At 37.4% G+C, this 144179-nt stretch overlaps 3 pseudogenes; 2 read left to right on the plus strand and 1 right to left on the minus strand.

The window, feature by feature from the left end:
• The first annotated feature begins 5585 nt into the window (after positions 1-5585).
• LOC144255421 (T cell receptor alpha variable 13-1 pseudogene) lies at positions 5586-85511 on the plus strand (annotated as a pseudogene).
• A 14669-nt stretch (positions 85512-100180) lies between these two features.
• Positions 100181-100701, plus strand: LOC144255422 (T cell receptor alpha variable 14/delta variable 4 pseudogene; annotated as a pseudogene).
• Positions 100702-139464: 38763 nt separating this feature from the next.
• LOC144255423 (proteasome subunit alpha type-6 pseudogene) lies at positions 139465-140745 on the minus strand (annotated as a pseudogene).
• Between the last annotated feature and the right edge of the window lie 3434 nt (positions 140746-144179).

Below are 144179 nucleotides of genomic sequence, written 5' to 3' on the forward strand. Positions count from 1 at the left end.
TTTAGTTTTTTTGAGTTCTTTATATATCCTAAAGATTAGTGCTCTATCTGATGTACAAGTGGTAAAAATTTGCTCCCAAGCTGTAAGCTCTCTAGTCAGCTCTCTTATTGTTTCTTTTACTGAGAAGAAGCTTTTTAGTTTGAATGCATCCCACTTATTAATTCTTGATTTTCATTCTTGTAATATAGGAGTATTATTAAGAAAGCAGGAGCCTAATCCAATATGATAGAGATTTGGGCCTACTTTTTTTTCTAATAGGCACATTGTCTCTGGTTTAATTCTTAAGTCCTTGATCCACTTTGAGTTGAGTTTTGTGCATGGTGAGAGATAGAGGTTTAATCATTTTGTTGCATATGAATTTCCAGTTTTCCCTGCACCATTTGTTGAAGATGCTATCATTTCTCCAGCATATTTTTTGGTGCCTTTGTCTAATATGAGATAACTGTAATTATATGGGTTGTCTCTGTGTGCACTATTTTGTACCATTGGTTTACCAGTCTATTTTGGTGTTGTTTTTGTTACTATTGCTCTGTAGTATAGTTTAAGGTCTGGTATAGTGATGTCACCTGCTTCACTCTTCTTGCTAAGGATTGCTTTAGATATTCTTGGTGTCTTATTTTTCCAGATGAATTTCATGACTGCTTTTTCTACTTCTATGAGGAAATATTCATTGTTTTTTTATTGGAATTGCACTAAATTTATATACTGCTTTTAGTAGTATGGTCATTTTGACAATATTAATTCTGCCTATCCAAGAAGAACAAGGGGGATCTTTCCATCTTCTAAGGTCTTCTTTAAGATCTTTCTTTAGAGGTCTGTAATTTTCATTGTAAAGGTCTTTCACCTCTTAGGTTAAATTGATTCCCACATATTTTATTTTTTTGAGGTTCTTGTAAATGGTATAGTTTCCTAGTTTCTGTTTCAGAGGATTTTTCACTAATGTACAGAAATGCCTTTGATTTATAGGTGTTGATTTTATGTCATGCTACTTTTCTGAATTTATTTATTAGTTCTAGAAGTTTTCTGGTGGGATTTTTGGGGTCTCCTAGATATAGAATCATATCATCAACAAATAGTGCTAATTTGAGTTCTTCTTTTCCTATTCATATCCCTTTAATTTCTTTTATCTGTCTAATTGCTCTAGCCAGTGTTTTAAGAACTATGTAAAATAGAAGTGGTAAAAGAGGGCATCCCTGTCTTGTTCCAGTTTTTAAAGGGAATGCTTTCAAATTTTCTTCATTTAGAATGATGTTGGCCTGGCGTTTAGCATAGATAGCTTTTACAACATTGAGATATATTCCTGTTATGCCTAGTTTTTATAGTGTTTTGAACATGATATTGTTCTGTATTTTGTCATTTTCTGCATCTATTGAGATAATCATATGGTTCTTATCTTTAAGTCTATTGATGTAATAAATTACATTTATTGATTTCTGTATGTTTAACCAAACTTGCATCCCTGGGATGGACCCCTTGATAGTGGTGCACTATCTTTTTGATATGTTTTTGTATTCCATTTTCCAGAATTTTATTGAGGATTTTTGCATCATCAATATGTTTATTATCTCAATATCTAATATGTTCATTAGAGATATTGGTCTGATTTTTTTTCTTTGATGTGTCTTTGTCTGGTTTTGGAATCAGGGTGATATTGGCCTCCTAGAATGAGTTTAGAAGTGCTCCCTCTTTTTCCATTTCACAAAATAAATTGAAGAGTATTGATATTAGTTCTTTTTTAAATGTCTTGTAGATCTCAGATTTGAATCCATCTGGTTCAGGGCTTTTCTTGGTTGGTAGGCTTCTAATGGCATCTTCTATTTCATCACTTGAAATTGGTCTGTTTAAATTGTGTTTATTATCCTAATTCAATTTGGGCAAATCATATGACTCTAGAAATTAGTCAATTCCTTCAATATTTTCTATTTTATTGGAGTATAAGTTTTCAAAACAATTTAAAATTATTTTTTGTATTTTTGTAGAGTCTGTTGTGATATTTCCCTTTTCATCATGTGTGTTAGTGATATGAGTTTTCTCTTTCCTTCTCTTCATCTGCATGGCTAAAGGTTTGTCAATTTTATATTTTCTAAGATCAAACTTTTTATTTTGTCAATTTTTTGAATTCTTTCTTTTTTTCAATTTTATTGATTTCAGCTCTGGTTTTAGTTATTTCCTGTTTCCTACTTCTTTTGGTGTTGATTTGTTCTTCTTTTTCTAGGGCTTTGAGATGTAATGTTAGGTCATTTATTTGTTGACTTTTTCTTCTTTTAACTAATGAACACCATGTAATGAAATTTCCTCTTAGTACTGCCTTCATAGTGTCCTAGAGATTTTGGTAGGTTGTATCTGTGTTCTCATTCACCTCTAAGAATCTTTTAATCTCCTTCTTGATGTCTTTTGTTCATTCAGTAGTATATTATTTAGTCTCCAGGTGTAGCTTCTATTTTTATTTTATCATTGATTTCCAATTTAATTCCATTGTGATCTGATAGAATATAAGGTATTATCTCTACTTTTTCATATTTGCTAAGGGTTGAATAGTGGCATAATATGTAGACTATTTTAGAGAAGGATCCATGTGCTGCTGAGAAGAAAGTGTATTCTCTTATTGAAAGATGAAATATTCTATGTAAGTCAGTTAAATCTAAGTTATTTATTGTATTATTGAGTTCTATAGTTTCTTTGTTCATCTTTTGTTTGGACAATCTATCCACTGATGAAAGAAATGTGTTAAATTCACCCAGAATTATTGTGTTGTGGTCTATTTGACACTTTAACTTGAGAGAGTTTTTTGTTTTTTTTTTTTTATGAATGTACTCTCCATTGTTTGGGACATATAAATTTATTATTGTTATATCTTGTTGATGAATGGTTCCCTTAAGCAATGAAATAACCTTCTTTATCCCTTTGGATTAACTTTAGTTTAAAGTCTGCTTTATTTGATATGAGGATGGAAGCCCCTGCTTGCTACCACAGTTCATGTAAGCTGTAGATTTTTCCCAATCTTTCACCATCAGTCTGTGGATGTCTTTTTCTATGGGATGAGTCTTTTGGAGGAAGCATGTTGTTAAGGCTTTTTTAAAAAAAATCAAATCTGCCACTCTATGTCTTTTGATTAGTGAGTTTAGGCCATTGACATGGGGGTAATTATTGAGACATGATTTGTATTCCCAGCCATTTTTGTTTATTTTTTTTGATGAGGGCCATGACCAAGTTAAGATGGCACCTGGCAGTATGCTAGGAGGAGTGGTTTCTGATCCAAGACAATGAGCCATTAAGATGATGAGGATTCCTTAATGACTGACTGCTGTGTCTAGATGATGTCAAGTAAGTTAAGCTGTGTGTAACTAGTTGGGTATATGTACCTCTGCAGTCTGGCAGAGAAGTGGCTCCTGCTACCTTGGTTGCCCACTACTTTGAGTTCTCAGTTCCTGCTGAATTCACTAGCAATAAAGTAGTTCCTGATTCAACCTTCAAGTTGCTTGTCACCTCTCGGTTATTTAACCCAGCCGGACTACAGCAATTTTTGGTAATTAAATTGACTTGGTTTCTCCTTTAGTTTTCCCTTTAGCATAATACCTCTCTTTGCTGATTTTCATTGTTGTTTTTCACTTCCTTTTTATGGAATATTTTTGCCAAGGATGTTCTGTAGTGCAGGCTTTCGAGTTATAAATTCTTTTAACTTTTGTTTATCATGGAAGGTTTTCATTTCATCATCAAATCTAAAGCTTAATTTTGCTGGATATAAGATTCTTGGTTGGCATCCACTTTCTTTCAGATATTAATATATGTTGTTCCAGTATCTTCTAGGTTTTAGGGTCTGGGTTGAAAATCTGCACATATTTTAATTGGTTTCTCCCTATATGTAATCTGATTTCTTTCTCTCATGGCTTTTAAGATTCTATTCTTATTCTGTATGCTAGGCATTTTCATTATAAAGTGCCTTGTTTTGGATCTGTTGTAATTTTGGACATTTGGTGTCCTATCAGCCTCTTGAATTTGGTTTTCAATTTATTCTCCATGTTTGGAAAATTTTCTGATATTATTTCTTTGAATAGATTGTTCATTTTTTTGGTATGGAAATCTCTGCCTTCATGTATCCCAATAACTCTTAAATTTGGTCTTTTTATGCTTGCTTTCCCATATTTCTCAGATGTTCTACTTATGGTTTCTTACCATTTTCACTGTGTTGTCTACATTCTTTTCAAGATTATATATTTCATCTTCATTCTCTGAGGTCCTGTCTTCCAAGTACCTCTGTCTACCTATAGAAGTAGTCTTTTGCTTCCTATATTTGTTTATGTAACACTTTGTCAAATGATCATTTGCTGCCTATATTTGTTCTCTTATATCATCCATTAATTTGCAGAACATTTAAATTATGTACATCCTGAACTCCTAACCTCTGGTTTCTTCTGCTGTGCTGGCCATGGATTCTAATAATGAGGTATCTTGATTTGTTTGGGGGCACTTTCTTGCCTTGTATTTTCATATTGTCTATGTGACTTCCCTTCCAGCACTGTGGATCTGAGGCATTACCATCTTTACCCTGTAGGCTTACACTGCCCCTATAGGGATCCAATACCTCTCCTTTGAGATGAAGGACAATGTTAACAGATCCCAATGTAAACAATATACACCCTAATAACAAATGTTTGCTATTAAGGTGTTTACAGTTTGTAACAATGTACATAAATGGTAAATTCAATTATTAGCTATGAAGGGTTTACAGTTTCTAATGGTAGATAAAGAACTGAGGATTTTGAGTAGGATGACATGCTGAGGGAGTAGAAGGGGAGGATATAGTTATTATATTTTAGAAAGTGTTAAAGAGAAATCTAAAGAGGAAGATTAGTAGCAGAACAAGGGAGAGGAAGTGATTTTGGATAGACAAGTAAGTGGGAAGACAGTAGAGTACATAAAACAGACACACATATATATTAAGAAAAATTAAAAGGTAAAAATAATAGAAATTGGTGGGAAAAGGGGGAAAAGAATATAAAACACAACTCTAATATACTTTTCAGATATCCCAGTCCTGAAAAATCCCAATTCATGCAAAGTACATGAGGGTGGGAGAATAGAGAAGGAGAGGGGAAAAAAATCTTGAAGGAAGAAACAAGAATTGTTTTAGTTGGAGATCAGAATCTTTCCTGTTTCCTTTCTCACTCAATAGGTAGGGTCATCTGTTGTTAGCAGGTATCTTCACCTTCAGGATGGTGAAGGTAACCAAGGTGTCACTGTGCTGGGGTGGTAGCTGCTAGGGAGATGGGGGAGTTAGAAACTGAGTACCTGACCAGCTGGAGTTCCAAACTGGGAGTTACCCCCACTAAAGATGGTGTTGAATGTTACCCAAGACTGTGCTGCCTGTGTTTGGCAGCAGGGTATTGGGTCATGGGAAGGGAGCCTGGCAGTGGTATTGTACCATGAGTTCAGAGATGAGCTCTATGGCTTTCATTGTGTGGCTGTCAGCTGACTTCAGAGACTCTGTGAAGTTCTCAGGTGCAGGCAGTCTACTGAATGGGGAACTATTTCTGCTGTTGCAGAGTACCAAGATGGCAGCGACCAGGAGAGCCCAACATTGATAGATGGGGGTCCACATGGGAGTGGCAGCTGGACTTCCTGCATGTGGGAAACTGCTAGATGTCCTGCGTGGGAGCAGTGTCTGTGATTTCTGCTCAGGTGAGTGGCCAAAAGTTCTGCACAGCTGTTGATGCTGATGGTCCTGCTTGGGCACCCCATAGTCCTGTGTGGGTGAGTAGTTGGGAGACCTATTCTGAGGCTGAGGCCTGGAGCCCTGGATGGGCACTGTGACTGTGATTCTTGCATGGAAGCAGAAACTCACTACTTGAGTTCCAGGTCAGGGACCCACACAGAATGCTGCCTCCCTCTAACCTGCCATCTTGGATCTCTCAATCTACTTTTTGTTCTCATTATAAACTAGGAATTCTAAACTGTTTCAGTGATAAAGTTCTACTCACCGGGAAAAACAAATATTTTTTGCTTCTAAGTTAAACATAACTGGGCTGGGGATGTGGCTCAAGCAGTAGCGCGCTCGCCTGGCATGCGTGCGGCCTGGGTTCGATCCTCAGCACCACATACCAACAAAGATGTTGTGTCCACCGAGAACTAAAAAATAAATATTAAAAAATAAATAAATAAATAAACATAACTGCTGAGATTACTGTTGAGTTTTAATACTATATCTGAATTACAAATATTCACATTTCTATTCAATAAACATGGTGTTCTACACAGAAGTTATTTTGAGATCTCTAGTAATGCTGTTGTCTTCAATGCACATGTACACAATATAGAGATGCCCCATGTGTTCTTCATCCAGTTTACTCCAGAGATAGGTCATCTTTGCAAAATCATGGTGTGGTGACAATCACAATATGGATGCTGATAGGTCAAGGTGCAGAACCCTTCCTTATCCACAGGATCCCTCTTTTTAGCAACATCCACATCTGTCCTGTCTCTATCTGTTCTTTACGCCCTGGAAACCCCTAACTTGTTTTCCATTTCCATAATTTGGTCATTGAAAGAATATTTTATAAATAGGATCATACTGCATGTAACATGTTAAAATTGATACTTTCATTCCATCTAATTCTCTGGAGATTCATAGAGGTAGTTGTGTACATCTATGGTTCCTTCCTTCTTATTGTTGAACAGGATTTCATGGCACATATGTACCATATTTGTTTAACCATTCACTTCATGAAGGCCATCTAGGTTATTTCCTGTCTTGAATTATTATGACCAGAGCTACTATAAGATTTTTGAGTGAAGATAATTCTCTATTCTTCAGGACATATGCCCAGGAACACAATTACTGAGTCAAATTGTGAATACATGATCAGTTTTATAATACACTGCCAAATTGTGATGCTCTACAATTTTGCATCTTCACCAGCAATTTCTGAATGATCTAATTCTCCATACACTTGGTAGCATTTGCTGTTTTCATTGGTCTTAATTTTAGCTATTCTTATAGATATGCAGCAATATCACATTGTGGTTTTAATTTGCATTTCTCTAGTAACAGATGATATTAAACATCTTTTTTCCTTTTAAATATTGATTAAAGCCTATGTTTATGTTCACTAAATTTTTACAGTGTCCTTTTATATCTGCAGTGTCTATAATAATTTTATTTGTTTTATTCCTGATATTGGTAATTTGTGTCTTTGTTTTTTCTTTGTCTAGTTTGCTAGAAGTTTATAAATTGTACTCGTCTTTTAAAGATCTGGGTCTTTTTTTCTTTGACTTTCTCTATTCATTTCTGCTATCAGTTGTACTGATTTCTGTTTTACTTCTATTATTTTCTTCCTTAGGCTTACTTTGGGTTAATTTTTCTCTTGTTTTTCTAGGTTCTTCAAGTGGAGCTTAGATTATTTATTTGAGTTTTTCTTCTAATATTCACATTTGGTGTAATAAATTTTCCCTCAGTTACTTTGTATTTCAACTTCCACTCAGCTCAATACATGATTGATTGCCCTTCAGACATCTTTGATCCTGAATTATTAAAAAGTATGTTGTTTAGCTTGCAGGCAATTGAATATTTTCCTATTATCTTTCTGATATTCATTTATAGTTTTATTTCATTGTGTTTGGAGGACATATTCTTTATAATTTCTATTTTTTTGACATTAAATTTGGTGAAGTTTGTTACTGTCCAGGATGTAATCTTACTTAGACTGAGTTTCCTGGGAATTAATTTGAAAAGAGTTTTGTATTCCGCTGTTGTGGGGATTGTTCTATCAATTTTATTAGAGCCTACCAGCTGAAGAGTGCTGTTGAGTTCTTACATATTCTCACTAAGTAGAGTCATTTTATGAATCTTTAAGAGAGGTATATTGAAGTCTCTTTCTATAAATCTAGATTTATTTCTCCTTTCCCTTCTAACAGTTTTTTCTTAAACTTAATTTTTAGTTGTGTTGGTTAGTTCATACACACTTGGGATTGTATATCTTCTTGAGAAACTGACCCTTTGAACAATATATGTTTGTTTTCTGACTCTGTTAATTTTCTTTGCTAAGAAATCTACTTTATCTGATACTGATATAGCTGTTCCTACTTTCCTTTCTGATACTGATGTAGCTGTTTCTACTTTCCTTTGATCACTGCATGATAAATCATTCATACATATTTGTCATGATATTAAAAGTGAGGTTTTTATGGACAGCTATAATTAAGCTATGTTTTTAATCAACTGATATTTTAGCTGTTTTTTCATTGGAGTATATTGATAAATCTCTGCACCTTAATTGGTGCATGTAGTTAGCACTTAGTGAAATTCATATTTTAAGGCCAAACTCCAATTTTATTTTTTGTTATTTGTTCTCTCCAGTTTTTTGTTTGTTTGTTTGTTTGTTTCCCCATTGTTTTTGTTACTTGACTTCCTCATTATTTGACTTTCTCTAGAATTCTATTTCAGTTATTTATATTATTTTGGATGTATCTACTTTTATAGGTTTCTTCAGTGGTTGCATTGGGTATCACATTATGTATAAGTATCATAGTGAATCAGTGACATCACCAATTTGAATGAAGTATAAAAGCACTATCTCCCTTTGCCTCCATTTATCATCCATTATTTTATATATATAATTTTATTAGATACTATTATTACCTTGGCTTCATCTATTATAAATAATTTAGGAAATGCATGAGGAAAAGGAAAACCTATCATATTTACCCCTAATCTTGCTTATTGCACTCTTTCTTCTTTCCTGATATTCCAAGGTACATTTTTATCATTTCTTTGTGTTTAGTAGAGAGCTACCTTAAGACATTGTTAGAGAGTAACTCTGCTGGCAACAAATTTTCTTAGTTTGCCTTCATCTGAGAGTGTCTTGGTTTCATAGTAATTCCTGAAGGATCAGTTCATATTTATTTCATTCTGATTGACAGTTCTCTTTCAGCACTTGAAAAATACTGGGCCACTTCTTTCTGGCCTCCCTGGCTTTTGAAGAGAAATCCATTGTTATTGGAATTGGTTTATCCCTTGGCTAAGGGATGTCATTGCTCTCTGGCTGCCTTCAAGATTTTTTCTTCTTTTGGAAAGCTTTCAGATTTGTTATGATTGCATGAATTTCTTTAGGTATATTATAATCAGGGTGCTTTCAGCTCCCTGAAGTATATTTATAACTCTTTATATATTTGGAAGTTATTTTAGTTAACTTTTTTGCTGCTGTGACCTTTAGACCCAATCATAACAATTGCAGAGGAGGAAAAGTTTATTTGTAGGCTTACACTTTCAGAGGGCTTATCCATAGACAGCCAGGTCCATTTCTTGGGTTTCAAAGTGAGGCAGAAAAACATGGCAGAAGAGTGTGGCAGAGGGAACCTGCTCACATGATGATGAGGAAAAATGAGAGAGAGAAAAAAACGTGGGGGAGAGAGAAAGAGAGAGATACAAAATATATACCCCATAGCCATGCCTCCAATGACCCACTTCCTCCAGCCATGCCCCACCTGCCTCCAATTACTAGTCAGTTAATCCTCTCAGGTATTAATCCACTGATTAGGTTAATAAGATAACCCAATCATTTCTCCTCCAACCATTTTGCATTCTCTCATGAGCTTTTGGGGGACACCTCATATCCAAACCATAACAAAAGTTTTCTGCCATTTTTCAGGGAGTACTCATTCAGGCTTATTTTGTTTTTATTAACTTTATGGGGATCCTGATAATACAAATATTAAACCTTTCATCCCAATCCTACAGGTATCTGAGGAGCTGATCACTTTTTTTTGTCAGCCTGTTTTTTTCTGTGTGTGTGCAGGTGAGTACTTTCAGTTGTAACATGTTCTGGTTTATTGATGCTTTTCTCTGAACATTCTGTTGTTGAGCTCATCTCCTAGTGCTTTATTTCAATTATTATAATTCTGAAAATTTCATTCCTTTCCTGGTTACATATTTTATTTCTTTACTGAGACACTCTATTTTTAAATTTAAATTTGTAATTGCTTGTTGCTACACTCGTCATTCCTAGGATTAGTTTATATTTCATGCCAAAGCCAAAGATATTTTGCAGATATTACTGAAGTCCCTAATCAGTCTGGCTTTGAGTTCATCAAAAGATTATCTTTGGTAATCCTGATCTAATCAGCTGGGCTCCTTAATAGAGGGCTCAGGCTCTTGTCAAATTAGGAAGAGTCTCCTACTAGAGGAAGCCAGCACCAAGAGTTCTGCAGCTGTAAAGAGGTGAATTCTGCCAATAACCAAGTGAGCTTGGAAGAAGAGTCTCAGGCATCAGACAAGACTGTGAGCTGGCTGATTGCAGCCTTGTAAGATTCAGCTTAGCCACTCCCAGGCTTCTGAGCCACAGAGACTGAAAAACAGTAAATGGATGCAGACCTTACAAAAGATAAATACACTAGCTGCATTATCATAAGGCTTTGAAATTCAACCCTACATATAAAGAATCTAAAAGGTCCAGAGGCAGACAGATTTCTCAAGAAACCATTCCTTCCTAACAGTCCCTTCAGTATTCCCAAGGAGAAATCTAAATCCCCTGTCATTCTTCCCTAACTTCAGAGCCACCTGAGTCCATGTCCCCAGTCATCTGATTCTTTTTATGGGGAATTTCCTGGGAAGGAGTGGGCTGCTTCTTCACCGCTTGCCCTGACATTGGTGTGCATCCCTGCTGTACTGTAGGTGCCCCTAGTCCTGAGGAAATGTCATTCTGCTCTACTGCCTTGTCAGTGGATGGAACACTGTCTGGTTTGACTCTGAATAGAACTCTTGCTTTATCTGAGTACAGTGCTGATATTGCAGAAGAATGCAAAGTCTACAGGAGCCACGCTGAGCTGAGTTGCAACTACTCCTCTTCTCTGCAGTATCCCTACTGCCTGTGCCAGCCATGTCCTGCCCTCCAGCCTCTCCCAAGGTACTCATGAGGAAAGGGGCTTGTTTCAGGCATTAAATGTTTTCAGGCTGAATTTGGAAAGAATGCAAACACCTTCCAACTGAGTAAACCCTGAGATCATTGGAGAGATGCCACTGAGTATTTCTGTCCCCTGAGTCTCACCATGCAGAGTTGAGCACAAATTACCAGAGACCTGCAGATTAAAGAAGCAGCGTCCCAGCCTCAATTATTTCAGGAATTTGGCATGTTTTCTGAAGGCAATAGTACAGAGAAAGTAGAATCTTAGAAAGAGTTTGGTTTCTATAGAGATCTTAGTGTGTGTTTGCCATTTTGCAAAGGAAGGATCTGATTTCTGAAGGACAGCATTCTTAGAGAGTCAAGATTCTCCAGGACATTAGGCCACAGGATTCTCAACAAACTGGTTACTTGCTGGCATGTCATTTGATAGGGATGGGACAGGAGAGCCTGAAGTTGGTTGTGTGCCTTAGCTTGGGACAAATCACAGGTTCACCTCAGTCATTATTCTCTTAGGCAATCAAGAAACCCAGAACAACTGTTGTTTATTGTTTTTTTTTTCCCAAACCACATTATCTCTAGATTATTTTATCTAGCATCTTGATTTCAATTGTCTAAATTCCTTTGATGGGGCTTCTTTAAAGGATTTCAGCTCCACTCAGGTATTTGAAGCTGAGTAACTTCATTGAAGCTGTCATTAAAGCATGTGTACAAGGCCACCATTCCAAAGACCAAATAGTAGGAAGAACAAAGATCTTCTTTATGCAATGGTCCTAGGAATGGACATTCCTAATTAAACACAGAGTCCTGCAGAAATTCCAGGTAGAAATTTCAGGTTTGATGTTTTATGAATAGCCTGCTTTTTCTTTAACAGACCCACACAAGTCCCCTCTGGAGATTAAAAGTCACCTCTCCTTTTCCCAAGTATCCCATCACTCTCTGTTTTTTCTTATTATTTTCTTGTTTTGTTTTGTTTTTTTGGTGGTGTGGATGAAACCCAGGGTCTCACACATGCCAAACACATGCTGTACCACTGAGCTACAAACTAGCGCATTTTCTCCCTTCCAATCCAATTGCTGGAATACCTTCTGAGTAGCCAAGGACAATTAGTGATTCTTTAATCCTCTTTACTTATTTCCTGCACCATTACTAACCATGGCTGTAGTATACATTTGCAGTATTTTTCTTTAATGGGTCATCTGATATCCATTGTCTGTAGATAATTTCATTTTCTGCTTCAGTGAAAATAGAAGCATTCTCATTTTCCATTCCCTTTGTCTGCAAATCCATCTACAGTTGTTGTTGCTGCTGCTGCTGCTGATGGTGATGATGATGATGGTGATGATGATAATGATTAAGTGCTAAGGACTGAATCAGGACCTTGTGCATGCTAGGAAAGCACTCTACCCCAAGGAATCTCCATACTTCTTTATTGGTTGCACCAAATTCTACCAAAAAAATATCTGCTGGAATTTTGAGTAATTTTATATTGAATTTGTAAAATAATTTGGGGAACCTAATGCTACTGAGGTTTCTAATTCATAATATGACAGATCTTTCTAATTTTTAAGATTTCTTTACTCTGTATCAATATTTTTTGAACATAGTTTTATAAACCAAATAGACAAGGCAGTAATTAAGAAAAATGATTTGAAACACATATATTGTTCAAAGGTTTTTAATGTATAAAATGTAAAGAGCTCTTTCAACTCAATAAGAATACAAAGACCCAAGTTTTAAAATGGGCAAATGACTCTTTATAAAAGAAGATATACAAATGACCAACAAGCACTTGAAAATTTGCTCTAAAAAATATGACCCATGAGGGCTGGGTGTGTGGCTCAAGTGGTAGTGCCCTCACCTAGCATGCGTAGGGTGCTGGGTTTGATCCTCAACACCACATAAAAATAAAATAAAGATATTGTGTTCACCTAAAAAAACTAAAAAATAAATATAAAAAAATATGACCCATGAGCCAAATCCAGTCATTCACCTACTTTTATAAAGTTTTATTGGAACAAGGCAATGCTCTTTTTAAATACTGTCAATAGCTGCTTTCATGCCACAGTGGCAGAGCTGAGTAGTTGCACCAGAGACTGAACAGCCTCCAAATTTGAAAATGATCTGATTGTGTATGGGAAAATTTGTTGACCTCTATTCTACATCATAAGTAATTAGAAAAATACAAGAGAATGTCACAAGAAGATACCACTACACACCATTATGTTAGTTAAAAATAGATGACTAAATCAAGTGTCTACAAAGGTACAAAAACAATTATCTAATTTAGAATCTATTTAGAAACACGTTTCTTTCAGTGTGAAGGGCTCATCCTAATATGACATTAATTTATAGGAGGGACAAGTGCCTCTTCAGTGACTCTACCTGAGGACCAAAGTGTTCTTTTGAAGGGACCCCAGGGTAAGTGTGGTGCAAATTTCATATTTCAATAGTCCTATTCTTTCCTGGTATGTCCAACATCCCAACCAACTTCTTCTGACCCACCTCAGACCCACTCCAATGGAGGGCAACAAATGTTTCTAGCTGACCTCACCAATGGAAAAATCTCCTTTCATCAGAAGAAATCATTGCCCCCCAAAAAGATTCAAGCATGTATTTCAGTGCTCTGATTGATGCATGGGTTACTGAACACAACCTTTAAAGGTAATTTTGCTGCATATTTAATTTTGGTGAATGATTACACAGAATGGTGGATTTCACTGCAGTGTGTTTGTATATGCACATAATATAATTTTATCAGTTTTACTTCCCACTACCTCCCCTTGCCGTGTCCCTCCTCCTTTTCTCTGATCCCCTTTTTCAGACATAATGGTCTCCCTTTTATTTTTCTTGTAATATTTTTATTCTATTTATCTCCTTAGCTTCCATCTATGAGAGAAAACACACAACACCTACCTTTCTGAGTCCAGCTTATGTTGCTTAACATGATACTCTACAGTTCCATCCATTTTTTTTTTGCAAAAGGCAGAATTCCATTCTTTATGACTGAATAAAACTTCATTGTGTATACATTCCACATTTTCTCTATCCTTTCATTTATTAACAGACACCTAGGCTCATTCCATAACTTGGATATTGTAAATTATGCGTCAATAACATAGGAATGCATGCATCTCTAAAGTATGCTATCTTTAACTTTTGGGGTAGATACTGAAGATACCGAAGATTGATATAGCTAGATCATTTGATATTTCTATTTTGCTCTTTGAGGGGCCTCCATGGTAATTTCAATTTTGGCTGAACTAATTTATATTCCTCTCAACAATGTATAAATATTCCTTGCCAGCCTTCTTTGTTATTTGTATTCTTGAACATGGCCATTCTGACTGGAATGAGATGGAAATCTCAGTATAGTATTGATTTGCATTTATGTGATGGTTAAAAATGCTGCCCATCTTTTCATATAATCATTGGCCATTTATACTTCTTCTTTGCTAAGTGTCTGTCTAGCTCATTTGCCCATTTATTTAATGGGTTATTTATTTATTTAATTGAACACAACCTTTGAAGAAGCTGTAGGAAATTGTACAGTGTTATCTCCACATATGGCCACAAAGGGGCAATGCTACTTCAGTGAAGGTTAATGTTTATCTCTTTTACACATATTTAGCAAGTAGCAAGAGATCATTCTTTAAAATCTAGTAAATTACCTCCTCCACTGGTTCAGTATATTTGGATATCAAACATATAGCTGTATGTTTATCTATCTATCTATCTATCTATCTATATACCTAAATAGTATCTGTTATCCTGGTCTCACAGGGTTGAAATTGACTTTGGAAGCAAACACTTTTTTGAAGACATACGATGTCCTTCAAGGCCAGGGCCATATTAACTCTTTAAATGGATGTTTATAATGTTCTCTCCCACCCACGTGGCCCAATCTTCTGACACACTGAGTTAAAATTATGATCTAGTCTTTTTATTGGGAAATCCAATAATGGTTTAAGACCCAGTCCAAGCCCCTCCTCTGTCAAGACCCTTCTCTGACTGGGTCCAGAAGCTGACTGCCTCACTGTTTCCTGTGTCATTTTCTCCAGAAACACATGTCTTTTTGGTGGGTTTTACTTTTCTCTCCTTAACTATTGGGACTGGCTAACTGAGGATTGGGACTGTGTCTTTCATGACTGAGGTGCAAGTACTATTCATTTGTAGGTATTTACTAGGCCCTCAAATAAATATTAAGCAGTTCCTTCCTATCTTCAATTTCACTCCCAGTCTTCCAGGTTCCTATAGACAACTGTGGTCTGAATATTAAATGGGAAATTCAGATACATACAATTTATAAGTTTATATTGCCCAAATTCTGAGTAGCCTGACTTAAATCTCCTCCCATCCTGCTCCATCCCACCCAGGACATGAATCAGTCCTTTGTCAGTACATCCTTGCTGCTTATGCCACCTGGCCATTTGTCACTTAGTAACATCTCGGTTATGAGAATGACCAGTATCACAGTGTTTCTGTCCAAGTAATCCTTATTTTATTTAATGAGGACTCTAGAGTGCAAGAGTAGAGGTTCTGACAATTTGAATAAGCCAAGGAAAAGCTATAAAGTGTTTCCTCTGCGAGAAAAGAGGAAATATTATCATAGGTGTATATGTATAGGAAAAAAAAGTAGAGAGAGAGTTCAGTATTATTTGCTATTTCATGCATACACAGGAAATCTTGAAACATCTCCTATACACAACAGGGTGCTATCCTATGTTGAATACATGTTGAATAAATGAACACATGAGGAAATGACAAAGAAAAGTTTAAGACGTACAAAAGCAGTACAAAATTCTAGGACATCAGAATGAAATGGGAAAAGACAGATTGAGGAATGTGGACCATCATCTCCAATTGCACTGGGATAATATTTCTCCTTGATTAGATTTGAGAAGACATCAAATACTCTCTTTAGTAATAATAATATCTTCCTTAATCTTTTAAACATCTATTACTTATAATATAACCCATCCCTATGTTTTGGATTACTTTAGAATTTATTCTCAGTTTCTGACTCTAAGGTCAAATTGATTCTTCATATGCTCATAATTCATCCATGAGAATAAAGTGTGACTAAAGCATTAAATACTTATTCAAACTCAGTAAAAGAGTTAACCAAACTCTGAATTATTGGGTGGCAACTTTAGCCTCATATCTTCTGAAGTTTGGAAGTTTTTCAAGTCTTTTGTCTATCTGAAGATCAGAGTTCTTCCAGAGAAGATAATCCCAGTGTTTTCTAGTTTCTTACTTCAGGTATATTCTTAGAAATATTTAATTTCCCTCATCCACATTTTATAATACAAAGAAATTGACATTTATTTAATTATCTTCTAACATTTTCTAGGGTAATGTAAAATATAGGCACATTGAAGTTCCCTGAGGAGAAAAGAACCAGTTTTATTCTGTGTGTTCTGATCCACACTCTTAGATAGCAATGGAGTATTATGCCCATTGTGTCCCCAAAATTTTATTAGTATTTGTAATAAAAATGAAATTCCTCTATTCTTGCTAATCTTGTGGCTTTAGGGGATTCTCTCTCTTCCACCACTGTCATATAAAATGATTTCTACTGATGTACCCAACTGCCATAGAGTATGATTTTTAATATTCCAGGAAAACTGAAGTAAAGGTAGAAGGGAATTAGCAGAGAGGAATTTTAAACTTATCCTTATCCATGTGTAAGGAGGGGATTTTTGATTCCCCCTAAATATATTTTCAACAATTCTAAATTTGGACAAAACAGGAAGTGCTTCCTTGTCAGAAAGGTTTCAGCAAACTTACTTGTGAAAAGGTGGAGCCTGTTGATAGAATTGCAGAGCTCACAAACTTAGAGTCAAGCTCAGCTGTCTGGGGAGACTAGAAGACCAGCTGGGTTCTCACTGGGCTGTGGCTCCTGAAGGAATGGACAAGATCCTGGGAGCATCACTTCCACCGTTATTACAGAAAATTAAGATGAAAGAAAAGTAATTGCTATGTTATTTGTATCAGATAAACAAAATCAAAGTCTGATCAAGTTGTAAAGCATATAGGAAGATGGGGCAGTTTTACTTTTCCAGAGGAGAAAAACAACCACATGGAGAACAGTTTATGCAACCACTTAGGGAAACAATTAGCCTAAATAGTTAAAAGATACAAATCTAAAAATCCATCCATTTCAATTCCTGATATATAAATTAAAGAAATTCATATATGTGAACAGGATGCAGCAGTATTTAAAAATAACAGTAAAAATCAATCAGTAATGGGATGGACAAGGGTAGTTTACTCATACAATGCCAATACACAGCTATTTCAAGCAAATAAGTGGTTTCACACATATTTTCATAAGGTGAATCTTAAAAACATGGTGTTGAATATAAAAAACAAATGTCAGAATGTTATATAGTACATAGAACTATTTAGGAGAAACCTCAAAATGCAAACACAACACAAGGTATTGTTTAATGATAAATAGCTGTAAGGGTAAAATGTGAAAGGACCTGTAGGGAACCTTCCCAGTCTTGACTACTTCTTTGGAAGAGAAGAAGGAAAAGAAGATACTCCTTTAGCTCTGTCTGTAATGTTTGAGAAAAATGAAGAAAGAGAAAACATAACAAAATTTACTATGTGTTTACTCATATTCCTGGATAAAAGGAATTAATTATATAATTTTCTATACTTTTGCTTGTGGGACTTATGTAATAATTTAAAAAAAAAAATTACAACAGCTAAAATTTCTATGGTCTCCATCTGCCCACCAAATGGAGACTGGAATCCTTATTAATATCTTTTTGCAAGATATATTCCCCTTAGGCTACATACATATCAACAATTTTCCTTTGTTAAAAAAATTTTAATGAGTTTATGAATTAAAAGATACCCAGCTGGTGGGGTGGAGTGCCCCTGTAGTTCCAGCCATTCTGGGGGCCTAGCCAGGAAGATCTCAGGTCCAGGGCTCCAAGGCCAGCCAGCTCAACAAAGTGAAAGCCTGTCTCAAAACAAAACAAAACAAAACAAAATGTGAAGGATGGTCCACCTGAAACACACAAGCCAGAAGCTCCCTGCCCAGTCCACAGTGCACAATTTTTCAATACACAGAAAGAGAAAATGAAAAAGAAAAACCAAATCAATTGGCTCTTACCAATAGGAGATGTGCCATAGACATTGTATGTGAACTTCCTTGACTCACAGTTTGTTTTACGGTCTTTTCTAGGAGTTTTAAAAGTTGGATAATTAATTTGGAATAGTTTTTACATATGAGTGGAGTATCTTTCATTGGTTTGAAATATATAAGAATAAAATAGCGTGCAATACTTAGGTTGAAATTTGTGGTGAGCATTAGAGCTGACACATTATCAATGTAAAAGGTGGGGAGATTTGAGAAGATCTCGGAACCTGATTCTGTACCTTCATGTGGTATGTGGGTTTGGAAATTCTGTAAAGGGAGCAGGGAGAGGCTGAGGACAGATTTCCATGGAATAACTCAAGTGTTTCCATTCGGGTTTCTTTATGGGGCAGACAAACAAAAGTAAGTTTTTGGAATTTAGGAGTTAATAGAAACTTCTTCTCAAGATAAATTTTCAGCATAAAGTGGAGGGGAATCTTAATTTAGTGTCGAAAGAAGGAAATATTTTTGTTTTGGACAATATATACACAATTATCAGTTTTGAATATTTCACAGATGAAATGGCATTTTGGGAGAGGTTTTGTCTTCCTGAAAACTCTAACAAGAGTACAGGATTGTTGCAGACCACAGACGTGCACTTGGAAACAACTTGGCTGCATGTTGGGACTCAGGAGTCCACCACTGCTCCTTTCCCTCTCCCTTCCAGGACTTCTAATTAAACTAAGCACAGAGTTACATTATAAATAATATGACGGTACTTCTGCTGCCATTGTCACTTCTGTCATGGAGAGATTTCAGAACCCAGGAACCTGTTTGGATCTCCATTGTTTGAGCAGATGCTGTGCCTCTGTGAAGGTTCCAGTCCCCATGGTTTGGGTGAGTGGGAGGGACAGGTGGTGAGGGATTCTGTAGGGAAACCAAGAAGTGGTGAGCATGTTCCACTGAAGGGTCTGACAGGAGGCAAGAGATCAATCAAAACTTGAGAGAATACTTGCAGTCACAGTCAGAATTCATATTGTTTCAGACAAGCCCCTGAGATCTCAGGTTAATTAATTAATGTTGGAGATTTTTAAATGATCACTCTTCTTCAAATGCTTCCTTAAATATTAAGCTTAATCCTTTACCAAATATTATCTGTCAATTACATCACAAGAAAAGGAAAAACAGTGTCAAGGATGGGACAAACTTTGCAACTGAGTCACAGTTGTGTCACAAAAAGACCTGGCATGCTAATCGGGACACATCCCAACAAGACCCTCCTGGAAATCACATTTCAGAGGCAGTTGCCACTTGCTTCTGAGACCCTGCACCTGCAACTGCCAGCAGCTCAGAGCAGGAACAGATCAACAGAGGGTAATTCTGCAGTCATACTGCTCTCCTGGCTTCAGTGGGCATCCTAGTGTCCACCAGCTTCAGGACAAATGCTATAAAATTGCAAATCAGCTGCCTATCAGCACCTAGAGAGAAATGGGACAGAGGAGTATAGCTCAATTTATTATAAATGCTTTCTGCACCACGAACTGATCTGATATTTAAACCTGTATCAAGGAACTAGGGCTGTTTAAAGAACATGTCTGTAACTTTCTTCTCTATTGGCCTTTTGGTCTCTTTATATTCATTCACCCAGCAAAACAATGGGACCAAAAGGAAGATCAACAGCTATGTTCCACACCATCATATAGCAGCATGCAGAAATTCAGTCACCAAGTTCTGTGGTGTTGACAGGCCCCTAAGTCATTGCAGTCAATCAGCACATTCTGTAGGAGTAGATTATAGCCTTGTGTCACAGAAAAATCTGGCATGCTTATCAGGACACTATTTTACAAATAAAAACAGAGAGAAAAATATACAAAATTTCACAAGTGAGGGTGAATAATTCAGATCAATGGGATAGAAAATGTGATATAAAGACAGTTCTTCAAAACACAATCTAATAAGTACACTTGCTTTTGTGGAAATAAGAAGGACTAAACATCCTCTTTCAGACATAGCAAATAAAATGCAACATCACATTTTGAAAAAATAATAATTCATTCCTGTTATACTTTTACGGAACATTATCAACTGAATAGCTGCTAAACTCAGAAGGACTGACCTTTATCATTGACTTAGATGTATCTTTATTAGTTGTAGAATTTAAATAGTCTCCAGAACTCAGTAAAGAAGAAATCATTCTATAATTAATTGATTAACATTGCCTTTCATGGAGGAAGACAAAGGCCCAAGAAGATTTTCTTCTTTTAAATTTCATAGCTTCTGAACGGAGAAAAGTAAATATGTGTTAAATTAGTGACCCATGAATAGACTCATAATAAATTCTACTTTCAGTGGATGATCCAAATTATTTCACTGAATAACATCAGTGTATGTAAACCAGTTCCTTCTGCAGCTCCCTCAGCTCTAACCCTCAACACTAATGACTTTTCTCATGCTCCCTGTGTAGCTTCTGTCTAACTTAGTTACCAGGGAAAGAGAAGTAGGCAAAGTAACAGTTTGGGGTGTACCACACTTTTTCTCTCAACTATGCACGGACCTTGTGGTCTATAAACGTAAGAACCCCTGTTTCCTATTGGGGGTGTAGCATGGGAATGCAGGAAGTACATATGTACACTGTGAGGCTCTCAGGCACTGAACTCTGGGTCTGAGGCAGAAATAACACTTTTGTGCAGAGGGATATGAGTCACATGCCACTCTCCCACCTTCTGTGGGTGTCCATGGCCTTTATCTACTCCTACTCTGGTAGGCTGGGTTCAAACATGGCTAAGGATGTTAAGGAGGAAAGGACTGCACATGGGCATATGGTGCTCCACGGGGCCTCAAGGAGGAAAAGGGGAGTGGAGGAAAGGAATCTATGGCTCTAGTTTGTTTTGGTTTTGTGTCCTAAATTAGTCTAACGTTTATAATGTTTTAATCACTACATCAGAGGATTTCTGTTTTCTGATTGTTCCCACAGGATTCATTGTGGCACAGAAAGTGACTCAAGTCCAGCCAGTCACATCTGGTCAGGAGGGAGAAACAGTCACCCTGGACTGTTCTTATGAAACGAGTTGGAGTGCATACGACATATTTTGGTACAAACAACTTCCCAGTGGAGAGATCATTTTCCTTATTCGTCAGAGCTCTTATGGTTTCAGTAAAATAAGAGGTCACTATTCTGTTTGGTTCAGGAAAACAGCTAAATCCATCAGCCTTATCATTTCACCCTTCCAGCGGGAAGACTCAGCCAAGTATTTCTGTGCTCTGAGGGAACTCACAGTGTTTAAATTAATAGTAAAAGCTGAACAAAAACTCAGGAGCTGCATAAGGAGATGGACCCCTGCTGCAGAAGCCAGCTGAGATGCACCTGCAGAGTCCAGACAAGAAGGTAGTGACTGTGGCTGCCTACTCTGTGGTTTAGATCAGAAGATTCAATTCAAAGTAAAAACTGTTTCTATCCCATTTGGAAAGAGCAACTTTCTTCTAATACATTCTCAGTCTTCAATGTTTGACTTGAAATAGATCATACAGAACATGTTTAAAGTTATCTAAAGTTGAAATAACTTGCCCTATCATAATTCAAAGTGGTAGTTTCCCTTAAAGATGTTCACAGCACAAATCTTAATCTAGTTATTTGGAATAGAAATAAAAATTGTTTTCTTAGCTCTTTCCCCGTAGACTTTGTGTTAGTTCGGTACAATCAGAGAATAACCACCATAGGTGATAGAGAAAAAGAGATTACTTATTAAGGATTAGATTTCAGTCAATATCTGTAGCTGGTGATAGAGTCTCTGACAAGCTATTGTCTTTGCAAATCTTATTGAGCCTGAGTTTACCAAAGGTCTGCTAGACTAGATTTAGGCATGAAAAATGGAGGAGGACATGAAATTGGATGAATTGTGATTTGTAAGGATATAGTGGAACCCATGAGGGCAATAGGAAGGCACAAGAACAATCTAAAACTTACCTGTCCCATACCTCCTTCATATCTTATTTGGTCTATGACTTTTAGGTGAAGCAGTTCATTTGCCATCACACTACAGGACAAAGAGGAGCTGCAGGAGGAGGTGTGGTGGGAAGTGAAACAGCTGTGAATCTACAGTAAGATGAGCTGGCAGATCACAGCCCGTGTTTGAGCTGCCTCTGTGGCTAAAGCTCCAAACCTGCAGTGCCTGTAGGGAAGGGCTGTTGCCCACCTTCCAGGTCTTATGCCTTTCTTAGTGATCAGTGCTAAACCAGAACAATATTGGGAAGCAAGTATTAGGAAAATATTTCCATATAGTTTAGCTGAGACATTACAAACCTGCCATAGCACCCCCTTGTGAACTTGGCATCCATATGGACTGTCTTTAACAACACTTACTGTTCAAGTAGACAATGAAAAACTATCATATAAACCCCAGCTTATATGATGTCACTACTTCTCACTCTACCAAAAACATGCTAACCCTCCCCCCAAGGATTCAAAGTTCATTTGTCCATCTCAGGGTGATAGTTATTCCCCCCCATGTCTCTCAATCACACTCTTCCACTGATATCCTGTAACTTAACTATTAGAGATAAAGAGATATAGAATTAACTCTCATTAGTACATTTTAGGCTAGTGCATGAAGGAAATGGGAGGAGAGTAAACCATGCTTAATATTTATCTAAATATATTCAAGTTAAAATTTAAAAAAAGTTTCATAACTATTATAGTCCTTGTTTCCACAAATGGTCATGTGATTGCAGCTGTTTTTACCACTATCTATTCTGTTACCCATTCCATAATCCCTGCCCATAACTAGAATCTCCACCTCCTGGCACACATGACCTTATTCAGTCAGAAACAATGTTATGTGTAAGGTCAGGAAGTTGAATAAGGAATTCTGAAAGTCCACTACTCTGGTTTTGAAAAAATTAAGGCAAATCCACATTTGGGGTACCCAGTTAAGAGAAAAATGATAACACTAAAATCTCGCCAACAAGACAGAGGAAATTTGTAAGGTAAATTCTGAGAAACAACATTATAAATAATGCCTGACTTCTCATTAGAAACAATAGAAGTCAACATTGCTTCTACAAAAAAAAAAGCATTTTTAAAGTGACTAAAGAAAGATAAGTAAAACACTCAAAATAGCTTCCTATGAACATGAAATATGTTTTAAATTGTGTTTTGTTAGGAATTGCTCTTAAACCAGGGCACAACAGCTCATGCTAGCATATAGCTAAGCCTCCCAGATGCTTGGGAAGCTGGGGCAGAAGGATTGTAAGTTCAAGTCCAGCCTGAATAACTTTAGCCAGACTCTGTCTCAAAAAAAAATCACATTTTTTGCACTTTTAAAATTAATTTATTTTAGTAATACATAATATTAAGGTTCATTTGGACATAATTATACATGCATGGAATATAATTTGCTCTAATTCAATGCCCAATACTTCTCTTTTCCCTCTACTCCTCCCTCTCCCTATTCCTTTTCCTCTACTCTAACTGATCTTTATTCTATTTATTTATATTTTTCTTTTATAAAATTATTGATTTGTGGATATATGTAAAGGTGAGATTCACTATGGTATATTCATATACATACATAGGAAGGTTGGGTGAGATTCATCCCAGTGTACTTTTCCCATCTCTCCTCCTTCCCCCTGAGTCCCCTTCATATATTCCACTGATCTCCCTTCTATTCTCATGAGGTTTTCTTCCCCTCCTTTTTCTTTTCTTTTCTTGTCCTCATTTTGGTCTAGCTTCCACATATCAGATAAATTTTGACCCTTGACTTCCTAGGTCTGGCTTATTCCACTTAGCCTGATGTTCTCCAGTTCCATCCACTTACCAGCAGGGTGAGAGACAGAGATCAAGTTTCATTCTTTACATACAGATGTCCAGTTTTCCCAGCATCATTTGCTAAAATGGCTGTCTTTTCTCCACATGTTTTTAGCAACTTTGTTGAGTATCAGGTGACTGTTTCTATGTGGGTTTGTCTCTTTGTCTTCTAGTCTATTCCACTGGTCTTTGTAATCTGTTTTGGTGCCAATAGCATGCTGTTTTATTTCTATAGCTCTAAAGAAGTATAATTTAGGGTCTGGCATTGTGATGCCTTCAGTACTGTTCTTTTTTGCTCAGGATTCTTAGCTATTCTGGGTCTCTTATAATTATTCTTGTATTTTAAACTCTTTTTTTCTAGTTCTGTGAAGAATGCCATTAGGGTATTTTGATAGGAATTACATTGAATCTGTATAGTGCTTTTGATAGTATGTCCTTTTTGACAATATTGATTCTGCCGATCTAAGAACATGGGAATTCTTTCCATCTTCTAAAGTCTTCTTCATTTTCTTTCCTCAGTGCTCTATTTTCATTGTAGAGGTTCATCAGCTCCATTGTTAGATCAGATTCCAAGTTATTTTATTTTATTTTATTTTACTGATATTATTGTGAATGGGATGGTTTTCCTAATTTCTTTTTCAGCAGAATCATTATTGGAGTGTGAGAAAGCAACCCATTTATGATGTTAACATTGTAACCTTCTACTTTACTAAATTGAGTAAAGAAGATGGAAAGTTCATTCACAGATTGAAAAACTGTAGTTGTGATACATCTTACTTTTCCTGGTTCGATGCAGGTTTTCACTATTTTGCTGTTCCCTGAACTTCTGAGTTTGAGGAATCCTCAACCCTCACTCTCCCCAGAGACTGGGACTATAGTTGCATAGCATGGTGCCTGCTCTGCAATGCATATTTCTGAAAAAGGACTTAAATGCAGGATGTTCTTAAAACCAATAAGAAAATAACAATAAAAATGGCAAATACTTAGCCATTTTAGAAATATGATCCTCTATATCTAGTAAGCACACAAAAGCACTTAGTATCATTATTCATTGGGGAAATTAAATAAAAGTCCATCTGAGTGTTCATCTGTGTTCTTTCAGCATCCTGAGTATATTAGTGTAGTCAGGAGGATATGACCCCAACAATTTAGGGAAAAATAATGACAACCTCCAGGGGAAGGTTTGCCAGATGCTTCCAACATGTAGAAAGAAGGAAAAAAATTAGCAAATCACAGACTTGGGCACTGAAGGAAAGGCAGGTTTTACTAGGAAACAAAACAATGTTGATATTTATTTGGCTTACCACATATGAGGCACTGTATTACATTTCAGAATCATTACCTAATTTACACATCAACACCCTATGTGATAGGTTTTTTGTTTTTACTTTTAATATTTATGAGACAAGACCTAACTTTTTCTTATTTTGAAGAGCATCTCTAACTTTTGTTGTCATGCAGGCTGCAGTGTCCTAGAGGTCTCCAAAGAACAAGGTCTTGCCTTTGGAGAAGCAATGGCCCCACAGCAGGATGGCTGGATGTCTCAGTGATGGTGACACTACTGATTGCAAAAGGAGCTCAAGGGAACTGAAGAAAAAAGATGCCAAACCAGATACAAATTCTCCCTAGGGATAATAGGTTAAAACAGTCATCAACTAACCAGTTAGCAGTGCTGTGTGCATTAACCAATCTCTTTTATGACAGCATGCTGGAAAGTATGAGGGACTAGAGGGAAGGATTACTCCTGAAACTTCCTAGGCATGTTTCCATATCAGTACCATTGCCCTTTGCCTTTACTCTCTGCCTGCAATGCTAGCCCTTGAAATATCCATATGGTGTACCACTGTACTCCCTCTATGTCTTTACCCAAATGTCACTAGTTTGTGAAAACTTTGTCTAAATCTATTTTCCTTCTTTGAAAATCAGGCTCTAGCATCCTCCCTGTGTGGAGAAAGGGAGCAGTTCTGGCTGAAGCCCTGCCACCTTGTGTCCAGATAAAATATTCTGTGATTTTCACTGACCTAGCTAGCTGCCTTTAGTGTTCATGGGTTAAATGGTGGTGAAGCCTACTGGCAACAGGAGCTTGCTGAACCAAAGCCAGTGAATTTCCCATTGCAGTTGATCAGAGAGGATGCAGCCAGAGAGGATTCAGGAGGGCTGGCTGGTTTTTGGTCTATTGCCCTTCCAGATGTGAAAGTGACTGACTTGAATGACAGATGCAATATATGAGGTGTTTTGAGCTGGAGAGTAGTTGGATACTTTGGAAATTAAGCTTAACATGTTACACAAGGTGGGAGGCTTTTCTCTGACAAGTGAAATTGTGTTTATTATTCTCCTCTTTATTGTATTAAAGAGGTATCTTGAGAAGTGGGAACAAGAGTTATTGATGGCCAGGCACAGTGGCACATACCTGTAATTCAATCAACTTTGGGAGCTGAAGCAGGAAGATCACAAGTTCAAAGTCAGCCTCAGCAACTTAGTGAGACTTAGTCTCTAAATAAAAAAATATAAAGGGGTGGGGATGTGACTTAGGATTCAGCACTCCTGGATTCAATTCCTAGTACAAAAGAAAAAAGACTAAGTCATGTTATCATAGGGAACATTGTGTTATGGATGTCTTTTGTGTTATATTCCACCTTACAACATCCCAATTTTGCAATGCACTGAGTTCTCACAGTAAGAAGCAACATAGACCATGGATTTCTAAATATATTATGCTCTGTAATTGCAAAGTTCACTGCAGAAGAATGTTATGAGCTTTGCCTTTTAAATAGATTTCACTACAATATCTGACTGAGTCTCCCAATCCCCGATATTTTATGTGGGAGGATCTGGTTGAGTGCCTCACACTGTGAAGCTATTCTACATGATTTGCATGTATGTTTTCATATAATTCTTATTGGAACTCTTCGAGGTCGGTTACATCTTCCTTTAGCACAGCAGTGCAGCCACATTCTTTTTTTTTAATATTTATTTTTTAGTTCTTGGTGGACACAACATCTTTGTTGGTATGTGGTGCTGAGGATCGAACCTGGGCACCATATCCGTGGGTTGCATTTCTAGCTTGGTGCTCATTAGCTTGGTGATATTGGAAAGATTACTTAATAATTTTAATGCTTAATTTCATCATTTCTCCTATGGATATTGGCAGCATCAACCAAAATGGTTATTTTGGGAAGCAAATGAGGTGATGAATGCCAATGCTGAGCCAACAGAAAGTGACAGCTTCCTTACAGAAAAGAAAATTGAATATGTAAGAGGTGACAGTGTTACAGTGTTACAGAGTAAGTATCAAAGTAAAGCCTTTCTCTATGCTCTATGTAGATGCCAACATCCTTCTCAGTGGAAACTGTAAGTTTTGTCTTACTTCTTCACCTCCATGTGCTGGCCTGATATATCTAGTGGGCTCTTCAGTCACAATGACATTTCAGTTATCCATGCATTGAAGTTCTTCTCATAGGAGAAGAAATCTTAGTTTCTACAAAATTCTAGTAATATTCTTCTACTTATAAAAGAAATCTTAGTTATAGAAAAATTGTGAATATTAGGAAAGCAAAAATAATAAAATAAAATTACCTATTAGTTCATATCTGAGAGAAATTATTAGGATTTGGCAGGATATTCCTGTTGAGTCACATATGATGAAGATGTACCTAACAAAAGTGTCAGGGGCCTCCTGAAGCCCAATGGTCAGGAGCAGTAACGGAGCACCAATCCTAAACAGATGGTCCAGAATGAGTCCAAGACCCAAGAAAGGCAGCAGAGATACAGTGTGATGTTGCCAGTGTTCTCCAGAATGATGTCCACAATGATGTGTCAAGCGGCAAGCTTAGGACAGGTCACATGCCCTCCTTACCTTTAGCCTTTTAGCCATTTACTAGAATTGTGGCCTTGGATAAATATTTCTCCTTGGCTTTAGTTTATTTACCTATGAGATGAGGGCCACAAACCTTCTTTCTTCACAGGGCAGTAAAGTTTAGAAGAGGTAATATATCAGATGTTTGATCCTGACCTTGCTAAACTGTGCGATTCCAGACAGTGAAAGTGAAATATAAAGCCCTGAATAAACTGGGAACTCATCACAGACCTGCACCTCTGTGAGACCCACTTCCTGGTCAGAGGCTGGTCTGATCAGAGCTCTGGGGAGAGATGCCCATTTCTTTGGTGTTTGCTATGAAGAACAGAGCTCAGGAGGAAAGTTGCCTCAGAGGCTATCAGTGTGGAGGAAAGACATGCTACTTCTTTCCTGCTGTCTGCTCCTGATCTAGTTGTTCTGCAGAAGGGATTCTGCAAGTCACAGGTATGTCTCTTGCACCCCCAGCTTCCCCTGGGTACAGTTTATAATTATCTAATGAATGGGGGATATCTGGCATTGTCCTGAGCAGAAGTTTTTCCTGATTTGGTCTTCCTTGCTCGTGTGGGGGTAGATGGGACTGAGACCTGCAAACACACACCGTTTCACCCCTCCAGGGTTGCTGTTCATAAGAGTAAGTAGACAGAGGGCTAATAGATGCAGCCATTGCTGTTACTAAGTACAATGGGTTTGCATCTGGGTGAGTGCAAACCAAAAGCATAACCAAGAAATAAAAGAATGAAGAAATATTTATTATCCGTAGCAGGTAAGGAGAGCCTGGTGTTATTTTCAAAGTAATGCCCTCCTTGAGGAACAGAAATATGGGAGTTTTAGTTTGGAGAACCTGTAAGTATTCATATAGGAAGAAACTTTAGGGGATGACACACTGCTGACTGAGCATGCTCAGTTCAGGATATACATTTTTAACATGCTCAGTTCAGGGTCATAGTTCAAGAATAAAAGATGATAGACACATTTTCTGGGCATGCTCAGCTTAAAGTCACAGAGCTCATGTTATAAGGTAAGATAGCAGAACTGAACGCTCCTGGGCATGCTCAGTTTGATTTGATTACTCCAGGAGTCTAAAAGAAAAAGAATGGCTTGCTGATCTTAGTGATCTTGGTTGGTTCTTCATAAGTTTTCCCAAAACTTTTTGCAGAAACAAAAGTAAAAGTCACTTTAAAAGTGCATTAATGTAGAAATTTGTTCCAAAGTTGCCTTTCTTGCTTAGTGGCTTATATTACTTTACATTTTATACTAATAATTTTAAATTATATTTATTATCCTACATTTTTAAATAAAATGTGTTTCACACAGAGACGGGAAGGAAAAAATCAAAGGAAAATAAAAAGTAAGAAAAAATTTGAGGGCAAATTCAGCATTGCTAATGTATGTTGGAGTCCCTGTCATTACTAGAAAAAAGGGACAATTATATACCATTGTTTCTGATAATGTGACAAGATTCAGTGAAAAGGTGATAGGGCTGAGGATTTGTCCCAGGAATATTTATTCCAGGGTTCTATATATTGTGCAGAACCATGTGCTACATTGAATCATATTTTCCAGTATAGATTCCATATTCCAAAAGGATATTGGCCTAATGTTTCAAAGAAAATGCAGGAAAAATGCAACCAATAAATATTGTGCTGGAGGATTTGGAATTTATATTCAATGATAAGTAATAGAATGTAAAATTTAAATAATTATGCTTAATATATGTATTTTTAAATATATACATGTATTTCTATGCTAGGAAAGTGATCCTGCATAATCAGTCTTGAGATATATAAGGTGTGCAAAGTGGACATAGGCTGATGCTTTTTGAGTTTCTACTTTTTAATGTCAGTTCTTTGTAATAAGTAAGCCACATACCCATACTCTCAGATATTCTGTTCTATCAGTAAGCAAGATATCAGAGTACATATCAGATTTCTTATCACTATCAGCTAACTTTTTTCCTTTGGTTACAATATTATTATTAACTCATGGAAGCCTTGTTCCTTCCTTCTATTCTCTATAACTTGGTCACTTTTTACTAAAGAAGCATTCGTGTTGTGACCAATGGTACTGCCCATGTCCTGGGAATGGCAAGACTGGGACCTAAACCAGATTGGAGAGGCAGAGCCTGCCATAGCATCTGATGTATTTAATGAGCTTCTGTGCTTTACTCCAGTTTTTGTGTTTAAATGTCATCTTCAGAGTTTTCATCTGTGAGAGCTGAAGGTAGATGATTGATTTGGATGATTGATCCTCTTGCCAATTTAAAAAAAGGGGGGGGGAGGAGAGGAATGAGGAGTAAGAAATTTACTTTTCAATTGCTGAGCATTCCCAATCATGGTATTTTCCTGATTTCACATAAACTAAACATGATGTTGAATAAACATGGGAAAACCTGAAACTTGAAATTTATTTAATATGGCTCAGTAGTGCGCTGAGAAGATGAGATGTAATTCTGATCTCCGCATTTTTACTGTGTTGCTTTCTTCCAATCTACATAATTTCTGATTGGAGACACACTTGGTACTTACTTTATTTGACCTGCTGCTGTTTTGTGGGTCAGAATTTCCCATAGACACAGGATAGAAGAGAATTTGATGAGCTGATTTAGCAGTTGCAGATCTGGCCACAAGATGGCAGAGCGTCTCTGCTGATGCAGAATGGAGGGAAGGTTCTCTTAGGCTGACTTCTATGAGAGCAGGCTGCAGAGAGAAGCAGATGCATGTGCTGGGGGTTTAGGACACTGCTGTGCCTTGAAGGAAGGAAAAGAGACCCTGATAATAGAAGTTCCTCTTCTGGGTGCAGACTGCAGTCCCAACAGGAAAGCCATGAAGACACTGCCTGGGCCTTTGTTCCTGTTCTTTGTGGCTGAACTATAAGTTGAAAGGTTTGGGGAGACAAGGTGTTTGGTTAATATTCATCACAAGTCTGAACAGGAGGTTGGCCTCTTTCAGACTGCCTGAGATGACTGCAGGAAAAAACATAAACTCTGGGAAACGATGTCCAGATGCTCTTTTACCCAGGGGTAAGCAGAGGAGAGAAGGCAGAGCAGTGACCTTCCTTCCTGAGTGTCCAGGAGGGAGACAGCGCTGTCATCCACTGCACTTACACAGACAGTGCCTCCACCTACTTCTTTTGGTATAAGCACAGGCCTGGAACAGGTCTGCAGTTGCTCCTGTGAATTCTTTCAAGTGTGGAGAAGAAGCAAGACCAGAGACTCACTGTCCTCCTGAGTAAGAAGGACAAACATCTCTCCCTGAACATCACAGCTGCCCATCCCAGGGACTCAACCAGACATGCACAGAGGGCTGAAGACACACTATTTTTTTTCATCTTTGAGAACATGATTTTCCTGTATTTTCTTTTAAATATACGGACATTCTAAAACATGCTGAAAACCAGTTGCAAAATGACCCAATAAGGATTAGAGAAGTTTGAATAAACTCTTATTTGGTGATTTCTTGGATGCTCAGGCTCTAGGGTTGACTTTAGGGTATAATTTATCTTTTTTCCTTACAAGGACACTTTGGTGTCATTTTCAAAGAATACTCTTCACAATGGAAAGGCTCTTATCTTTTGATAAGAGCATTTACTATTTCTGGTTATAAAATTATTAGTTCCATGGTATAAGAAAAAAAAGAAAAGAAAAAGTAGAAAATTAAAATGTCTCATGATCTTGTCATACAGATAAAATATGGCTGACACCTTGTATTCTTTCCTCATTAAAAGGTTATTTAAAATTATAGCCTGAAAGATGCAGTGGTTCTGTCTGATCTTTTCAGGATTCCTTTAGGGATAATCCCAAAGATTTGATAGCTTAGTGACCCAGAGACTTGATGTCAGGACAAGTTTTTCTTCCTCTCACTACCTCCTGCCAGTTCATTACATTGAAGTCCTAACTTCTAAAATGACTGTGTTTAGAAATAAGACATTCAGGGAGATAAATTAAGATTAAATGAGATCATAAGGGTGGGGCCCTCATCCATGAGCAAAGGTGTCTTGTAAGAAGAAAAAGAGAGATCAGAGTTTCCTCTCTCTCTCTCTCTCTCTCTCTCTCTCTCTATATATATATATATATATATATATATATATATATATATATATATATATATATATATTATGTGACTCAGAGGAAACAGGAAGAAGGTGGCCATCCATAAATCAAGGGAGAGCCATCACCAGAAACAAAGTTTTCAGGCACATTGATTGTGGACTGCTAGCTTCCAGGAGCCTATTGATTGAGCACCCAGTCCCCCTGAGCAGAACAATGCACTCAACACCAAATGATCAAGCTCTAGTGTCTGATCGGGTCTTTCAGCACAGGACCAAATAGAAAGGAGAAGGGGCCCTTCAGGACAGGATTCAGGCTCTCATGTTGAGAGGGAGGGCTTCATTCTGGATTCAGGTCATACATTAGAAACTTGGTACAATTTGCATAGGAATAAATTAAAACTCATGAACTTGGAGATATCTTTTCTTTGTCAGAGATATGGCTCCTCTAGACTATAGAACCACTGTGTCTAAAAGTAATGCTGATTAATGGGAGAAGGGGTTTGAAGGTATATTCTCCTTTCATAAAAAAGGACCTGTCTTTGATTTCCACTTTGGACTTTTCAAAAAATTTTTCATGGCTTTTGTATTGCTGAGCTGTACTATTTTCTGGGGAGATTTCCTTATGGCTCCACAATTAACTCCCTCTGTAATAAACTTCCTTCCCTTTATTCTAGGCTGAGCTTCCCAAAGTTCCATACAGAGGACTAGTCTGTGATAAAATTTGCCTAGCCTGGTTGGTTCATCCTATATATTTCATGATTTTATGGGATTCTGGGATGGCTCATCTATCTTTTTATTACATATTTGAATGTCTCATAGGGCAGTATCTCTACTCTGCTTTATGCTTCCACCTCAGCCATTCTTATTTTCACTACTGGATTTGTCTCACTCCATTGTGGTGTTTTCTTTTTTTTTTCTCTCCACTGCTTCTTATTTATGATTAATATTGATTAATTTTTTTATAGTTTTTTTATTATTTTTTTAATGTTGGTTGTTCAAAACATTACATACTTCTTGATATATCATATTTCACATTTTGATTCAAGCGGGTTATGAACTCCCATTTTACCCTGTATACAGCTGGCAGAATCACATCAGTTACACTTCATTGCTTTACATATTGATAAACTCATGTCTGTTGTATTCTGTTGCCTTTCCTATCCTCTACTATCCCCCCTCCCCTCCCCTCCCCTCCCCTTTTCTCTCTCTACCCCCACTACTGTAATTCATTCCTCCCCCTTGTACTGTTTTAACCTTTCCCCTCACTTCCTCTTGTATGTAATTTTGTATAACCCTGAGGGTGTCCTTCCATTTCCATGCAATTTCCCTTCTCTCTCCCTTTCCCTCCCACCTCTCATCCTTGTTTAATGTTGGTCTTCTTCTCGTGCTCTTCTTCCCTAGTCTGTTCTTAGTTACTCTCCTTATATCAAAGGAGACATTTGGCATTTGTTTTTCAGGGCTTGGCTAGCTTCGCTTAGCATAATCTGCTCTAATGCCATCCATTTCCCACCAAATTCTATGATTTTGTCATTTTTTACTGCAGAGTAATACTCCATTGTGTATAAATGCCACATTTTTTTATCCATTCGTCTATTGAAGGGCATCTAGGTTGATTCCACAGTCTTGCAATTGTGAATTGTGCTGCTATGAACATTGATGTAGCAGTGTCCCTGTAGCATGCTCTTTTTAGGTCTTTAGGGAATAGACCGAGAAGGGGAATGGCTGGGTCAAATGGTGGTTCCATTCCCAGCTTTCCAAGAAATCTCCATACCGCTTTCCAAATTGGCTGCACCAATTTGCAGTCCCACCAACAATGTACAAGTGTACCCTTTTCCCCACAACCTCGCCAGCACTTATTGTTGTTCGATTTCATAATGGCTGCCAATCTTACTGGAGTGAGATGGTATCTTAGGGTGGTTTTGATTTGCATTTCTCTGACTGCTAGAGATGGTGAGCATTTTTTCATGTACTTATTGATTGATTGTATGTCCTCCTCTGAGAAGTGTCTATTCAAGTCCTTGGCCCATTTGTTGATTGGGTTATTTGTTATCTTATTGTCTAATTTTCTGAGTTCTTTATATATTCTGGATATTAGGGCTCTATCTGAAGTGTGAGGAGTAAAGATTTGTTCCCATGATGTAGGCTCCCTATTTACCTCTCTTATTGTTACTTTTGCTGAGAAAAAACTTTTTAGTTTAAGTAAGTCCCATTTGTTGATTCTAAATGTTAACTCTTGCACTATGGGTGTCCTATTGAGGAATTTGAGCCCGACCCCACAGCATGTAGGTCGTTGCCAACTTTTTCTTCTATCAGATGCCGTGTCTCTGATTTGATATCAAGCTCCTTGATCCATTTTGAGTTAACTTTTGTGCTTGGCGAGAGAAAGGGATTCAGATTCATTTTGTTGCATATGGATTTCCAGTTTTCCCAGCACCATTTGTTGAAGATGCTATCCTTCCTCCATTGCATGCTTTTAGCCCCTTTATCAAATATAAGAAAGTTGTAGTTTTGTGGGTTGGTTTCTGTGTCCTCTATTCTGTACCATTGGTCCACCCGCCTATTTTGGTACCAGTACCATGCTGTTTTTGTTACTATTGCTCTGTAGTATAGTTTGAGATCTGGAATCGCTATACCACCTGATTCACACTTCCTGCTTAGTATTGTTTTTGCTATTCTGGGTCTTTTATTCTTCCATATGAATTTCATGATTGCTTTTTCCATTTCTACAAGAAATGCCATTGGGATTTTGATTGGCATTGCATTAAACCTATAGAGAACTTTTGGTAATATCGCCATTGTGATGATGTTAGTTCTGCCTATCCATGAACAGGGTATGTTTTTCCATCTTCTAAGGTCTTCTTCAATTTCTCTTTTTAGGGTTCTGTAGTTTTCATTGTATAAGTCTTTCACCTCTTTTGTTAGGTTGATTCCCAAGTATTTTATTCTTTTTGAGGATATTGTGAACAGCGTGGTTGTCCTCGTTTCCATTTCAGAGGATTTGTCGCTGATATACAGGAATGCCTTTGATTTATGCGTGTTGATTTTATAACCTGCCACTTTGCTGAATTCATTTATTATCTCTAATAGTTTCTTTGTAGACCCTTTTGGGTCTGCTAGGTATAGAATCATGTCATCTGCAAATAGTGATAATTTAAGTTCTTCTTTTCCTATTTTTATGCCTTTAATTTCTTTCGTCTGTCTAATTGCTCTGGCCAGTGTTTCGAGAACTATGTTGAACAGAAGTGGTGAAAGAGGGCATCCCTGTCTTGTTCCAGATCTTAGAGGGAATGCCTTCAATTTTTCTCCATTCAGAATGATGCTAGCCTGAGGCTTAGCATAAATTGCTTTTACAATGTTGAGGTACGTTCCTGTTATCCCTAGTTTTTCAAGAGTTTTGAACATAAAGGGATGCTGTACTTTGTCGAATGCTTTTTCCGCATCTATCAAGATGATCATATGGTTCTTATTTTTAAGTCTATTGATGTGGTGAATAACATTTATTGATTTCCGTATATTGAACCAACCTTGCATACCAGGGATGAATCCTACTTGATCATGGTGCACAATTTTTTTGATATGTTTTTGTATCCGATTCGCCAGAATTTTATTGAGGATTTTTGCATCTAGGTTCATTAGAGATATTGGTCTGTAGTTTGCTTTCTTTGAAGTGTCTTTGTCTGGTTTCGGAATCAGGGTGATGTTAGCCTCGTAGAATGAATTTGGTAGTTCTCCCTCTTTTTCTATTTCCTGAAATAGCTTGAAAAGTATTGGTATTAGTTCCTCTTTAAAGGTTTTGTAAAACTCTGCTGTATACCCATCCGGTCCTGGGCTTTTCTTAGATGGTAATCTTTTGATGGTTTCTTCTATTTCCTCAATTGATATTGGTCTGTTTAGGTTGTCTATATCCTCCTGACTCAATCTGGGCAGATTATATGACTTAAGAAATTTATCGATGCCTTCACTATCTTCTATTTTATTGGAGTATAAGGATTCAAAATAATTTCTGATTATCTTCTGTATTTCTGAAGTGTCTGTTGTGATATTGCCTCTTTCATCCCGTATGCTGGTAATTTGAGTTCTCTCTCTTCTTCTCTTCGTTAGCATGGCTAAGGTTCTGTCAATTTTATTTATTTTTTCAAAGAACCAACTTTTAGTTTTGTCAATTTTTTCAATTGTTTCTTTTGTTTCGATTTCATTAATTTCAGCTCTGATTTTAACTATTTCTTGCCTTCTATTTCTTTTGCTATTGTTTTGCTCTTCTTTTTCTAGGATTTTGAGATGAAGTATGAGATCATTTATTTGTTGGTTTTTTCTTTTTTTAAAGAATGCACTCCAAGCAATGAATTTTCCTCTTAGAACTGCTTTCAATGTGTCCCATAGATTCCGATATGTTGTGTCTGTGTTTTCATTTAACTCTAAGAATTTTTTAATTTCCTCCTTGATGTCTTCTAAAACCCATTGATCATTCAGTAACCTATTGTTCATTCTCCAAGTGATGCATGATTTTTCCTTCCTTCTTTTATCGTTGATTTTCAGTTTCATTCCATTGTGATCAGATAGGATGCATGGTATTATCTCTACACCTTTATATTGACTAAGAGTTTCCCTGTGACATAATATATGATCTATTTTTGAGAAGGATCCATGTGCTGCTGAGAAAAATGTGTAGCTGCTTGATGTTGGGTGGTATATTCTATATGTGTCAATTAAGTCTAGGTTGTTAATTGTATTATTGAGTTCTATAGTTTCCTTATTCAACTTTTGTTTGGAAGATCTGTCCAGTGGTGAGAGAGGTGTGTTAAAGTCTCCCATGATTATTGTATGGTGGTCTATTAGATTCTTGAACTTGAGAAGAGTTTGCTTGATGAACATAGCAGCCCCGTTGTTTGGGGCATATATATTTATGATTGTTATGTCTTGTTTGTGTATGGTTCCCTTGAGCAGTAAGTAGTGTCCCTCTTTATCCCTTTTGATTAACTTTGGCTTGAAATCTATTTTATTTGATATGAGTATGGACACTCCTGCTTGTTTCCGCAGTCCATATGAGTGATATGATTTTTCCCAACCTTTCACCTTCAGTCTATTTATATCTTTTCCTATCAAATGCGTCTCCTGCAGGCAGCATATTGTTGGGTCTTGTTTTCTGATCCATTCAACTAGCCTGTGTCTCTTAATTGGTGAGTTTAAGCCATTAACATTTAGGGTTATTATTGAGATATGGTTTGTTCTTCCAGCCATAGTTTGTTTATTAATGCTATTAAACCTGATTTGTTTTCCTCTTTGATTATTTTCCCCCTTTTACTGTCCTACCTCCCACTGTTGGTTTTCATTGTTTTTTTCCATTTCCTCTTCCTGTAATGTTTTGCCAAGGATTTTTTGAAGAGATGGTTTTCTAGCTGCAAATTCTTTTAACTTTTGTTTGTCCTGGAATGTTTTAATTTCTTTTTTTTTTTTATTGGTCGTTCATAACATTACGTAGTTCATAATACATCATATTACACAGTTTGATTCACGTGGATTATGAACTCCCCCTTTTACCCCATATACAAATTGCTGTATCATATCAGTTTCCCTTCCATTGCTTGACATATTGCCTTTCTAGTGTCTGATGTATTCTGCTGTCTGTCCTATTCTCTACTATCCCCCCTCCCCTCCCCTCCCCACCCCTCCCCTCCCCTTTTCTTTCTCTACCCCTTCCACTGTAAATCATTTCTTCCATTTGTATTATCTTATCTTGCCCCTCCTTTCCTCTTATATGACATTTTGTATAACCCTGAGGATCGCCTTCCATTTCCATGCAATTTCCCTTCTCACTCCCTTTCCCTCCCACCTCTAATCCCTGTTTAATGTAGATCTTCTTCTCAAGCTCTTCGTCCCTACCCTGTCCTTGTTTACTCCCCTTATATCAAAGGAGTCATTTGGTATTTGTTTTTTAAAGATTGACTAGCTTCACTTAGCATAATCTGCTCTAATGCCATCCATTTTCCTCCAAATTCTATGATTTTGTCATTTTTTAATGCAGAATAATACTCCATAGTATATAAATGCCACATTTTTTTATCCATTCATCTATTGAAGGGCATCTAGGCTGGTTCCACAGTCTTGCTATCATGAATTGAGCTGCTATGAACATCGATGTAGCAGTGTCCCTGTAGCATGCTCTTGTTAGGGCTTTAGGGAATAGACCGAGAAGGGGAATAGCTGGGTCAAATGGTGGTTCCATTCCCAGCTTTCCGAGAAATCTCCATACTGCTTTCCAAATTGGCTGCACCAATTTGCAGTCCCACCAGCAATGAACAAGAGTGCCCTTTTCCCCACATCCTCTCCAGCACTTATTGTTGTTTGACTTCCTAATGGCTGCCATTCTTACTGGAGTGAGATGGTATCTTAGGGTAGTTTTGATTTGCATTTCTCTGACTGCTAGCGATGGTGAGCATTTTTTCATGTACTTGTTGATTGATTGTATGTCCTCCTCTGAGAAGTGTCTGTTCAGGTCCTTGGCCCATTTATTGATTGGGTTATTTGTTATATTATTGTCTAATTTTTTGAGTTCTTTGTATATTCTGGTTATAAGGGCCCTATCTGAAGTGTGTGGAGTAAAGATTTGTTCCCAGGATGTAGGCTCCCTGTTTATCTCTCTTATTGTTTCTTTTGCTGAGAAAAAACTTTTTAGTTTGAGTAAGTCCCATTTGTTGATTCTATTTGTTAACTCTAGCGCTATGGGTGTCCTATTGAGGAATTTGGAGCCCGATCCCACAGCGTGTAGATCATAACCAACTTTTTCTTCTATCAGATGCCATGTCTCTGATTTAATATCAAGCTCCTTGATCCATTTTGAGTTAACTTTTGTGCACGGCGAGAGATAGGGATTCAGATTCATTTTGTTGCATATGGATTTCCAGTTTTCCCAGCACCATTTGTTGAAGATGCTATCTTTCCTCCATTGCATGCTTTTAGCCCCTTTATCAAAAATAAGATAGTTGTAGTTTTGTGGATTGGTTACTGTGTCCTCAATTCTGTACCATTGGTCCACCCGCCTGTTTTGGTACCAGTACCATGCTGTTTTTGTTACTATTGCTCTGTAGTATAGTTTGAAGTCTGGTATCGCTATACCGCCTGATTCACACTTCCTGCTTAGTATTGTTTTTGCTATTCTGGGTCTTTTATTATTCCATATGAATTTCATGATTCTTTTATCGATTTCTACAAGATATGCTCTTGGGATTTTGATTGACATTGCATTGAACTTATATAGGACTTTTGGTAATATCGCCATTTTTATGATGTTAGTTCTGCCTATCCATGAGCAGGGTATATTTTTCCATCTTCTAAGGTCTTCTTCTATGTCTTTCTTTAGGGTTCTGTAATTTTCATTGTATAAATCTTTCACCTCTTTGGTAGGTTGATTCCCAAGTATTTTATTTTTTGGGGGGATATTGTGAATGGAGTAGTTGTCCTCATTTCCGTTTCGGAGGATTTGTCGCTGATATACAGGAATGCCTTTGATTTATGCGTGTTGATCTTATATCCTGCCACTTTGCTGAATTCATTTATTAGCTCTAATAGCTTCTTTGTAGACCCTTGTGGGTCTGCTAGGTATAGAATCATATCATCTGCAAATAGTGATAATTTAAGTTCTTCTTTTCCTATTTTTATGCCTTTAATTTCTTTCGTCTGCCTAATTGCTCTGGCCAGTGTTTCGAGGACTATGTTGAACAGAAGTGGTGAGAGAGGGCATCCCTGTCTTGTACCAGATCTTAGAGGAAATGCCTTCAATTTTTCTCCATTCAGAATGATGCTGGCCTGTGGCTTATCATAGATTGCTTTTACAATGTTGAGGTATGATCCAGTTATCCCTAATTTTTCTAGAGTTTTGAACATAAAGGGATGCTGTACTTTGTCGAATGCTTTTTCTGCATCTATCGAGATGATCATATGGTTCTTATTTTTAAGTCTATTGATGTGGTGGATAACATTTATTGATTTCCGTATATTGAACCAACCTTGCATACCAGGGATGAATCCTACTTGATCACGGTGTATAATTTTTTTGATATGTATTTGAATCCGATTCGCCAGAATTTTATTGAGGATTTTTGCATCAAGGTTCATTAGAGATATTGGTCTGTAGTTTTCTTTCTTTGAAGTGTCTTTGTCTGGTTTCGGAATCAGGGTGATGTTGGCCTCGTAGAATGAATTTGGAAGTTCTCCCTCTTTTTCTATTTCCTGAAATAGCTTGAAAAGTATTGGTGTTAGTTCCTCTTTAAAGGTTTTGTAAAACTCTGCTGTATACCCATCCGGTCCTGGGCTTTTCTTAGTTGGTAGTCTTTTGATGGTTTCTTCTATTTCCTCTATTGTTATTGGTCTGTTTAGGTTGTCTATATCCTCCTGGCTCAATCTGGGCAGATCATAAGACTCAAGGAATTTATCTATGCCTTCACTATCTTCTTTTTTATTGGAGTATAAGGATTCAAAGTAATTTCTGATTATCTTCTGTATTTCTGTAGTGTCTGTTGTGATATTGCCTTTTTCATCCCGTATGCTAGTAATTTGGGTTCTCTCTCTTCTTCTCTTCGTTAGCATGGCTAAGGGTCTGTCAATTTTATTTATTTTTTCAAAGCACCAGCTTTTAGTTTTGTCAATTTTTTCAATTGTTTCTTTTGTTTCAATTTCATTAATTTCAGCTCTGATTTTAATTATTTCTTGCCTTCTACTTCTTTTGCTGTTGTTTTGCTCTTCTTTTTCTAGGATTTTGAGATGAAGTATGAGATCATTTATTTGTTGTTTTTTTCTTTTTTTGAGGAATGAACTCCAAGCAATGAATTTTCCTCTTAGAACTGCTTTCAATGTGTCCCAAAGATTCCGATATGTTGTGTCTGTGTTTTCATTTAACTCTAGGAATTTTTTAATTTCCTCCTTGATGTCTTCTAAAACCCATTGATCACTCAGCAACCTATTGTTCATTCTCCAGGTGATGCTTGATTTTTCCTTTCTTCTTTTATCATTGATTTTCAGTTTCATTCCATTATGATCAGACAAGATGCATGGTATTATCTCTACCTCTTTGTATTGTCTAAGAGTTGCCCTGTGACATAGTATATGGTCTATTTTTTAGAAGGTTCCATGTGCTGCTGAGAAAAAAGTGTAGCAACTTGATGTTGGGTGGTATATTATATATATGTCAATTAAGTCTAGGTTGTTAATTGTGTTATTGAGTTCTATAGTTTCCTTATTTAACTTTTGTTTGGAAGATCTGTCCAGTGGTGAGAGAGGTGTGTTGAAGTCTCCCATGATTATTGTATGGTGGTCTATTAGACTCTTGAACTTGAGAAGAGTTTGCTTGATGAACACGGCTGCACCATTTTTTGGGGCATATATATTTATGATTGTTATGTCTTGTTGGTGTATGGTTCCCTTGAGCAGTATGAAGTGTCCTTCTTTATCCCTTTTGATTAGCTTTGGCTTGAAATCTATTTTATTAGTTATGAGTATGGACACTCCTGCTTGTTTCCGTGGTCCATATGAGTGATATGATTTTTCCCAACCTTTCACCTTCAGTCTATGTACATCTTTTCCTATCAAATGCGTCTCCTGTAGACAGCATATTGTTGGGTCTTGTTTTGTGATCCATTCTACTAGCCTGTGTCTCTTAATTGGTGAGTTTAAGCCATTAACATTTAGGGTTATTATTGAGATATGGTTTGTTCTTCTATCCATATTTGTTTATTGATGTTACTAAACCTGATTTGTTATCCTCTTTGACTACTTTCCCCCCTTTACTGTCCAACCTCCCATTGTTGGTTATCAATGTTATTTTCCATTTCCTCTTCCTGTAATGTTTTGCCAAGGACTTTTTGAAGAGATGGTTTTCTAGCTGCGAATTCTTTTAACTTTTGTTTATCATGGAAGGTTTTAATTTCATCTTCTAACCTGAAGCTTAATTACGCCGGATACACGATTCTTGGTTGGAATCCATTTTCTTTAAGCGTTTGAAATATGTTATTCCAGGATCTTCTAGCTTTCAGAGTCTGTGTTGAGAGATCAGCTGTTATCCTGATTGGTTTACCCCTAAATGTAATCTGCTTCCTTTCCCTGGTAGCTTTTAAAATTCTCTCCTTATTCTGTATGTTGGACATCTTCATTATAATGTGTCTAGGTGTGGATCTCTTATGATTTTGCACATTCTGCGTCCTGTAGGCTTCTAGGATTTGGGATTCTGTCTCATTCTTCAAGTCTGGGAAGTTTTCTTGTATTATTTCACTGAATAGATTGCTTAATCCTTTGGTTTGGAGCTCTGTGCCTTCCTGTATCCCAATGACTCTTAAGTTTGGTCTTTTGATATTATCCCATAGCTCTTGAATGTTCTGCTCATGGTTTCTTAGTAGACTTGCTGAGCTATCTATGTTCTTTTCAAGTTGAAATACTCTGTCTCATTGTCTGACGTTCTATCTTCTAAGTGATCCACTCTGCTGTTAGTATCCTCAATTGAGTTTTTAAGTTGGTTTATTGTTTCCTGCATTTCTAGTATTTCTATTTGTTTGTTTTTTATTACCTCTATCTCCCTGTGAAATTGATCTTTTACTTCCTGGATTTGTTTGTCAATGTGATCTTTCATTGTCTGATTTTGCTGTCTCATGTCTTCCTTGAGACTCCAGATCATCTGAAGCATGTATGTCCTGAGCTCTCTATCTGACATTCCATCTGTTGCAGCTATTACCTCTTCTAAAGTTGAGTTGACCTGCATTGCCTGTGGTCCTTTCTTTCCTTGTCGTTTCATACTGCTGGCGTTTCTTTCTGCTTGGTGAAATTGTTGTGTCTTTGATATTTTCCCTCTATTTATTTATATTGCTCTTGTATAGTTGAAAAATCACCGTTGCAGGGCAGGTAGTGGCTGTGATCCTCCTCCAATTAGTGTGATCCGTCTACCATGCTGGCAGGCCCTAGGTCTGCTTTGCTGGTCGGTCAAAGGTCCACCTACCCAGCAGGCGCCAGGGGCACCTGTGTCACTCCGTAGGTTGCTGGGCCTAACCTCCCGATGGGTTGCAGGTTCGCCTAGCTTACAGGCACTTGGGGAGGGGCCGGTTCCGCCCCTCAGCAGGCTTTGGGCCCACTCTGCTGGTGTTCACAGTCCCGCCTACCTTGCAGACACTGGGGGAGGGGACTGGCCTAGCCCTCAGCCGTCTGCCGGACCTGTCCTAGTGGGTCCGGTCTGCGTTCCCCGCAGGCGTGTGTAGCTGCTGTCACTTGGCTGGTTGCTGGGCCTGACCCGCCCGCCCGTGGCTTGCAGGTTCGCCTAGCTTGCAGGCACTGGGGGAGGGGCCGGTTCCGCCCCTCAGCAGGCTTTGGGCCCCCTCTGCTGGTGTTCACAGTCCCGCCTACCTGCAGACACTGGGGGAGGGGACGGGTCTAGCCCTCAGCCGTCCGCCGGACCTGTCCTAGTGGGTCCGGTCCGCGTTCCCCGCAGGCGCGTGTAGCTGCTGTCACTTGGCTGGTTGCTGGGCCTGACTCGCCCCCATTGTGGTGTTTTCTAATTCTTTGGGGAGTTAAAGAATTGTTTCAGATGGATCTTATCCTTCCTGCATTGTGATGCAATAAAAATGTGTATAAAAATTCTGCTTCAATTAAATTAAACTGTTATTCCTGTGTCTAACATTATTGTTTTTTTTTAAAATTTGGACTATGCATATGTCAATCAATAAGTATTGTCAGGTGCTCTTATACTCCAGGACCCCACTATATGGTACATACAATGCATTTACACAGTAATAAATCAAACCAATCAAAATAAAATACTATTCTCTTTTCTCCATTCCATTTCCCATTGCCAGTTACTTGTTTCAAAAAATAGACATTGACTTGGTTCTGAAGCTAATCATCTTAACCTTTATTTATTATTGGCTAAATGTCAAATATAGGGCTCAACTTTGTACAAAACTTTTTTATAAATAAATCTTCATACTTAGGTAGTTTTCTTTTTATTGTGATTAAACTGATTCTTACTAGCATTATATAAAATGTTCATAATCAGGGCCAGACACAGACAGCCCAAGTGTTAGATTTGATTTCTTCCTATCCAGTGCTTCCCTCCATATTCAAGCAATTCTTATTATTAGTAGCCTTTGATTTCAGTCTCATTTCTCATGGTACAACTTGGTCATGCATAATTCTTATGTTAAAAGATACACTTTGCATTAAAAATAGATTTTCACATGCTCAAAACTCTGGGTTCTATTTCCAGCACTAAAATAAAAAACAAAACAAAACCCCCAAAGTCCAAACAACCAAACAAAGAAATAGATCCTCTAATTTCATTGGGACTTAACTGGACCTCAGAGCCCCTGTAAAGGGACCATTCATCTTGTTGATGTTTTCTTTCCAGCTTGAACTAACTTTGAATTTATTCTCTCCATCATTTTCTGGAGAATAAATATCCAAAACCTATTGCTGAAGAGCTGTCATTAGGGGACAATTTACATTTCAAAAAATGTACCTCTTTTATAACAAAAGTTAGATCAAATGAATTAAAGACAACTGGAGACTTATTGGATTCTTAATGAATAAAGAAGACATAGAAGGATTTGCATGCCTGGCATACTTTATCCCTATAGATTTACACCATTGATGTAAACATGGCAGCATACACTTGCCTTTCTACTGTTTAAAAGAAATGACAGGAAAGCCAGAAGCATCAAAATGCATTAGTTTGGTTTTTGTGTTTGTTTTGTTTGGGGCAGAGGAAGAGTTGTGACCTTCAGGGATGCAATGTTGAGTTGGCACAGAGTCCAATAATAAGCTAGGGTACTACTAGCTTCATTAATAATTGAATTTTTCAAGGCATGTCATTGAGAACCTTCATATAATGTTATCTGAAATGATGTGGATAAAATCAACCAGATTTTGATTTTGTCAACAGCAGTGCACTCTGGGTTACTCTTCTATCTTAAAACTTATGACAGGCTAAAAAAGATATAATTAGCAATTTAGTTTAAATCAAGGTACTGCTGAGCAGGACACACAAAGCTGCCTATCTTTTGACTAATTATTAGGTTCACAGCTCTATGGTGTAATCATATACTAAAGACTAAAAATATACTGCTGAAGTCTCCAATAATGAGTTTTTAACTTGCTAATCAGAGAGACACATTTCTTCCCCACACTGTGTTCTTACTGATGTGACTAAAATTATTATCACATTCTCTTCCCTCCAAGGATTTCTGTTGGTCTCCAACAAATTCATATCTGGTTCAATTGTCGCGACCCCTTGCCTGCAAGGAAGACGCAACTCGGGAATCTTCTCTCAGCAGTTTATTCAGGTCCTTGATACTTTTTCTTCTATCTCCTGGATGCCCCTCCCAGCCTTAATAAAGCACCTCAAGCCCCAATGCGAAGCTGCCACGTGGACTTTTCTCATAGGGTGCCAAGTCACAGCATGCCAACTCATTCTGATAAGGAGTTGTTTGTCACAGACTACAGGGGAAACCAGCGCCATCTTGTAATGGCGGCCACAGTTCACAGAAACGGCTCACCACATTCAATAAAAGATAAACCTACAAAAGCATGTTTCCTACATTCTTTTTATTGAGGCAGGGTGGGCATTATGGGGGATTGAACTCAGGGACACTCGACCACTGACTCACATCCCTAGCACTATTTTGTATTTTATTTAGAGACAGGGACTCACTGAGTTGCTTAACATCTTGCTTTTGCTGAGGCTGTCTTTGAACTTGCAATCCTCTTGCCTTACCCTCCTGAGCTGCTGGGATTACAGGTGTGCACCACCATGCCTGGCCCTTACACATTCTTAACATTCTGTTCTTTGACACATTTACGTATGGCTTCCACTGTTTGTTTTTTTTTTTTTCATTTCTTAGTTTATAAGTAAAAGAATTGTTTCTTTTAAAGAGAACCCCCTATTCAATTTTACTTTCCTTTTGCCTACTTGCTTTGTAATCATTGGTGACAGTTTTACTTCAAGAGAGTAAGACTTCTATGAATAAATTAATAAAATGGAAAAAAAGGGAAAAAAGAAGAAAGAGTTTCAAAACGTTTATATGAGATAAAAATAAAAATTCACAACATAGGAGTAGTAGTTCCCTCCCGTTATCCTACTGTACCTGCTGTAAGAGGTGCACTTCTAATGTGGTAAATTTCTTCAATGATTCTGTCTGTGGCCACCAGGTGACACTGGCTCTCTTTCCCTTTGTTGACTAGGCCTTTCCTTATGACTAGACTAGGAAGTAAGCTTACCTGAGAGGCACTCATCTCTGACTGGATGGCACATAAACAAAAAAGCTCTCTAGTTTACTGCATCAAAAGGATCAAGAAAGAAGACTTTTTTGTCTTATACAATTCTAGTCAGCATTTCAGATATCAAGAGAAAGTATCAGGATGGAGAAGATGCAGGGATCTGTGCTAATTATATTTTGGCTTCATTTTGGCTGTGAGTTGGGGATTCTTAGAGCTGGGAGCCCAGGGTACATTCATTGAAATCCTAGGGGACAGATGGGGATGTAGTCTGGACTCATTGTGCCACTCTTTGTTGTAGATTTTGGCACAAAATTATGAATGGTCTGAATGAAAGCTATATGTTCCTTGTGTCTATTGTTATCTTTCAAACAGGGGTGAAAGGAGGAAACCAGGTGGAGCAGAATGTTCCTTCCTTGAGACCCTGGGAGGGAGACAGCACCTCCATGAGCTGCACTTATTCAGTCAGTGGTTTTAATGGTCTGCAGTGGTACAGACAGGACGCAGGGACAGGTCTCAGACACCTCTTCTCCATGTATTCATCTGGGGATGTGCAGCAGAAGGGAAGACTACGAGCCACATTGCTGAAGGGTGGAAGCAGCTTGAACATCACAGCTGTGCAGCATGGAGACTCAGCCACCTACTTCTGTGCTGTAGTCACACAGTGGGACCCAGGCACCTGTGACCTGCACCCAAATCTACAGCTGAGCAGGCACAGTTTGAAAGAAACGTCTGCAGCAGGGCTAGGAGCCTGGGTCCTTGTGTGGAGTTAAGGGCTGGGCTGACCAGGGAGGTCACAAGACAAGTGCTGCTGCTCATTTGAGCCACATTTTTTTTCTGGCCACCCTTCACATTCTCTTGGTACCCCATCAGTTTTGTGGCTCTCTGTGTCTTGGTTCTTTTGTCATTTCCCTCCTCACTTTCAGTCTAGTTCTCAGCGCTGAGAAAGCTTAGTCACAATTTTTTTTTTCTTTGTCTATCCCTTCTTTCAGCAAATAAATGTTGATTGCCCACCAAGGGACAAACACTATGGCGGAATCCCAGGCCATTTGTTGACCCCAGCCATGTCTCTGGCACAGGAAATAACTTGATTTTTATGTCTTTGGTTTGCATATTTTTGTTCTCTCATTTCTCTTCTTTTGTTTTTGTTTTCTTTTATTTCTTCTTTTACTCTTTCCTTCACTCTTATCCATTATCTAAAACATTCTCTTTTTCTTTCTCTTCCTTTATTTTTCTCTAAATCCATATCATTAGTTCCATGCAATATGAATTGTTTTTCCATGTTGGTCTTTGCATTTGGAAAACAGATGCTTAGGGATGAATATTCAAAGAAAAGTATTTTTATTTTATTTTGGCATCAGGAACTGAACCCAGGGGCAGTTAACCATTGAGCCACATCCCCAGCACTTTTATTATTTATTTAGAAACAAGGTTACAATGAGTGGCTTAGTGCCTCACTAAGTTGCTGTGGCTGGTTTTAAACTTGTGACCCTCCTGCCTCAACCTCCTGAGTCACTGGGATTACATGTATGCACCACTGTGCCCCACTAGTATTTTTAATGAAAGTTTTGGCTCTGTGTTAGCAGGGTGGGTATGTTATTGGGTGTCTCTCAAATTATCTCACTTAGAGCTACCTAAACTTGCAAGAAGAGAAATAGGTCCTGATATCCTACATTTAAGTGAGAATTTAGCTAAATTATAATTTTATTTTATTTCAAAATGTTTTTTTTTTCCTTTTTGTCACCAGGGGATTGAATTCAGAGGTGTTCAACCACTGAGCCCCATCCCCAGTCTTTTTTATTATTTATTTTGAAACATGGTCTTGCTAAATTCATTAGAGTCTTGCTAAATTGATGAGGCTGGCTTTGACATTGCAATCCCCCTCTCTCAGCCTCCCAAGTCACTTGGATTATAAGCTTGCACCACTGAGCCCTCCAAAATGCTAATATTTTTATTCAAATTTGTTTCTATGTTCAGAAGACCAAAGGGCAAAAGTTGTGATGTAAGGCCAATGTTTGGTTTGTAAAGGAGTTTTGATTCATACAGCAATATTTGAGTAACAATGTATTCTATAGTACATATGCTGCAGCAACACAAAAAACATGAGAAAATTAGATCAACTCTATTTTTCTAATTTTGGACATCAGAAAACAGACTGGGAAGCATTATACTTTACCCATGATTGCATAGCTAGTAAGTGGAAGATCTTTCTATATTCAGGTCTCTGATAGCTACCCATGAATTCCTGCCATATTGTCCTATGAGCAGTTAATATTAAATGGCATATTGATTCTCTTTGTTAACCAACCATGAAGTTTGGTAGCCTGAGGCTTCATCAAAATGTACATCTCTAGAACCAGTATCCTGGATCAAAAATTCCAGATGGGTTGTAGAATAATTTTAAAAGCAGCTAATTCTTGTTTACATAGGAAAATGAAAATGAGAATAAACAATCATCAAACATTATGTACAAGGCACACTGTATGTCTTAAAAGCTTTAAAAGCTTTTCAATAAAGCAAGTATTACTAATTCTAAGCTGAGACTCTGAAATAGTTTGAAAATTACTCGAGGTCACATGATTTGTAATTGGAAGAGGTGATATCAGAACCTCCCTATTTTTTTACTCCAAAGCCTCCATAGTGTAAAAATGCACCACATCTCAAAGTTTCACCAATAGTAGGCTTTTTTAGCATGTGCTTGACTCACCAGACCTTCCAGCTTCTTAGTCTCATTTCTAAATGAGACCAAAAATCCCCTGAAATCTTATATAAAACTCTGTTTTCATTAATAAAACTTTATAGTATATTTTAATTTCTGATGTGTTTAGACTTTCCTCATTTCTTCTTTATCTGGAATTTTCTGTCTAGTTTTTTTTCAATATAAATTTTAAAATCACCTTGTTTAATTTTATTTACAAAAAAATCAATTGCTAGTTTTACTTGGATCATATTAAGTGTATAAATTAGGTTAGGGCAGAATGAAAGTAAATAGTGTTTTTACCCAAAAGTATCACAGGTTTTTATTCTTTTGTGACCTTCAGAAGAGTTGTAGATATCAAAAATATGTGCATACTTTGTGAAATTCAATACTAATAAAAATGTGCAAAAGTCTTTAATAATTATTTTGTAGAGAAGATATAAAAAATATAAAATACATATGGAAATTTGCTCTATGTTTTAAATCATAAAACAAATGTAAATTAAAACCACAATCTGGGGAATAGAAAAACATTAGAAAACCGTTACCAAAGTACAGTTAGATGAAACAAATTTGTTTGAATGTTCTATATCATAGTAGAGTTACTATAGTCTATAACCATTTGTAATATATTTCAAAATAACCAGAAAAGTCCAAAGATTCCCAACATATTGAAATGATAAATGAGGAGGTAGAAATACTAATTAATCACTCTGATTTGATCATTATGAATAGTGTATATATATATATATATATACATTTATATCAAATTGCTGTACTGTATCCCATAAATATGTACAATGTTATATATTAATTAAAAATGCACAATGAGATATCACTTTATAGCTATAGCCAAAAATAAAAAGTCTGAAAACACCAAATCCTGGTGAGGTTGGCTAGTAACTAGGACATGCAGTATCGTTACGAGTATAAAATCGTACAATGAAACACATTTGAAAAATCCAGTCTATAATCCAGCAAATATATTCTAAGATCTTTCACCAAGAGAAATTGTATAAAACTTTATACATGAAAACTTACAGAAACGTTATTCATTATAGCCCCAAGTTCATAAAAACATATCTCTCCATCACTTTATAATGTGTTCATATGCAATAATAAAACATGGGTTATTTTACAGACTTATAGTACATTATGGATAATTTTAAAGATTGAGTTGAATGAAATAAGACAAACATAAAAGAATACAAGATGCATAATTTTATTTATAAAGAAAAACTACTGTATGGGAATAGAAATTTTGAAAGTCCTTACCTATGCAGGATGGAGATTGATAACAAAGGGTATAAAAAAGACCATTTCTGGGTGATAAAAACATTCCATTTAGCTGAAAATGACAGCATTTCATTCTCTTTATGGCTGAATGATATTCTGTTGTGTATATATGCCACATTTTCTTTACCCATTCATACATCATTGGGCACCTAGGTTTATTTCATATCCTAGCCATAGTGAATATTGCCTCAATAAACATGTGAGTGCAAGTATCTCTTCGGTATACTGATCTCATTTCCTTTGTATATACACCAGAAGTGGGATAGCTCATCACAAGGTTAATCTACTTTTAGTTTTTTGAGGGATCTCCATACTGTTCTCCAAAATGGCTTTATTAATTTACCTTCAATCAATGATACATAAGAATTTTCTTTTCTCCACATCCTCACCAGCAGTTTTCATTTGTGTGTGAGTATGTGTGTGCTTTTGAGAATAGCAATTCTAGCTGGAGTGAGGTGATAACTAACTCATTCTAGTTTTCAGTTGCATTTTTCTGATGGATAATGATATTAAGCATTCTTTTCTTACATATATTGGACATTTGTATTTCTTCTTTTGAAAAATGAATCATTTTCCCATATTTAAAATTATATTATTTGGTTGTCTTTTGAGTTCCTTATATATTTTAGACATCAATCATCTGCCAGATAGCTTGTAATGTTTTCTCCCATTTTATAAGTTCTTTTCATTTAGTTGATTGTTTCCTTTGCTGTGCAGAAGCTTCTTAGTTTAATACCCCCCCATTGGTATATTTTTGCTTTTGATGTCTGTACTTTTGGAGGCACTTCCAAAAATTCCTTATCTATACTGTTGTCTTAAAGTTTTTCCTCTATGTTTTCTTCTAGTAGTTTCATAGTTTCAGGTCTTAGATTTAGATCCTTAGTCCTTTCTGCATTGATTTTTATACAGCATGAGAGACAGGGGTCAAGATTCAGTCTTCTGGATATGGATATCTAGTTTTCTCAGCATCATGTATTGAAGAACTATTCTTTTTCCAATGTATATTTGGCTGCTTGATTGAGTATATGTTGGCTTCAGATGTGTGAGCTATTTCTGGGTTCTCTATTTTGTTTTATTGTTCTGTATGTCTGTCCTTATGTCACTCCCATGCTATTTTGGTTAATAAGGCTGTTTGCTATGTTTTGAAACCAGGTATCCATGATGCCCCACCTATGTTCTATTTGCTCAAGATTGTTTTGATCATTCAAGGTGTTTTGTGCTTTGATGGTGTTTTAGTCAGCTTATTTGCTGCTGTGACCAAAAGACCTGCCAATTACAATTTTTAAAAGAAGAATAGTTTATTTGATACTCTGGGTCTAATTCCATGCACAGCCAGCTCCATTCCTCAAGGCCTGAGATGAGGTAGAATAGCATGGGGAAAATGTGTGGCAGAGCAAAACAGGTCAGGACATGGACACCAAGAAGCAGAGACAGAATATATACTCCAAATGCATGTCCCCAAGAACCCACCTCCTCCAGCCATACCCTACCTAACAGTTAATTCCTATTAGTAGATTAATGTACTGATTACATTAATTAATTAATGTAAGGTGCTCACACTCAATCATTTTACCTCTAAAATTTCTTGCATTGTCTCTCACATGAGCTTTTGGGGAATGCCTCATATATAAAGCATAACACATGTGAATTTCAGGATATTTTTAAATCCAGGTCTGTGAAGAAATAGCATTGTTATTTGGTTAGGGAGTCCAATGAATCTGTAGGTTGCTTGTGTTAGTCAGCTTATTTGCTGCTATAGATTGCTTTGAATCATATGGAAATTTGTATATTAATTTAATTGTATATTAAATGAATATAGGATTCATTTCAATTTTTTGAATCTTCAACAATGTTTTCATTATTGTTTCATAATTTTTATTGTAGAAGTATTCACTTTTTTGATTAAAACTATTCCCTGGCTTATTATTATTATTATTATTATTATTATTATTATTATTATTACCTATTGTGAATGGGATTGCTTTCTTGATTTCTTTCTCAGAAATCTCATTACTAGCATATAAAAGTGCTATAGAATTTTGTATGATAATTTGGTATCCTGCACCTTACTGAATTTATCTGTTGTGAAAGTCTTATGATGGAGTATTTAGGCTTTCCTATGCATGGGATTTTATCATCTGCAAACAGGGATAATTTGACTTCCCCCATTCCTATTTATGCCTTCTATTTATTTCTCTTGCCTAATTGCTCTAAAACTTTCAGTATTAACTTGAATAAAACTGGTGAGAGCAGTAATACTTTTTTAGTTCCAAATCTTAGTGGAAATGCTTTCAGACCTTCCATATTAGTGTGATGTTGTCTGTGGGGTTGTCATAGATAGCCTTTATTATGTTGAGGTGTGTTCCTTCTATACCTAATGTACAGGGTTTATATCATGAAGGGATGTTGAATTTTGTTGAATGCTTTTTCTGCACCTTTTGAGATGATCATATAATTTTTATCCTTCATTCTGTTGATGTGACATATTTATTGATTTTTTAATGTTTAACCATCCTTACCAACCTGTGATAAATCCCAGTTGATCACGGTAATGATCTTTTTGATTTTCTGTAGCATTTGATTTGCTAGTATTCTGTTTGGAATCTTTCCATCTCTGATTAATAGGTAAATTGGACTATAGTTTTTTGTTTTTGTTTTATCTTTGTCTACTTTGGGTATCAGGGTAATGTTGTCTCATAGAATGAATTTAAAAGAATTTCCTTTCTTTAAATTTTTGGAAAGAGTTTTGGAAGAAATGATGTTAGTTCTTCCTTAAAAGTTGGGTAGAATTCCATAGGAACAAAGTTTTTGATGCTGCTTTTCAATCTCCTTGATTTTTTATAATTTTAATTTTTTAAAATTTGTTCTAATTAGTTATACATGATAGTAGAATGCATTTTGACACATTGTACACAAATGGAGCACAACTTCTCATTGGTCTGGCTGTACATGGTGTAGAGTCACGCCAGTAATGTAATCAAACATTTACATAGGGTAATAATATCAGTCTCATTCTACCATCCTTTCCATCCCCACAACCCACCCCTTCCCTCAGTCACGGCTACACAATCCAGAGTTCCTTCATTCTTCCCTAACCCACTCCTACTATGGATCAGTATCTGCTTATCAGAGAAAACATTTAGCCTTTAGTTTGTATCCTACTAGTATCATACTTAGTATCATTCTCTAGTTCCATCCATTTACCTGAAAATGCCATAATTTCATTCTTTTTTTAAGAGAGAGAGTAAGAGAGGAGAGAGAGAGAGAGAGAATTTTTAATATTTATTTTTTAGTTCTCTGTGGACACAACATCTTTTTGTTATGTGGTGCTGAGGATCGAACCCGGGCCGCACGCATGCCAGGCAAGCGCGCTACCGCTTGAGCCACATCCCCAGCCCCTAATTTCAGTCTTTTGTAAGGCTGAGTAATATTCCATTGTGTATATGGACCACATTTTCTTCATCAATTCATCTGTTGAAGGGCATCTAGGTTGTTTCCATAGCTTGGCTATTGTGAATTGAGCTCCTATAAACATTGATGTGGCTGCATCCCTGTAGTGTGGTGATATTAAGCCCTTTGGGCATAAACCAAGGAGTGGGAAAGCTGGGTCAAATGGTGGTTCCAGTCCCAGTTTTCTGAGGAATTTCCATACTGCTTCCCATAGTGGTTGCACCAATTTGCAGTCCCATCAGCAATGTATGAGTGTGCCTTTTCCCCTTTTCCTTTGCCAAATCTTATTGCTTCTATTATTGTTAATAGCCATCTTGACTGGAGTGAGATGAAATCTTAGAGTAGTTTTGATTTGTATGTCTCTAATCCCTAGAGATGATGAACGTTTTTTTCAAGTTTGTTGAGCAACTGTATTTCTTCTTCTGTGAAGTGTCTGTTCAGTCCTTTGCCTATTTATTGATTGGGTTATTTGGGTTTTGTGTGTGTGTGTGTGTTGATTTTTTTCTGTTCCTTTTATATGTTGGAGATTAATGCTCTGAGGTGGATATGGTAAAGTTTTTCTTCAATTCTGTGGGGTTTTCTGCACATTATTGTTTCCTTTGCTGAGAAGTAGCTTTTTAGCTTGAATCCATCCCATTTATTAATTCTTGATTTTACTCTTTGTGCTTTGGGAGTCTTGTTGAGGAAGTCAGGTCCTAAGCCTACATGATGTTGATTTGGGCCTACTTTTTCTTTGATTAGGTGCAGGGTCTCTGTTCTAGTGCCTGAGCCTTTGATCCACTTTGAGTTGATTTTTGTGCAGGGTGACAGATAGAGGTTTAATTTTATTTTTCTACATATGGATTTCCAATTCTTCCAGCACCATTTGTTCAATAGGCTATCTTTTCTCCAATGTACGTTTTTGGCACCTTTGTCTAATGTGAGGTAACTGTATTTATGTGGGTTTGTCTCTGTGTCTTCTATTTTGTAACATTGGTCTACATTTCTATTTTGGTGCCAATACCATGCTGTTTTGTTACTATGTCTCTGTAGTATAGTTTAAGGTCTGGTATTATGATGCCTCCTGCTTCACTCATGTTGCTAAGGATTGCTTTGGCTATTCTGGGTCTCTTATTTTCCCAAATAAATTTCATGATTCCTTTTTCTAATTCTATAAAGAATGTCATGAGATTTTAATAGAAATTGCACTAAATCTGTATAACAATTTTGGTAGTATGTCCATTTTGATAATGTTAATTCTGCCTATCCAATAGCATGGGAGATATTTCCATCTTCTGAAGTCTTCTTCAATTTCTTTCTTTAGTGTTCTGTAGTTTTCATTGTAGAGGTTTTTCACATCTTTAGTTAGATAGATTCCAAAGTGATTTATTTTTGAGTCTCCTTGATCTTGAATCTCCACAACTGATACCAATTGAAGGTCTACTTAGGATTTCCATTTCAGCAGTCTTCTCATGGACTGATTGCCAGAAAGCTACACAGTGGCTTTCATTTCTCTGGTTTAACCATCACTGGATTTATATTTTTCTTCTTTCATTAATAGGGATTTTGGCGAGATGGATCCCTGAGCAGGTGAGATCGTCTGATATCTAGGATCAGAAGTATTTTCCATGGACGTTTAAGTTCTTAAACTAAGACATGAATAAGAGATAATGTACACACAAAAAGAAGCTGAAAAATGCAGATCCTCAGAATAGATTTGATCTCATGTTTCTAGGAATAATTACATCTCTGGGAAAGAATATATCCAACTTAAGAAAAAGAGTCCTATTAGACTGATGGAGAGCAGCTTGCTTTTTACCTATATTGATAGCTCCAGGTGTTTAACACCTTAAGTGGGTGAAAAGAAAAGGCTTCACTTTCATAGGAATGACTTTGCTCTTGGCCACAATCAACACTACCCTCATTTTACAAGACCTGACTTTCACCCACAAAAAACTTCTGCTTCCTAAATTGGGTTTCATGATCAGATTTCTCCACTATGTTCTATGCCACTGAGAAGTTTCACCTGGCTCTGCTCTGGCACTGATACTCCCATGGGTTCTACAGTTAATGCAAATTTACTTTTACACTGGCCTTAAATCCTTCCAACGTTATTTATGTTTGATTTTGCAATGCTTTCATCAGTTGGCCTATCTTATCTGTAAATGCTATGGTCTATCAATGCTTCTTTGATGATGAGGCATCCAGAATTGGATATCATATACCAGTCACGTTCAGAGTAGATTAATGTATTAATTGATATTATATTATTGTCGTTGATCTAAAGAAAGCCACAAAATCTTGTTAATTCTGCTTGAAGTAGGCAAAGATACTCTAACTTAATTTTCCTAGGTGAGGGCCCATGTTCTAGACTGCTAATCTAGTTTTTATTTTCACCAGTTAAGGCAATTGTTTACACATCCTACCACAATCTTTCCTCTTTGGCAGGATGCTCACTACCAACAAGGCCATCTTTAGCTCAATGGAGGGAAGTTGATCTCAATGTCTCTGCCCAAGGACGACAGTGGTAATGGAATCCAAAATCAAATAGTTTTGTTGTGTGATCATTTTCTCTAAAGTAAATTGGTTCTTCGTTTTACAGTCCCTATTTTTCATTAAAGCTAGGTTTAATGCAATCTGCTACAGAGGTTGACCAAGCGTCTATTAGCAAAGAAAGAAATATTCAGTAAAAGTTTTGGCATAACTCTGAACAAAAGGAAAGCACAGATTAGCTTCCTGTGGGCAGTGTGTATCGTCATTTTTTTTATCTGACCTCCAGAGGGCGATGTTACCCAGGCCAGAAGTCCCTGCTTCCCTTGATCAGCGCCTTCAGCTCAGCCCCTCCTACCTGTTGCTGATTGGAGGACCCTCACCAAGTCCTCTAAGGAAGGGACAAATGAGGGAACTCTGGGGGGCAGATGGCACTTCAGCAGTTTTTGCTATTGTGCCTAAGCAAGGGATGTGTCTAGCCCAACCTTTCTCACACCGTCTTTTTCCAAGAGCTGGGCTTCTCAGCCACCTTCCTGCTCACTAGGAGGAAATTTTCCAGAAAGCCGCCTTCAGCATTCTCAGTGGTCAGCCATGAACTTCATACTTATCCTATTCCTAGGGATACATTATGCTCTGAGTGAGTACGATTGCTTTATGTTCCCTAGATCCACCTAAGCCACTGCTTTCTGATTCAAATCTTAGTAAAAGTACTTTCCATAGTAAAGCCTTCCTGGCACTTACTGACATAGCATTAATTTTGCAGGAGATTCCAGAGCTCAGTCAGTGACCCAGCCTGACAGGCAGGTCACTATCTCTGAAGGAAACTCTCTGGAACTGGCCTGCAACTATTCCTATGGTGGTTCGTTTTCTCTCTTCTGGTATGTCCAGTACCCCAACCAAGGCCTCCAGCCTGTCCTCAAGTACATTTCAGGAAATACCCTGGTCCAAGGCATCAAAGACTTTGAGGCAGAAGCTAAGAAGAGTGAATCTTCCTTCAACCTGAGGAAACCCTCAGTGCACTGGAGCGACTCAGCTGAGTACTTCTGTGTTCTGGTTGCCACAGTGACTGGGGCTGCAGGGGGAGCTGATCATAAACTTTGTGATATTACAGGGAGGAGAACTGTGTCTGGGAGATTTCGGATTGTGACATAGTACAAGCCATGGTGCTCTTATTCCACAGTGTGTAGGCTCCCAGGGACTTGCTGAGCCAGTGTAGCTGATAAATACTTAAGTGGCTGAACTTAGGGAATGTGACATAGCACACAAGAGGTTTGCCTTTCATTCATCATTTTATATTTTAAACATCCAAGACAAAAGGTAATTCTCCTTTACTAAACATGAGCAATGGGGGACTTGAGGTTAAGGGGATAATTCTATACTTTCTTATAAAAAGAAATTTATATACTTTTTTATAAAAAGCAATTTGCCTGCAGAGCTTCCTGGCTTAAGTTAATTGCATATGTTACATTCTTCAGCTAAAAATTTGTTATCTGCAGGAGAAATGAAGGCCCAAAAGGTTCTTCCTTGCTCATTAGTAGAATTTAAACTACCCTGAAAGGAGGGCTTTGTGGCCTTTACACTGATCACATTCCAGAAATCAGGAAGATAAAGTAATAAAGAACAAAGCCCCCAAACCATAAAATCTGTAAGGACAAGTCAGTGAGGCCGAAGTGACCCAGATTGGCCTTGGATCTTTAGCTTGTCATTGTAGGAGTCAGATCTCCCCTCCACGGGGTAAACCCATGTGCAGGGAGAACTTGGAAGTTTGATGAAATACTGCCCTCAGAAGTCAAGAGGTGGACTTGGAGGGAGTCTCTGGAAACTTCTCTGGGACCCTTAATGAAGCTAGAGGGCAGGAGGAGTGCACTGTGTTTCTCTTTTCTGAGTGGACCCATTCTCTTCCTTAGGAGTGTCTCTTTTTTTCCCTTTTCCTGTCCCTTCAAATAAACTCATGCCTGCTACTCTGAGCAACGTGTCTGCAATCTTTCCAGTGTGATGGCAAGAACCTATTATCAAGACTATGCCAGCTGCTTCAGCTCTGTCCTGGGCCATTGTTCTGTAGCACTACCTTCCTAAGTTGGTAATTTTAAGGTAGTTTTCCTGGAGCCTTTTCTCTGACCCCTCTCTGCTGGTTATTTTCTCACATTTTTAGGAGCCTTAATTAGAAAGGAGGAGATCAAGTGTGATGGTGAATGGCTTAGAACATGCAGACATAAATGATAAACTAGGAGGACTGAAGAAAGAACAGTGAAGAACTCAAACTCTTTAGCATTTTTTAAAGGGACTATTAAGGAGAGAAAAGATGCCAAATCTAAGTACCAAATTCCATTTATTTTACAGAAAAGCTTGTTTTGTTTTTCCCAGTTATGAAAGTCAATGCTTATTTTAAATTCTAAAATACCCACATCAGAAATCTTTAAAATTGGTAAGGTAGTGAATTCTTCACAAATATTATCATTGTTCTCTTTTTTTACCCTCATTCTGTTTTCACATGATTTCACAGTTGGACTTTTATAAATTGTATCTCATCTGTTTAGCCTTACTACAATAACAATATAGTTTTTATAAAATATAATATTACATAATATTATATTATAAAATAAAATATGCAAATTTAGCAACATTTGGTCCCTAAAGATAAACTAATTAAGTATCTACAGTGGCAGTAAAAGGTCAAAGGTCATGTGTCTTTCCACCCGGGCTAGGAGGAAAAAGCTATAAATGGCTTTGTATTCTTAAATTTGAGGATTTTGAAGGAGAATCAAGAGGAGGAGGAGGAGAGTTGGGCTTTTTGTTGTACTTCCTAGTGCTGTCATGATTAAGAGATTAAGATTATAGGAAACTAAAGATATGGAGAATAGTAGTGGATTGTGCACAATTATTTTCCTTAGCCAAATAGGATCAGCATTATTTTTTAAAATCATTTTGATATGGCTATTTGTGGTATATGAATTTTACAGAATTTCTGGAAATTAGGTAAGATATTAAAATTATTCACGAGGCTAGGAATGTAGCTCAGTGTTAAATCACTTGCTTAACATTTGCAAAGTCCTGGGTTGATCTCCACAACCACACGTACAAAAATAATTATTCACCAGCAATGTATGCTTATTTAATGTTTTGTTCTTCAGACTTCTTTCTCGACTGTTTGTGAGAGGCTGATTATCTCCATGAGACAGAAGGACACAGGCCATGCTACAAATGACTGCAAGTGGTACTTTGCACAGTACTTATGAGGAGAAATGCTATTTTATATATTTTCAATTCCAGACTGAAAGTTAGGAAATATAATTCCTGGAATCAGATACCTCAAACATCTGGAAAATATTCCCCATCTTTACTCCAGCAACCCTGCCTGGGACACCAAAGCAGTTTTATTTATATAATTATTTTATATATGTAAAAACTTTACATAATACACAGATATAGAATAGAATATAGAAAGCCCCAAATATTCAGACATAGTTTTCATAGGAACAAATTGTAATATATTTAAAAATAACATTATATTTCTTCAAATTAATATGCTCAAAAGTCCCGCTTCAAATTTTTAGAAAGAAATAAAATATTACTATTAAAATTATCATCTCTTATTTTTCTTCCTTGATCTCATTCCCTCCTGTACTCTCATTTAAAAAATAAATAAAAACTAGTTTCTCAAGTGCATGTTTCTCTCTCTCTAATACATATACATTTGTAAACAATGTTTGGCCCTTCATTTTGTGTTTTTTTTTTAATTTACATGATATTTTATATCATGTGTAATTGTAAAAATTACTTTTTTCACAGAAAATATTTTTGAGATATAAAACATTAATACATGTAGATATATACTTTTAGTTGCTATGCTGTATCTCTATTTATGAAGATACCAAATGTCCCTTCCTGAGGGACATTTGGATTGTGTGATGCCATCTGTAATGGTCTCCAGCTTAACTAAACAGTCAAATGTACAAAGCTCAACAGGCCACATAGGTATTAGTTTTAGCAGTCCACAGTTCTTGGACTTTTTATTCTTTTAACACCTCCTTCCTCCTCTCCTCCCAAGTCAAGGGCTCAGATGTGAATAAACAATTCCAAACAGGCCTCAGGTCCCAAACAGGTACCAAAGTCTCCCATATCAGTTGCACAAATCACTGACCCAAAGCTATGGAACCCACCAAGAATTCACAGTTCATTTATGGCCAGATACAATTTCTAGGTAAGGATCATTTCTACCATAGCAATGTTACCTAGAAAGATAGCTGACATTCTACCTTCATCAGGTTTCCAGAGGAACAGAGACAAAGTTAATCTAATTTTTTTCATGTAAAAGGGGAAAGAATTTTGTTAGTCCTTTATCAAAGGGGAGTTACCAACTTTTTAATTTTAAAAATTCTACAAGGAATATAATTACAGACGTTTTCTTACATGTAGGCAAAGAATGTCTGGTATAACTGGGAGTGGCATTTGCTGGATTACATGATTTGTACTTTTAAAAATTTACTAGTGTTTGCCAAATTGCTCTCCAAAATGTTCTTGTCAATTTTTGTTTTCATCAGCAAATAAAAGAACTCCTATTTACTCACATCCTTGTGAGGATATTGATATTCCTTATTTTGCTTGCCCTCTTCTCTACCTGTGATTCCTGAATTTCCCAAATAAATAACTTGCCCTCAATCCTTCTTTCAGGATTGGCTTCTGGAGGAACTCATTGTAAGAGATTTGGTACCAAGGTGATTCTAGGAAGATAATACACAGAATTCTTATTAAATGATTCATAACCTGAGGGTAACAAGGATTCCATTATTCAGGGTCAGTGGGGGTGGTGATACATCTTGAAAGACTGTAACATCACAATTACTAATTAGTTGTTGTGAATAGCATGGGATTCAGAAGCAAGTTGTTGTAGCTGTTCTTGTGATATCCTAATTATTCAAGAAGTATTGTGATGATGGCAACTTTATGTGCATTGGAGTTAGTTATTTGTTGCCAGATAAAAGGGAAGAATAAAATGGGATCAGCCAAAACCCTGGGCCTTTCCCATTCCTGACCAAGGAATTGTTCTAAAGAGAACTGTGCCACTTCCTGACTGCCTTCCAAATATTGTGCATAGTCACTTTTATACTCAGAACCACAAGAATAAGAGGATTACTGGAAATGTATTTTCCTGTTTAACCAAACTGACAATAGAATAACCCAGCTTAGAAAACAAAGAGAAAGAAAAAGAAAAAAAACTTAACCTCTTGCATATTAAACTCTCCCAATCCAGAGATTCCTCAAATTTTTCTTTCATTATATTCAGTGAATCAGGGGTTAGATGCCTAGCTTCAAGCATTAGGGAACTATTGGTATCATACATGAGAGACCACGGATGACAAAAGGAAGGAATAGGACTAGGAGGCATGGAATTCAGAATTTTTAAAGAGTGTATTGATTGAGAAATAAGAGTCACATATTTATACTGGGAAAGTCTCACTCTTCACCTCAGTTTTACAAAGCAAATTTCTTCTGTCATTTATTACACACTCATTCAACAGCACTTATGTGGCAATTTATTATGTGAATATGGCAGATCTTTAGAGCTTCAAGTGAGGACACCAAGTCTTAAAGTCTGCATGTAGTAGAGAAAATGAATTAGTCATTACCTTAATTTTCATCTTTGATGTATGGGGTTTCTTTTCATGTTCAGAGCCATTACTCTGAAAAATGACAAAAAATCTAAATAGAAATTTATAAAATTATAAATTATTATAAAACTATAGTCCACATTCAGCTGCTGTCTGCTTGAAATATATGAGGGACCTTCTATTTACAAAACAGAATTATAATAGTTTCACCGTTTCAACTGCATTTCACTTAGTATAAGGATGGACTTGATTCTCTGGTTTCCTGGCTGACTCTTGACAAATACATCTGAGTGAATCCAAGTCCTGAAGCACAGCTTCTGAGCTCTTGAAGTCAGGCTGTCTGAACAACTCCAAGTGGGATTTAGCTGGTGCAATTTCTGTGATTGATCTGTATGTACTACTGCATTCCACTCAAACCTGGCTACAATTTGAGTGCCTGTGGTTCTCCTATGACATGTATCTATCTCAGTGTGGAACTCAGATTCTCTCAGAGGAATAGAAGATAGCTAAAGCACAAAGGACAAGATTAACTTGAAAAATTAAATCATGGAAAATGACGTGTTTCACTCTGTTTCTGCTTAGATTTCAGGCAGAGTAGGTTTGATGACTCAAAAGAGCTAGGAAAGGAGGAAGACACTGCTTATTCAGAGATCGATACAGGATTAAGGAAGAGAGAGAAGTGAGTATGAACCTGAACAGCATCCAAAATTAATTTTGTACCCCAGTCTGGAGCTGTTAGTGTTTATACCTTATGTAGAATCATATAGTTGCCTTCTCTGAATTCATGAGAATTAAAGTTTCCAGGAAACACATTGAAAAAGGCTTCCATGTCCAAGGATAAACACTAGTAGGGCTTGGCAGAAAAAAAAAAGGCATCCTTCCTTCTCTACAGTTAATCTCTTCATCATTAAGCCTTCATATTATAAATCAAACAGGTAAGAACAGTCTAAGTGTGTGTGTGTGTGTGTGTGTGTGTGTGTGTGTGCGTGCGCGCGCGTGCGTACGTCTTATTTGTTCTAATTATTATTTGTTCTAATTAGTTATATATGAAAATAGATAAACTATATTTATGTATTTTCTCATGTTATACGTATATTCAGTATAACTTCTAATTCTTCTAGTGGTACATAATGTAGAATTACATTAGCCACAAAACCATACATGCACATAGGATAATAATGTTCAATTCATTATACTATCTTTTCTATTCCCATTTACCCTCCCTCTCCTTCTTTCCCCTCTGTCTAATCCAAAGTACTTCTATTCTTCCCTAACCCCTCCCCCTTATTGTGAATTATCACACATATCAGAGGTAACATTCTGCCTTTGGTTTCTTGGGATTAGCTTATTTCACTTAGCCTAATATTCTCCAGCTCCATCCATTTAACTGCAAAAGCCCCAATTTCATTCTTACTTAGAGCTCATAAATATCCCAATCTCTCTCTCTCTCTCTCTCTCTCTCTCTCTATATATATATATATATATATATATATATATATATATATATATATATAATATTTTCTTTATCCATTCGTCTGTTGAAGGGCACCTAGGTTGGTTCCATAGTTTAGTTGTTGTGAATTGAGCTGCTACAAATATTGATATGGCTGTGTCATTGTAATACACTGATTAAGTCCTCTGTGGGTATGAACTGAGGAGTGGGATAACCACGTCAAATGGTGGTTTCACTCCAAGTTTTCTGAGGAATCTCCATTCTGCTTTCCATAGTGGTTGTTCCAATTTGCAGTCCCATCAGTAATATGTGAGTGTCCCTTTTCCCCACATCCTTGCAATATTTAGTGTTGCTTGTATTCTTGATAATTGCCATTTTGACTGGAGTGAGATGAAATCTTGGGGTAGTTTTAATATACATTTCTATAATGGCTAGATGATGAACATTTTTTCATTTATTTCTCGACCAATCACATTTCTTTTTCTGTGTGTCTGTTCAGTTCCTTAGTGCATTTACTGATTGAGTTATTTGTTTTTGTTACTGTTGTTGTTACTGTTGTTGTTGTCAAGTTTTTGGGGGTTCTTTATAGATACAGGAGATTATTGCTACATCTGAGGTGCAGGTTGCAAAGATTTACTTTCATTCTGCAGGCTCTCTCCCCATGTTCTTCATTGTTTCTTTTGCTAGGAAGAAGATTTTTACTTAGATTCAATCCCACTTATTGATTCTTTATTTTACTTCTTGCACTTTAGGAATGTTATTAATTAAGTCAGTTCCAAAGCTGATATGATGTAGATTTGGGCCTACTTTTTCTTCTATTAGGCACAGGGTCTCTGTTCTAATGACTAAGATACACTTTGAGTTGATTTTTGTGCAGGGTGAGAGATAGAGGTTTAATTTCTTTTTGCTATGTGTAGATTTCCAGTTTTCCCAGCACCATTTGTTAAATAGGCTATCTTTTCTCCAGTGTGTGTTTTTGGCAACTTTGTCTAGTATGACACAACTATATTTATGTACTTTTGTCTCTGTGTCTTCTATTCTGTACCATTTGTCTATAAGTCTGTTTTGGTGCTAATAGCATGCAGTTTTTGTTACTAAAGCTCTGTAGTACAATTTAAGTTCTGGTATTATGATGCCTTGGGTTGCACTTTCTTTGCTAAGGATTGCTTTGGCTATTCTGTGTCTCTTATTTTTCCAAATGAATTTTATTATTGCTTTTTCTAGTTCTATGAAGAATGTCATTAGAATTTTAATACAAATTGCATCAAATCTGTATAGCACTTTTGAATGTATGGCCATTTTGACAATGTTAATTCTGCCTATCCAAAAACATAGGAGATCTTTTCATCTTCTAAAGTCTTCTTTAATTTCTTTATTTAGTATTCTGTAGTTTTTATTGTAGAGGTCTTTCACATCTTTTGTTAGAATTATTCCCAAGTTGGTTTTTTTTTTTGGAGGCTATTGTTAATGGGGTAGTTTTTCTAATTTCTCTTTCAGTGGATTCATCACTGATGTATAGGAACATGTTTGATTTGTGGGTGCTAATTTTATGTGCTGCTGCTTTGCTGAATTCATTTATTATTTCTAGAAGTTTTCTGGTGGAATTTTTTGGATCTTCTAAATATAGAATCATGTTGTTGGCAACATGATTTGAGTTCTTCTTTCCTATTCGCTCCTCTTTAATTTCTTTCTTGTAATTGTTTTGGCTAGAGTTACAAGGAAAATGTCTGATAAAAGTGGTGAAAGAGGGCATCCTTGTCTTGTTGCAGTTCTTTGAGGGAATGCTTTCAATTTTTCTCCATTTAGAGTGATATGGACTTTGGGCTTAGCATAGATGGCTTTTACAATGTTGAGGTATATTCCTACTATTCCTAGTTTATCTAGTGTTTGAACATGAAGGGGTTCTGTATTTTGTCAAATGCTTTCTTTGCACCTATTGAGATGATCATATGATTCTTGTCTTTAAGTCTATTGATGTGATGAATTACAATTTTTTATTTCCATATGTTGAACCAAACTCAAATCCGTGGTATGAACCCCACTTGATCCTGCTGTACTATCTTTTTAATATGTTTCTTTATGTGATTTACCAGAATTTTAATGAGAATTTTTCTTCTATGGTCATCAGGGATGTTGGTCTGAAGTTTTATTTCCTTGATGGGTTTTTGTCTAGTTTTGTAATCAGGGTGATATTAGCCTCATGGAATGAGTTTGGTAGGGTTCCTTCCTTATTTATTTCATGGAATGATTTGAGGTGTTAATCCTTCATTGAGGGTTGTAGAACTCAGCTAAGACTCTGTCTGGTCCTGGACTTTTCCTAGTTGGTAAGCTTTTGATGGTGTTTTCTATTTCACTGCTAAAAATTGATCTGTTTATATTGTATATGTCCACTTTATCTGATATGAGGATAGAAATCCCTGCTTGTTTACATGACCCATGTGAGTGATATGTTGTATCCTATCCTTTCACCTTCAATCTGTGGATGTTTTTGCCTATGAGGTGAGTCTCTTGGAGACAGCATATTGTTGGCTCTTATTTTCTAATCCAATCTGCCAGTCTATGTTTTTTGATTGATGAATTTAGGCTATTAGCATTCAAGGTTATTATTGAGATATGATTTGTATGCCTAGGTTTATTTCTAGTTTATAATTTGAATTAGTTTTTTCTTTTATTTACTATTTAGCCAATCTTTAGTGTAGCTCTCTTCTTTCATGTTTTCACTTTTTTTTCCATTTCATCTTCAAGGAATATTTTGCTGAGAATGTTCTGTGGTGTAGCTTTATAGTTGTGAGGTTTTTTAACTTTTGTTTATTCTGAAAGGTTTTTGTTTCATCTTCCAATCTGAAGCTTACTTTTGCTGGGTGTAGAACTCTTGGTTGACATCCATTTTCTTTCAGAGCTTGGTATATATTATTCCATGACCTCCTAGCTTTGTGAGTTTGGTTTGAGAGATAAGCTGAGATCCATGTAGGTTTCCCTCTAGATGAAATCTGTCATGTTTCTCTAGTAGCCTACAAAATTCTATCCTATTCCGTATGGTAGGCATTTTCTTAATAAAATACCTTGGTGTGAGTCTGTTCTAGTTTTGGACGTTTGGGGTCCTATAAGCCTCCTGTATTTGATTTTCCATTTCATTCTTTAGGTTTGGGAATTTTCTGATATTATTTAATTGGAAAGATTGTGCATTCCTTTTCTTTTTGTCTCCAAACCTTTATCTATCCTAATAAATCTGAAATTTGATCTTTTCATGTTGTTCCATGTTTTTTGGAAGTTCTGTGCATGATCTCCTAACATCTTTTCTCCATTTTCAGCTTTGTTTTCCAGATCATATAGTTTGTCTTCATTGCCTGAAGTTCTGTTTTCCAAGCGGTCTATCTATTGGTCATACTTCCCATGTAATTTTTAATTTATTTTATTGATTCCTTTATCTCAAGGATTTCTGCTTGACTTATTTTCAGAATCTCTACCTCTTTATTGAAGTGATCTTTCACCACCTGAATTTTATCTATGATTTTACTACTTACATTGTCATTTACCTTGCAAACCTGTTTAATTATATGCATTCTAAACTCTTTCTCTGTCATTTCTGTCACTGGGTGTCAATGGATCTATTATTGGAGCATCTTGGTTTTTGGGGGGTGATTTTCACCCTTGTTTTTTCCATATTGTTTTTTATGTCTACCCATCTAGCAGTGTGTCTACCCTGTAGACTTATAATTTTCCTGAAAATTTCCAGTATTTTACTTTAAGGGGGAGACAAATAATAATAATAATATCAAACAATGCAAAAAAAATACCACATTAAACCAAATAGCTCCTACTATGCTGTGTGCAGTTTTGTCACAATAAACAGAAATGTTGTGTTCAATTGTTACCTACAATGAAAACAGTAAGTTTGCCAAAGTGTTTACAATTTCAAATGCTGGACAAAAAGAGAACAGAAGTGGTGTTCTTGAGGGAGGAGGAGAGAATATAGAATAAAAAATTACAGGAAGAGTAAAAGAGTGAATGATAGAGGTTGGCTGCTAGCAGGAGAAAAGAGAGAAAGAGATTCAAGGCAAACAAATAAGGGAGAGAAAAAAATATATATGAAAAAATTTAAAATCTAAAAAAAAATTTAAAAGGCTATAAAACAAAACTGCTATATACTATTCAGACATCCCAGTCCTCAATAAACTGATGCATGAAAAATAATTGGTTTCAAAATGATAGAAATGTAAGAGGAAAAAAAGGGGTAAAAAGATCTTGATGGAAAATTGAACAATTGTTTCTCTTGGAGTTCAAAATATTCTCAGTTTCCCTTCTCAAAAGTTAAATGCATTTGCTGCAAGTGTGATGCTTGCTCCATCCTTAGGGTGGGTGGGGTTTCTAGGATAAGAAGGTTAATCCTGGAAGAGGAATTCCTGGAGGCAGGGTGTAGGTTTAAGTATCTCCAGTCTCTTCTCTGAATGCCAGTTGGTCTGGAGATTCAAAGTCAGAGCACCTTGGAGACCCAGTAATTGCTGGTCCGTGCTGGAAGAAAACACCCAGGAATATCCTTTGGGTTCCACTCATGTGGTGTAGGAGCCTATTCTTAATCCACTATGTTACCTGTGGACTCCATGATTCCTGGTCTGTGATTCAGTCTCCAAACTCAATCTCTCCTGCCCCCACCCTTTCAAATTCCTGGTCAGGCACTTCTCTCCCCATTGGTCCTGCAAGCAGCTGGATTGGAAGGGGAGTGGGAAGCCAGATGGGTTACCCTGTGTAAATCTCTCTCCATGTTTGATTTTCTCCTGTCACTTAGGCACACTCTCTGTCATGCAGTATGCACTTTCCAGGCTTATTTCTCAGCTGCAAAATAATTCCTTCTGTTGTCTTCTACCTGACATGGGAAGAGATGGTGACATTTTTCCCTTATGAGGATATTATGCAGTGCAGCTTACTGTTTTACTGCAGCTGCCACAATTTGTCCTTGTTCATTAATGTCTCTGGCATCTAAAGCCTGTTTTACTGCAGCTGCCATGACTTGCTCTTGTTCATTAATGTCTCTACATAATTTAATATATGTGTTTAAATCTTCATGTTTCCATGGTCTAATGATATCTCTGCACCAACGATTCGCTTGCTCATAAGCCAGTTGTTTTATTAATGGCATTGCTTGTTCTGTATTCCCAAAAACTCTGGTAGCTGTTTGAATAAGCCTATCTACAAATTCAGCATAAGGTTCATTAGCTCCTTGTATTACCTTAGATAATTGACCTTGTAAACCTCCATGTCCTTGTAAAGTCTTCCATGCCCTAACTGCCTCTACAGCAATTTGTGCATATACGCCAGGATCATATGCAATTTGTTGCTGCTGATCCTCATAAGGTCCCTTTTCTAACAACATATCTAGATTTCTCTGAGGATAACCAGCTGCTGCATTTTGCCTAGCCGTCTCCTTGCAAAATTCCTCATTGGCAACCTTCCATAACAGGTATTGACCTCCATTTAGCACTGCCCCAATCTGCTGGCGTCATGTTCAAGTTGTTAATGGATTCGACCAAGTTTACACTGAAGGGTGCTTGAGGACCATAGGTTGTTACAGCCTCTTTTAGCTGCTTCACTGTTTTGAAATTTAAAGCATGGTAAATTTGCTGCCCTCCTACCTCAAATACAGGGCATGTTAATACTTGAGATCCTGTCTCAGGATCCCAACTATCAACTGTGGGTTTGGGAGCCTCCCAGCATATGGAGGTGGTGCTGTTGATTGGACACTTATGCCCTCTGGTGATAGAATGGTGTTAGTAGCAGTCTCCTGTACAGGTGGCGCTGTTGGTTGGACACTTACGCCCTCTGATAGAAAGGTGTTAGTAGCAGTCTCCTGTTGTAACTTTTCCCCTGATGGCTTTTTCTGCTCTAAACTTCCTTCCTCTGTCTGACTAGCTCGAAAGACCTTCTTTTTTACTTGAATCTTTTCCTCTTTCTGACTAACTTGAGAGACCTTCTCTTTTACTTGAATCAATATGTCTTCTCCTTCCTCTACCGTTGTCTAAATTGAAGGCTTTGGACTAAGCAAATCAGATATGAACGTCCACAATGGCAATGTGCCAACTGGCAGAGTCCCTGAGTTGTTCTTTTCTATTATTTTTAAATCTTCACCATGATGGTTCCATTGTGATATATTTAACAACTCCTCCTTAAAAAGCCATGGGCTGCATTTTTGTATTGTATCAACGTATGCCCTGACTACTCTTGATTTTACTGGGATGCCTCCTTCCTCTAACAATTTACTTAACAGTCTTTTGGTTTGTTTTTTACTAATTTCTGATCCCGTATTTCTACTATAATACAACCCAACAAGATGATGCCAAACAAAACCGAGACAGAATGAAATAAAAATGGAATAACACAAAATCATTATAGCCTTTCTATCCTCCTGACATGTGCATCCGTCCTTTCTCCCTATCTGTTCCTTAGATGTAAATAGTTTCTCCTCAGATGTGAGCGGTTTTTCTTCGTTCTCACTCATCTCCAGGGACAGGCAACTTAAAACAAAAATGAAGCAAAACAAAAGAGGAATCTTAAAATGGCTACCCATCCTCTTGCCCTGCCCTCAGGAGCGAGCAGTTTACTTACCCTCAGTTGCTCCCCATATGGGCCACCAAATACCGCAGTCTGGCTGGGCACAATTCAGGAGCCACTTGTCAAAAGAAACGAACTTTATTTTTAGAACCACACATGCCAAACAAAACAGCTCCTCAGGAAAAACCTCACAGCCCAAATGCCACCACCGGCTTCCCACAAGCCTCTCTCACAAAAACACAAGCCTCTCCCATTCCCACAATCCTCCTGCTCTTGAGGCCGATTGGCTGGGTCGCGTGGGCAGAGCCAAAGAAGTCCGCCAATGAGAAGTTCCGTGGTCTGAAAGGGCAGGGAAACAGCCCAATGAGCATCACCGCAGAGGAGCCAATCAGCTAGATGTTGCTGGGGTGGCTGTGAGCCAATCATCAGCTGGCAGCTGGAAGTTTGCTGGCAGCTGGAAGTTTGCTGGGGCCCCTTCTGCTGTGGCTCTCAACACCTGGCCAGGCACTTCTCTCCCCATTGGTCCTGTAAGCAGCTGAATTGGAAGGGGAGTGGGAAGCCAGATGGGTTACCCTGTGTAAACCTCTCTCCATGTTTGATTGTCTCCTGTCACTTAGGCACACTCTCTGTCATGCAGTATGCATTTTCCAGGCTTATTTCTCAGCTGCAAAATAATTCCTTCTGTTGTTTTCTACCTGACGTGGGAAGAGATGGTGACGTTTTTCCCTTATGAGGATATTGTGCAGTGTAGCTTACTGTTTGTCTGGGCAATGACTCTGATTTCTAAACTCTCCATGTCCCCAGACGTCTCAGTCCTCCTGAGAATGAGGCTTCCTTTACTTCCCTTATTACTGTACTGTGTTCATGGAAGGACTGTTCTGGCTTGTGTCTTCACTTGCTGATGCAGCTATGGGGCTGGGGATTTTTTCCCTTATTTTATTTTATTCAATCACCTGAGTCCCTGATCTGTTTTGAGTGTCCAGTATTAAATTCAAGTAACGTCCCCGCTAATTTTCTTCATTCACCCACCTTGCTGAAAAGCCACCCATCTGCTTTTCTTGGAGCCACCAGGGAAGTGATCTCCCTATTCTTTCATCTTCCTGGAAATGCATTTTGGTTTTATTTTGATCACTTCTGTTCTATCATGCAGAATAATTGTTTTAAAACCCTGTTTATGTTAGAATCTCCTTCTGTTCTGAACCCAGGAGTACCTCATTTGGTCAGTGTCCCCAAAGATCATTCTGCAAACTTGTATCACAATGGCTGCACCACAAACCACCTGAGATTTTTTTTTAATTTAAAGACTTATTTTTATAAGTAAGTGGAGATATCTCCAAATCTGTATTTTAAAGTTGATCACTAGCTAAATATTGTCTGTTCCCTGGCTGTGAGATGATTCATCACAGCAGCAGACACATCTACCCATCCTGGAAGCTAAGATTGAATTCATTTTTTGGTTTCTTCAGAAAAACCCAAGTTCTGTGAGTTTTCTGTTGTGTGAGAACAATAATTTTTTTTTTAAGAGAGAGTGAGAGAGGAGAGAGGGGAGACAGAGAGAGAGAGAATTTTTTTAATATTTATTTTATTTAGTTCTCGGCGGACACAACATCTTTGTTGGTATGTGGTGCTGAGGATCGAACCCGGGCCGCACGCATGCCAGGCGAGCACGCTACCACTTGAGCCACATCCCCAGCCCCAGAACAATAATTTTATTCACCTCAATTTGTCAATAATGTTGGCAGTGGACATTTGAAGAGAGCACTGAGGGTTTCTAGGGTGACAGGGTTAAGAGAGCACACTTGAGGTAAAATTTACATGAAAGATTTACTATCAGAACAACAATAACAATTTTGAAGCCACAAACATTAATGAATTTGCCTGACATGCATAGGCTAATCACATTATCTATGCATGATTAAAATCCTAGGACAGAAGAAAATGATGCCAGATAATTTTATAAGGCTGTAATAATGTTCATTACTACATTTCTTCATAATAAGAGCTATATCTTTTTCAATTCTGGTGCTGCAGATTGAACCCATGCATGCTAGGCAAGCATTCCACCACTGAGCTACATTCTCAGCTATTTTTCAATTTTTAATCAATATACATGTAATATAAAATTTTTTAAAAAAATATTAAATTACATCTTTTATAATTAATGTCTTTTTAAATGTGAAGTAATATGATATTTTAAATACTGGATTTTTTTCAACTAGTTTATAAATTTACACATTTATACAGCAAGGTGATACTCAGAGAGGGAGTGTCCTCAATTTCCTTTACATTTAACAAATATTTGTTAACCTCCTGCTAAGTTTCTGACATTGTTACATGAGTGGGAATAGCAAGAGTGGTCAAAATTTAAAGTCTCTGCTATCCAAAGTCATATACTGGTGATTAAACACGGGTTGACATTCCTCTGATTTTATCCTAAAACTTTCTCAGATGATTTTTCAGTGGTTCATGGAGTGGACAAAAATGGCTAAATAAGGAAAGGTAAAATTAAATTCTTTTTAGAAATGGCATGGCATGGAGTTTCCAAGGAATCTGATGTACAGGGAAAAAATAAGCTTATGAAAAATACCAACTATTATGTGAATTGCGATAGGCCATCTGACAGCTAACAGGTGTCTTAGAAAAGAAGCCAGAAGCAGAGCTACTGTACTGACTGGAGAGAGCAAGTCAGCAATCCACTGAGTTTCCAATCTTGCCCACAAGGGGGTGCATCCCCTAACACACACACACACACACACACACACACACACACACACACACTTCCTGTTTTACTTCTGAGCTCACATGAATCCTCACTGTGACCTGAACCTTTCCTTACACTGCAAAGTCAAGATCCAAGGACTGCAGAGACTCTGAAAATGAACTGTGCCCCAGGACCAGTGATTATATTAGTCTTAATGTTTGGTAAGAAAAATGGCACATAGAGCTTAGAATCTTTGGTTCCACCATGCTGATGCAATTTTTAACCAATATTTCTCTAAGAGGCAGAACGCTAACCGTGATTAAAGTACCCTGCACTGAGTTATTATTCTTTTCTTCTTAGGAGGAAGCAATGGTGACTCAGTAACCCAGACAGAAGGCCAGGTGATCATCTCTGAAGGGACTTCCGTGACTGTGAACTGTTCCTATGAAACCTCACAGTATCCTGCCCTATTCTGGTATGTCCAATACACTGGAGAAGGTCTACAGCTCCTTTTTAGAGTCTCAAAAGCCAATGAGAAGGGCAGCAACAAAGGTTTTGAAGCCACGTACAATAAAGAAACTTCCTCCTTCCACTTGAAGAAAGCTTCCATTCAAGAATCCGACTCAGCTGTGTACTACTGTGCTCTGGGTGACACAGTGGCAGAATCTGCAGGGGGAGCTGAGCACAAACTCTGAGTAGCTACGAGGGGCCTGGCAGCTGAGCATCTGCCTTAGATCTCTCTGGTTTGGAGACCAGGAACTAGTCTGCTATCATAGCCATCTGACATCCACCCTAGGCAATACTGTGCTGTCAAAGTCATCTAAACCAACCCCTAGAACACTGCAAAAGAACAAGAAGTAAACAAACCTCATACAAGATGTTTTAACAGTGAGGGTAAAACAGTCTGTCACCATAGTTCCTCAACCATGCTAGAAATACATGATTTCAAAAAGATAGAACTTCCCAATGAAGGAAATGTTCTTTATGTTCATCCTTGCATATAATTCTATCTCCTTGATCTTCTCCCAGGATATGTAGGAGTATATTTTGTTCAGAGACAGCTATGGCATATGATGGTGCAGATGTATAATGTTTTTAATAAGCTGGTGATTTCTGAGGGAATCATCCAAAGAAACAATAGGTCCCTTTTTTATGGTACTAGGGATTGAACCCAGGGGTTGATGCATGCTAGGCAATTGCTCTACCACTGAGTCACATCCCCAGCCCAACAGTCGATTCTTAAAGAAAAAAGAAATATATGAAAGGAAGGAGAAGGAGAATTTACATTTTTGTTAAAAGCCATCTGTGGGCCGTGTATAGACTACATCAGCAACGCAGCCTAGTGAATAGGAACATCTGGTGTTTGGGAACTTCCCGTGGCAATCTCACAGAGTAAAATCGCCCAAAAACATTGTGAATTTCTATTCCACTCTGCCTGGTACCACACAACACTGGAGATGGGCTGACCTGGCACAACCACTTAGCCGCACAGCCCCTCAGAGATGGGCGTGACCTACCAAGATGCCAGTCAACCTGCTGACTGCAAGACATCAAGAAGTAAGACTTCATCCCTGAAACCTTATCCCTGGCTTTGATGTACCCCTTCAAATAAACCAAGGGAGCCATTTTCTAGTTGTCTATCTCCAGCTCTTATGTGGACTGGACCTATCAGGGGCTCCACCTTTTTGAAACGATAGTTTCAAAAGTTTCTAACTTTGTCTTTTTTCCTTCACTAATTTAGACTTTAATTTTTAGGTGGCTTATGCCTTCCTTGCCAGGAAGAAGGACCCCCTAATGAGGCGCTGGTCACCTCCCTATAAGTCTTTCCACAAGAAAGAGAAAATGGAACACTTCTTTATTTTCTTGGGTTAATTATATGGCATACATACATGGCAGAACTCCAAAACAGGTTAGCCACTACCCAAAATATGTAGAGATACCCACCCTTTTCTCAGTAAGAATAATAATTTCTAGGTGAGATGATGCCAAGATAGAGAGGCAGTGTCCAGGGTCTGGAAAAGGAAAATTCTAGGATGAGTTTCTTATCTGTAATTGGTCAGGAAGGGAATGCCAGCATCTCCCATGTTGCTAAGTCGTTTCTTATACAAAAGGGGAAGGATGGTTACCAGGACTATAAGAGAAGAAGGATGGTTTAAAAAGATGTGCCTTTGGATTTAACTGCAGGTATCTTTTGCCTTGTCTATCACAGCTGCGTGATGTATATCAGTTTATTGAAGCATAAAGAATATTTTGCTTGTGATATTTTTTCCTTTTAGATACTGGGAGATGATGCTGTTTGGAGGGTTGTGTGCCCTAAAACAGGAGAATTGCTTAAAACATTTTTTTAAGTAGCAGTGCAACCCCCATGTGTCCTCCACCACCTTCTACAACAGCAACTGTCATTCACAAAATACAAGAGACTAAGGTTTATTCTATGGAAACAGCCTATGATTTGGGGGACACCCAAGAAACTTGAGTGTGTGGTGATGTCAAAATTGGGAAATTGCATGAATTTCTGTGCTTTGATTTGTGATGCCTTTAGTTCCTCTTATATTTAGATTTTATATAAATTTTATTATATGAATATATGGCAAGAGACTTTTTAAAGTATTCCTTTCTTTAAAGCTAACAACAAAATAGCTTACTGTAAGTCTGGCAAAATCATAAACTTCAATTTACTTTTTTGACATGATCTCCTGTTACAGTTAAAATTTTTGTATTAAATTTATCCTTGCATGAATTATTAATGGTGTTTTTCTCCTGATTGGACCAGATTTATCCATGTACCAAGGACCATAAACAACTGGAGATTATCCTCCTTCTTCTCGCTTCCCTGCTCCAGCTTAAGAAATAATAAAAAAAAATCTTGTTTTATTTATTTTTATTTCTTTAATAATTATACTAAGAAGAGTTTAGAAATATTATAAAATTTTTATGACAATGAGATTAATTTTGACTTTTCACAGTTTTTTACACCAAAATAATACCATCTAGGCAAATTGTAACTTTTTTTTTTCAGTGCTGGCAATTGAACTCAGGGCCTTGTGCTTGCTAGGCAAGCATTGTACCAATCTAGCCAAATCCTAGCACTGTAATCAATCATTAAAAATATTTTAACTTACAACACAAATAGGCACTCAATCACTTACCAATGGAAATGTCTGAAGATTGTTATTCCAGTTAATTTTCTCAAATGCAACCAACTGTCTTAATCTCTTACTTTTGATTTCCTAGTTCTTAAAAACAGAACAAGAAGGAAGCAATAATTTGAAAGCAATCTTGACACATAATAAATCTTTAATCCACAGAAAGTTTTCCTGTAACCCTTTCCAGGCAACCCACCTTCTGGAGGCAATAGAAGTTCTTATTTCTACCATGATAGATTTACCTTCATTGTTTTTAGAAATTAAAATCTATGGTGGTCTGGTAGGTTTTAATTCCTGGTTTCTTTTGCTCAAGGTGTTTTTGAAGTTCACTAATGTTCTCATGAGGATCCATCATTCATTACTATTATTGCTGAGTAGTATCTTACTATACAAATATAATGTAAATTTTTATACATTCCACTGTATGGAATGTATCCCTGGCTGGACACAGAATCTTTTAGAGGTTATTTGGTGCTGCCATCTTATAAGCACAAAAGTATAAGCTAACCTATATTTGCATATTCTGTCAATAAGGGATGTCTCAAAAACATTTTAGTCAAACACCTGTTAAATACCTTTATTTAAAACTCCATTTCTAATACTTTTGCGCTATTGAAATGCCACTACTTTGGACTCAATATCTGATACTCCCTATGATATTTAGGAATTTAGGCATTCATCATATTGTAGATGGCTAAATAATGGTCTTCTCTGTGGTGGAATTCTGTCACAATGGCAGTTGCCAATCCTGGAGTTTGTGTTCCTCACTGGATCAATTGATTCTCCTCAGAGGGGATACTTAAATTAACTAGCACATTCTTGACATACCATGGTCTTCATTTAAAAAGATTTAATGTAAGCCAAACTCAGCAACTTAACAAGGCCCTGAACAACTTAGCAAGACCCTGTCTCTAAATAAAATATTAAAAAAGGACTGGGGATGTAGTTCAGTGGTTAAGTACCCCTGGGTTCAATCCCCAGTACAAAAAAAAAAAACATACTTTAATGTTAATTATATACCATAGTAAGTTGATATATTCATTGTTCCTTGGCAAGTGATATACAGATACTCTGAACAAATTTTAGATAATTGTTCTTGCAAGTTCTGAAGATCTGTGAATCATGCAATTGTAGTCTTTTCTCAACAGTTATTCCAGAGAATTTTCAGATTTAATGGCACTTTTCAATAAACAGTGAATTAAAATACTGAAAAGCTTGGTAGTAATTTACGAAGAAAATTTTACCAATTTGTTGTTGAATACCAAATATGTAACATATCCAGTACAAACTTCCACTCTTTCTAGCATACCAACAAAACTGTTTAGGATATTTTGTCCTTCAAGACACAGTTCTCACAGGGATAGAAAAGATAAGGGGGCAATATTATTTGGAAGACAAATGCAATTGTAGTCAGCACAGATATAAAAGGTAAAATATTGGAATGTGCAAGATATTCTATATGTATAGTATAACTCTAAATTGTTCTTTGTCATCAGTTTCATATAATAGGATATTTAAAATGCACTCCTGTATTTGTTTTCTAAGGCTACCAAAACAAAAAGCCACAGACTGTGTAGCTTAAATGATAGACATTTATTTTCTCCAAGTTCTGGAGGCAGGAAGTCCAAGGTCAAGTTTTCAGCAGGATTAGTTCTCCTGAGGCGTCTTTCCTTGGTAAGCAATGATGCCTTCACTGACTCCTCACATGGCCTTCTTCTGAGGATGTGCATGCCTGTACCCAAAATTCCTCCTCTTCTGGGAACACCAGTCATTTTGATGTGGAGACCATCTATCTGACTTCATTTTACCTTAAATGACTGCTATCAAACCTTTTCCCATGACACCAGTTTCTGAGGTTTTGGGGTTAGGGATTCAACATATAAATTTTGAGTGGTAGCAATTCAATCCATAGCAATCCTCCAGGTGAAAAAATGGTGAGTTCATGAACAACACTGTTGAAACCTCCCTGATCCAACACTGTACATATTTCTGATGCTATATAAATAAATTAATTAATGAGATTTTTACCCTCCTTCTCTTAAGTGTTTCTAGACAGCCCAGCAACATGCAATTACAAATACTTCATAAAATATTCCAAATTGTAAAAGAAAGGAGATAGAGGCACTGGCAACAAAAATGTAAAAGCTGTTATTCAGATGTGTCACTTTTCTCCTTTGCTGTCTCAGGGTTATGAAATTTTCCATTTTTAGTTTCTGTAACTCCAGCATCATTTATTCTTGGTATTTTACCTTATTTTATCTTTTATCTTTAACTCGTTTTCTGTTTGTTCCCAATTCTCTTTTCTGCATGTATATGAATTCTTTGTTTACCTGTTTTTTTTTTTCCCTCTTGACTCATATTTTACCTCACAGGAGTTATTTTGGCTAAATTTCTCTTATCTTGACTTCTCCTTTACTATTGGAATTGAAATGCTTTGGGGATGTGTCTTCCATGGTTGCTGGGGTTTAGTGGGTGAGGGAGAAGTTTCCAGTCCTCTCCCACAGAAACAGCAGGAAGAATCTTATCGTATATGTTAAGTTTTCCTGGTTATTTTCTTATGTTTCTCTGAAACAATATACAGCAATATTTTTAATTTTAACTCGATCAGATAATTTTACATGAGATTTTAATATTGACGTTTGGATTTGGTTTTAATAATTTTGTGTTGCTTGGTGTACTCTTTATTATTTACTTTTTTTAGTCTGTTTTCTGTTTCTTTGATAAAGTTCTCCTTTTTTATTTTGTCTTTTAGAAAATGTAAAGTCTATTTTTGTTCTTGTAATTACTCTAAATTTTATGTATGTAACATGCAGTCAAAAGGGGTTGGGCTAAGTGATTGCTGAGAACTTGGTTGGTGTTCTGAGGCCTTTGTTAGTGGTTTCAGTCCACTAGGGGGCACTGCAGGCTATGTCAGGAATGACTTATGAAGATCCCACAGGGTGAACAGTTAAGACAGGAAAGCAGAGAACTTGTGAGCTAGTCATATCTGAGACAGAGGTAGGGGGTGATATTGTAAAGTTCATCTCAGGCCTTCAGCTCTGCCATTCTTTATAAAACCTCAAAAAGCTGGAGTCTGTATCTATATTCATTGATACCCCTGTGTATATAAATCCTTTGGAAAGATGATTCTCTGAGCAAAGGTGAGGAAATTGGAATTTTACTGGGCATTGTAAACACAGAAGCTTGATAGAAAACATCTCCATCACTCTTTTCATTGAATTTTTTTATAAATAAAATTTCCAAAATTTACCAAATTAGAAAATTTTCTAATACTCCTAATATCCTGTATTTTCATATATGTTTGTTGAAAATAGAAAGTAGAAAAATAAAGAGATAAGAAGAAATAGGGGAAAGTAAGAAATAAAAATAGAAGAAGAAAAAGGAGAGGACACTGTTTATCTTAACCAGTAATATGTGGCCTCACTGGGGGCTGCTGTGTGGCCTGCAAGGTGTACGGAAAAGGGTTGGACAGAAAAAGGGAAGAGGTGTAAAATAAATCAGGGTAAATAACATACATATATGCTGTTTCTCTTTGAATAAGCTAGACTCAAAAATTTCCAATGCAGATCATGATCTTCTGATTTCAAGGAAGTTTGTTCACTTTTTAATATACATTGCACACTCTCAAATACTTTATTTTATTAGAATTTTTATATAATTGATTGCTCAAAAGCCTTTGTCAAACTATGTGACTTGGGAAATGGGCATCCTCTTCCTGTGACTCTTTGAGGCTCCACTACACCCAGTTGAGACATTACTTCTTCCCTGAAGCATCATCCTCCTTTCTCAGACACTTTTCAAAAAAATTCTTTTGTATAAACTGTTAAAAAAATTAAAAAGCCCTTTTATTTTCATTCACCTAAAACATCACCCCTACCCCGTGCACTGTCCTCACACAATTCTGGAGTCACCACTGCTGTCTCCCTAGGCCACTGGGGGTGCAGCTTCCTGTTAGGGACAGGACAGAGCTCAGATGTGACTGGTGCTCAGGGAGTCAGGTGGAACCTGTTGCCTGGGAGAACAAGCTTGTCTGGCCCAAGGCCTGACACCTGCAGAGCAGGGAGAAGACCCAGCAGCCAGGCCAGCAGCCATGCAGAGGGGACTGGGGGCTCTGCTGGGGCTTCTGTGGGTGCAGCTTTGCTGTGAGTCGGGTTCCTCCCAGATGGGGCTGGGGGTGTTGTAGGGCTGACAGTGTGAGGGAGGGCAGGGAAAGCTGGCACCAAGCCCCCTCCCTGTGCTCCATCTTCAGGGTGTTTCCTGGGATATTCTGCAGGTTTGTGAACTGGTCATGGACTCCCCAGTGACACCAGCTGTGTTTGCTTTTTTCTTTCCAAGCAGGGGTGAGAGGGCAGCAGGTGGAGCAGAGTCCTTCTGCCCTGAGGATCCAGGAGGGAACCAGCCCTACTCTGATGTGCAAATTTTCCACCACCATGAACAAAGTGCAGTGGTTCCAACAGAAACCTGATGGTGGCCTCATAAATCTGTTTTTCCTGACTCAGGGGACAAAGCAGGAGGGAAGGTTAAATGCAACAGCAGATGCTAAGGAGCGCTACAGCACCCTGCACATCTCCACCTCCCAGCTGGAAGACTCAGGCTCCTACCTCTGTGCAGCAGAGGCACAGTGCTCCCAGGGGACCTGCAGCCTGTCCCTAAACTGCAGCTGCACCTGCAGCCACAGCCTCTGCCTCAGGGAGGCTTGCACAGCAGTGTCTGCACACTTTGGGCATCCTGATTCACATCATAGCATTGTTACTTCTGCTAATAGGAGACATCTCAGCATTGCCATCCCATTTGGATGGGGCCCTTTTCCTCCCAGAAACACTTTGCAGGGAAATTTTCTAATAATTAAGCTTAGAGCAATTGATAAGGATATCAAAACCCAAAGTATTGTTAAAACAGATCCCCTGGCAGAGCTTATAAATGACATCTAAATTACTGTGATGAAAAAGACTTGAAAAACAATGATTGTCAACAAAGAGATGACTCAGTGTTTTCCAGTTACTTGCAGATTGTTCAGTTTTCCAGGAAAGGGAATGAGAAGCTGTGACATTGTGTGTATGTGGGTGTGTGTGTGGATAAGAGGTTGGAGCACGTGCATGAGCAGAGGAGAGATGTAAAGGCTTGGTACAGGAGCATATACAAGCTCTTAAGTATAAGGACAGTTGCCTGATGGAGTATAGTACTATTTTCATGTGAAATTTCAGATAAGCCAAGCATTTCCACAGAAAATATTTTTAAAATTACTTTTTCTTATAATTGAGGATATAGCAATTGGATACATAAACAAGCATTTTGAACTATACACAAATCATAACACCTCTGTCAGTTTATCAAATCTCCACAAGTAACAGAAAATGTCAAAGGAAACATTTAAATGCTAATATATAAATTTACATTTCAAATTAAATTCAGACTGACAAGAAAATAATTGGTTTGAGGAGTAAAATTGTCTTAGAAAAATTGTTCCACTAGAAACATCAACATTAGACTTACTCAAATTCATATTTCATACTAATTTATCATTTAATTATGTGAATACAGTCACAGTTTATAAAATACTCTTTAGAGCTCTAGTGTCTGTTGTATTGTTCCTCAAAATCAGAAATTTTAAGAAATTCAGTTGCAATCTTCTGTTTACCAAGACTATCTAATGTGCTTTCAATTATAGTGCTTGAAGGTTGCTAAAATATTAAATCTTGAAAATCTAATAAGTTACATTAAAGAAGAGCAAGCCAGAAAAGTCTTAATGATTAATCAATATATCATATTCAGAAAGTTATATTAATTTTTATATAAACTTTTTATGAAACTAATTTTTTGCAATTATAAGATTTCTATTGGTAATTATAGGAATTATTATAAATCCCATTGTGTTTTCTAATTATACAGTATTTTGTACAAAGAGTTCTAAAAGGTGTACTCATACATTCCTGATGGCAATGTAAATTGGTACAACCACTAAGCAGTATGGATGTTTCTTAGAAAACCTGGAATGAAACCACCATTTGACCCAACTATCCCACTCCTCAGGTCTATACCTAAAGGACTTAAAATCAGCATACTATAGTGACACAGTCACATCAATGTTCATAGCAGCTCAATTCACAATAACTAAACTGTGGAAGCAACCTAGATGACCTTCAGCAGATGAATGGATAAAGAAACTGGTACATATACACAACGGAATATTACTCATCATTAAAAAAGAATAAAATTATGGCATTTGCAGGTAAATGGATGGAGTTGGAGAATATCATGCTAAGCAAAGTAAGCCAATCCCAAAAAATCAAAGGCCTAATATTCTCTCTGATAAGTGGATGCTGATCCATAATAGTGGGGCATGCCATTGGGAGAATGAAGGAATTTTCATTGGCCAAAAGGGAGAGAGGGAAGGGGAAGAGGTATGGGGGCAGGAGTGATGGTGAAATGATATGGACATCATTACCCTAGGTACATGTATGACTGCACATATGGTGCAACCTACATTGTGTACAACCAGAGAAATGAAAAGTTGTGCTCCATTTGTGTACAATTATTGAAAATGCATTTTGCTATCACATAATCTAGTTAGAACCAAAAAAAAGAATGGATAATAGTGAAAAATAAATTTAAAAGAGTTTTGATGTTAATTTTATGGTTCTGTAAGTGAAAGGATGGTTTTTAAAAATGTAGTCAGCCCTTTTTTGCAATAAATTGATTTGCAACATTGAAAAGTATATATCACAATATTTAATAGTACATTTTATGCTTTCTGAGAAAGGGATAAATTTTCATTTTGTACTTCATCCCACAAATTTATATCCAGCCTTGGTTTGGAATCTTTAACCCCTAAACTATGCTGGAAAGGAGGGTGTTTGAAGTCAGAAAGCAATCAGAATGTTTAAGAAAGTGTTTATTTTTAATTATTTATTTTTTGTTGTTGTTTTACATATTAGTAAATCTTTCACCTAGTCCAGGTTTTACAAGTTGCTGGGGTGGTGTGTGTGTGTGTGTGTGTGTGTGTGTGTGTGTGTGTGTGTGTGTTGTCTTCAGGAAAGCTATAATATACAGATTTTCAGAAAGAAGCATCCTTTCTACCCACGCCTCAGCTGTGTAGTCCATCTCCATATTGCTGCTTGTGATGAACTTTATACTTAGTAAAGTCTTTTTTTATTCTATGATACTATGGATTTAGTCCTTCCTGGATCCATCCTCTTTCATGGATGCTATAGATAGGAATTTAACCTAAAGATACTGTCCTTCTGAATAGACTCAAGGATTGGTTAGAGTAACGTCAGACATAACAGGTTGCATATAAACATGAAAATGGTCTTGAAATGTCATCATGCAGGACAATTTCTCACTGCTCTCATACCATTCCGTGACTCATACATCCATAATTAAGGACATTTTCTGTTACATTGCATAACAGAACTTCAGAGTTATAATGATGATTAGAAATCCATTAATCCAACTTTATTTTAAAGGAAGAAATGAGTGATAATAGAAAGAAATAAATTAGCAAATTAGCAAACAAATGAGTGGTAATAGAAAGAAACTGTGTTGCCTCACTTCTCCTTAACATTCCATCTCCTGCCTCACTCCTGCAGGACCATATTGCTGAACAAAGAGAATGGAGCCTAATCACTATGAGTTCTGCAGTGTAAGTCTAGGAAAGCCTTGGTTTCAGTAGTATAACTGCCAGAGTAGAGAGTTTAGTTTTGTGAAAAGGTTTGACACTTTGGGCCGCAAAGGAGACTCAGGCTGATCTCTATTATTCTACCAGCAAGTCAGTCCATTATTTGCTGGCTGCTGTGGGAGGACAAGTAATGGGCCATACTCAACATTCAGATGATCTCTGAAGACTTTACTAAAAGTGGCAATGTATTAAATATCCCAGGTGGACATCACCTGAAGGAAGGATAGACAAATAATAAGCATCACTCATTGTCAGCAAAAATGGTCATTGAAATTGAAATACTGAGATAAACTTTGTCCTCCTACAATTGACAATTCATGAAGGTGCTAGAAAAATCCTTTTCTGGATGATGCCATAACTCAAAAGGGCAAATATTGACCCAAAGTATCTGTCTTCAAGAAAAGATCCTCAATGAGGGAATAGAGAATTCTATCACAAGAATGGGTGAGACAGTAGAACAACTTAAATGGAAATACATTATATATGTGAAAATATAATTTATATGTGCATATATATTTATATTTTGAGTTGATGTTTGTAATCAAAGATATCTTTCAGTTTTCAAGGGTGAGAAAAGTAATAGAAGGGTAAGAATTATTCTCTATAATTCCAAAAGACTATAGAGTTCTAATCGCAAGAAAGGGCCTTCACTTCATGGAAATTGTTTCTTGATTTCCCAGAAACCAATTCTCATGATCAGTTACTTAGGGCCAGGTTTCCATTTATATTACCCCAGCAGAGAGGCAATATTTAGGTTTCCCTAGATCTTGTCTAGGGAAATATATATATATATCATATAATATAGAATAGATATATATCTTATTATATAAACATATATATACATATATATGTGTGTGTGTTTGTGTGTATGTGTATATACACACATACTTATAGGACTGAATGACTTTTTTGATGTTTTGGGGGGAAATCATCATAGTTTAATTTGGGAGAAAAATCAGTGATCAAGGCAGCAGAAGTTCATACCAGGAGGATTGGTTCATAGGCTAGAGAAAACTCCAGGAAAAATATAATTCAGTCACTGCATCTAAGGACATATCCATTTTGATAGCAGAAACTTACATCATGAAAAACTTAGATATGGTTGCAGATTTTGAATTTATAGCTTGATATGTCTTGAGAAACTTTTTTTCAGGACTTTGAAGAATACAAGCCACACAGAAATAGGAAAAGATTTCTTAAAGCATCAGATTCATCATTGCAAATCAACCCAATCCATAGATCAAACTGTTTCCAAATTTGAAGTATTAATAAATTGAGAACTTATCACCCTGATCCTTATCATTAAGAAATTATCTTTACTTTTTTTCACTGTCATCTTTGTTGAAGGTCGATGCCATGGTTGGATTAATGGTACTGCTCATTCTCTGTTAATGACAAGGTCACAAACAAGGCCAGGCTTGGAGGAGTAGAGTCTGAGATAATGTTTGCTTCATTTATCCAGATCTTTGGCTTACATGTTCCTTTTCAGACGAATTTTTCTCTGCAATAGACAATTCTTAAAGTAGATTTGGCTGAAAAAGAAAGTTGTAGTATTTTTTCTTTGTCCAAGAGTATGAATTATGATGTTTCCTTAACTTCAAACATATAAACTCAGCCCATTGTTTAATAAATACCAACATCTTCTACCTATTTACAGTTTATTAATAATGACATGATCTCTACATCTAATCTCTAATTTAAGACTTACTTCTACTTCTTAAAGTCTGAGTTAAGTAGTTAAGGATGTGACCACCAGGGGACAGTCTACCTCATCTGGTGCACAATAGGTGGTGGGTTCATGCAGTGGATTCTGAATGAATAAACCTTTTTTTTTTTTTAATTGGCTGGGTAGACAATAAGAGAAGCCACTATAATTGTTACAGAATAAAACGGAACAACAGGTAACAGAAGTAACTCTCCTGGATAGATTGCAAGTCTGGATTAATCTTAATTGAAAAGAACAATGAAGATCTCTACTCCTTCTTTATTCATGGTCTTGTGGCTTCATCTGAATTGTGAGTTGAGAATTTGGGGGCAACAGGGTATAATAGTAGATGTTCTTTACACATCTGGGAAGAAGACTGGCTTTATGCAGGTTTTCCCTAGTTATTGAAGAAAAAATTCTGAACAGTAATGATATGCTAACATTATCTTTTCTTTTTTTTTTCCATGTTTTTTCCACATAGGTGTGAGCCGAGGAGAGAAGGTGGAGCAACACCCTTCTACCCTGAGTGTCCTGGAGGGAGATAGTGCTGTTATCAACTGTACTTATTCAGACAGTCGTTCATCTTACTTCCCTTGGTATAAGCAAGAAACTGGAAAAGGTCTCAGTATCGTTATAGACATTCGTTCAAATAAGGAGATAAATCAAGTCCAAAGACTCATTGTTGTATTGGATAAGAAAGCCAAACACTTCTTCCTGAACATCACAGCCACCCAGCCTGGAGACTCAGCTGTCTACTTCTGTGCAGCCAGTGCACGATGCTTCCCAGACACCTGCAGCCTGTACTCAAACCTACCACTGGGCTAAGCCCCACCTGCTTCCCTTACCACAGACTTTCAAGTATAACATTTGTCATATTGTTTGTTTGCAAGTGGAAACTAGCACTGTAATATTAAAAGCGTGTAATAACAAGGTTAGGTTCGTAATGATCCAGAATAAGTTAGAATATTTTGTTGGCTTAATAATATTCTGTTGTTTAATAATTATTTCTAAATTATATATCTAAGGTATACAACATGATGTTTCAACATACATACACATAGTGAAGTATAAACAGATGGATAGAGATGCATAGGATGAAGTCTGGTGCAAGGGGAAAGGAGCTTCCATGCCCTATCTGGGCACCCCGAATCAAGGCATTGCCATGTGTTCAGCAATCCTAAGACTGTGATTAATAGTTTCTTAAGAGTAATTAATTAGTGATGCATCTTCTTCAAATACAGGCTTTAATGATGAGCCTACATTTAAAGTTCAGAACCCCTTCATAAAAATAACTTCTTAATATCACATTCATAATCCTTGCTAAGTGTGGGCTTTTGGCTCTTTAGATAATTCTATTTATTACTTTTTTCTGATAACAAAACATTATATGCCAAATATTAAATTTATGTAAAATATGAAATTGATAATTCGTCACTAATCTGTTGTTAGTATTTGATCAAAGGATACAAAGAAATAGATATATGGGATCAACAAGCTCAGAGATCTGTTTAATATAAAGACCCTAGTTAGTGAAATTATAATGTAGTAGGGATTTTTGTCAAATAAGTAGATTTTAGAAGTTCTTGTCTAAAACACACCAAAGAGTTACTATGTAAAACTGCAGGTATGTTTATTTGTTTTAGTCTACGGAGACTTTACTATTTATGTGTCCTATAACATCCTTTTATGAAACTCAAATATATACAGTGCAATTTATTTTAAATAAATATTATTTATTTCCACTTATCTAAGACTTTCTTTATAAATTTCCATTTTTTTAAACACAGCTAAATTTATTCCTCAATATCTAATCTTTATTGCTCCTTTATCTTTATTTCTGGTATACATGAAAAACATTTTATACATATTTTTCCACCACCTTACTCTACTCTTAATAGTGGATAACAGAAGGTATTTGGTTAGTGGTTAATTTACAGATAGCTTGCTACAATCCTGTCTTTGTTTCATGTTTTAACTAAATCAAACATTATTGTCACTAGCATGTTTTAAAAAATGTATATCTTTTAGTGTTGTTAATAAATTCACAGAAAATAAATTATGTAAATAATTAATTCCCTAATTTTCCACCTCTAGTCAAAGGTAGTTGCAGTTCAAGAGCCCCTATCTCTTCCTAACAATGACTGTAAGTGAGGATTGGTATGGTGACAATGATCTCCCTTGGCTGAATTATGAACGTTGGTTATCAGCTAACTTGCTTATAATTATTGTTTTTAGAATAAATTAAGTTTAAGAAATCTGAACAAGAAAGTTCAGTATTGTAGCCCAAGTCTCATCTGGCATTTCTTTTAAATCTCTCCATTTATCACTAGCTCCTGTATTGAAGAAACACATTGACTCTTGATTGATTGGTTTCCCCAAGACTAATATTAGAGAGGGAAGCAAGGCTTACATTTTATTGGTTTACTTCTTGGTTATAAGGGAGAGGGTGTAATTATCGTTGGCTCAACTGCTACGTCTTATGAAAATGACAATTTACCCAACAAAACAAAAACATCTCTAGCCACAATGTACAGGGTCAGTACCCAGTTATCTCAGATCCAAACACATTTAAGTTTTAACCCACAACATGGTTAGTATATGTTTTTTTCTTTTGCCTCTATAACAAAGTTCGGGGCTTAAAACATAAGAAATATTTTTCCTTTCCTGGTTCTGGAGGGCCAATGCTGAAATCAGTTTCTCTGGACTGGAATGGGAAATCTCCTCTCTCATCTTTGATGGTGTCAGCATTTCTGAGCTTGTGGCTGCCTCCTCCTGACTCTGTCTCCATCATCACCCTGGCATCTTCCTCTCATTGTCAAGTCTCCCTCTTTTTGAGAGGGAGGAGCACATGAGTGCATTTAAGACTCATCCAATGTAAGATACTCTCCCCATTTGAGGATCTTGACCTTAATCAAATTTGCATATAAGGTAACAGGGAATCAGCCAACCTAAATTTTGGGTGGGAGCTGTTATTTTCCTACAACAGTTGACATAACTGGAGCTTTCTTTTTCATGTTGAGAAAATAATATTCGTATTATGCAGAGTCCAGTCAGAAGAAAAGAAACAAGAATTATTGTATTTACTCAGTGTTTTAAATTTTTATTCTTAAATATTAAATAGAAAAATTAACACTTTTGGTGTACAGTTCTGAGACTACTGAATTATAGGATACAGAAAAGATTTTTTTAAAGAGATATATATTTTATAAAATAAAATAAAATGACATGCTAACATTATCTTTTTTTTTTCCATGTTCTTTTCACATAGGTGTGAGCTGAGGAGAGAAGGTGGAGCAACACCCTTCTACCCTGAGTGTCCTGGAGGGGGATAGCTTGCTACAATCCTGTCTTTGCTTCATGTTTTAACTAAATCAAACATTATTGTCACTAGCGTGTTTTAAAAAATGTATATCTTTTACTGTTGTTAATAAATTCAATATATATATATATATATATATATATATATATATATATTTGTAGATGGACACAACACAATGCCTTTTAATTTTTTTATGTGGTGCTGAGAATCAAACCCAGGTTCCACCTGTGCTAGGAGAGTCCTCTATCGCTGAGCCACAATCCTAGCCCAACACACAGAATAGATTTGAGTAACCATTGCAGGTTCATGACACAGAAAAGTGTCGTCACTTTGGAATCCCTTAGGTGCTCCTACTGTAATCACTCATCCCAAGTCCTTGCAAACCTTCATCTGTTCTTTTTTAATTTTATCTTTTTCATAATGTTATGAGTGGAACCACAGGATATATAATCTTTTAAGGAGCCTAAGTCTTGGTTAGAGAAAGCACATGTTAAATTTTTTGTGCCATTTTTAAAACATAAGTTGAAGTGTTTAAATTTCCTTGGATATTTGACTTCTATTTCTCCAACATATAAACAAAATAACATAGTCAAAAGCCATTGCGGCAGTTGAAAATGGAGAGATTCAGATGAGGTTACACCAATTCATATAATCAGGGTGAGCCATACACTCTAAGTCATCATTTTTTAACATTTTCAGCCTAATTTTATTAATCAAAATTCATTTTACCTATATAAATTGAGGGCTGGGTTATTATTTGGAATTTCAAAGAAGTGACATTGAATGGTATAATCGACAGTTTTTTTAGGTTTGTTGCACCAGCAATGACTTTGTAGAGCTGAATTTTAGCTTTAGTGCGGTGATTGCCTCATATAAAGCCTACACCGAAACATTTATTTTATTATTAAAATAATAAAGTAATATAAACTAAAAATATATAGCATTCTTTCATTAAAGTGAGAAAATAAAAAGTAAAAGAAACAAAGTACTGCAAAAGAGAATATGACAATCAGTAATTCCTATTATCTTCAGCATTCTGTTTTGATAGTCTTAGATGCATGGTCTACTTCACGAAAGTGCATTATTGTGATAAGGATCTTGGGTTAGGACTAAATTCCTATGGACTGTCTGCTTATGGAAACACTCTGGAGAAGCTTCATTAAGATTGTTAAAGTGAGTTACTTTTGATACCTGTCATTTAAGGATGGATGTGTCACAGTTGTTGGTAAAATGAAACCAAGGATCAATTCCTTGAACTTTATTTTCTGAACTGGTATTAAATGGCATCTAATGAGGTTGCTTCCATAGGTTCAAAGGCATAATTCTCCACATTGTTTTCTGATACAAAATGATTCAGTTTTAGGTCATGTAAAGGTGATTCAGTGAAAATCCAGGAACTGCAACCTGTTGACATGTTGATGAAAAGATGGAGTAACATGAGATTATGTATCTCCTATGTCTATATAAGAAAGGGATATGTATGACTTGGAAGTGACATGTGCCTAATGGTGATCAGAGCATAGCAAGAAAACTATGGCTTTGCATGTGGGGAAAAAGCAGGGCCATGAGAGCTTAAGAAATGCATAATATAGGCCCTGGGAGTTCAAGCATGTCCGATGCAGTAATTCATTTCAGTTTTATTCTCTATTTGCTATTTCCACATTTTCATATGATAGATGATGATAAAAGTGAAATTTCCAAGTAAGGACAAATGCTTACATAACTAATGGTCTTAGAAAAATATGCCTATATGTATGAATATAGATACAGATAGATAAGTAGGTAATGAAGTGACAGAGGTAGGGAACAAAAATCTCACTGATTTTTAGCCATGGTGAATTCTATAGCTATCTGGAGGCCACTGTTTCAATTCATGTATGCAGTGAAAATAAATCCTAACTAGTACACACTTACAACCCATACAGGAAATGCAAATTTTGTGAACTCTTTTTGGAGATAGTAACATAGTTCCACAGGAATATATATATATATATATATATATATATATATATATATATATATATATATAATGTCCCATATTTATAATTTTTATTAGATTTTGATGATTCCAAGCAGGTGCCATCTTGCCACATTCCCTGATATGCTAGCAAAGTTTTCCACAAGTGTTCTTTTAGTGTAGCCAGTATGTCCCTATGGTGATGTGCTTTCTCTGGAGGGTATTAGCAAGAACTCATTAGAGACCATTTGGCTCCATCAGCAGCCTTTCTGACTTTGAAAATATTTTACCCTCATGGATCAAACAAATCAATCATTTGTGGTGTTTATTTACAAAATTGACAACCAAACTTTATGCACCTAGATTGAAATTTTGGAGCGTCTTTATGTTCCTAAGACATTCTTTCATAAAGATGGTAGTCAGAAAGGTATGTTTGTTTGGTATAATCATCTGCTCAATATTTTCACCCTAGGGGTTTCATGATGGCGGCGAAGGGAGTGCATCACCCCAGTGCGCTGCGTCACTAAGCAGGAGAAAGGCGATGTGAAACGGCTGAAGGCTATCTTGTTGGGAATTTCCAGTGAAATTGAGGTGCTCCAGAATCTAGTGGACAGATTTCCATCGTGCAAAGTTTGACTGCGGGAGCTCCATTTCTCCGCACGGAGGGTCGCATAGCCTGACAGGCGATCGCCCCACGGCTGGAGTCTGTGGCGCGCGCCGGGGAGCGGCTGGGTGCCGGAGAGGCGGAGCAGCGATACAGATTCTGGGGGCTCCCGACAGTGGTATATTGGCAGCTCTTAGTGCTGAGTTCCTGCTTTGAGACAGAGGAGAGAAGCGGTCCAGCCTGGTTCCAGACACTGGTCGGACCACAGAGGAGGACAGCAGCCACCATTTCGGAGAGATGATGTAATCATCCCCATGTTCTACTGATCTCAGCTCATTCAACTACGGAACAGGTGATTTCAGGCTGGTATTTGCCTGCGTCTAGCAGACAGATTTCTTGCTCAGGCTAGGGACTTGGGATCTTGTGGAGAATACTCCTAGGGTCTTGTGCCGGGCAAGGCATCCGCCAGGCACTGAGCAGCTGGATTCTGGTTCCCGGGGCTAACCTGGCCCAGGGCGGAGGAAACTGCGGAGACTGCCGGTGGAGGCCAGCTCCAAGTGGAGCATGCGCTGAGCTTGGGGCGATTGAGTTCTGACTCCCGGAATAGTTTTGGCCTGGGGCTGGGGAACCCGTGGGGGTCACTCGCTGGAGCCAGCTCCCAGCGGAGAGTGTTATCGGGATCGGAGAGGCGGGGTTCCGGCTACCTAAGCTGCTTTGGCCCAAGGCTAGGGAACCGGCAGTGACTGCTTCTCAATCAGGGTCCTGCTGGGTGCTGTGGGGGCAGAGTGGAACTTCCACCTGCGCCCAGAGCAGGCCAAGTGACCCACCGGCATGGTATCATGACACCCCAAACGCAGCTGGGGCTGAAGAGATTAGCCGCCCACGCCTAGAATAGGACTAGCGACTCCGCGGCGCGGTAGTCAAGTAACCTCATTTGGAGTAGGGGCGGTGCAGAGCTGTCATCTGAGCAAGCAGGGCAGGCAGACCTGCAGCCCACTGGCAAGTCAGGCCAGGTAGCTCGCCAGCGTGGTGGACACGTAACACCGAGGCAGTCGCGTCACACTGGTTGGAGTGGGGGTGGAGCAGGGTCACCGCCCGAGTCCGGAGGGGGCTCAGCGACCCGTTGGAGAGGTAGTCAGGTACCCCCATTGGGAGTGGGGGCTGTGCAGAACTGCGACCCACCGGCCTAGAGGACTGCCAGCATGGTAGACATGTCACACCAATTGGAGCGGGGACCCAGCAGAGCCGCCACCCACATCCAGATCAGGACCTACGACCCGAGGGCGTGGTAGTTATGTTACCACAATTGGAGTGGGGGCAGAGCAAAGCTGCCTCCCATGCCCGCAGTGGGGGCAGACCTGCGACCGACCCATCAGCGTGGTAGACAGACCACCATAATTAGAGGAGGAGCACAGCCACTACCCGCCCTGCAAGGGAGATTTTCCAACTATAAAAGAGCAACATAAATAAGTAGGGGGTAAATTTCAAAAACACAACAGTTGCACCAAGCAGAAACAAACGTGAGCAGTATGAAAAGATAAGGAAAGAAAGGACCACAAGCAATGCAGGTCAACTCAACTTTAGAAGAGGTAATAGCTGCAACAGATGGAATGTCAGATAAAGAGTTCAGGATATATATGCTTCAGATGATCTGGAGTCTCAAGGAAGACATGAGACAGCAAAATCAGACAATGAAAGATCACATTGACAAACAAATCCAGGAAGTAAAAGATCAATTTCACAGGGAGATGGAGGTAATAAAAAACAAACAAATAGAAATCCTAGAAATGCAGGAAACAATAAGCCAACTTAAAAACTCAATTGAGAATACTACCAGCAGAGTAGATCACTTAGAAGAGAGAACATCAGACAATGAAGACAAAGTATTTCAACTGGAAAAGAACATAGACAGCTCAGCAAGTCTGCTAAGAAACCATGAGCAGAACATCCAAGAATTATGGGACAATATCAAAAGACCAAATTTAAGAGTCATTGGGATACAGGAAGGCACAGAGCTACATTCCAAAGGAATAAACAGTCTATTCAGTGAAATAATACGAGAAAACTTCCCAGACTTGAAGAATGAGACAGAATCCCAAATCCTAGATGCCTACAGGACGCCAAATGTGCAAAATCATAAGAGATCCACACCTAGACACATTATAATGAAGATGTCCAACATACAGAATAAGGAGAGAATTTTAAAAGCTGCAAGAGAAAGAAAGCAGATTACATTTAGGGGTAAACCAATCAGGATAACAGCTGATCTCTCAACACAGACTCTGAAAGCTAGAAGATCCTGGAATAACATATTTCAAACACTGAAAGAAAATGGGTTCCAACCAAGAATCGTGTATCCGGCGAAATTAAGCTTCAGGTTAGAAGATGAAATTAAAACCTTCCATGATAAACAAAAGTTAAAAGAATTTGCAGCTAGAAAACCATGTCTTCAAAAAATCCTTGGCAAAACATTACAGGAAGAGGAAATGGAAAATAACATTGAAAACCAACAATGGGAGGTAGGACAGTAAAGGGGGGAAAGTAGTCAAAGAGGATAACAAATCAGGTTTAGTAACATCAATAAACAAATATGGATAGAAGAACAACCCATATCTCAATAATAACCCTAAATGTTAATGGCTTAAACTCACCAATTAAGAGACACAGGCTAGTAGAATGGATCACAAAACAAGACCCAACAATATGCTGTCTACAGGAGACGCATCTGATAGGAAAAGATATTCATAGACTGAAGGTGAAAGGTTGGGAAAAATCATACCACTCATATGGACTGTGGAAACAAGCAGGGGTGTCCATACTCATATCTAATAAAATAGATTTCAAGCCAAAGCTAATCAAAAGGGATAAAGAAGGACGCTTCATACTGCTCAAGGGAACCATACACCAACAAGACATAACAATCATAAATATATATGCCCAAAATAATGGTGCAGCTGAGTTCATCAAGCAAACTCTTCTCAAGTTCAAGAGTCTAATAGACCACCATACAATAATCATGGGAGACTTCAACACACCTCTCTCACCACTGGACAGATCTTCCAAACAAAAGTTAAATAAGGAAACTATAGAACTCAATAACACAATTAACAACCTAGACTTAATTGACATATATAGACTATACCACCCAACATCAAGTAGCTACACTTTCTTCTCAGCAGCACATGGAACCTTCTCAAAAATAGACCATATATTATGGCACAGGGCAACTGTTAGACAATACAAAGGGGTAGAGATAATACCATGCATCTTATCTGATCATAATGGAATGAAACTGAAAATCAATGATAAAAGAAGGAAGGAAAAATCAAGCATCACTTGGAGAATGAACAATAGGTTGCTGAGTGATCAATGGGTTTTAGAAGACATCAAGGAGGAAATTAAAAAATTCCTAGAGTTAAATGGAAACACAGACACAACATATCGGAATCTATGGGACACATTGAAAGCAGTTCTAAGAGGAAAATTCATTGCTTGGAGTTCATTCCTCAAAAAAAGAAAAAACCAACAAATAAATGATCTCATACTTCATCTCAAAATCCTAGAAAAAGAAGAGCAAAACAACAGCAAAAGAAGTAGAAGGCAAGAATTAATTAAAATCAGAGCTGAAATTAATGAAATCAAAACAAAAGAAACAATTGAAAAAATTGACAAAACTAAAAGCTGGTTCTTTGAAAAAATAAATAAAATTGACAGACCCTTACCCATGCTAACGAAGAGAAGAAGAGAGAGAACCCAAATTACTAGCATACGGGATGAAAAAGGCAATATCACAACAGACACTCCAGAAATACAGAAGATAATCAGAAATTATTTTGAATCCTTATACTCCAATAAAATAGAAGATAGTGAAGGCATAGATAAATTCCTTAAGTCTTATGATCTGCCCAGATTGAGCCAAGAGGATATAGACAACCTAAACAGACCAATAACAATAGAGGAAATAGAAGAAACCATCAAAAGCCTACCAACTAAGAAAAGCCCAGGACCGGATGGGTATACAGCAGAGTTTCACAAAACCTTTAAAGAGGAACTAACACCAATACTTTTCAAGCTATTTCAGGAAATAGAAAAAGAGGGAGAACTTCCAAATTCATTCTACGAGGCCAACATCACCATGATTCCAAAACCAGACAAAGACACTTCAAAGAAAGAAAACTACAGACCAATATCTCTAATGAACCTTGACGCAAAAATTCTCAATAAAATTCTGGCGAATCAGATTCAAATACATATCAAAAAAATTATACATCATGATCAAGTAGGATTCATCCCTGGGATGCAAGGCTGGTTCAATATACGGAAATCAATAAATGTTATTCACCACATCAATAGACTTAAAAATAAGAACCATATGATCATCTCGATAGATGCAGAAAAAGCATTCGACAAAGTACAGCATCCCTTTATGTTCAAAACTCCAGAAAAACTAGGGATAACAGGATCATACCTCAACATTGTAAAAGCAATCTATGATAAGCCACAGGCCAGCATCATTCTGAATGGAGAAAAATTGAAGGCATTCCCTCTAAGATCTGGTACAAGACAGGGATGCCCTCTCTCACCACTTCTGTTCAACATAGTCCTCGAAACACTGGCCAGAGCAATTAGACAGACGAAAGAAATTAAAGGCATAAAAATAGGAAAAGAAGAACTTAAATTATCACTATTTGCAGATGATATGATTCTAAACCTAGCAGACCCAAAAGGATCTACAAAGAAGCTATTAGAACTAATAAATGAATTCAGCAAAGTGGCAGGATATAAGATCAACACGCATAAATCAAAGGCATTCCTGTATATCAGCGACAAATCCTCTGAAATGTAAATGAGGACAACTACTCCATTCACAATATCCCCCCAAAAAATAAAATACTTGGGAATCAACCTAACAAAAGTGGTGAAAGATTTATACAATGAAAATTACAGAACCCTAAAGAAAGATATAGAAGAAGACCTTAGAAGATGGAAAAATATACCCTGCTCATGGATAGGCAGAACCAACATCATCAAGATGGCGATATTACCAAAAGTTCTCTCTAAGTTCAATGCAATGCTAATCAAAATCCCAGCAGCATTTCTTCTAGAAATAGATAAAAGAATCATGAAATTCATATGGAATAATAAAAGACCCAGAATAGCAAAAACAATGCTAAGCAGGAAGTGTGAATCAGTTGGTATAGCGATACAAGACCTCAAACTATACTACAGAGCAATAGTAACAAAAACAGCATGGTACTGGTACCAAAACAGGCTGGTGGACCAATGGTACAGAATAGAGGACACAGTAACCAATCCACAAAACTACAACTATCTTATATTTGATAAAGGGGCTAAAAGCATGCAATGGAGGAAGGATAGCATCTTCAACAAATGGTGCTGGGAAAACTGGAAATCCATTTGCATCAAAATGAATCTGAATCCCTATCTCTCGCCATGCACAAAAGTTAACTCAAAATGGATCCAGGAGCTTGATATTAAATCAGAGACAGGGCATCTGATAGAAGAAAAAGTTGGTTATGATCTACATACTGTGGGATCGGGCTCCAAATTCCTCAATAGGACACCCATAGCGCAAGAGTTAACAACTAGAATCAACAAATGGGACTTACTCAAACTAAAAAGTTTTTTCTCAGCAAAAGAAACAATAAGAGAGATAAACAGGGAGCCTACATCCTGGGAACAAATCTTTATTCCACACACTTCAGATAGAGCCCTAATAACCAGAATATACAAAGAACTCAAAAAATTAGACAATAAGATAACAAATAACCCAATCAATAAATGGGCCAAGGAACTGAACAGACACTTCTCAGAGGAGGACATACAATCAATCAATAAGTACATGAAAAAATGCTCACCATCGCTAGCAGTCAGAGAAATGCAAATCAAAACTACCCTAAGATACCATCTCACTCCAGTAAGATTGGCAGCCATTAGAAAGTCAAACAACAATAAGTGCTGGAGAGGATGTGGGGAAAAGGGCACTCTTGTTCATTGCTGGTGGGACTGCAAATTGGTGCAGCCAATTTGGAAAGCAGTATGGAGATTTCTTGGAAAGCTGGGAATGGAACCACCATTTGACCCAGCTATTCCCCTTCTAGGTCTATTCCCTAAAGACCTAATAAGAGAATGCTACAGGGACACTGCTACATCGATGTTCATAGCAGCACAATTCATGATAGAAAGATTGTGGAATCATCCTAGATGCCCTTCAATAGATGAAGGGATTAAAAAAAATGTGGCGTTTATACACAATGGAGTATTTCTCTGCAGTAAAAAATGACAAAATCATAGAATTTGGAGGGAAATGGATGGCATTAGAGCAGATTATGCTAAGTGAAGCTAGTCAATCTTTAAAAAACAAATACCAAATGACCCCTTTGATATAAGGGGAGTAAACAAGGACAGGGTAGGGACGAAGAGCTTCAGAAGAAGATTTACATTAAACAGGGATGAGAGGTGGGAGGGAAAGGGAGTGAGAAGGGAAATCACATGGAAATGGATGGTGATCCTCAGGGTTATACAAAATGACATATAAGAGGAAAGGAGGGTTAAGACAAGATAATACAAATCAAAGAAATGATTTACAGTAGAAGGGATAGAGAGAGAAAAGGGGAGGGGAGGAGAGGGGAGGGGGGATAGTAGAGAATAGGACAGACAGCAGAATACATCAGACACTAGAAAGGCAATTTGTCAATCAATGGAAGGGTAACTGATGTGATACAGCAATCTGTATACAGGGTAAAATTGGGAGTTCATAACCCACTTGAATCAAACTGTGAAATATGATGTATTAAGAACTATGTAATGTTTTGAACGACCAACAATAAAAAAAATAAAATAAAATAAAATAAAAATATTTTCACCCTAGCTTCAGTCATATGTTTTACACCGTGGAATTTTGTCTTTATGAAAATAATTTCTTTGAGTGGTATGAAACCATGAAAAATTTATGTATTTGCTGTCTGTTTTTAATCAGGACACATAATATAGATGACTTTAACAAAAGGGTAAGAAGGTTAATAAACCTCCTGTCTCCACAGTATATAGAAGTTTTGAACTACATGAAAACATATTGACTATAATATTTTTTAAATTTAACCTGCCGAAGAAGGAGCCACAAGTTCAGCAATATAAATTAATTTTGCTTATGCTCAGGGATTGGATGTTATTATGGAGACTTGACTGGCTATTGTGTAACCTGCCTGGCATGATCTCTTTTCAAAATTCACCATGAGAATGTCAAAATATCTGTTCTGGACAGGGACACTTCTTGTAGCAGTTATGAGATTTCCTTCAATGAGAAGTATAGTAGAACTCAATATTACGAGAAGAAATTAATAATATGTCTGATATAAAAATGTTGGATGTTTGTAGAGGGCAGAACAGTTGTACCATATGTGGTATCATCAGATTTAATGGAGATTCCAGTGCAAAATTTGAATATGCTTCAATCAATCTAGACAATGCTAAAATTACTTTGTGAAAAGCACAAGCTTTGGCTTCTCTGCTAAGAAAGAGGTTATGATAAGCAGTGGATCTATGTTCTTTGACATGTTGTTTAGTAATATCTCTAGGACATGGCCTTCTCTTTACGCTTTACAAAAAAAGAAAGGTTTTTCATAATTCCTGATGCCATGATCAACTGTCCTAAGGAAGTATCTAGGACACCTTTCATGCATACCAGGGCATACAGAATATAGGAACTTATTTAGGTTCCCAGTTGAGGTAAAAGGAAAATGACAAATGACAAATTTAATTATTTTATAACCTACTAACCAAGTTCTGGTGTCTAATCTGGACTTTATGAACAGAACTGGGCTAGAAAAACTAAATAAAAAGGGAAGGGGACCTTTATAAGAGAGCTTGATATTTGAGGGCTTCATGCTAAGTGTATTAGCAAAGAGAATTTAAAGGTTTTCTTCTGCTGTTTGGTCCAATATAGGCAACTGGACCAACATTACAAAGCCATAGACAAAGTGGCAGGTCCGAATAACTCTGACTTCTATTGATAAAATGATTGATTTCTGCCTTAGAATAAGCAACAACACACATAGGTGTCAGGATACATGAATGTTGTACCTCATGTATCTCCATCACACAGCATTTTTTTTTCCTTTAATCTTTAGGATGTTCATTCATTATTTTTTGCACAATAAAAATGAAAAGAAGGATTGTTTTCTACCTAAACAAGTCAAGATAAATACAACTTCTGGAGTTGAGGAACTGATGTTACATAGAAAATGGAGTTTTGATGAGGAAATAAGCTTTCATATGTATATATATGAAGACACACATTTGCAAAAACACACCCCTTTTCCTTGTATAGTATACAGGTCAGCACAAAATTTATTAAGAATATAATATGATATAAAGGTTTCAGGATTGAAGTTATTCTTGGCATTTAATTTTACAAGTGCTTAGGCAATTTAGGCCTTGACACATCTGAATCAACTGTATATTTGAAACATATCATTTGTTTTTAAGAAGGCCCAGGCTAACTTACCATAGTTATCAAATGGAAATCAAGATTGTTATCCTGTATTAAGTCAGTAAAGGGTATTTTAAAGAATGGGCAACTTGAAAAAGAAAGACTTCAAAGTCCACTATTCCCAGAGAAGATCATTTTAGTTATAGCAATAGTTACCAAATAAGCTGGAAGCAAATCTCTTCAAGGAGCTGCTCAGGATTTGCTTTGCTGAGAAGAGGGGAAGAACTGTTCCACTCCTCCACTATAAGATGATGCATTTTATTGTTGTTGTTGTTTTGTTTTATTTTGTTTTTATTCTTGAAAGTGTTTTCTGAAGTCAGTATTCCTGTCAGCAAAGGGTCACTCCTGGCTGTGCTCCTCACAGTAGGACTTGAGGTCTGCTAACGCCTTTGAGACATTTATCCTTTCAGTGCAGGTTTCTGGTCTCAGCTGCTGCACAGTTCTCTTACCTGGGCCATGTTATTTGCTCTCTGTTTTGATGGACATCTTCAGTGGTTATTCTTCCCTGAAATCTGTGGGCCTTGGGCCTTTCTCACAGGGATGGGGTCAAGGAGGGCATCTTCAGAGGAGAGGAGCAGAGCAGAGAAAACACTCAGCCAGGGCAACACTGTCACAAAAGCAGTAAGACCTTGTGTGGTCCCAGGTTTTTAGTGGTAAAATGAATCTGACGCTGGGGATTCATCTCTAAGGGCTCCTGGAGATGGCTGTTCCCTTTCCTTCTCCCACCCTTCCTCCATCACCACAATGTTTTAAGTGCCTCCTCCCAGTGCCATCACAGATGCAATGACTGAGTGTAGTAGCAGTTGGTTGAATAATTTTCTTCCAATATCTCCGAGTTTGTTTACACATTTAATGGCTATCCAATTAAGAGTCATTAATTCAGAAGTGGGTCTGGGTTTGGAGGGACTGTCAGCCAGGATACAGAAGTTTGACATGACACATGTCAACTTGCTATAAAAGGAAGCCTCTGTTTCCTGTTCTGGTGGTGCAGCAGCTCATAGCCCAGTAGTTCCTCCCTCACCCTGTCAGGCTCCCCACCCAGGGCAGAGCCCTGAAGTCAAAGAAGAAAAAGATACTTTGCATCCAGAAAAAGAACACCATCATGTTGCTGCCCAGGCTACTGAAGCTGGTCATGGCGTCCATGTGGCTGAGTAGGGATGGTCCTTGTGGAAAGGGGCCTCATCTGTGACCTAGGGACTGGGGGATAGGGTAGTCTTACAAGGACTTTGGGAGGGAGGGATAGCAAGGAGCAAAAATGAACTTTTTTGTTCCCCACCACTTATCCCTAAACTTTCTGATTCTGTCCTTTTCCCTTCAGGATCCAGTTTTGCCCAGAAGGTGACTCAGGCCCAGCCTGCCATGCAGGTGCAGGAGAAGGAGGATGTGAGCCTGCTCTGCTCCTATGACACCAGTTTTGCAAATTATGATCTCCTCTGGTACAAGCAGCCCAGCAGTGGGGAGATGGTCTTCCTCATCCTTCAGAACTCTTACAGCCAGAAGAATGCCGCAAAAGGCCGTTACTCAGTGAATTTCCAGAAGGCAAGCAAATACATCCAGCTTGTCATCTCAGCCTCACAGCTGGGGGACTCAGCTGTGTATTTCTGTGCTCTGAGAGATAGATAGCACAGTGAGAGAACTGTTGGAAGCAGTCGTACAAAAACCCAAGGGTCTGCCTGAGATACCCACCTGCTGTAGGAACCAAGCCAGAAAATTACCACCCCAGACAGGAAGTGGCCAGGTGGCAGCTCATGTCTGGGGTTGGAGGGAAAACACTCACTCTGAGGAACCCTTCTCTAGGTTCACAGACCACATCAGAGTTCTCACTAATCAAAGCCAGCCATATTCCTGAATCTTTGGATTAAAAGTTGATCCAGAATTTTTTTTTAATGAACAGTCACAACAAGTTACTTGCCATTTGGATATCTGATAGAATGCCAAAAAATTGGCTAAGGCAGTTGAAAAGCATACGAGTAAAAAATTAGTAAAATTTGTATGAATTTTTAGATATTCAGGCCAATCCATCTAACAAGTATTTATTGGCTAAACATGATGTTACAGGCATTGTTTTAAATAAAGAAGGACTTGGAATCTCTCTGTATGTTTCCTTTTCAAAATGACCATCTTGTTTTACTTTTTTATTATTTAGATTAAGATTTGGGTGCTGTGAATTAAATGTGCTCACAGGTAATTTCTAAAAGTGTTACTATATGAAAAATGCTGAATTTAGATTTGTTCTGTCCTCATGTACCTCAAACATAAAGAACTCAATTTCCACAGTGAAGGTTTCCTTGCCCCTCACTGTCATGTCCACAGGATGGTTGATAAGAGTGGTTCTTGCATAGATGTGGAAGAACTCCCTCACAGAGACACAAGCCTCTTTGTATATAAGTAAGTAGTCATCCTTTTTCCTCAAGTAATCATCTTTTCATTATGTGGATCTCCTCCTTTCTCTGTTTTCCATATGCTTTATTTAATTTCATTAATCTTTTTATGTGAATCTTAGAAATAGATTTATAGTAAATTTTATTAGATGTTAAGTTAATTTATTCCTCAGTGGTACTCTTTTCTAAGGAATTTTTGATAATTATTACAAGTTTTTTTTTAAATATGAATGTTAAAAATTTATCCTATTTTCCAATATTTAATAACCCTCCATTAAAACAAATGAAAACAAGTGCTTAAAATAAAAAAGTTGAAATTACATTTAATGGGAATATTTCATATTAACATATGAAATATCAACTAATTTATTATTGTACTATTCAGGAAAAGACTATTTTGTCTTAGTTCATAAAGGACTTCAATTATATTTTGAAGTTTTGTATTTTTATCTTCACTTGAATTTCTGTAACTCTATTCCTACACATTCTTCTGTGTGCACTTCAATTTTCTCTTATGCATTCATTTTCATGGTATTCCAAATACAAAGAAAAACTATTTCAAAAACCACATTGGGTCAGGTGCAATACTATATTCCTGTAATCCCAGAAGTTTCGGTGGCTGAGGCAAGAGGATCAAGAGTTCAAAACCAGCCTCACCAACATAGTGAGGCCCAAAGCAACTCAGTGAGACTCTGTCTCTGATAAAAAAAGGGGGGGGGGCGCTGGGGATGTGTCTCAGTGGTTAAGTGCCCCTGGGTTCAATTCCTAGAATTAAAAAAAAAATCACCTGGGTTAAATAGCTAGGGGGTTCTAACTTTTAAAACTGCAATTCATTCATACCACATTGACAAGTAAATTTTAGTTTTGGGACCTATATTATTCTTACTCTGAATCTAAAAAGATAGCATAATACAAAAAAGTACTCTTAAATAGAAATGTGAATATTTAGATTAAAAAAGAGGCAATATATTAATAGAAAGCAGCTTGAGTTTTAGAAATTTTATTTATTTATATGTCCATTTATTGAAAAAAATTTCATTGAGGGCCTACTATGACTAATTTTGAGCTAAGAGTTCATTCGATTAATGACCTTGTTAAAACCTCTAGCTTGAAGGAGCTCAATTTCTATACTCTAAGTTTGCCTGCCCTCTACCAACTTTATTCTTAAAATGACCAGTAATTACAGGTTCTTAGAGGGGCATCGTGAGGGGATAGAACATAAAATCTCTTTCCTCTGCTATTGTTGTTCTTTTCACCTTTCCTCTGAAAGCACACCCCAAGCCCTCTGTGCTCCATCCATATTCCACAACCCCACATCCTCTTTCTCTGTGGTTTCCTTCTTCCACCTCTACTCCACTTTCTCATGCCCTAAAATGATAATGGTAGGGGCTGGTCAATAAATTTCTTCATATTATAAAATCCTCTTATGTTGAACTTAGAAAGCAAGAAAAATATCATACCCTTTTTAAAAAACTATTTTAAATTATGGTAAAAGACACAATATGAAGTTGAATACCTGAGTCATTGTACAGTTCAGTGGTATTAAGTACATTCACCTCTTGAATTCTTCACTATGAAAAACTGAAGCTCATGCTGTTTTGTGTTTTTCTTTATAACTCAGCATCATTCCAACCTATTTTTCATTTCCCCCATATATCAGAATAGAAATGTGTAGCTTATTTTTTAGAATTCCTTTCTGGTATAGTTCTGCATCCAGTTTTGACATGATTTGGAAGATAAAAGAGAGAGAGCGAAAGAATATGAATTCAAAGAATAACTGGGCCTGAAATTCTTACTTAAGTCTTAAGTGGCAGACAAACTATTCATATTATTCTATTTATTTATTTATTTATTTATTTATTTTAATTAGTATATAAACAGAATAATATATTTGATTCATTGTACACAATTGCAGCACAACTTTTCATTTCTTTGGTTGTACAAAATATAGCATCGCACAATATGTGCAGTCATACATGTACCTAGGATAATGATTTTCATCTCATTCCACCATCTTTCTTCCCCCATGACCTCTTCCCACATTTCCCTCTCCTTTGCCCAATCAAAATTTCTCCTTTTTTCCCATTCCCTTCACCCCATTATGAATCAGCATCCACTTATCAGAGAGAACATTCGGCCTTTGGTTTGGGGGGATTGGCTTACTTCACTTAGCATGATATTCTCCAACTCCATTCATTTACCTGAAAAGGCCATAATTTTACCCTCTTTTAATGCTGAGTAATATTCCATTGTGTATTTTCTTTATCCATTCATCTATTAAAGGGTATCTAGGTTGCTTCCACAGTTTAGTTATTGTGAATTGAGCTGCTATGAATTGATGTGGCTGCATTAATAATGCACGCTGATTTTAAGTCCTTTGGGTATAGATGGAGACATGGGATAGCTGGATCAAATGGTAGTTCTATTCCAAGTTTTCTAAGGAAACTCCATACTGCATTCCAGAGTGGTTGCACCAATTTACAGTCCCACCAACAATGTATGAGTGTATTTTCCCCCCACATCCTTGCCAACAGTTATTATTGTCTCTATTCTTGATAACTGCCATTCTGACTGGTGTGGCATGAAATCTTAGAGGAGTTTTGATTTGCATTTCTCAAATTACTAGATATGTTGAACATTTTTTCATGTTTGTTGATCAAATGGATATCTTCTTCTAAGAAGTGTCTGTTCAGCTTCTTATCCCATTTATTCATTGGGTTGTTTATTTGTTTTTTATGTTAAGTTTTTTGAGTTCTTTATATGTCCTGGAGATTAATGCTCTATCTGACATGCATGTGGCAAAAATTTTGTTTCATTCTATAGAATCTCTCTTCACTTCATTGATTGTTTCTTTTGCTGAGCTTTTTAGTTTGAGTCCAACCCATTTATTAATTCTTGATTTTATTTCTTGTACTTTAGGAGTCTTGTTAAGGAAGTCAGGGCCCAATCTGAAAGAGATAAACATTTGGGCCTACTTTTTCCTCTATTAGGCACAGGGTCTCTGGTCTAATTCCTAGGTCCTTGATGCACTTTGAGTTAAGTTTTGTGCATGGTGACAGACAGGGGTTTATTTTCATTTTGCTGCATATGGGATTTCCAGTTCTCCCAGCACCATTTGTTGAAGAAGCTCTTTTCTCCAATATATGTTTTTGGTGCCTTTGTCTAGTATACCATAACTGTATTTATGTGGGTTGTCTCTGTAGTCTTCTATTCTGTACCATTGGTCTGCAATCTATTTTGGTGCCAATGTCATACTGTTTTTGTTACTATATATATACCAGACCTTAAACTATACTATAAAGCTATATATATATAGCTTTATAGTATAGTTTAAGGTCTGGTATTGTGATGACTTCTGCTTCACTCTTCTTGCTAAGGATTGCTTTGGCTATTCTGGATGATCAAGTGGATTTCATTCCAGGGATGCAAGTTTTGTTCAACATACAGAAATCAATAAATATAATTAATTACATCAATATACTTAAAGATAAGTATCATATGATTATATCAATTGATGCAGAGAAAGCATTTGACAAAATACAGAACCTTTTCATGCTCAAAACACTAGAAAAACAGGGACAGGAGGAACATACCTCAACATTGTAAAAGTTATCCATGCCAAACCCAAGGTCAATGCCATTCTAAATGGAGAAAAATTCAAAGCCTTCTCTGTAAAAACTGGAGCAAGACAGAGATGCTCTCTTTCACCACTTCTATTCAACATAATCTTTGAAATGCTAGCCAGAGCAATTAGATGAAAGAAATTAAAGGGATACAGATGGGAAAAGAAGAACTCACACTATCATTATTTGCTGACAAACTAGGAGGATATAAAATCAATACCCATAAATCAAATGATTTCTATAAATTAGTGATGAATCCTCTGAAAGAGGAATTAGGAATATTATACCTCTTACAATAGCCCCAAAAATATACTTGGAAATCAACTTAACAAAAGAAGTGAAAGTCCTCTACAATGAAAACTACAGAACACTAAAGATAAATAACACTAAATATAATTCATTACATCAATAGACTTAAAGATAAGAATCATATGATTATATCAATTGATGCAAAGAAATGCTGCAGTCTGGCTGGGCACAATTCAGGAGCCACTTGTCAAAAGAAACTAACTTTATTTTTAGAACTACAAACGCCAAACAAAACAGCTCCTCAGGAAAAAAACCCTCAGAGCCCAACTGCCACCACCGGCTTCCAGAAGCCTCTCACCCACACAAACCTCACCACCTCCCACAATCCTCCTGCTCTTGAGGCCGATTGGCTGGGTCGCGTGGGCAGAGCCAAAGAAGTCCCCCAATGAGCAGCTCCGTGGTCTGAAAGGGCAGGGAAACAGCTCAATGAGCAGCTCCGTGGAGGAGCCAATCAGCTAGATGTTGCTGGGGCCACTGTGAGCCAATCATCAGCCGGCAGCTGGAAATTTGCTGGCAGCTGGAAGTTTGCCTTGGCCCCTTTGGCTGTGGCTCTCAACAATATCAATTGATGCAGAGAAAGCATTTGACAAAATACAGAACCCTTTAATGTTCAAAATACTAGAAAACCTAGGGACTAAAAAAAGAAATTGAAGAAGACCACAGAAGATGGAAAGATCTCCCATGCTCTTGGATAGGCAAAATTAATATAGCCATAGTAGCCAAAGTGCTGTACAGAGTCAATTGATTCCAACTACAATCTCATCATCATTTCTTATAGAAATAGAAAAAGGAATTATGAAATTCATTTGGAAAAATAACAAACTATTCACATTTTTACTCTGGACTCATAGGCTCCTCTATTCAACTCTGTGGATAGTGAACTCCAGAACACAGACTGGGCTAGGCCTCCATCTCTGTTGAAAGATGGAGATTCTCAAGAACCTTCAGTCTTGACCTCTGTTACAGTCCAGCATTAGTACCCGCCTTATTTACACAGCTGGCTACCTAAGCTTGCTTTCCATGAAATAATGGGGGCATTAGACATTGATCTCCGATTATTCTCTAGCAATTCAATTACTTAAATTATGGAATTTATTCTACCTATGGTTCACATTTTTAAATGATTCTGAAATTCAGGAGTATTTGAATATTGGTTAGATAGTGTGGCTTCTATGCTGAAAATTTCTTATTAAGGAGAAAACATCCCTAAAACTGATATTATTTTAGAAAAAGAGGAAATGCAGCCTTTCATGTTGTGATTTCTCAACCAAACGCCACCCCTTCATTATTTTTGTTTCACTTAACAAATTTGAATTGTTTTACTTAGTAAATGTCTTTTTCACTCCTCTACATGTGGAACACAGTGCTGAAAAACATAGAATCCCTCAATAACAACTGGAATTCTTATTACTTCCTATGATTTTATCCCAAAACCCTTCATGAAATTTCAATGGGTGTAGCTTGGCTCTCAATAGTTACATAGCAGTATAATGACCTGTATTAAAATGACCAAGGCAACTGATTTTTTCAACTATAGAGGCCTCCTGGGGTGCTCTATTAAAGAATTTAGTTCAAGTAGAGTCTTTTTTTCACTTGCTTTACTATTTACTATATACGCATTGTAAATTTGAAATTTTTAAAGTATCAAATAATAGGAAAGGTAATATCATAACCACTATCTTGAAAAATAGTTTTTTGACATAAAACAATTAATGATTTGCCCAAAGTACACATTTAATGAGTGATGAGGCCAAGAGAGGCTCATGCCCACCTCCTGCTCCTGTCCCACCCCAGAGTTCCACAGCTCATTCTCTAAGATTATTGAGTTATAACCAGGACAGAAATAGACACTTCCCTGAATTTTCAGCTGCTTTAATGTTTCTAAATCCTTTCTTCCCTGACTTGCTAAAAAATAAAAAATCTTTATAAATTTTTGATCTTATTAAGTAGTAATCATATCAAGTTGTATATTTTATTTATTGTTGTGATTTTCCAAAAATCAGGTAGTTTTAAGAACAAAAAATCCCTTAGAGGTCATGAGAGCTGTCGCTTAGATTTACAAGGGCCATGTGAAGACTGATGTGTGCTTTGTAAAGGTCAGAGATGAAGCCATAGTTCTGACTTCTGAAAGGAGTTTAGGAAATCATTCTTCCCATTTCAGTCCCTGCCCACCAGGGGGTGCAGCTCCCTAGCACTAGCTCACTTCCTGGGTGAATTGTGGGTTTAGACTTTTCATTTCACTGTGAGGTCAATCTTCTTTACGTTCAGAATCAAGAACATTATTTCTGTGACACTCAAGATGAATGTTTCTCCATGCATAGTGACTGTGATACTCCTTCTGGGTAAGTAAAATGCCTTTTAAAGTTGTAACTGCTTTTTATATATCAACAAAATCTTTAATCATAAGTTTACCTAAGAGTTTAATCTCAGGATGATCCAGATTTCTTTTTTCCACCAGGAGGGATCCATGGAGACACAGTGACCCAGATAGAAGATAAAATGACCGTGTCAGAAGGGTCTTTCCTGACTATAAACTGTACTTATACAGCCACAGGGTACCCTTCTCTGTTTTGGTATTTTCAATACCCTGGAGAAGGTCTACAGCTCCTCTTCAGAGTCTCAAAGGCCAATGAGAAGGGAAGCAACAGAGGTTTTCAAGCCACGTACAATAAAGAAGCCACCTCCTTCCACTTGGAGAAAGACTGTGTCCAAGAGTCAGACTCGGCTATGTACTACTGTGCTCTGGGTGACACAGTGGCAGAAACTGCAGGGGGAGCTGAGCACAAACTCTGAGCAGCAACCAGGGGCCTGGCTACTGAGTGTCTGACTCTGGTATTCACTCTGGTTTCTGCACATCTACGGTGGGTTCCCCTCAGTTTCTCTGGCTAATGAAAAATCATACACATATTCCGTACAGAAGAAGAAGAAGAAGTGGGCATCCCCCAATCCACTCTTCATTAATGAAAGACAGCTCTTCATCAGAGCCAAAGTAGTTTCAAAGTAAACTACATAAACAACGAAGTGATCTTCTCGCTTGTCCTTGCAGACAAAATTCCACATTTTGTTCCAGCTCCTCTTGGAAGACATTGCTGTGACATGTTCTATTGTTAGAGAACCAAATATGCCAGAGAAAGTGGCATCTTCATAATATCTCCCTAACAGAGTATGGAAAGAGATGTACTGGGAGGGCTACAACCCCAAATACCCGGGGTTCTTCCAAGATTAATTAATTATGTTGTGATACTAAGGATTGGGCCCAAATGGTCTCTACCACAGAGCTAGACCCCCAGCCCTTTTTTACTTTTTGAGACAGGATCTTGCTAAGTTTCCCAGGATGGCCTCCAACTTGGGTTCTTCCTGCCTCAGTCTCTTGGGTAGCTGGGATTACAAGTATGCACCACTGTGCCCAGCTCTAAGATTCTTAATGGAGAAAGAAGGGAAAGAGGAAAGGAGGAAGAACAGAATTTCACATGCAAAATCAATGCAAAGAGGGGAAAGGGATTTGCATCATATATAGGAAGGGTTTCTGTTTTGATAAATCAGTCAGTAGACACAGGCTGATATTTAAAAGACAGGGAGGGAGTAAGGCATAATTGAAGATCTGTCCCATGTCCAAATGATGAGCAGCTCTGGCCAGTTACATGGATTGGTTTTCTTTCTAACAAAGGCTCAAATGAGTTAGGTTTCAGTGGAAATAAAAAGCTAAGCATATATTTTTATCCTGTATCCTTGTGAAATGCCACAAGAAATTGAAAAGGCACAAACTCACAGGGTATAGAAAAGGAGATGACAAGCTATGTCAACAAAATTTTAGGGGCTGAGAAGTATATGGAGGAATGAAAGCTTTCTTGGCAGACCAATGAAGATGAAACCTGGAACTAGGGAAAGAAGCTACCAAGGAGCATCACACGTGTGTATGAACTGTGGTGGGAAAGATTCAAAATCAAACGTAACAATATCCTCAAATCACTGGGGAAACTGGTGCTGTGTGTGTGTGTGTGTGTGTGTGTGTGTGTGTGTTGAAAATATTTAAAAGAGAGGATGAAAAGAGGAAGACCTAGTGAGAAAATGTCTATGTAGCAATCCATCCACAGTCTCTGTCACCACCTCTATAATAATCAATAATCACTTCCCCAAACCAGATGAAAATTGAAAGAAAATTGAAAACGTATTTGATGAATGGGGATTACCACCTTAAAAATTATGAGAGCCAAAAAAAATTAAAATAGAAAAATATCATAGTAAATTACTCAATGTAGAAAAGTAAACTATTATTCAAGAAAAGGGACATATTCATATTAGTCTATATGATTCTATGGTTCACCAAATTGTCCTCTGGGTAAGTTTCACAAACCTACACCATCAGCAACAGTGAATGGGAAGAACACCTGTTTCCCCCAAACCTTCTGTATTATCAAGATTTTTAATTTTTGCTTAATAATTCAGCTTTCATATCCATCTGTAACTAATTTAATTATAAATAAGATGTAGTTTAACATATTTAACTCATTTTTATTTTTCTCTGTATATTATCCATTCATATATCTGCCCATTTTAAATATTATTGTCTTTATTTTTCATATCTTCCTTTGTTGCAGCCATCACATATTAGCAACTCTGCACTCTGATTTCTAAAGACTAAATTATTTTACAGTAGTTTTAAGTTACAGGAAAATTGAGAAGTGCATCCAGAGATTTCTCACATGCATACCCTAGCCACTGCTCCCTTCAGGCTCACCCATTACCAGCATCCTCCACCAGAGGGTAGACTGACTGCAATGCATGAACTTTATTCACACATCATAGTCACATAAAGTCTAAGGTTTACAGCAGGCATCACCTTTGGTGTTTTGTATCATATGGACAAATGTTTAATGACATATATCTACCACTGTAGTGTCAGAATACTTTCACTCCTCTAAACATCCTGTGATCTGCCTATTCATTCCATTGCCAGCCCAAACACTGGCAACCACTGACCTATGGTTTTTATAATTCACCTTTTACAGACTGTCATTTAATTGAAATCATAAAGTATGTTACCTTTCTGCATCAACTTCATTCACTTAGTAAGGTGCATTGAACTTTTCTCAATGTCTTTCATGATGTGAGAGCTCATTTGTTCAAGCACTGAATAATATTCCATTTTCTGAACATAGCACAGCTTATTTTCCATCCATCTGTAGGCAGGTATATCATTTGCTCCCAAATTTTGTCAGTTATGAATAAGGTTGTTATAAACATCTCTGTGAACGTTTTGGTGTGGACATGTTTTCAACTACTCTGTTGTTATTGTTTTTTGTTTGTATGTTTTTTTGTTTTGGGTTTGTGTGTGTGTGAGTGTGTGTGTGTGTGTGTGTGTGTGTGTGTGAGTGTGTAGGAGCATGATTGGTGGGTCATTTGGAAATAGCATATAAGAAGCTGCTGAACTCTCTCCCAAAAAGGCCACACCATTTTACATTCCCACCAGCATAAATGCAAGCTCCTGTTTCACTGCATCCTCACCAGCATTTGGTGTTGCCATGTTCTACATTTTGGCCATTCTACTAGGTGTACATCATTGTTATTATTAGTTTGCATTTTCCTAATGGAATATGAAGTGGAGCATCTTTTTATGTTTGTCATTTTATTTTTTTATAATGAAGTACCTGTTAAGTCCTTTGACCATTTATTAATGAATTTTTTGTTATTCTATGTTTGACTAATAAGGCTTCTTTGTGTGTTTTGGATTGCAGTCCTTAATCAGATGTTTCTTTTACAATATTTTCCCCAGATAATGGCTTGTCCTCTTGTTTTCTTTGGCATTGTCTTCCACAGAGCAGAAGTTTTTTGATTTTCAGGAAATATAGCTTATCAATGATTTCTTTCATGAATCTTGCCATCTGTGTTGTGTGTAATAAGTCATTACGTGCGTGATCATCTAATTTTCTCCTGTGTTGTAGTTTTGCATTTTAATGACATTACTCCAGTTGTGAGGGTAAATTTCTAATGACAAATATTAGAGACCACTGTTGCATCGGCATTAAGTTTCCAACACCTGAACTTCATGGGACACATTCAAACCAAGGCAGCATCTCTGAGGGAGCAATTGTTTCTGTGGCTTACAATATGGTCATGAATTTTAAAATAATTTTAACAATTATTTTATTTTGAAGTATAACAAATATTTACAAAAGTATGTAAAAGTGATAAACAATCTATAATATTTAGCTTCATATTAATTTAAAACTGTTAGATCTGTATCTATCTATATATGTATGTCTTTCAATATTTCATCTGTTTCTTTCTGTATTTATCTACAATGTAGATTTACTTTGAGGAATTAGTTCGTGCAATTTGGGGGACTGGCAAGTTCAATTTCTATAGACAGTCTATCAGAATGGATACCAAGGTAAAAGTTGATTTTCAGCTCAAGTTTGAAGTAGTCTGGAGGCAGAATTTCTTTTTCCTTAGTGGAATTCAGTATTTTTCTCTTAAGATTTTCAACTGATAGATGGGGTCCACCCACATTATGGAGAGTAATATGATTTGCTTACATTATATTGATTTAAGTGTTAATCTCCTTTAAAAATGCCATCACATTGACCTCTTCAATAGCATTGGAACAAATATCTGGACACCGTGGCTTAGCCAAGTGGAAACAAAAAATCAATCATCGCACACCTCCAATAATTTTTAATAAAAACCTAATTTGTCTTATATGAGAATAACACATGCGTTTTTTTATTTTTTCACAAATATATATATATAGAGATAGATAGATAGATAGATATAGATATATTTTTTTTCCTAGGATTCACGTGGGGAGTAAAGAAGGGAAGCAGATTAGAAAGAAGATGTTGAGTAGACGAGTCAGTTTTAGAGACTGCTGCTGCTGAATAAGATATATATATATATCTTTCAATCTCTCCGTGCATTACATCTCAAACTTCCCATAATCCCCATATTATCTCCTCTTCATTGGCTTCCTATTCACTGAGAAAATAGAATATATAATAAGAGAGAAATTTTAAACCTTCAACATTTCTCCAACATATTACCAATATATCCTCAGCATATATTACACCTTTAAGAAAAATTGTTGAATATAAATGGATAAAGAAATTGTTATATATACACAATATTCTATACACAAAAAAATGGAATATTACTCAACCTTATAGAAGAATGAAATTATAGCATTTGATGGTAAATGAATGGAACTAGAGAACATCATGCTAAGCAAAATAAGCAAGTCTCAAAGAACCAAAGGCCAAATATTTTCTCTGATATGTGTGTGCTAATTCACAATAACAGGGGTGCTAGGGAAGAATAGAGGTACTTTGGATTAGACAGAAGGGAGTGAAGGGAGGGAGAGGGTATGGGTGGGAATGATAGTAAGAATGAATCAGACATTATTACCCTATATGCGCATTATCACCCTATATGACTGTAAGACCTGTGTAACTGTGTATCATGTACAACCAGAAGAATGAGAAGTTATACTCCATTTATGTATGATATGTCAAAATGCACTCTACCATCATGTATAACTAATTAGAACAAATAAACAAAGAGTAGTTGCTGAATTACTAAGGAATGATAAAAATACTACTATCACTACCAAAGCAAAAATTACCATTCATTCATTCATCCAGTAAAAATTCATGATGTACCTACCTATTTCTCTATAGACTTCACTCTAGAAACTGAAGATGTAGTAGAGAATAAAAAACAGAAAACTCCTTGTCCTATGGGAGCTTACATAGAACTTGAAGGCTAAGTTCATGCTAGCTACTTCCATCAGCTCTTTACATGAATCATTTTTTTTAAATCTTTCAAAAATATTTTGTTGTTACCATACTTATTTTCGGATGAAAAAGTTAAAGCTTAACTCTCCTATCATAGAAAGCCATAATTGAGGACTGAAGTCCTCAAATATATGTCTTAATAACTAATCTGCTGTGTTTATATAGACATGCCAGAGTTTATATTCTATATCCCCTCACAAATAGTAAGAAGAAACCTGGAAAAAGCTAAGCTTAGTCTGAGGTATTGAGCGCTCCATCTCTGACCCCAGGATGGCAGTGTTTGCACTAGCTCTGTCTGTGGGAGCAAGTGTGTAGTTGGTCTGATCTCTGATTGGTGGGGCATGTTTCCCCAGAATCCCTTTGATTAATGTTGCAAAGAAGAGAAGATGTTGAGTAGATGAGTCAGTTTTAGAGGCTGCTGCTGATGAATAAGAATGGAGAAGAGTCTGGGGATACTTTGGGTGATTTCGTGGCTTTATTTTTGTTGTAAGTCTGTGGGGAGTTTCAGCCAGGTTTACATAGGAAACATTTTCCTAGGACTTGGAGTAAAGGTGCCCTTCATTGGGATAGGAGGAGGGAAGAGAATAGGGTCGTCTTCTAGTTCGCCTGGGATTCACATGGAGAGTAAAGAAGGGAGGCAGATTATAAAGCATTAAGACTGGGGATGGATCTCTTGAATCTTGAATCTCATGTTGCTTTCTGAATAGGGTCAAGTGGAAGAACCCAGGTGGAACAGAGTCCTCTGTCCCTAACCGTCCTGCAGGGAGAGAACTGCACTCTTCAATGCAATTATTCTGTGAGCCCCTTTAACAACCTGAGGTGGTACAAACAGGACTTGGGGAGAAGGCCTTTTACTCTGGCAATCATGAATTACAGTGAGAGCAAAATATCAAATGGAAGGTACACAGCAATTCTGAATTCAACTGCCAAGCACAGCTCCCTGCACATTGCAGCCTCTCAGCTCAGCGACACCACCTCCTACATCTGTGTGGTGGGCGCACCATGCTCCCCAGGCACTTGCTGCCAGCACACAAACCAGCACCTGGAGATCTGTTGAGGAGGCTTGCGAGGTAGAGGAGCAGGGACATTATATTTCATGTTATATACCAGTTCACAAGCAACCTGGTATTCCTCTCAGACATGATTGTGTTTAAGCTTGAACCTAGCTAATATATCCTCACTCCGCTCAGAAGGTTAGCTGCTGCATTTGGCTGTTCCCAGGGGTAATGCTGTCATGCTGTGTTGCTGCTACTGAAGTAGATGACAGTTTGGGTTCAAAAGGACAAAGCAGCTCAGTCTGGGAGGGACCCAGCTACCTAATAGAATGCGACTAAGTGGAAGGGGAAAGTGTTAATGTGGCTGATATCGATTTCTGATCAATTTCCTTTCCCTGGACAGATACTTGGTCCTCAGCTGCTTTGCCAATTTAGCACTGCTGCAGTTCCAGACACCTCTCCAGAGCTGCACTAACTCTTCTGCTGCTTTCCACCACTGCTCCTCTGGAGGACATTCTGCTCAGACTGCTCTGCCCTCAGGACACTGGCAGTCCCGGACACTGTTAAGACAGCAGAGTGACTGTGCCAGGTGCTTTCACTGTCAGTGTCCCAGAAAAGACACTCAGGAACAGAATGCCTCCATGCAATTGTGAACACTGCTTTGAACAAATCAGCTGTGAAGTTCCTTTATGGGATATTTGGAGAAATTTAAATATAGTGTAAGAATTAGAGTAGACAAGTATTTATGAGGAAGGCAGATATTGACTGAGATAAATAGACAGGATATATACTCAGGCATTAAATAGTTCATTTCCAAAGCTTAGTAAAGTGTTACCCCTTAAATAAATAAAGCCAGGACCTGGACTGTGCATTATGATCAGTCTGGATTTTACTCAAATGCCAATATTTTAAAATTGAATTCTGGAGCTAAAAGTAAAGTAAATCTAGCTAAAAGTAAATCTAGGTATGTTCAGCCATTAGATACTTTTTCCTGTCCTAACTCACCCTCCAAATAAGTAGAGTAAAAAAATTAAAGCTCAGATTTCCAACTAGCATACCTGCATAAGTTATTTATAACTCATTAAAATATAAATATACATGTAAAAAAAACTTCAAGAAAGTAAGAATGGATTCAAGTACAGGAATGAAAAGAAGTACATTATCCAAGAAAATTATCCAAAAAGGTAATTCCACTTTGTCCTCCTGCTCACCAGTATGGAATGCCTCATAACAAAGTGGCACTTGCAAATTTACAGAACTCATCAGCTTCTTTTGGGATGACATCCTGCTTCTGCTTGTTTGTTTCTGAGAACATGGGAGTAGATGTAGAAGAATTCTCCATTAGGTGAATTCTCCAGAGGTGTGCACCCAATACTAGAGACCAGAGAATACATTCCTGCTTTTTCTGAAAAGAAGACTTAGGTATCTCCAGACCCTTATGCCTTACGCCTGCATGAGCAGCAGGAACTCAGCTTCTGTGTGATGAGATGGTAGCCCTTGGAACTCTGGATGTTTCCATTGTGCTTACTGAATCTCACTGAGGGATCCGTGGAGGCTCTGAGAGCCTGCTAGCTGCCCTAAAAGGCTCAGCGAAATACTTTCATAATAGCAAAAGGATCAAATTTAATTTTTTTAAATTTGCTGAAAATTATTCTCTGATTCAGTTTTCCCTCAGTTAATGTATTAAAATTTTAAATCTTTTCTAAAACATTTCTTTTAGGTACAAATCTAAATTCATTATTACAACATTCCCCAAATACCACCCCAAGTACTTTTATTTCCTAGTAATTATTTATAGAGGAGGATTTATGAAAAAAATCTTCTTATCATACAAGTGAATTAATGTGTCAACTGACAGAAGTCACTCATTCAAATAATCAAAACTGAGTAGGGTTCTTAGCAGTATCCCTTTGGCATTCTCTCCCCCAAACTTTATTCTATCCTTTCTTGGAGGTTAATAAGGGAAAAAAGAGTATTTGGTATGCACCTTCTTTCAGTGTGCTCATTCTGACTATGTCCTTGAAACCAAATAGTGCTGTGCTCTGAATCAGGGATATTAATTCACATTTAGGCAGCAACACCATTTACCATGTGGTTTGTTGATTCTAAGCAAAAATAAGAAGCTTAAGGTGAGTGGCTAAGAGCAAGGACTTAGTAGCCAACTTGCTTATGTTTGAATATCACCTTGAATGCCTCTCTTTGTGTAAGTTGTTGTAGGGATTAAATGAATTTATACAGTGGAACTCTGACTCAAATTAGTGCTCAATAAGCATTAGTAACAACTATCATGAAAACTTATATAATAAAAAAGAGAAATTGCTTGTATTCTAGGAGCAAAGAATTATCTTCCTGTTGGCTAATCATTAACAAGAAAAAAATGCATACTCAAATTATGAAGTCTTTATATGCACAATGTTCTACACTGGGACCTTTGACCCTACTGATAAACAGAATAAAATACTGTTTTACCCTGAATTAAATTATCACAAGAAACTTGTAAATTGAGGAACAAGATAAAAATGCATAAGAATTTAACCAACAGGTAAAATTCCAAGTACATGGAACAAATAAGTTGCTTTTGGTGGTGCTAGGGATTGAACCCAGGGCCTCATGCATGCTAGGCAAGCATTCTACTGCAGAGCCACATTCTCAGCCCCAAGTTTCGTAGAGTTTTTTTTTTTTGGGGGGGGGAGGCACTTGGAGTTGAACTCAGGAGCACTTGACCACTGAGCCACATCCTCAGCCCTATTTTGTATTTCATTTAGAGACAGGGTTTCACTGAGTTGATTAAGGCCTCACTATGTTGATGGGGCTGGGTTTGAACTCATGATCCTCCTGCCTCAGCCTCCCAAGCTGCTGGGATTACAGGCATGTTCCAACACACCCAGCTCCAGTCCCAATTTTTAAAAGTGTTCTCAAGATATCACTTGAGAACACTTTTAAAAAAAGAGCAGAGGAAGCTTTATGAAGGAAGTAGAAAATATTGTTAGATTTTGAAGGACAGACACACATTGAATTTAACCATTATATAATTATTTATTAAATACAACAAATGACAGATGTTTTTGTAGGCATAAGGAGTACAGCCAAATGAATAAGACAGTTAAATACAGACACCAAAAGAGTTTCTCCCACAATATTTGACTCTGGACTTGTCATTGTGTTCAGTTTCCTCTGAGGAATATCACGTTTCAACACAGGCACTGACTTTGCTTATGTTAATGACTGGCAGGTTTCATATGGTGAGTGAAGGGCATAGGCACTAAAGTGGAGTATCTGTCACTTACTAAATGATGTGACCATGGACTGAATTATTCAGACCTAGAGCACCTACACTTCATCATCTTTAATAACATATACCTCACCACATGGTATTAAGGACTGAATTTATGAATTTAATTAAATTATTAAATTGTTATTATAAAATAATCTTCAACTAAAATTGGCTATTCATGGACATAAATGAGATAATTAAATAAAGGTAATTTAAGAAAAAAATAACAAGAAAAATTAAGTATGGATTAACTTCTGATTCTCCTGGTATCCACTTTCCTTTTACCACATTTATGGCTGAGAGTCACGCTTCATTTCACTGTGGCCTTATCCTTTACAACTGACTGAAATATCTTTTTTGTTTACCTCATAGGTTTTATGCATAGGACATAATTTCTTTCTTCTGGTGTAATTTAAGGTAAATTCTAAGGTGGATCCACATAAGTTTTATGGAGTTAGGCTGATTCATATCATCATTACACTGTTCTACAGTGCCTAAAACAAGATTCATATCTGGAAGCTCACTTATCAGATTCTTGCATTGGAAAGGAAAGGAATAAAACAAAGGAAAAGAAAGGAAAAATGTTTCCTGGGCTTTCCTTCAGGAAGAGGTTTGCTTTTCATGAATGGTAACTGCTCAAAAATTATAGAAGAAGGGTTGGGGATGTGGCTAAAGTGGTAGTGCGCTCCCCTAGTATGCATAATATAAAAATATCATGTCCACCTAAAACTAAGAAATAAATAAATTATAGAAGAAAAAAACAAAAGAGAACAACCTAGGGAGCAAACTGTAGTTTAGCTCTCTAGCACATTTGCACCTGGTCCTTTCGGGGTTACCTCTTCAGAGATCAGGGTTTCTGGAACATAGAAGTGATCTAGTATCTGGTTGGCTAAGGAGGCTCTCAGCTTCCCTCCATGTCAGTGTTGCTATTTGAATTGCTGGTGTTGAAGGGCTCTCAGACCCTGACCTGTGCCCCTAGTCAGTCTGATGGACAGAAAAATGGAGGGGCTCTTAGGAGTTGCACTTGTGATTTTCTCTTGGCAGCTATGCTGTTCAGTTGGTGACTTTGGAGAAATCAGTAAAAAAAGAGTAGATCATACTAATCAGCTTCATAAGTCTGAAAGTTATAGAAGAGTGGGTTAGACCATGCTCATTTGTGGAGACTTTGAAAAGAAAGCATGTCTTCAAAAAGTAGCCAGTCATTAATGAATCTCCTCTGTGTGGGTTCTTTGTTTAAACAGGCTTGAGCAGCCTGCATATGTTGGAGCAGAGCCCTCCATTCCTGAGTGTCCAGGAGAGGACACTTGTCACTCAATTGCAATTCTCAAGAGAGAATGGTTCTCAACTTCCATTGGTTCCAATAGTATCCTGGGAAAGGACTTTAATCTTTGACTTTAATTCAGTCCAGCCAGAAAGATCAGGCAAAGATTTTAAAGAACTCCTTGGGAAAAATAAGATATAATGTTTTGAATATCCCAGCCTCTCATGTTGGAGATTCAGCCACCTCTTTCTATGCTTTGCATCACTGTGGGCCCCAAGCACCTGCACCTGTGCTACAATCCCTTCAACTGGGCCTTGAGACACAGGCCTGGACTTGGGAGGAGTGAGCAGTTTTATTTCTAGAGAGGATTATCTTTATAATCTCCATCTCCAAAGCATGAAGGATAATACTCCATCAGCCTTCTGTGATGAACCTGAGTTTATATTGAATTCACTTTCCTTTGGTTATTGTCTCATTCTTCATTGCAGATTATGTCACACCTGGGCCTGTTGACCCACAGTGTGTACTGAGCTGTCCTTTCATAGGAGGGTAGACCCAATGTGGCTCAACTGAGTTCCTGAAATAAGTCAGTTGAGTTCATGAAGTAAGTTTTCATCAAGTTGTCCCCCTTACCAGCACTTTATACATTTGTTCATAATCTCCGCAATATTTCTCCCTCTGTATACTACCTATACCATTATTTAAATTTAGTACTAAGTAGACTTAAAAAAATAACTACATCAAATTATCCTTGTTTTAATTTATACTGTTTGTAAAATCATATATCTGATGTATTGATTATATATTTTTCTAATACAAATTAAAATATAACATATGTATCACAATGAAAGAGTTCATCCCCAGTATCAATCACCTTAGGAAACACTGACCTAGCCCATGAATTTCTTTTAATTCATAAAAGAATTGGTATCCACAATCATGACTTTGCTTACTCAAAGCATGACTTACGGAAATGGAAGCTGGGAGTAGAAACCAGGCTTTATGACACCTTGGCAATTGCTTCTTTCACCAAAGATGTAATGTAACATCCAGAGTTTGAAGGGAATCGTGGGTCATTAGTTTAAACTAAATAACATTTTATTATTATTTAATTATACATGTTACTTTTCATAAATTAGAAGATATAAGCATTCAGATAAAAATAGAAAACTCTCAAAATTGCATAATCTGCAAATGATAATTATTATCATTTAAACATTTTTGTGTGTACACATATAATTGTATTTTTTTGTAAGAGGTCCTTATTACATACCTCTCTCTCCACATTGTATTTAGATATTTCCATGCCAGGAAATCTGTTGAGGGCATAATTTTTAAATGATCACATTGTTCCCTTATATGGGTGTATCTTTTTAAATACATTTTTTTTAAAAAATACATGATACTCTTTAATTATCCAGTATTGTAGATGATATCATAAAAATAAACATTATCAAATTATAGTTTTATTGGAAATAGAGTCATTTGAATAAGGTAAAGCACATTACACTGAATGCCTAATTTCATGAAGATATTTTTTACCAAACTATGATTTTCAAAAGTAGCACAAGATTATGCATATTTTCCAATACTTTACAAGTTATGGATATTATTTTAAAGTAGTCACTTTGTTAAGTAAACATTTTCACAGTATTTTAATTTTCTTTCCTATTAACCTGTGAAATTATACATTTTGTGGTTAAAATTAAGATTAGAAAACATCAGAGTCCATCAAGCACAATAATTATTCTTCAATACAGCAAAGTTTGTTTTAAGAAAGTTTGAAAAGCATTGTTTTGATCCAAGTTACCTTCTCGCTATCCCCTCTTTCTCTCAGGCATCTACTGCACATGGCTTTGCTCCTCTGAGTGAGGAAGAGCAGTATCTGGCTCCCCCAGATCTATTGAACTGAAGTCTGCATGCTAACAAGATCCCCCCAGGAGTTTCCGCCACTCAAACCTTGGAAAAGCACTGATCTGATAAGTTTCAAAAGTAACTTTTTAAAGTGTGAACCCCAACCTACCTCTACTTTCCCCAAGTGCCTCAGTGACTTTATATTGCTCCTAGGATGAAATGCAAACTTCAGTCTGTGATATATGAGACTCCACATATTTTGGGTCTTGCCTGACCTTTCAGTTTCAGCTCTTACCTTTTCTTTCCTGGCTTTTTGTGTAGCAATAATACAGTTCTCCCTTCAATTTGCTGAACTCACCATACCTTTTCCCATATTCAGTCTTAGTCTTTCCATGTGAAATGCTATTTCCCCAAATCATGGCCTCCCTGACTCCTTTTAATCCTGTAGGTCTCTGTTCAGACATCTCTACTGTGGAGAAGCCTGCTGACTTCTGCTGCTCTTCTTCATTAAAGTAGCCATCTATAGTCCTCCCCTATGCTGTCAGAGCACTCAAGTTACATTTTTCCTTATGGTAAGAATTATAACATACAATTCTGTTATTGATTTGTCAATGTGTTTAATGTTTATCCTTCTAATTAGAATATGAGTATTATGAAGTCAAAGGTAATTGTTTAATTCACACCCTTACTTAGTGTCTAGACTCTTGAGTGGCCCATATAGCCAGTACAGAAATACCTACTGGAGGAATGAAGAGCAGATGAATGAATGATGTTGCTTGGCTCTCCTTTCTTCCTCCCATTTCCCTGCCCCTCGTTCCCACCCTAGCAACTCCAACTTAGTGCATGATTTCTGGTTCATCCCATGATGTGACACAGTTCTTTCCAGCACTTTCCCCCAGACTCAGATCCAGGCCTTCCTGTGCCTGAAGGCTTTGTTAAATAATCAGATCCGCTCAGGGTTTCAGCCTTTCCTCTCCCAACTGAGCTCACAATATCAGATGTAATTAGAAGGACTGAGTCAACTCTGAGGCTAGTAACCCAATGGGAAAGTGTCAAAAAGAAATCAAAAGACTAACTAGAAGATGTGGGTAGATGCAAAAGAAACTTCTCAAGTCAAATAATTATGAGCACCTGTCAAAGTTTTATTTCATATTACTACAAGCTAAAAGACTCCTCAGGAAACAAATTCAAATAATTAGCCTTGGTATACATTTTGTAGGAGATTAGATTATAAAAGGATATGGTTAAAGATTATTGCTGTGATCAATGGGCTGGTTAATAATTATCTTAATTTTACTATGTTTGTGGTAGCTAGTCTGCTCCTCACAAATTAATAGTCATCTGAGTGTGAAGCAATAATTTCACAGGAGTCTTTATTTCATTAAATTATGTCAGAAAATTGCTCATGTATTTTATTAGAAGTGATGCTTAATTCCCATAAGAGGTCATATATGAGATCCTTCAAAAATGGTTCATTTCAGTCCTGTTTTGGGAAACTTATGCTTCTCAAAGTAATTCAAAACTTTAGTTTAGTAGAGAGAGGGGTTATAGGTCCTGCACTTCACCCTTTTTAAAGCCAAGTTGTTGTTTCATTGATATCACTAGTAAAGACACAAGACTCCTGGGTCAGAGATAAAGGACTTTATTATTAAGAGCAGAGCAAACAGCATAAGCGCTGGTATATTTGCTTCAGTTGTCATTTTTCTTATGTCCCAAAGAAGGTATATATTGGGTAAAGACCTATATATGCATGCAGTGGTATTGTGACACAGCTGAGGAGTTCTGAGCTTGCAGAATTTCCTACTTCAATAAAACACAGTAAGCATGTTTGCTCTTTGTTTCAAAGGTAGCTACCTCCCCAACTCTCGATGTTGCTTGCTGCAAGCTTAGCTCAGAGAAATTATCCAGGAAGACTGATTATAATCTAACATTATTGGTACACTCAATAAGGCATATAGCAGTACAAGGGACTCATCGTGGACTATTGTTCAACAATATCCATTCCTGGTCCATACTGTGTTAGAGTTTAGGGATTTTTTTCATAAGCATGCCATTTCATTAGTCATTCCAATTAATCTGACAGAAGCTGAGACTGAATGCTTTAAATTTGTCTGTTTTTAATTAAAGCTATTTCAGCAGAACTCTAAGCATCAGGATGAAACTGATCTTTGGTATTAACCATAATCATGACTCCAGAGTAGAGGAATCTAGAATATAGTGTTATCCATTATGACCAATGCAAGGGAATTTGGAATGATGTATTGATCTTTGGTTTAATTACCAAGAAGAGACCCCAAATCAGCCATCATCAGAAATATTCTATGGTCCCCTTTTCCCAGAGATAAGCATAAAACCTGAAGGGAAAGGTCAATCCTGTCCAGGATTCATTTTTAAACTTTATTGAAGTTGGCATTACATCACTTTAATGTCAGAGTAGTGTTACTGAATGCTTGCAACCTCTGTAGGCATCCATGTCTAAACCAGGACTAGTGAGACATGATGAAAAAATAAACATTTATATTAGACAGATAGAGAAACGATTGTCCTGACTCATGTGGTGTACTGTATGGGAAAGCTCATTCAGGCTGGGATGCCATTGATGTAGCAGAACAGCACAGGAGAAGCCATCTTCACTTGAGTTTACTATTTTCATGGACTATGGAAGGGATAACAAACCAGGAGTAGGTCAGATTGCCAGCTGCAGCTACTGCTTCACTCAAGCAGTGTTATTATGCTAGGTCGTGGTGCTTGTTGTAGCAAAGAAAATATTAAGCTCACCATCTCAAAGAGGTTAGGGCTTGCTTTCTCTTTTCAGGTGACAGAATTATTGCTTTCCTCCAACAGCACAAAATCAGTATTACTTTTTGTCATTTTTTTTGTAATTTTTTTATTCATACCCAAACCTTTTGTTTAGAAAGAAAAAGAGCAAGATACATAAGGGCATTTTCATGACACTTACATAATAGTCACCATCTGGCCCTCTCCTGACACTATATAGGAATTTGTAGAACAGTGAACTCAAATAAATGATAGATATTCTCATGACTGAGGACCATATCAACAAAAGAATCCAGATGGCTCAACCAAAATCCAATTTTCTGACCATGTTGCTAGAAGAATGCTGTTCCAACCAAGGTGTCCTGAGGTTTTAGGTGAGGGAAAGAAGCAAGCATCCTGCCTTCCACTTTCAGAAAGTTGCAGTACACATGCTTTCTTGTATTCCTTCCTATGTATAGCTAAAGTCCTGGACACTATGTAAAAATAAGGCATAAGAAGACCTCAAAAGATGGAGGGAAGCAGGCAGACATGCTGAGGAACTTGAACTTGAGGAATTAAAACATGGTGAGTTCCCCCAATTTTCTTTTATTTATATAACCCACCTGAATCCTGCAGAAACCAGTAACCTGAAATTGACAGAGGGTGCAGACAATAAGCCCCAAGACAAATATGTTCTCTCTAGCAAAAGGCCCATGAAAAAGCAGAGAGAAAAATTTAAAACAATAACCAGTCTACTCCAACCAAACACAACATAAAGTTTACAACAACCAAGAAAACAATCTTCCCAACACTGGCTCAAAAGATAGTCTTTAAACAGCCACACACATTCATTGTGGATTTCTGATGCTCTCAGGAACTTAATGGACCTTAATATCAGATGAGGTTGCACTTATTCAGAATGCTATGGTGTAGACAAAGCCCTTGGTATCAATGAATAGTCCTTGACTTCTTTGACCTGTGAGGTGGCTCCTGCAAGCACTAATGCAAAGAAATTGCCTACATTCTACATATCCCAGAATGTCATCGGGAAATAAAATGGCTATGCTGAGAAACTGATCTCTAAAAAATTTTACTGGAGGGATTCAATAGCATAGTTGAGCACACAAGAGGAAAAATTCTTAAACTTGAAGATAAATCAATTGAATTTATCCAGTTTCTGGAGTAGAGGAAAAAAAGAAAAATTAATAAAGTCAAAAAGATCTGTGAGACATTATAAAATACAGAGATGTAAGTATAATGGGGATCATAGAAGAAAAGGGGAAAAGTTAAGGATGAGAAAAAATACATGAAGAAATAGTAACCAAAACTGATAAATCAGTAGTTTTCCTTTTTATTTGCCATAATAGCATCCTTCAGGCACCTGAAGTATTTTGACTTCTCCTTTAGATGTCATTACACATAGAAGCTTTTATAGGACAAGGTTGATGCAAGATGAATTCTTGTCATTTTGCCTATACTGATGTGGTTCTTAGGTCTGCCACCACATTGGATCTATTAGGCCAATTTTTTGTTGTTATCTCAAATCATACCAACGAGGGTACTTTTTACAAAGACTCTTCTTCTGGGTCACATCTTATTTTTAAATCTTTTTGTTTCATTTTTAAACATTTCCAAGGCCATATGGCTGCCATCTTTGGCAGCTGTCATTCTTCCTTTGGTTTTCACATTTACTGAGAAATGAGTATTGCGCTTTTTGCCAAGTATAACATTCTGTAGAAGAAAAGGATTTCAATATCAGCATCTTCCTATAGCATGCTGTTTCCCGTTCATTTGGTAGAATGGGAAGTGTCTGACAGTGCCATTGTTGGTGGATATTGATTCCATGGCTCATGAGTATAGAAGGACCTGCAGTTTTGCTGGTTTCCAGCCAATACCTCCTATAAAGGAATGAAGCAGTTTGTGGGATAAAGGTGGAATATGAGCTGTGTGTGTTTGTTTGTCTGTTGGTTCAATTGAATTTCTGACTTCGATATCCCTCTGATAGTTCTGGCTGGATAACCAAGGATGGAAATGCAGAAGGAGAGAGACAACAGATCCACAGCTTTCAAAGGCCAATACTTAGATATCAGGTTTTATTCAAGAAAGGGGTCTGAGAGAAATTAGACAGATGAACAGACACATGGATTTATTATAGAGTCTAGGAGCTAAAGGCAACTCCATCCCTCCTGCATGAACCCAAGTAAGTGCTGTTTGGACTCAGGCATGTACTTTGTACAAAATGGAAGAAAACCTTTCAAGGTCCCTAGTGCTGGCCTTGTTTAAAAATGTTGCTTGGGCTTTGATGTGGAACCATGCTTGTTAAGCCAGATTTAAAACCATTCTGAAAATACCTAAGTGAATCCCACCAAGAATGGGGTTCTAATTAGAATAAGATATAGCCTATGCTAGTATAATTTTATCAAAATGAATTCTACTGTCACATATAACTAAGAAGAACCAATAAAATATAATTTTAAAAAGACAGAAATCTTGTGTATTTTCAAGACACTAAAGAAAACATTCTATTTTGAAAGGATTTTTCAGGAATACAAGCAAATTATTTAAAAATTGAAGATGAGAAACTGGTATGGGAGGTGTCTGGCTGTACAAGGAGAAGAACTATGCAATGTGAAATACTCCTTGAATTGCAAAATCTCAGATTTCTATAATAGAACTGTTAAGAATGGTTTCCAGTGCAGAAAAGTGGTTATTTGAAATAACAGCTCTTACTCAGAAAAGGCGGCCATTTGCTATAAAATATGAACATATAAACACACACATTGACTTGAAGAAAATGTCTACTAAATTTTTAGTTTAACTAAAGTATCACACTTTTAACAGTGTACATAGAAGGGTCTGCATTTTGAATATTTTTTTGATCACTATAATGAGTCCACAAGATGGCAGTATCTTCTCAGAGACACTAAGGAAAGACGACGTAATGCCTGTGCCTGCATGAGAGAGAGAGAGAGACAGAGAGAGAGAGAGAGAGAGAGAGAGAGAGAGAGAAGGGAGGAGGAGAGAACAGAGGGGGAGTGGCTTTGAGATGCATCACGTGTGGTGAAACACCTCTTTTTTTTCTAATTGGGAGAAGAGATTCTTTTTATGTTTTAGAATTAGAAATGTCTAAATGAGACCTCGCTTTTTTGTTTTGTTTTTTTCTTTTTAGGGTTTAACATCTGATTTCTTAAAACCAGAGGAGAAAAGAATAATGAAATCCTTGAGTGTTTTACTACTGATCCTGTGGCTTCAGCTGAGCTGTGAGTTTGGGCATTTATGTGGGAGCATAAAGAACAATATTTGAAGTTATCAACTATTCTAGGTCCATGGGTAGAAACATGAATGGTTTTACCTTCTAACTAGGGGAGGGTGGTAGGCCCCCTGTAGAGTGTCCACTACCCAACCACCCTTCCTGGACCATTGTCTTTTTGCACAGGGGTATATAGCCAACAGAAGGCAGTGGAGCAGAGTCCGGTAGGCCTCAGTGTTCCAGAGGGAGCCACGGCCTCTTTCAACTGCACTTACAGTGACAGTGCTTCTCAGTATTTCTTCTGGTACAGACAATATCCTGGGAAAGGTCCCAAGTTGCTGATATACATATACTCCAATGGCGAAAAAGGTGAAGGAAGATTCACAGCGCGGCTTGAAAAAGCCAACCAGCATCTTTTCCTGCACATCAGAGGCTCCCAGCTCAGTGACTCAGCCACCTACCTCTGTGCAGTGAGCACACAGTGCTCCCCAGGCACCTGCAGCTGCACAGAAACCTACTGGCCCAGGAGGCCTGAAGTAGAGCATAGATCACAGAGTAGAGAGTCTTTTGTGCTCTATATGTGATGGGAATTAAGAGTAATAAACTTTGCATTAGGAGTGTAATCCCAAAATACAAAGAGAGGAAATGAGTTATGAAAAAATCCACTTTGGGAAAGTGTTTAAGCCCAAATTATTTTATTTCTGATCTCCCATCTCATCTTCATTCTCAGCTGCAACCCCACTCCTGGAAATGTGTTAGGTAGGAGGAAGGACTAGAGTGAGAGGGTGAGAAACAAGAAGCTCAGGTGGTTGCAGAGATCAAATGTCAGAGAGAGTCCATGTTGCTCTTCCTGAGTAAAGGGCAAGTAGAACTCAGAATCCCTGGCCTGAGCCTTGAAACCTTGTTACCTACACTGGGGTGAGGCACAGAGAGGTGAGGAGCAGTTGCCATAGTCTTAGAGAGCCCCATAACAGTGAGGCATGGAACCACAGAATAACTCTAGATTTCTAGCAAAGAAAAGACTGACAAAGGGTCTACAAGACACCAAGGGGCTTCTTTATGGAGAGCAAAGTCCTGCATGAATCAGCTGTCAAAGATGACAAGTATTGAGTCTTTCAGCAAATGTTGGTGAAGAGAGTTGAAAACCCTGAAGATCATATGAATGTTTCCCTCCTTGGACTCCAGGGCTCTATGGATTTGCCTGGCCATCTACACAAGTCTAGTAAAACTATTTGTTGCCTGATGGAAATAAGACCTTTTAATAGACATTAAGTTTATTACAGGAAAAGAATTAAATTCATTATTTTGTAAAACTAAAGTTTTACAACATGTCTTTAAACATGATTGCGTAGATAGTCCAGGAAATCAAAAAACTTGCAAATGAATTAAGATTTCTGTTCAGGAGATTAATATCTAGAATATAGAAAGAATTCAAAAAATTAACACATAAAAAGAAATCCAAATAACCCAATAAATAAATGGAAAAAATATATTTTTCTTAAAATATAAATGGCCAAAAATTATAGGAGAAAATGTTCAAAATCATTAGCCATTAGGGAAATGCAAACCAAAACTATGTTGCAATTTCATCTCACAGGAGTCACAATGGTACTCATCAATAAGAAAAACAATAATAAGTGCTGGAGAGAAAAAGGAACACTTTACACTGTTGGTGGGATTGTAAGTTAGTACAACTACTATGGAAATCAGTATGGAGATTTATCAAAAAGGAAACATAGATCCACCATATGACTCAGCTATACCACTCCACAGTACTTATTGTAAAGAATAAAAATCATCATATTATACTGATATATGTATATCCATGTTTAAAGCAGCACAATAGCCAAACTATGGAGCCAGCCTAGGTGTCTTTTAACAAATGAATGGATAAAGGTAATGTGGTGTATATATACACAGTGGAGCTTTATTCAACTATAGGAGATATCAAATTATGTTATTTTCAGAAATATGGATAGAACTTGAGAACATTATGTCATGCAAAATAAGCCAAATGCAGAAAGTTAAGAGCCATATGTTTTCTCTCATGGAAACTAGAGAGGAAAAAGGAAATGAAAAGAGCCAGACAGGAATCTCATGAAAATTGAAGGGAGATCAGTAAAGTAGAGGAAACAGACTAGGAGAGGGAAGAAGGGAAAGAATACTGGGGAATTATATTGTTATATGATGTCATATATTAATATGATATGTAGTAACAAATCCCACCACTAAGTACAACTATAATGCACCAATAAAATTATGGGGGAAAATAGAAAAAAAAATGTTTGTTTAGTTCTGTTCATATAGTCACTGGCTAAATTGATACAACCCAATCAGGATTTGCTTCATATTCTTCATCAGAAAAATTAAAAACCAAACGAATATTTGCAAGTCATGGAAGAAAGAACTGGAAGGCATATCTTTAAATTTTAGCCTTACTTTGAATGTGTGCTTTCTGACATCATGCATTGAGAAATGAATCAAGGTTGTAGAGCTGGTTCAAGCATCTGTTATGTTACTTATGGGCCATTTGATTTTACCTTGTACTCACATACATCTCAAAATTGGTTTCAGAATTTATGAAATATTACATTGTTGTTAGTTGAGTTTCTTAAGAGGATAACCTGAACTAAAATTCCTTTGCCCATAATTTATCAAGGAAAGCAAGTTCAGAGGGAGAATTGCTAAGTATGAATGTAGTTAGTTAGAGTCTTGTTTTGACCTGATCTCTTGGGGAGCCCTGGGATATGAATTTTTCCACCAATTTGATCCCTTCAACCTTGAGATAAGGCTAGACTGCTGATATTTTGTGCACAAGATTAAAGTATTGAAGTCATTGGCCATGGTCTTTCTTGGAGTAGAGGTATACTCTACTGGACAATGGTGGCTTTCCATGGCAGAGAGTGGAAGGACCAACTGGGAACCAAGAGTGGTCAACACTCATATCATCTGGGTATTAACTGCACTAGCTTGGGAAAGGAGATTTAGGCTAAACTCCAACAGTGTCCAATGTACCATGCAATTCTCCAAGAACAAGGGGAGCATTCACTTAATTATAGACTTTCTAATTACTATACACTATGTTTTAATTTCATCATCCATTTAATGGGTTTTATAGCTGGTCTTACCATTCTTCAACAGTTGAATAAGACACCTATTTACAAAAAGATCTAAGTAAAAATAAGGACATATTATTCAAAGCTAAGTTTTAGAACATTTTTAAGAGTAGTGACATGGAAACCAGTATGTTATTATCGCAGTTTGTTTTGGGAATGATTTTTTGACACTAAGCCTGTTACTTAGGCAGAAAAGCCTCTGGTAATCAGAGTTGATCATTTTGGGCTTCCATATATAGAAAGACATGCAGGAAGAGAACCCACCACATACACTTGTGAATGGCTATCATTATTCTCTTCTTTGATTACCATTAAGAATGAAAAGCTGGGTATCAGGGTGGACTCCCCACAAGGTGCCTTCTTGAGTGGAGTTGGCTGGCGGTATGGACTGTGGGTATTCATGTAAATAGGCAGGCTCCTCATTAGAATGCCAGAACAGGCAACAGGCAGTTCAGTTGCTCCTTTTCGTCCCTGTGTCTAATGCCAGTTTGAAGATGGATTAACTCTGTCAAATACTCACGTCAACTCTCTTCCTGCGGACCCTTAAGGTCCGAGGAGCCATCACAGCGACCCCAAAGAAAAAGGGGGGGTGCTAAGGATGTGACTCAGTTGTTATGAGCCTCTGGATTCAATAGCTGGTACCCGAAAGAAAGAAAGAAAAAATCTGGCCGCGCCCCCGCGCCTGAAAGGTAGGTGAAACTGCGACCACCGACAGAACAGGCCCAGCTACCCGCAGAGGGGCAGAGCCGGTGCCCGCGCCTGCAAAGTAGGCAGACCTGCTACCGACCGGCAGAAAAGGCCCAGAACCCTGCTGGCGTGGTAGGCACATTGCCCCAATTGGAGGAGGGGCAGAGCTGCCACCCGCACCTGCGAGGGAGACTTTGCAACTATACAAGAGCAATATAAATATATAGGGTGGGGGCTGGGGATGTGGCTCAAGAGGTAGTGTGCTCACCTGGCATGCGTGCGGGCCGGGTTCGATCCTCAGCAGCACATACCAACAAAGATGTTGTGTCCGCCGAGAACTAAAAAATTCTTAAGAGTTAAATGAAAACACAGACACAACATATCGGAATCTATGGGACACATTGAAAGCAGTTCTAAGAGGAAAATTCATTGCTTGGAGTTCATTCCTCAAAAAATGAAAAAACCAACAAATAAATGATCTCATACTTTATCTCAAAATCCTAGAAAAAGAAGAGCAAAACAACAGCAAAAGAAGTAGAAGGCAAGAAATAATTAAAATCAGAGCTGATATTAATGAAATCGAAACAAAAGAAACAATTGAAAAAATTGACAAAACTAAAAGTTAGTTCTTTGAAAAAATAAATAAAATTGACAAACCCTTAGCCATGCTAATGAAGAGAAGAAGAGAGAGAACTCAAATTACTAGCATACAGGATGAAAAAGGCAATATCACAACAGACACTTCAGAAATACAGAAGATAATCAGAAATAATTTTGAATCCTTATACTCCAATAAAATATAAGATAGTGAAGGCATCGATAAATTTCTTAAGTCATATGATCTGCCCAGATTGAGTCAGGAGGATATAGACAACCTAAACAGACCAATATCAATTGAGGAAATAGAAGAAACCATCAAAAGACTACCAACTAAGAAAAGCCCAGGACCGGATGGGTATACAGCAGAGTTTTACAAAACCTTTAAAGAGGAAATAACACCAATACTTTTCAAGCTATTTCAGGAAATAGAAAAAGAGGGAGAACTTACAAATTCATTCTACGAAGCCAACATCACCCTGATTCCGAAACCAGACAAAGACACTTCAAAGAAAGAAAACTACAGACCAATATCTCTAATGAACCTTGACGCAAAAATCCTCAATAAAATTCTGGCGAATCGGATTCAAATACATATCAAAAAAATTATACACCATGATCAAGTAGGATTCATCCATGGGATGCAAGGCTGGTTCAATATACGGAAATCAATTAATGTTATTCACCACATCAATAGACTTAAAAATAAGAACCATATGATCATCTCGATAGATGCAGAAAAAGCATTCAACAAAGTACAGCATCCCTTTATGTTCAAAACTCTAGAAAAATTAGGGATAACTGGATCATTCCTCAACATTGTAAAAGCAATCTATGATAAGCCACAGGCCAGCATCATTCTGAATGGAGAAAAATTGAAGGCATTCCCTCTAAGATCTGGTACAAGACAGGGATGCCCTCTCTCACCACTTCTGTTCAACATAGTCCTCGAAACACTGGCCAGAGCAATTAGACAGACGAAAGAAATTAAAGGCATAAAAATAGGAAAAGAAGAACTTAAATTATCACTATTTGCAGATGATATGATTCTATACCTAGCAGACCCAAAAGGGTCTACAAAGAAGCTATTAGAGCTAATAAATGAATTCAGCAAAGTGGCAGGATATAAGATCAACACACATAAATCAAAGGCATTCCTGTATATCAGCGACAAACCCTCTGAAATGGATATGAGGACAACTACTCCATTCACAATATCCCCCCAAAAAATAAAATACTTGGGAATCAACCTAACAAAAGAGGTGAAAGATTTATACAATGAAAATTACAGAACCTTAAAGAAAGATATAGAAGAAGACCTTAGAAAATGGAAAAATATACCCTGCTCATGGATAGGCAGAACTAACATCATCAAAATGGCGATATTACCAAAAGTTCTCTATAGGTTTAATGCAATGCCAATCAAAATCCCAACAGCATTTCTTGTAGAAATAGATAAAAGAATCATGAAATTCATATGGAATAATAAAAGACCCAGAATAGCAAAAACAATACTAAGCAGGAAGTGTGAATCAGGCGGTATAGCAATACCAGACTTCAAACTATACTACAGAGCAATAGTAACAAAAACCACATGGTACTGGTACCAAAACAGGCGGATGGACCAATGGTACAGAATAGAGGACACAGTAACCAATCCACAAAACTACAACTATCTTATATTTGATAAAGGGGCTAAAAGCATGCAATGGAGGAAGGATAGCATCTTCAACAAATGGTGCTGGGAAAACTGGAAATCCATCTGCATCAAAATGAATCTGAATCCCTATCTCTCGCCATGCACAAAAGTTAACTCAAAATGGATCAAGGAGCTTGATATTAAATCAGAGACACGGCATCTGGTAGAAGAAAAAGTTGGCTATGATCTACATACTGTGGGGTCGGGCTCCAAATTCCTCAATAGGACACCCATAGCGCAAGAGTTAACAACTAGAATCAACAAATGGGACTTACTCAAACTAAAAAGTTTTTTCTCAGCAAAAGAAACAATAAGAGAGATAAACAGGGAGCCTACATCCTGGGAACAAATCTTTACTCCACACACTTCAGATAGAGCCCTAATAACCAGAATATATAAAGAACTCAAAAAATTAGACAATAAGATAACAAATAACCCAATCAATAAATGGGCCAAGGAACTGAACAGACACTTCTCAGATGAGGACATACAATCAATCAATAAGTACATGAAAAAATGCTCACCATCGCTAGCAGTCAGAGAAATGCAAATCAAAGCCACCCTAAGATACCATCTCACTCCAGTAAGATTGGCAGCCATTAGGAAGTCAAACAACAATAAGTGCTGGAGAGGATGCGGGGAAAAGGGCACTCTTGTTCATTGCTGGTGGGACTGCAAATTGGTGCAGCCAATTTGGAAAGCAGTATGGAGATTTCTTGGAAAGCTGGGAATGGAACCACCATTTGACCCAGCTATTCCCCTTCTCGGTCTATTCCCCAAAGACCTAATAAGAGCATGCTACAGGGACACTGCTACATCGATGTTCATAGCAGCACAATTCACGATAGCAAGATTGTGGAATCAGCCTAGATGCCCTTCAATAGATGAATGGATTAAAAAAATGTGGCATTTATACACAATGGAGTATTACTCTGCATTAAAAAATGACAAAATCATAGAATTTGGAGGGAAATGGATGGCATTAGAGCAGATTATGCTAAGTGAAGCTAGCCAAGCCCTAAAAAACAAATGCCAAATGACTCCTTTGATATAAGGGGAGGAAACAAGGACAGGGTAGGGACGAAGAGCTTGAGACGAAGATTTACATTAACAGGGTTAAGAGGTGGGAGGGAAAGGAAGTAAGAAGGGAAATCGCATGGTAATGGAAGGCGATCCTCAGGGTTATACAAAATGACATATAAGAGGAAAGGAGGGGTAAGACAAGATAATACAAATGGAAGAAATGATTTACAGTAGAAGGGGTAGAGAGAGAAAGGGGGAGGGGAGGGGAGGGGAGGGGAGGGGAGGGGGGATAGTAGAGAATAGGACAGACAGCAGAATACATCAGACACTAGAAACGCAATATGTCAATCAATGGACGGGTAACTGATGTGATACAGCAATCTGTATACGGTGTAAAATTGGGAGTTCATAACCCACTTGAATCAAACTGTGAAATATGATGTATTAAGAACTATGTAATGTTTTGAATGACCAACAATAAAAGAAAAATAAAAAATAAAAAAAAAAGACTACCATCTAAGAAAAGCCCAGGACCGGATGGGTATACAGCAGAGTTTTACAAAATCTTTAAAGTGGAACTAATACCAATACTTTTCAAGTTATTCCAGGAAATAGAAAAAGAGGGAGAACTTACAAATTCATTCTACGAAGCCAACATCACCCTGATTCCTAAACCAGACAAAGACACTTCAAAGAAAGAAAACTACAAACCAATATCTCTAATGAACCTAGATGCAAAAATCCTCAATGAAATTCTGGTGAATCAGATACAAAAACATATCAAAAAATTGTGCACCATGATCAAGTAGGATTCATCCCTGGGCTGCAACGCTGGTTCAATATACAGAAATCAATAAATGTTATTCACCACATCAATAGACTTAAAAATAAGAACCATATGATCATCTTGATAGATGCAGAAAAAGCATTCGACAAAGTACAGCATCCCTTTATGTTCAAAACTCTAGAAAAACTAGGGATAACAGGAACATACCTCAATATTGTAAAAGCAATCTATGCTGAGCCTCAGGCTAGCATGATTCTGAATGGAGAAAAATTGAAGGCATTCCCTCTAAAATTGGAACAAGACAGGGATGCCCTCTCTCACCACTTCTGTTCAATATAGTTCTCGAAACTCTGGACAGAGCAATTAGACAGACAAAAGAAATTAATGGCATAAAAATAGGAAAAGAAGAACTTAAATTATCACTATTTGCAGATGATATGATTCTATACCTAGCAGACTAAAAAGGGTCTACAAGGAAACTATTAGAGCTAATAAATGAATTCAGTAAAGTGGCAGGATATAAAATCAAAACGCATAAATCAAAGGCATTACTGTATATCAGTGACAAATCCTCTGAAATGGAAATGAGGACAACCACTCCATTCACAATATCCTAAAAAAAAAAAAAATAAAATACTTGGGAATCAACCTAACAAAAGAGGTGAAAGACCTATACAATGAAAACTACAGAACTCTAAAGAGAGAAATAGAAGAAGATCTTAGAAGATGGAAAAATATACCCTGTTCATGGATAGGCAGAACTAACATCATCAAAATGGTGATATTACCAAAAGTTCTCTATAGGTTTAATGCAATGCCAATCAAAATCCCAATGGCATTTCTTTTTTTTTTCTTTTTTTTTTATTGGTCGTTCATAACATTACATAGTTCTTAATACATCATATTACACGGTTTGATTCAAGTGGATTATGAACTCCCGCTTTTACCCCGTATACAGATTGCTGTATCACATCAGTTACCCTTCCATTGATTGACATATTGCCTTTCTAGTGTCTGATGTATTCTGCTGTCTGTCCTATTCTCTACTATCCCCCCTCCCCTCCCCTCCCCTCCCCTCCCCTTTTCTCTCTCTACCCCTTCTACTGTAAATCATTTCTTCCATTTGTGTTAACTTGTCTTACCCCTCCTTTCCTCTTATATGTCATTTTGTATAACCCTGAGGATCGCCTTCCATTTCCATGCAATTTCCCTTCTCACTCCCTTTCCCTCCCACCTCTCATCCCTGTTTAATGTAAATCTTCTTCTCAAGCTCTTTGTCCCTACCCTGTCCTTGTTTACTCCCCTTATATCAAAGGAGTCATTTGGTATTTGTTTTTTAAATATTGACTAGCTTCACTTAGCATAATCTGCTCTAATGCCATCCATTATCTATTTCTTATAGATAGAGCAATTATGAAATTCATATGGAAAAATAAAGGACCCAGAATAGCAAAAACAACTCTAAGCAGGAAGTGTGAATCAGGAGGTATAGGGATACCAGACCTCAAACTATACTACAGAGCAATAGTAACAAAAACAGCATGGTACTGGTACCAAAACAGGCAGGTGGGCCAATGGTACAGAATAGAGGACACAGAAACAAATCCACAAAACTACAACTATCTTATATTTGATAAAGGGGCTAAAAGCATGAAATGGAAGAAGGATAGCATCTTCAACAAATGGTGCTGGGAAAACTGGAAATCCATATGCAACAAAATGAAACTGAATCCCTTTCTCTCACCACGCACAAAAGTTAACTCAAAATGGATCAAGGAGCTTGATATCAAATCAGAGACATGGTGTCTGATACAAGAAAAAGTTGGCTATGATCTATACACTGTGGGGTCGGGCTCCAAATTCCTCAATAGGACACCCCTAGCACAAGAGTTAATAACTAGAATCAACAAATGGGACTTACTCAAACTAAAAAGTTTTTTCTCAGCAAAAGAAACAATAAGAGAGGTAAATAGGGAGCCTATATCCTGGGAACAAATCTTTACTCCTCACACTTCAGATAGAGCCCTAATATCCAGAGTATACAAAGAACTCAAAAAATTAAATGATAAGAAAACGAATAACCCAATCAACAAATGGGCCAAGGACCTGAACAGACACTTCTCAGAGGAGGACATACAATCAATCAATAAGTACATGGAAAAATGCTCACCATCTCTAGCAGTCAGAGAAATACAAATCAAAACCACCCTAAGATACCATCTCACTCCAGTAAGATTGGCAGCCATTATGAAGTCAAACAACAAGTGCTGGCGAGGATGTGGGGAAAAGGGTACACTTGTACATTGCTGGTGGGACTGCAAATTGGTGCAGCCAATTTGGAAAGCAGTATGGAGATTTCTTGGAAAGCTGGGAATGGAACCACCATTTGACCCAGCTATTCCCCTTCTCTGTCTATTCCCTAAAGACCTAAAAAGAGCATGCTACAGGGACACTGCTACATCGATGTTCATAGCAGCACAATTCACAATAGCAAGACTGTGGAACCAACCTAGATGCCCTTCAATAGACGAATGGATAAAAAAAATGTGGCATTTATACACAATGGAGTACTACTCTGCATTAGAAAATGACAAAATCATAGAATTTGCAGGGAAGTGGATGGCATTAGAACAGATTATGCTAGTGAAGCTAGCCAATCCCTAAAAAACAAATGCCAAATGTTTTCTTTGATATAAGAAGAGTAACTAAGAACAGAGTTGGGAGGAAGAGCATGAGAAGAAGATTAACATTAAACAGGGGTGAGAGATGGGAGGGAAAAGGAAAGAGAAGGGAAATTGCATGGAAATGGAAAGAGACCCTCATGGTTATACAAAATTACATACAAGAGGAAGTGAGGGGAAAGGGGAAAAAACAATGGGGAGAAATGAATTACAGTAGATGGGGTAGAGAGAGAAGATGGGAGGGGAGGGGATGGAGGATAGTAGAGGATAGGAAAGGCAGCAGAATACAACTGACACTAGTATAGCAATATGTAAAACAGCGGATGTGTAACTGATGTGATGCTGCAATCTGTATACGGGGTAAAAATGGGAGTTCATAACCCACTTGAATCAAAGTGTGAAATATGATATGTCAAGAACTATGTAATGTTTTGAACAACCAACAATAAAAATTAAAGGAAAAAAATACTCACATCAAAATCTTCAGCCTTCCCAGATGGTTCATTGCAATTTAGTGAGATCTGAGTGTCTGGATGGGACTGTCCTACTGTGCTCCTCACACACAAGCACAGCAGCAGATGGAGGGCACAGAGGGAAGCTGCTGTCCCCTTCACACACTCACATTCAGTCTGTTTCTTTGTGTCCCTCCCTCCTGCCCTCCAGCACACCTACTCTCTCTCAGCCCAGAGCTGCTCCAGGGTCTGGTGGAACTGGTCTCCTCCACTCACTTTCCCACTGCGATCTTCACAGGGCTCATTCTGGGCTGTCCTTTTCCTTTCTCTTTTTCATCCATCAGTGGGCTCCTGTCTGCCTTCCATCTTATGGATGTTAATATCTTTCTTCTGGTTGTCATCTTACCATTATGGATTTAGGTTCATTCTGTTTATATTTTCAAATTTCATTTCAGTGGGAATTTTGGAAATATAAGAAATGATTACATATGCTTAACTGGAAATTTTTAATCAAAAGCACATGCTAGTAACACTTAAAATTCCAAGCTGACTATATTTGATATTACACATGAAAGAAAATTGATAAGCAGGATGAAGACATAGATCAGAAAACAAGAGAGAAATGCTTTCATATTGGTAAAAGTCAGTTTAGTGCTCACAAATAAGTTGTTTTGACTTTATGAAAAGGATCCCTGATGGCCAGATTCTCATTTCACCCTCCATTCTCTTCTTATTTGGTTATTTATTTCACTTTTAGGTTCCAATAGTCTTTATGCTACAATAAGTTGGATGGGAAAGAGTTTCTTTATCATTAGGCCATAGAGCAGATTGTTTTTGTTTGTTTGGCCCTGTTTCCCACCTGTATGGGACTACTGTGTGCTTAACTCAGGTGAGGGTCACTGACAACCTCTCTTTTGTCTTCTGTACCTCCCACAAGTTCCCTTCATTTTCTAGTCTGTTGGTGGCACTCACTCCTGTCTTATTAAGTTCATGTAGATTTAATTTGTTGTCTATCCTTAATTCTTTCAAGAAACACACACACACACACACACACACACACACACACACACACATATATATATATATATATATATATATATATATATATATATATATACATGTATGAAAAAATATATATTTTTCACATGTTCTTCTCCCTTATAATTCTACTTCAGTTTCTCTATAGATGGACCTCTGTCAATCTTCCTTTTAGTTCAGTGTCTCCATAGCTATGCATAATATACCTCTTCTGGCCATTGACAAGGGAACAGGGCTCTCACTTTCTCTACTTAAAAATGTGGTACTTGAGTGATTTTCTCATAGCCTTAAGAAATATCAAACTTGTTGACCTGAAACCGAGGAGGCTATCACTCTTTCTACTTGACAAGGAAAATTATAACCTTTATTAATTTGCATTGCTGATAGGCTAAAGATGTTATCCAGGATGATTCTTATCAAGTCACTCATCTAATTTAGCTTTTTTTCCTTCAGCAACAAATAAAGAAATAATCTCTTTTCCTCACTCTCATGCTCACTTTCAGCAACAAGGGCCATGCTCACCTCAGGCCAAGGCTACTGATCTTGATCCCTCTCTCTGATTAATGGTTTTGCAAAAATAATATGAAATATTTCATCAATATTCTAGAGTCTAGAATAGTGTTTTCTGTGACTAATTTTTCAGTTAGACAAATTATGGTTCCTTGTATTTTTCCAAAATCACCTTTTGTTTGTTTGTTTTAATGATTTAAATCATTAAATTTAAAAGTAGGAAAAATGATTGAGGTTCCTTTATCAATCCAAGGGCCTCCATAATGTTGGTTTGTTGTTACCAAACACACTAGCAAGAAGCATTATGGATTTGGTAAAATAATGACAATGTTATGTCTCTCTGCTAGAGCAACAAGGTGAGCTTCAATCTCTGTTCAATTCAGAATCACAAATTTAGAATTTTCAAATATAACTACTCCAACTTCTATTTCTGAAGGTTTAAAATCAATGAATAGAACAGTATACAGGCATGAAATTGCAATTTCCATTATCTGTTCAAATGTTCAATCAAATTTCCTCTTCACTTTTTTCCATGAAGCTGGTTGACCCTGTCTGTTTAACTCCTGCTGCAGTGGCTTGAAACCAATAGTGGTAACCTGTAGGACCACACTTGACCACCTGTGGTCCTTATTTTTTGTTTATACCAATTATCATCATATAACCACCAGACAAGTCTCTTGTCTGCATTCTCTGTGTAGACTTTAAAAAGATACACAAGTCTTTTACACAGTATATCCATAGGAATCCCATATCCATTTATGCATTTCCAACTATAAGCCTCAGAGAATGCCCTCTATACCTGGGATCCGCTGTAGGCTGTCCTCCAGTCATCACTCAGCCAGTGTTTTCAGTCACCTTGATTGAGTCCAATAATTTGTCAGGTACTTCCTTCTGTGTGACAATTACTACATCGTCTTTCCCTCTGACAGCTATTCATGTAAGCCACCCTGAATGATATCTTAAAAGCATATTTCAATTGGTAAGACCAGCCTCCAGTGAAAAAAGCTAAGTTGGTCAAAACCAACACCACAACTGTCAGACATGTTGGTGAAGCCACTACAAACCAGCTCTGGGCCCCATTTATTCTCTCCTATTTTAATTTTTATGTACTGCAAGATTAAGTCCCAAGTACTGCAGAAGGTGACATCATCACAGATTCTGAAAGGGACACACACATTCCCTGGAAGTTGGCACATCCCACCTTGACATGGGAAGGGCACAGCGGTCTAGATCCCCTGCCCCGCCTCTGGCCTCCAGAGGGCGATGTTGCACAAGGAGGCGTCAGTTCTCACTGAGCATCCTCTTCATCCACAGAGCCCCTCCTCCCTGCCCCTGGCTGATGCTTCCTCACTGATGTAGTTAAGGGACCTGCAGCTAGAACAAGGGACCATCCAGACCACTTAAAGGAAAGCCTCTTTCTAACCGTTTCTGAAACTTGTCCAAGCAAGAGACTCGTGCAGCCGCCCATCTCCACTCAGTGCCCCAGAGGCTCAGCCACCGCGACCTTCCCACCCGCGGATCCCTGTAGCTTTCCCCCACCAGCCATGCTCCTGCTGCTCCTGCCGGTGCTCGGTGCTCGCCATGGTTTTCACCCTGAGTGAGTACATGCCATTCCCTCTCCCCTCCCACCCAAGTGACCGTGTTTTGATTGGAACTGGAGAGAGACGCGTCTTCTCCACAGCCAGGTCTGCACTGCTTTTCCTGACTCAGCATCAATGTTGCAGGAGGAAGCGGAGCCCAGTCAGTGACCCAGACTGACCGCCACGTCCTGGTCTCTGAAGGAGCCCCTCTGCAGTTGAGGTGCAGCTACTCATCTTCTGTTCCTCCCTCTCTCTTCTGGTACCAGCAACGCCCCAGCCAAGGCCCCCAGCTCCTCCTGAAGTACGTGTCAGGGGCCACCCTGGTGACAGGCATCAATGGTTTCCAGGCTGAACTAAGGAAGAATGAAACCTCCTTCCACCTGAGGAAGCCCTCAGCCCATTGGAGCGACTCAGCTGAGTACTTCTGTGCTTTGAGTGACACAGTGCCTGGGGCTGCAGGGGGAGCTGAGCACAAACCTCCTGACACAGGAGACTTTCTGGGACACACAGGCTCAAGCTGGGGAGTTTCAATTTCTGTGCAGTCCAAGATGGCAGGGTGGACTGAGCCCCTGAGAGTGTTTGTCACCTGAATAGTTGCCTCCATGTCTGTGTTCTGTCACCTTTAGACTGGCTGTGTCCCAGATGAAAATCTTATGATGAATTTTTTTAGGAGGCACCTCTGTCCCCCACAACTTCATGCCCCAACTCCCACCCCACACCTACACTCTGAAGAACACACATCATATCTATAAGGGCTCTGAAATTTAAAAAAAAAAAAAAACCATCACCTTTATTTTAAAAACTCATTTCTGGGGCTGGGGATGTGGCTCAAGCGGTAGCGCGCTCGCCTAGCGTGCGTGCGGCCCGGGTCGATCCTCAGCACCACATACAAACGAAGATGTTGTGTCCGCCGAGAACTAAGAAAAAATAAATAAATATTAAAATTCTCTCTCTCTCTGTCCCCCTCTCTCTCTCACACACACTCTCTCTTAAAAAAAAAAAAAAAAAAAAAAAAAAAAAAAAAAACTCATTTCTAGCATCCACTATGATGATTAGCATTGCCTCAGGATACTTGTTTGTGTTAGTAGGCAAGCTGTGCAGCCTAGATTCTCATTTAGGACAACCTTTAGAGTATAGATTCTCAATCAGTGCACTATAGATTCTAAATCTAGATTGGAAGCTTAACTTCTTGCACATACATAATATTTCACTGTGTGATATTGACATTTTAAAGTAATTTAGACAAATACCTATATCTCCATTTTGTATTACAGAACCAATTATCAAATTAAACATAATTTTGATGAGATAGGAAAACTAAAAGCCATTCAGTTGTAATCTGTTTTGAAACAGTTATTCCAGTGATTTTCATATGAAAAATTTGAGACAATTATACCATAAAAGGAAATCAAATAAAGAGATGAAAGTACTGAAAAACCCTTAGTTATTCCCTTTTAAGAAGTTATCTAATTCATGGTATAATATAAAAGTAAACACTTGAAAAACATTTTTATTCTTTCAAAGCACATTAACAACATTAATAGGAAGATAGACCTTCACTACCAAAGTTCACAGTATCAGACATTACATCAGTTCTCACAGGGATATCAAATGCAAGAAACCATTTTTATTTACTCTGAGACAATTATATAAAAATCCAACATGTTTAAGAAATCTATATATACACTTATGATTTCAAATTGCTTTTGTGTTTTGGTTCAAATGGTAAGATTAAAAAATGTAACATTATGAAAAGTCTACACAAGTTAAGATTTTTTTTTATCTCAGCATTTCATAATTTATGAAATTATTGACAGAAATTATTAATCATTTCATTTCTTAAAAATATATGCAACTGCTGGTAATGCACACCTGTAATCCCAGTGGCTTGGGAGGCTCAGGCAGGAGGATCTCAAGGTCAAAGTCAGCCTCAGCAACTTAGCAGGGCCCTGAGCAACTTAACAAGACCCTGTCTCAAAATAAAATAAAATAAAAGAAATTTAAAAATGGGCTGGGATGTGGATCAATGGTTAAGAGAACCTGGGCTCAATTTATGGTCCCAAAATAAATAATAAATAGATAAGTAAAATGTACAATAACCTAAATCTACTTTTTAAAATGTGATTGAATTAGTTAGGTTTTTTAATCACTGTTACCAAAATATCTGCCATGAGCAACTTAGGGGAGGAAAGATTTATTGTGTCTCATCATTTCAGAGGATTCAGCCCATAGTCAACTGACTCCATTGCTCTAGGCTTGAGGTCAGGGCAGAGCATCCTGGTAGAAGGACATGGCAGAGTAAGGCAACTCAGCTCACTGAAACCAGGGAGTGGAGGCAGGATAACTGGAGAGAAAATCCCTTCTAGGGTATGCCCCCTGACTCACCCCTGCAACTAGGTCCTGCATCCTACAGTTCCCTTCACTTCCCCATAGTTCATTCTGCCCATGGATTGATTACTCCTTTGATGACTCATTTTCTAAAAGCTCTACCTCTCCTTGAATGAAACTTTGGGGGACATAACCATAACACAGGAAGTGGGATTCTTGCCTTATTGTAACTATATCTCTAGAGTCATTAAAGCATGCATTTTCCAATCATGCATGTCCCAGCTACTTGGGAAGCTGAGATAGGAAGATTGCATGAGACTGGCCTGGGCTATACAGTGAGATCCCAACTTGTAAAAATGCCATTAATTGAACAAAAGAGGGTCAATGTCTGATTAAAAGATATTATTCAGACTGGTTCAGACTGGGCCTCCTCCTCTCCTGTTGCATCAAAGACTCAAGTTCCCCTTTGGTATCTTTGGCTGCAGATATACTCAAGTTTCCTCTAAGTGTGTCACTTCTTCCAGCTTTACATTGTACCCATTTTTATTTTAATTTAGAGTTTTTCTGACAGAACATTTGTCCCTTCATTATGTCTTTTATGATGGTTTATTTCACTCAGACTTACATTTTTCAGGGACATGTTTTTTTTTTTTAATTGTGGAAAGAACATTTAACATAGGTATACTATATTTCGGCAAATTGTAAGTCTACAATTCCGTATAATTTCATAGAGGCACATACAGCAGATCTCTAGAAATTTATCATTGTGTGTAATTGAAACTTGGTATTCATAGACCAGTATCTCCCCATTCACACTCCCCTTATCCCCTGACAACCACTATTCTATTCTCTGCTTCTATGAATATCATATCCAAGAATTAGACATTGCCAAGGCCAATGGCAAGAACTTTTACTGTGTTTTTTTTTTCCTAGAAGTCTTACATTTTTTAAGTCTTACATTTAAGTATTAAGCCATTTTGAGTTGACTTTTGAGTATGGTAAAAGCTAAAGGTCCAATGTCATTCATTTGCAAGTGGATAATCCAGTTTTCCCAAGACAATTTGCTGAAGAGACTTTCCTTTCCTGTTGCATATTCTTGATGCCCTTGA

This window comes from Urocitellus parryii, chromosome 6 (assembly GCF_045843805.1).
Source record: "Urocitellus parryii isolate mUroPar1 chromosome 6, mUroPar1.hap1, whole genome shotgun sequence".
NCBI lineage: Eukaryota > Metazoa > Chordata > Mammalia > Rodentia > Sciuridae > Urocitellus > Urocitellus parryii.